General features: G+C 40.3%; 1 protein-coding gene and 1 long non-coding RNA gene across 5 annotated transcripts; one reads left to right on the plus strand and one right to left on the minus strand.

The window, feature by feature from the left end:
* Window positions 1-9732: 9732 nt before the first annotated feature.
* GABRB2 (gamma-aminobutyric acid type A receptor subunit beta2) lies at window positions 9733-113581 on the plus strand. Of its 4 annotated transcripts, XM_083597197.1 has the most exons (12): window positions 9733-9933; window positions 10904-11137; window positions 11274-11365; window positions 12433-12500; window positions 44650-44870; window positions 60217-60299; window positions 89122-89259; window positions 90908-91060; window positions 94741-94985; window positions 100684-100794; window positions 106287-106337; window positions 110443-113581. In XM_083597197.1, the coding sequence occupies exons 2-12, from the start codon at window positions 11061-11063 to the stop codon at window positions 110788-110790; spliced, it is 1587 nt and encodes a 528-aa protein (XP_083453323.1). In that variant the 5' UTR covers window positions 9733-9933; window positions 10904-11060; the 3' UTR covers window positions 110791-113581. The 4 variants fall into 4 exon arrangements, with proteins under 4 accessions (XP_083453323.1, XP_083453324.1, XP_083453325.1 ...); XM_083597198.1 differs by lacking the exon at window positions 106287-106337; XM_083597199.1 differs by lacking the exon at window positions 100684-100794 and having other exon boundaries at window positions 9734-9933.
* A 948-nt stretch (window positions 113582-114529) lies between these two features.
* Window positions 114530-116916, minus strand: LOC310755156. The gene is made up of 2 exons (XR_014544185.1): window positions 116586-116916; window positions 114530-116554 (listed from the first exon to the last, which is right to left on the minus strand). It is a non-coding gene; the product is annotated as an uncharacterized lncRNA (long non-coding RNA).
* Between the last annotated feature and the right edge of the window lie 27263 nt (window positions 116917-144179).

Below are 144179 nucleotides of genomic sequence, written 5' to 3' on the forward strand. Positions count from 1 at the left end.
GTGCTCTTCTTTAAAACAATGATAGATAGATATATGATAGAGATAGATAGATGATAGATAGAGATGATAGATGATAGATGATAGATCTATAATCTAGTATTAATTTTAAAATGCCAGAAGAAAGAAGAGATGAATGAAAAAGTAAATAGTGTTGCCTCTGGAAACAAACTTTTGCTGCATTTGTTTGATAATGCAGGTGTTTACTGCCCAGTGGCTTAATTTTCACAATGCTGTTTGCTATAAAGGTTGGTGCACATGGATGAACTGCTCCTTCATTTAAAAAACAAACATTCTTCAAAGTTACTGCATTTTCATTTTTTTTTCCTGAGCCCTTCATATCCAAAATAATATTCCCTTCTTGTTTTCACAGCACCAAAATCCTGTCACCAAAAACAGTCCTGATGAAAATCCAATTAAACACCTACGTTTTAAATCAGTGATTACTGAATTAAGCTACTAATCAAACCCATTAATTGATTAAGGCTTTCAGGTTTACTGACTGTAGTCCCTGTTTGTCAAGCACTTTATTAACACTCCTGGCTCCACTTGAGTGATATCCATCCCAGCTCTTGAGAAGATTATGCATTGGTTCAGATATTAACACATCGTAATCTCTTCTTCATGCCTTTGGATTCGAATCTCAGGATTTTGTAAGAGTTTACCAATGCACATAGGAAACCACATGTCAGGTACATACGTAAGAAGCCCAGGAAGCAGACATGCCATGCAAGAAGGCAACAGAATACTAATGTACATAAAATCCTATATGAAGGGAGGGGGTTGCAAGGAAAATAAAATAAAAGTGACAATTGGAGCTGACAGATTAACATTGCTTGTTTATTCCTCTGAAAAAATGAAGGATGAGGCACCATGTGAGGGATTTCAGTGAAAATCTCAGAACTATGGGGATAGACAGGTACTTTCATTTGGGAGCCTGCTCGGCATTTTAAACCATATCCATCTTTGCTATTATGCATCACTCAGCATCTGGGTTGCAATTTGTATCAACCAATGCATCTTCTGCCAGATTCCCATAATCCTCCCACCTCCAAAACATGGTGAAGTAAAAAAAGAAATTGACAAAATCAACCAAGATCAACCAATGGTCTGTTTAAATATAAGGCTATGCTCCTACCAAGCAAATGGAAAAAAGGGTTCTGGACAAAATATGGAGGAAGCAGAGGGCTAGCAAGCTGAATGGAAAGAGGCCAAAGGAAATAGGAGAACAAGTGACAAAAGCCTAAGAAGCAAAGGATTGCTGAATGGGGGGGGGGGGTAGGAACAGTAAGCAATAGACGGAGAAACACAGAACTGAATAAAGAAAACATTTCTTGATTTATAAGAACATCTAAAAAAGAATAATCAGAGCTAAGTGCTAGATTGTGAGTATGACTCAGACTCTTATGCTGAATGTCAGGGACCAGAAAAAACTCTCTAGGGAATTAAAGTACCAGAAGTTCACTATAAGACAAGATGGAAATACAGGTCAGTCTCTTTCCTTAAAGGTGGGCGTGGGAACAACAATGTTCTTTAGTTTTTAATGAGCTGTTGTTACAATTGTGTAACAAGCACAGCAAGCATTTGGGTATGTTCATACACACCCTACTGAGAGGTTTAGGACCTTTCACTGGAGTTATAGCACACACTTGTCTATGAGTATGTGTTAACCCTTAACCTTATGCCCCTGTGTCAATGTTATGCTCATGCCATGATCTACCGATATCTACAGATTCGCATACTCCTGTTCAAACCATAGAACAGCAACAGAAATATTGCCCATTAACCCATCATAATCACAAGCAGGGGCAGAGGAAGGGGATGCAGTGGATGCGGTCCACCCTGGGTGTCACCACTGGCAGGGGGGGGGACAAAATGCCGGGTGCCACTCATCGTGGGGCCTGCAGCATGCCCCAGCCACGCGTCTCTCCTGGGAGAGACGCAGTGGCTTCAGCTTGCACAGGCTCCACGCTGCCCAAATGGTCCGCCCACTGCCTCCCCGCCCCCAGCTGTAGGGCGGTGTGTGTGGGAGGAGGCAGGCAGACTCCAGAGGCCCGGCGGTGCACCCCAGCCCTGGGCACGCTGCCCCAGGTGCCCAAGTGACTTCCTCCGCCACTGATCACAAGCAATATATTTCTTTATCAAATACAGAAATTGTGTGCATTCATTGTACATACTCATATGAGCAGTCTTCAAAGTGCATTGAATTTATAACACATGCTTTGAATGGACTTTTGTGCACTGCTGTCTTATTGAGGAATATGCTATTTAGCTCTGACAGGTCAATGGATGGGTTCTTACTGCAATTGGAAAGTTTGTGACATGTGTTACATATGCAGCAAGTTTGTTAACTTACCAGCAACACAACAGAATAGCATATTTTACAGATATGCACAAATTGCCAAACAAGCTTTTTAAAAAACAAAAACCCATCACAGTCTTTTAAAATGCACTAATACTGTATTAAGCTGTGTATTAAGCTAAACTATTGTTCTAACTCTCTGGACACAAAAGGTTACGCCATAACAAATGTGTGAACCTCTAAGGTGCTACAAGACGGCTGTTTTTTACCTTTAGACAGTTAATAAAAACTTGGATCTAATACAAAACTGGATATACATTTGAAATACACCCCCCCAAACATGGGACATAATGCAGCCCATTAGGCATGTTCTTACCTATCTACTCTTGTAGCCAATCAAGTTGTTCATAGAAACAACAAAAAATTATCTATTACTTCAAAGTAATATGAAGTTGCAATTCTATAGTCAGCCAGATATTGCCATCCTCCCCCCGCCCCCTTATTATTTCACTAAAGCACCTTTATCTAATTTTGATACTTCTCCATATCTGTGCAGCACTCACATCCACCTGAATTGGCATTAATTTGCAATCATGCTCACTGAAGGCTCTGTGCACCTCACCAGCACATCAAATGTCAATAAAATCCATTAGCTTATTCTCAAGTAACACAAGAGTGCAGCAACTGAGACTAGTTTTAGAAGGGTTCAGGTCACAATTTGAATTTATTCTGTAAGAACCAAAGTAGACATGACAGCACCAGACCCTTTTGTTTAATTCCAGGTCTCTCTGTATAAAAACATGTCATCCTGGGATACGTGAGGGACACAACGGTATACAATTACAAAAAAAGTAGAGATGCTCTAGCACTTAGCTACATAAATTCCTTACTCTCACTAAAACCAATGAAACAATATTATTATTGATACATTTCCCTGAAGTAGCAGGATGTCTTCAGGCAGGCTTTGGAAGCAGTTAAAAAAACAAAAAGGGGAGAAAGATACAAATTACAATATACAAAAGGAGGGAAGTTACAAAGATACAAATTAGTTTCAGTTTAGGACAGTTTACTGGGCTTGCAGAGTAAGGATTGTATATATGTGGTGCAACCCTACACATTTTTACTTAGAAGTAATATTTAAGGGAAGTTGCTTGCTATGCCATTGAGGGGGGGGGGGAATCATTTTATTTTGAAACTGTTATGCCAAGACTTCACATCCAAATGGGCAACTTTCCTGTCTTTGACAGAATCTCAACTTATAAACATTGTGATAGCTTTTGAAAATTATTGAATGCTCAATAATAACTACCACCACACTAACTGAGCCACATGATGTCAGAGGCCCCACGGCCCCATGTGCCCCAGTCTAGATATGATCGGAAGACCTTCTCATCTTGCCTCCCTTTCTTCTTCTCACTGCATATGGAGCTAAGATGGTAATGGTTTATTGAACAGATCATTCTAGTTATCAATAAATACTTGCTCATGAGGTTACTAGCAAAACAAGGTTAAAAATATAATACATAATAATTGAAACCAACAAATAGAAGACAACAAAAAACTTTCATGGCAATAAAGCAGTGGCCCTCTCCCCCCCCCCCATGTAGGCCACATGAAAATTGCTGAGGATCATAACAGACCATGTAATGATTTTTCTGCCTGCTGCGCTAGATAGTGTATGATTTTTAACTGGATATGCTGAGTGATGCTCGCTAACCACTGGTGGTCTACACCAAGGTCTACACCGGTGGTCTACACCAAGCCCATGGACATTTCAGGAAAGCCTTCCTGGGAAAACTATTTCATGGCTGGGGTGCTACTGCCAGCCCTGTGCCTTCAACCCCACTGCAAGCATCTCCCTGGCAGCCACATGTCACACTTCACTTGCAAGGGGACCAAGAGCAGGGCCTCCAAAGAGGATCTTAAGTTTTGGGTAAACATATATGGGAAATGGCCTTTCAGGTAATCTGGCCCCAAGTCCAATGCCAGGTCAAAGCCTGCAAGAACTCATACTCTTTTAAGAATTGCACAAGGAAAACCCTGAAACACATGGATTTTTCCTTCTCTACTAGCCTCCCCAAGCCTGATACCCTCCAGATGTTTTGAACTACAGCTCCCATCAGCACCAGTCAGCATAGGAATTGTGGTAAAATATACCTATAATGCGCAAGTTCCCCCAATAGTTGGGGAGGACTATTCTGTACAATACTTCAAGGAACAGGGTACCAGGAGTCCGGACATGGCAATGCGCAGAAGGAGAATAGAAGGGGAAGCTAGAGACACATGGGGAAATTGTCAAGCAGGGGTTTTCTGGCTCTTCCCTTGGCTAGCCAGATGCAGCAGAAGAGAGGAAGGGGGTGTTGCTAGGCAACAGCCTCGTGTCTATAGAGTCCTTCTCTCCTGTAGGTGGAGAAAGAAGGTAAGAAAGGACATGAGGCAAGTGTGACCTAGGATAGCAAATGTTTTCCCTCAACCACCTAACCTCATACCTATAGTCACATACTAACAGTAAGTAAATCAGAGAAACGTATCATTGACTATCACCATGTCAGCTGGACCTTAATAATTAACACTCATTAATTTTTATTTTTTATTTTGCCCACCAGACATTTTGGTAAGAACCCAATCCATCACAAAACCCCGACATAGCAACTTGATATGTTCTGCTGTGCTCTGTGATATTAGTAAGTTTTCACAGGCACTTGAAACAAAAACTTCATTTTATTATTAGTATATCCCATCACCTAGAATTCAAAACCTAAAAGAAAAGACTGTGTTTCCAAATCAGGCTAAAAAAGGAAGATTCTTTTATCTCATAAGTTCATAAAGAGAAAAGGAAACATGCATGCGCTAGTTACTCACTTTTAGAAGTCCTATAGAAGCCATTTCACTGCCCAAGAAGGCTTCCATTGCATGAGCTGTTGGCCAAGCATGTGCTCCATTGGGCAGAAAAGAGAGAAAGCAGGAAAAGAACCAGAGAGAGAGAAGCTATTGCATCCATCCTTTGATAGGGAAAAGCATTCAGGATTGTGCAAAACAGAATCCACACATACCTTTGAAACAACCAATACCTTATAAAGCCATGAGTGCAGTGGCCATGAAAAGTCAGTGAGAAGTGAAGAAGGCACAGGTTACACCAAGAACCCAAGTGAGTGAAACATACTTTTGATTGGTGACAAACTTACTAACAGTTGAACCAGAAATTCAATGAAGGGTAGAATTTCTATCTGACAATTCTCTTGCCCAACCAGACCCTCCAGCTACTGCTGAGGTGACATATATAGGAAACCACATTCCCTTGGGATGGGCAGGTTATTGGCTGCCTCTTAAAATTGAGTTTAGGCCTTTTAAAAATAAACTAAAAGCCAATAATAACAAGCTGGCCAAACCTTAGCTTTCAAACATGGCCAATACTGACTCAGTTCATCAGAGCAAATAGGCAAGAGTATTGCCAATTAGCTTGCAAAGCAGCCGAGATGTACTGCAACATATTGCACTTTGATTTAGCCAACTCGATTCTTGAACAGCTTAATAGCAAATAAGGCTGTTGAGGAAACTTCAGTAGAGGTGAAACTGACAGGAACAAAAGCAAAGGTCACATTTGACAGTGGGAAGGAGGCATCAGTTTTTAGAAGTGGCTCCCACTCAACACAAGAGGGTTGGCAGGTCTTGTATACCACAGAAAATGAAAGAAGACTGCAATGCAAATAGAACAGAGGAAAATAAATTCTTAAGAGTCACTAATGAATTGCTGTTGCACATTTTTTAAAAGCAACTATTCCAAAGATGACAACTAAAGAGCCAGGGAAAAAAGGTTAAAATTCAAACCTGAAAGCAATTGCTGCTGAACAATTTCCACCCACCAACTGCATTTCATGGAAACTATACCAAAATGAATGCAATTGTATAGCAGGTAGCACTGGGTAGATGTCACTCAAGGTGGTTTAAAAAGTGCAGATGTTTGGCAGGTAATTTGATCCTGTGGATCAACTTCAGCGGCATAAACAATGTACCATGCTTGTCTCCTGGATGTGTCCACAACCAAAATACATGGTTGTAAGTACACCTCCCAGCTGAGCAACAAGATGGGGGGCAGGAAGGGGAACAGAGGAGGCTGAATTACTCATCTCTGTCATTTGAACATTCTGCTAAGGAGGCTGTCAGGCATCCAAGTTATTCAACCCTAGCTGCCCCTAAGCAGGGTACTCAGTCGGAAAACGTGTAAACAGCTCAACCGAAGGATAGCTTCTAGTACAGCCAAGGTGCTCCCAGTTTGAAATAAAGTTTGTGCCCAACCAGCTAATTCTGCCCCCAGCTGATTGTTGACCTTCAAAAAGGTCAAAGGGAAACAGTTTACTTCCTGTCAGTTTCTCCCGCCCCATATTCAGTGAGGAGACATGCATTTCTGTTAGCTGAATGGCAGACTTCTGGAAGGCTGGGGAAGAGGATGACTTTGCTCCCCAACCACACCCCAGCTCCTTTCTTAGCTACTTCTCATATAGCCTTTGGTCAGATGGCATGGAGTTAAGGATCTCCACACAGCCTCCCCAAGGCAGGAGATCAGATGAGTTTCAAGTTTAAAATGGATCCTGTGGGAAATACAGTATAATGGCAGAAGATTCAGTCATGTGCATAGCTCAAACTTCACAGGAGTAAACTTTGAAGCCATTTCGGAGGTATGCAAAGAGCTATGAATTTGGGAGCTCATCCATCTAGAGGATGAGGTATCTATAGAGAGTATCCATAACCAAAAAAGAAGAAAGAAAGATGTAGCCTCAGAGTCAATTTGTAAAGTTCAAAATTATACCCAGAAAAACATGCATCAGGAATCTGTTCAGGTTGCTGTCTTCCATGGCTGCTTGTCCAATTGCCAGGAAATCCAGAACAATATTTTTAATTGTTGTTGCCAGCCGGTTCAGTATGCACATATGCTTTTTTTCTAGCTTCCTCCCTGCCTGAAGATAGTTGCCCCAGGGCTATTTCCTCCCTGTTCATCTTTGCCTCTTTCATGCTGTTTTTCACCACTTAGCTTTTCATGCTCCTAGAAGCTGTTTCCACTGTTGTGGCACGCCAACTTTAGCATGGACCTCTTGTTGCATGACCCTTTAACTCGGATTCCCCATTTCTGCCATCTTGGCAGAGCAACAACTCACTTTACACATATCATTTCCCTTTCCAGCAGTATCCCTTGCAGCTTCAGAAATCCCCATAGTTCTGCAGAGTGGCAACTAGGTCACATGGATTGAGTATGTTCCAAGGCCAGCTCCTCCTCCTTGCTGTTGGAAATAACCTGGCCAGTAAAGGATTCTGGGGATTTTGAATGTTTCTCATTGTTCCTGTGGTTAGGATCCCAAATGGAATTTGGCTAGTGTGGGGTGGGGAAACGGAGCTCCCTTGAACGCTGGCAACTGAAGGAGAGCGTCAAAGTGGCTTGGCCAGTGGAAGGTCCCTCAGCGCTGTTTGGGGGCGACGGTGAATTCAGGGTGCTGTGAGCCAGCAACCCCCTCAAGATGAGCACATGCTTATCTATTACCCACAGCTCCCCATTCATTCAAATGATGCCACATAAAATGATGTGGCTAGCTCAGTCAGTAGAGCACGAGGCTCTTAATCTCAGGATTTGTGGGGTCGAGCCTCACACTGGGTGAAAGATTCCTGCATTGCAGAGGGTTGGACTAGTGATGGCCAAACTTGGCCCTCCAGCTGTTTTGGGACTACAATTCCCATCATCCCTGACCACTGGTCCTGCTAGCTAGGAAGGATGGGAGTTGTAGTCCAAAAATAGCTGGAGCGCCAAGTTTGGCCATGATCCTCCAATTCTATGATTTCCATGAAGGCCATTCCAACTGCTGTTTTGTTTTGTTTGGATCGCAAGGGGACTGTCTTCCAAGTAATGGGAGTTCCAATCTCAGGTCTGCCGCCCGAAGCCATTCGCAGACTCCGGAGCGCCGCTGCCAAAGGAGTTGGCGCTACTGCATTGGGCGCGTGTGTGACGGACTGACTGCGCAGGAGAGACCCCGGACTCCCTGCCTTCCCGCTCGACACTTGCGCCACCATAAGAGGCGGTTGTGGAGTCCAAATAAAAAGCCTCAGTTTAAAGCGGGCTCCCCGTACCCTCAGGGACAGGACCTGAGGTAAAAAAAAAATGTGCTTCCCGGTGTGGAAGACGCCTGCGGGAGCTGCCGTTCTCCCACCTGAGCTCCCACCATGTTCTTCGCTGCCTACACTCCTTCCCCCTGCTTACGCCCGCCTGGGGGCACCTCACACACACACACACCCCGCTATGCAGAAACGCGGGGAGTTCTCCTGCCTCACGCGGACATTTTGCGCCCCCCTTTCCGCCCGCCGCCTTGGCACTCAGCAGCGGTGGGCGGGCAGGACTGTGTTGCGCCACGCGAGGCCGCTTCTTCCCGCCTGCGGCCTCCGCTCTGGAGCAGCCCAGCGCCTCAGGTGAAGCGCCTCAGCTGAGAGAGAGAGCGAGCCGCCTCCCCTTCTCGGGCCGCGCCGCTGAGCGCTGCGGTAGCCCGTCTCCTCAGGCCGCCTCTGCGGTTGACAAGCGCTGGGCAAGGCAGTGCAGCTAGACGTGCTCAATCCACAGAGCCTGGCTGCTGCCGCCTCCGCCGCCGCTCTTCTTCCCGCCACGTCCCCTCGCCGTCGCCTCACGCCCGCTTCCCGCCCCTTCCAGCCAGGCCTGGGCTCCTGAAACGGGGCAGGCCTTCCCTGAGGAAAACGACCCGGCTTTGTTCATTCCGGGCAGCCGAGAGGCGCCTTCCTATTATGTCTGAAGCGGCCTGTGTGTGTGTGTGTTGTGTGCTTGTAATGGCAGTTTCGGGCTGGGGACGGCCCAGTGCGGGAGAATGGCTTCCAGCCTTTCCCGAAAAGCCGAGCCTAGGCAGCCAGCAGGCAAAAGGCGGGGAGGTGGTGGAGGAGGCCGGGGCTGGAAACCCGCCTGCCGCGGTCTGTGTGTGCGGAATGACTAAACGTTTATTGGGGAGCTACCCGAGGCTCTCGGCGTCTCCTACACAAGCACAGTTCACCTCTCTCTGCCGCCGCCGCCGCCCCCCTCCGCCTCCCGCGGCGTGGAACGCCCCCCCCTTCCGCCCCGTTCTCCTCTCCTCTCCCTGCTGCTGCTGCTGCTGCTGCTGCTGCTGCTGCTTCTCCTCCTTCTCCTTCTCTCTCCCCTGTAGCGAATTAGAGATTTCGTGGCTTAATTGAGGAATCCAAGTGTTTCTGCCTAATTCCAACCTTCCCCGCCCCCCCCCCCGCCCCGCGCGCCTCGCTTCTCGTGCTATCCCCGGCAAGGCGAGCACTTCAGCCCCGCACCCCGCATCCGTTCAATGAAGCAGCACAGATCCACGGCGGCTCCAAGTGGGTTTTTGCAGGACGAGAAGGAGGAGGAGGAGGAGGTGGCGGCGGCGGCGGCGGCGGTGGAGGAGGAAAGGAGCTGGCGGCGGCGGCAGCAGCAGCAGCAGCAGGCATCTTTGCAAGGAAGCCTTTCGGGTCTAGCTCGGCTTCTGGGGATTTAAGTGTCACTCAAAGCATCCCCAAATCAGCTCGCTGCTCCTCTGCGCTTTCTTCGCGGGCATCGATTCGAGCCCTGAGCGGTGCATTTCTGCAATTTCCTACCAGGGAAGGTAAGGAGGCTGTGAGTGCCAAATGCACCACGGCGGCGGCGGCGGCAGCAGCAGCAGCAGCATGGTCACTGACAGCCTAGACTTCTCGTCCGGGTAACTTCCCCTCTTGCCCTCTTCCAGCCCCCCACCCCACCCCACCTTTCCTAGGAATGGTGGTGGTGCAGTTGGGCACGATGTGGTGGTGCATATAGGCACGATCGCCTTCTCGCATTGCCCCATCCCTTCTATAGACGCTCGATCTCCTTAGGTGGAATAATAATAATACAATAAAAACCGAAAAAAGAAAGACGTGGCCTTTTGTCTCAGCCTCTTTGCATGGGGTTAAGGCTCTGTAGATCCTACTTTTTACTTTTTTTCCTGTGTAAAGAATCCTGAGCATCGCAGGACCCACGACGTCATCCAGCGATCCCCCGCTCTTAATTTCTGTGCCCCCAAGACCACCTCTCTCTCTCTCTCTCTCTCTCTCTCTCTCTCTCTCTCTCTCTCTCTCTCTCTTTTTCCAGGCGCTCAGGCAACCATCTCACCCCTACCAAGAAACTCGTCATCATCTCACATCCCCCCTTCCCCCAAATGCTATAGGCTGAGCCCTTTCCAGCCACCCATTGCTAACTCGGGCCCCCTCCCCCCCGCGATTTCACCCACCATTTGCTATTCCCAAAGAGCATAAAGTCTAGCTTTTCCCCCTCCCCCATGTGCACGCCTTGCATTCCCATTTTAACCTCTTTTTCCTTCCGTTCCTAATCCGATTTTGCACATTTCCCCATTTAAACTAGGTTGCAAAACTGCTGTAACCTGCAACTCTTGAAACTTCCTCGGTTGTTGAAGTCTATGTTATTTTACTTAAAAGGACAACAGCAACAAAAAACAACCTCTTAATCCTTTTTTGGATTACTCTCTTTTTTTAAATAATGCATTTCCTTCTTCCCCTTTAATTTTTTTCTTTCCTCCTTTCCTTCTTTTTTTTGGCAAGGAAATTTGCTCCATCTCCAGCAGCAACCACTGCTCCTTTTGATGTTGTGGTACGCCGTGCGCATGCGCTCCACATTAGAATTACTGCACTGGCTAGAATAAGTTGGATCTCTTCTTCTCTTCCACTGAAGCCCTAAATCATATCAAAAGCTAAAGGGATGCTGAGAGTCCGGGAAAAGGGTTGCTTTGGAATTTGGTCGTTGCCCTTAATCATAACAGTGGTGTGTGCACAGAGGTAAGTGGCCAAAGGGTCTCTCTTTTTCGCCTTCACTTTGAATTGTACTGTATAACTGGGAGGTGCAGAATGCATCTTGCGAGATAGAGACAGGGAAAACCGCTCTCTCCTCATGTCTTTTTACCCCTTTCTTTAGTGCTAATGATCCCAGCAATATGTCCCTGGTAAAAGAGACCGTGGATAGACTGCTGAAAGGCTACGACATTCGGCTGAGGCCAGATTTCGGAGGTAATTCGATTGCTTTTGTAGAAAAGCCTGCTCCACGCTCAGGCTGTCCCTTCTCCGGAGTGTGTGTGTGTGTATGTGTATGTGTGTGTGTGTGTGCGCGCACGCGTGTGTGTGTTTTCAACATGGTGTGAGCGCTGCTCCTGCTCTGCATCTATGTTGCCATTTTCTGAAGCTCGACCCAAAGTTAAGCCAATTGTTCCCCAATTTCCCTTAGTCCAGAACGGCCGTGACACGATCCTTTAAATCTCCTCGTGTGTGTGTGTGTGTGTCTATATTTGTATGTTTCTGTATCTATACATACAGTACTTGGTCTCGTGTGCGCTGATTACCTATTAACGCGTAATTAAAGCTTGGCTAATTGGCTTTATGGAGATGCAAATCTCCTAAGTTTCCCCAGCATCCGTGTCACCAAGCCTGGTGTGCTGTGCCTGCGGCCACAGTAAACATTTCTCCTTTTTTTGAGTACAGGATGTTCGGCTAAGCGAGATGAAAATGTCATTCTGCTCCCCGTGAGCTGTGCGTTGGGGAGCAGGTTTCCGCGTCGTTTGTGCTTGTGTATGCTAAACCGGGTCCTTGGACCCTCTCTGAACGTATGTGGAAGCCGCTAGTACAGACGGCACTATGCTGTTACTGGGCTCCGAGGAGCGTGCGGTTCCGAGAGCCCCGTAAAGTCCTCCTTGAATCCCGAGTCAGCGTCCCTCTCGCTCGGCTTCGCCTGCTTGCAAGGGCTCGGCTAACCGGACTGAGCCCGTGCAGCAAGCAGGAACAGAAGCCTCTGGGTTGAAACTCACACTGCAAGTCTAGTGGGGTGTATCTCCGGCCAGCCACTTAAAGACACTTTACCCTATTATTAACACACGTGTGTGTGTGTGTGTGTGTGTGTGTGTGTGTGTGTGTGTGTGTGTTATATAAAGCACCCGTTGCTGACGGCGATCCTAGAAACGCTGCAAGGCAAACTCGTGGCTAAAATGAAGCCCTGCTGCCCCACCCCTTCTTCAGTCCGAATATTGCTTGCATGAATGAGTTAAATTGTGAGAGATCACAGTGCAGACCATCTTGTGTTGCAGGTCCCCCTGTGGCTGTTGGCATGAACATAGACATTGCCAGCATAGACATGGTGTCAGAAGTCAATATGGTGAGTATTTCATTTATCTTTCAGTCCATCTCCCCACAACCAGGTTTTACAAGGGTCTGTGGAATCAGTAACTGTGAATGCAGGTTCTGACTTTATCGCTTTTATTTCTCATTTACCACCAATGTGCACCAGTGCTCTCCAGTTAATTAGGCCATCTCTCCACCACCCCCCACCCCCAATTGGGTGCTTGCGTCTTCTCTACATAGATGTCAGAAAGCAGTGTGAAATAATTTCTCAAGCTATTGATTTTGGGCTATTTTTATCCGAAACGTCTGAATAAGAAAAATGCTAGTAACCTATGGTATTTTGGGGAAATCCATAGAATTACTAGAATGAGTTTTAGGAGGCCTCTTGTACAGCCACTGAAATAAAACGTTGTCCTTCAGATTAACATCTGCAAGTTTATTCCAAAAGGCTTTTAAACACTACGACTTTTAGTGTGTAAAAAGCTGGTACGATTATTATTATTTTTGACAGTCTTAGTATATAGGAGAGACCATTTCAGACATATAGTTAAGTGCTACTGAGAGACTTAGAGGAACAATAGTGGCCTCCTTTTGCTTCATGCAGGAGCGCCCCCTGCTGACATCGATTTGCACAACAGTTCAGAATATTTTAACATTTTCATCATGTATTTGGGACAGTTTAATTGTTTCAGTTACTATTGGGAGGCATGGGGATTGAGATGAATGTTCTGCACCCAAACATAAAGTTGTAATTAGGTTGATGAATGCAGTTTTTAAATGTTGCATGAACGCTTCATATAAGTTTATTGCCAGTTCTAATGTGTAGAGCCATACTATTAAATGAAAGTACAGAGGGTGAAGAGATGGGTGTGTACATATGTTGGAATGGGACCTGGATCGCATAAAATGTGGTCACACTTTGTCTTGCATATCTTTGGCCTTCCATTTTTAGAAATGGTTGTAGAAGCCATGTAAACACACTGAAAAGTTTATAAGGAAGACTGCCCTATTGTAGCATGCTATACTTGAGGCAAGTTTTTATTATTTTTATTTTATTAAAACAAAACTTCTTGCATAGTGATTGCGTTATCTGTAAGACTAGTTAATCTAGAGTTGGTAAAACACTTTTAAATATATATATTTATAAGATAGCCTCATCATATATCCATTACTCAGGCGGCAGACCACTAATGAAGGAAAGAAAGTAACAAGAAGCACTAGGGTTAACTTCTTTTGAACTTTTGGTTTTCATTTGCAGACTGTGTTGAACCTTAATATCCATTGTGTTTGTTAAAGGATCACAGTAGCTTAGCATTGTAAAATATGGAAGACTATGCTTTAATGAGATAACCAGGCAAATTATAATGACATGAAATTGTGTCAGCTCAGTTTCATTAATGAGTGAGACCTAGAGTTCAAATAGAAAATGTTCAATTTAAATTACAGATTCCCACCCCACCCCCATGCACTGTGTTTACATTTTTTTAAATGATTGCTTGGGATATTTGGCTCTATTTCATATTAGCATGAATTAACACTCGGTGACATTGTCAGGGTGTGATACTTTTCTTTCAGAAGTTATTAATGTGTCTTTGTGATAGGCATAATCTTCCAAACTTTGAAAGAACAATTCAATTTGTAATGTATTGAGAAATGGTTGCGTAAATATTAAATCTTTGCATGTTTCATGTTCAGGGACTTTGTTGTACCATGTCGGAACCTGATCACTGAGGCCATGCATGATTCCAATTCCTTCTTCCTGAAAGTGATCCTAAAGTATAATATGTCTAGTGAGAGGCGCTGAACTTTGAATTTAGATCACTGTCACGTGAACATATTCCAGCATGCTCCTAGTGTTTTGTCTATATGTCTAGAAATGGCAGATTATATTTTTGAAATCGGCCCACTACTTAGTAAAACTAACCTGGGTAACACATACCATGTTTTAATGCCTTTTTGGAAATATTAACATTTATTTTGTTCAAGAGTCTCATACTTTACAAACCTGATCTGCAAGACTGGTGTTAAAATGAGAACCTGTTCTGATCTGATGGCTGGAACTATTCTGTTTTGTTAAGAAGATAATGCAGTCTGTTATCTGTCCTCCAGAAGTTTGAATGTTGAAACTTTAGTATCAGAAAAGGTCTCTGTACAGATGAAGAATGGACATAGTGTGAAAAACAATATTCATAGTCCTACTTAGATAATACTATTTTTTTTAAAAAAGCCCAGCTGCTTGGATAAAATGAATTTGGCCTCATAAGGCTTCTTTTAATCAGATGAAAGATAAAAAAATTGTCAGCAAACTTATTTCATGAGATGGTGGGTATGTACCTGTGCCAAGGACAACACAGAGTTTCTTCACTTTCCTGTAGTGTGATCTGATTTATTTTAAAAAATAGAGGTTGCAATCCTATACACACTTGCCTGAGCATAACTCCCACTGAACTCATTGGAGCTCATTGGAGCTTAATTCTTCATAGACCTGCATAGCTTGTTCTCTGACATTTTGTCATAGAAGGCCTAGTGTTTGGGAAACACTAGTTTAGACTAACTGGTGTTTGTCTCTTACCAGAATTTTAAGCTACTTTCAAATCCTAGTTAAGGTCAATCCTCAGTTAATATTAACCCTAATTGCAACTGGTGCCAACTAACAATTACTTAAATCTGGTAACAAGAACTAGAGCAGGAGAGTGTAAGGGCTGCAGGGAAGAGAAGCACATGGTACCATGGACAGCTCCTGGTCATTCACTATTGTTAAGCCTACAATCCAATGCAATACTTTGGAATAAGCCCATTGAAATTAATGGGACATGCTTCTGAGTAGATATGAGTAGCCTTGTGCTGTACAAGATTGAGTGTGTGTCCTTTTTATACTGGGCTTGTCTGGTCAAAAGCATGAGTGACAGTTTCAAAGGTGTTTTGCTTCATTTAGAGCTTCACTTACATTTCATTGAAACTAGTGGTCTCTCACCGCCCCCCAAAGTCTAAAGTAAAATATTCAAAATGTTGTACAAGTTACTGTCTAGCACAGCTAAACCTTGGCATGTGTGACAAAACAGAAGATTTACATTGTGATCCTTAGCATGTGAACTCAAAAGTGAGCTCCACTTTTTCCTAGCAAGTGTTTTATGTTTGCAGCCTTACACACACACACTTGCCTGCAGTAGGCCTCATTGGATGCAGTGTGAATCATAGAATTGGGTTGTTGGCTACAAGTATCCAATTGTCAATAGTAACACCAATATTATTAAATGTTAGAAAATTTTAGCCCAGGTTTTTTGAACATAGTTGTCACGTAGTATCTTCTAATTGTTCATCTAACGTTCGGTCTAACACATTGTTGGCCTTTAATTTGTCAATAAATGCTGATGCAGAACCATATCTTGAGAAGATATGAGGATTATGACACACACACACACACACACACTCCTCTGCCCTCCCTCCAGTCCTGGATATATTGGTAAAGAATGTACAAGAACAATTGTTGATGCAGAAGTGAAGAGAGTGGAGATCCGTCCAAAACAACATATATGTATGGCAGTATACAATCTGAGTGACATGTGAAAGTGGCATATGAGAGCAAGCACACATTTCCATTAAACAGGCTTGTTGACAAGGAGTGTTTTTTGTTTTTAAAAAGAACTTAATTAATTTGTCAGGGTGTTGCCAGTTTATTTTTGTTCAGCAATAAAAATGTGCTCTTTTTTACTCTGGCACTGACAATCTAGTTGCCTTTCCTCACATGTGTTTCTGTTGGCGATAAATCACATTTTCCCAACACTCAAATGGCAGTATTTCATTGCTGGAAAAATGTGATTTCCTCTGCAGATTGGGACATATTCCAATAATTTTTGTAGTTTGAAGTTATGAATTTCTGCAAGCCATTTTGTGACCTTATTTACAGCTTTATTACTTCAAAGGCTTAGTACCCCTTCTATATCAAGCAAGTGTATTAAAAACAGGAATGATAAAACAAATGCTGAACACCAGGAAGAGCACCCCTTTCTCCACCACCTTCTTTTGAAACATGTCCCTCCCCATTTTTAAATATAGTTCATTGCAGACAGTGTGCTCCAACTCTACCACACATGCACATCACTGTTCCCACCCCACCCCATTTTTTTAAAGCCTCTCTCCCTTGTGAGCTAACAGCGTACACAAGAAGGTTCAAATATGTCTTGTGCAATCCTGACAACGAAAAAGTGATTTTTGGCAGCAGTTACACCACTGAGAATACTTTTGAATAGTTGACTTTGTACCTAGTTGTCAATAATTTATGTCTATCATTCTATCTTGAATGGCACTAGCTCTCTTGAGACTGAAAATATTAATGTTACTATTTTATAACAAATAATATAGCCTAGCTCAGAAATTTTGTTCAGCCAAGTGCATTATCCTAGAAATGTATGTTAGGATAGATAATGTTTGCTGTTAACTATGCAGGTGGGCATCATTTATCCATAGCGCATTTCACAGCTGCGACTAAGTGAAGAGGGCTCTTGTAATATTTTGGAACTTTTTATCATCTAAGTAACTTCAGCAGGAAACAAAATTCAGAGATGAACCTGCATGCTTGAATTCAAACAATGGATTCCCATGGAATTTCTGAGCGCCCCTTCCCCACTGGATTCTTGAGCAGAAAGAACTGGGTTTCCAAATCCAGCAGGAAGTTGTGATTGGTTTGCTGGTTGCTTTTGAAGAATCTTCTTGGCTCCCACATGAACAGATTTCACTGATTGCTAAATTTAGAGACCATTGCAATGGTTTCTATCTGCAAAGTACAAATTATCATTTTCTTCTGAGGAGTCATATGAAGGGAGCTGGAGGGGAGGACTAGAATAAACAGCATGCAGGTTAAAGCCTTTGCAGAGGCCAGAAAAGCTCCAGTGTACATATATGATAGTCAAAGTTGAACTGATGTGTATGTATGTTTAAACTACACAAGTATTTAAGATACCCAAATATAGGGAATCCATCCTCCCTCCAAAGTTCACCTGAGCTTGTAATTCACTTGCCTCAGCACCTACTGCCCCCGGTGTAGTGTTCACCTGGTTTGCCTCTTCCCATGCATTCCCAAGCTTAGGTTGCAATAGTGGGGAAGAAGACTGTTGACACCAGTTGACACTCTGAAGGCCTCCAAACATGCTTGGTGCTTCTATATGCTGTGTGTCTGTACTTTCTAAATCCATTTGGCTCAATTCATTCAACCAGGAGGAGTTCAAATGGCATACCCCAGTAGTCTTGGTGGCATGTTCAGAAGCCTCAATTGTGTTGTTTGCCAGGAAAACTGGAAACAGTTTCCCTAGCAAACCTAGCTTAGCAGTCAAAGAGTCAGAAGAGGGTCCTCTTGTAGTTCATGGATAGGCTAAGTTTCAGGAAGCAAAGACTAGGGATAAATGGACAGTTCTCTGAAGTGGAGCAAAGATCACTATTGGGACTTGTGCTTCTCAACCTGAAGTGAGTGGTGAGGTGGCCAAGTTTGCAGATGATACTAAATTGTTCAGGATCATTAAAAAGAGATTGTGAAGAGCTCTGAAAGGACCTCTCCAAACCTGCGTGAGTGGGTGATAAAATGCAATTCAATGTGAACAAGTGTAAAATGGTAAGCAGAGATTTGGAGAAAAGAGCGGAATGGATGAATAAGTTGGCAGGGTGGTTCCCTGGGCACTTGACTTATGAGATTTCAGAGACTTCTCAGATAAAGTCTTTTCGCCCATTTAATTCTCTGAGAGAGTATAAAAAGATCAGATTCATTCTGAATTTGGGGTCTGTGTCACCCATTACAGATTGAACCATTGTAAGAAAATGAGCCCCAGTGATTCCAGAAAGAAGTGGGAAAGAAGACTGCCATAATGGGAATTGTCTGTTGTTAGCCAGGACTATACCATTTGCCTATCAGGACTGACCCACATCCTAACTTTAATAAGGGTACCTAAGCAATTAATAATATTACAAACCCTTCTGTAGCAATTTAGAGGCTATGAAGTTTCTTTTAAATGAGCTCTCAAGCTATTTGTTGCTGCCACAAAGTTAACATGCCTATTCTGCAAATTAAATTTGCTGCTGAAACAATTAAACTTATACATAGATGTTGATGCTCCTATTGTAATAGTTATACTGTGGGTAGACAAAAAAATATTTAAACATTTTGCCCTCTCTAACATATTTGCATTAACATTTAGCCATTGGAAAAACAACACAGGAAACAAGCAATATAACCACAAGGACTTTGGTAATAAGTACTGTAGTGTGGACACTGCACTGGCATTAATGGCTTTTATTATAGTATTAATTATATGGGCATCGTACTGGTCTTTAATTGCATGATTGAGTGTTGGACATGACTTTAAGGCTGAAGCATCTGATAAGTTTCCTGTGGTTTATGTATGCCATTATGCTGTTTCTGGTTATATGAGTAATGCAGAACAAACTGGAACAATACAGTGAGTGAATCCTTACATTTAACAAAGCCAGAGTAAATTATTAAAAAGTACAATTGGCTTGAAACTGGCTCTCACTAGGAAGTTGGTGCCTGCCACCTACAAACTCCTCTCTCCCAGCTGTTCCCTGTGTGCTGTGATGTCACAGAATGTTGGAATATTCAGAAATACTTTAACTGGTGAGTGGAAATTCCACTAAGAGAAATACTGACAAATAATCCAGTTTCTGTGAGCCACATCATATCCTGTAGAAGCATAAGTGTTGTTTTTTTTAAAGTCTTCAGTGTGTGTGTTATGGGTTTGACTTTTTTTATACCTTTTAACACTCAGAGCAGGCAAGCCTGCCCAATGAGAGTTGGCTCTCATGGCTGAAGGGCATTTTAGAAAGACAGATGTGTTCTGGGAGTCAGGCTTATTTATGTGAATAATTTCTATCTGACATTTCTTCTGAAGAGGTCAAAGTGACTAACAACAAAACAAAAATCCAGAGACCAATTGCTTAATATAGCAGTCCACAGCCCAAATGCTTCCTAAAAGAGAAGGTTTTTTCCAACTTGCAAAAGGCTCATAAGGAGATGGTGTGATGGGTTTCCTTTGGAAGGGGAGTCTCCAGAGCTTAGGCACAGCTCCCTGGTATCCCTATCTGTTTGAGAAGAGTTAACTTTTAAATTTAAGCAGGAACTTTGAAGAGACTGTTGGACAATGATATTTCTTCTTAATAATCTGAGACACGAACGAGTCTTTTGCTGATGCACCATCCCCATTGCATGAGCTGTGATTAAACCAGGAAATCTCTAAGGAGGAATCATTTTCTGTTTCATCTTTATTGGGAAATCACGGTTCCAAACTTTGGAAAAAGTTGAAGTTGGTTTAGGATTCTGGATTGTTTGGAAGTTGTCAACATAATCTCTCAGCTGAGATGAAACTTGGTATTTAGGCATGTGCTGAAGGAAGAAGCAAAGGGATGCAGAAGCAAAAGGCTCTTTCATATTTTGGCTTAGTTTGAACTGGGCCATATTTAAATGTGAAACAATGATCAGCACTTCCTAAACTAGAAAATGCATACTAGAAAGCAGATGGGAGAAGGAGAAAATGGTTAGGAAATAAGTCATACAGAGATCAATTGATGGAGAAGCTTAAAATACTTTTAAAAAAGATCTTGAAGACTTGGAATATGTGTAATTATAGCTTTTGTTGCCACTGGAGCAAGTAGAAAGCATTTCTTACATGTCAGCTGTGTTTTTTGGTCATATAAAATTGTATGAGTTTCTATCAGCCGGATGTTTGCTCTGCCAGACTCTTTTCATAATAAGAATCTGAGCTTGAAGTGCTGAGTGCTTTGAAAAAGCTGTCCACTTCAGTTGAAAGAGACAAACTAGGCATTAAGCTTGTTTGAAAACCTAGTATCAATTTTGGGGTCTGAGAAATTTTGAAAACTCTGGCTCTTAAGCTTTATTGCCTATTAAATGTTTTATGGGAGCTTGAAAGTATGAATTATTTATTTGAGACATAGGTCCGTTCTAACCTACTTCTGTAAAACTTTGCATTTTTGCTTATATAAAGTATTTCATGCTGTTTACTTTAGCATTAAAATATACTAAACTATTGACAGTATTATTACTGCTGTACCTCTTTCCCCGCTTTCTAAGCAGCACCTGAAGTGGTGTGCAATATGCTAAAAACAATACAAAATGCCACAATAAAAATTAAATTACATCTTTAAAAAAAGCCTGGAAAACTCAGCCCTAAGAGCATCATACAGTAGAAATACCAGCAACCTGGGAGATAGTAGTTCTCCCTAGGGTTAACACAGTTGCAACCACCTCTTCCATGATCTTCCAGATATGCTCTCTGCTGCCCAGGATGTTGCAGAAACTAAGATGGAGGGGGGATATGGGATCCTTCCTTCTCTCACCACGCACCACTACTGCTTCTGCAACCACTGGATAGGTCAATAAAAAGAAGAGAGGGATTTGTTGGTTTGTTTGTTTTTTGGGTACACTGGTAAAAACAAGTGGGTGTTTTCCCAAACCCTTGGAAAATAATCTGAGTTTTTCCAGTGCAGTGCCCCCACAACACCTCCCCACCAATAACTCTGGATTATTTCTGAATGAATCCAAGGAGCATTTGGGACAGCATGCCCATCTGTAGTGCATGACCCAAGAGAAGGCAGGACACTTTGCAGTCACAATACAAGTTGGGACATGGAACGGTGCCTTCTTCCTAGTAGTGTAACATTTAAGCAAACTCAGTATTTGAGTGGGGATGAACTTAAAAGGTGTAATGATAATGTGTCAGGTTTGTTATCCAGTGTGAATAGTGCTATTTACGATATGCAGTTACTTCCACCCCTTTTTATTTAAGTACGTAGGGGTAGCTGGGATAAATGATTGTGGGCAATAGCGTGAAGGGAGGAGAGGTTTGATCCCCCCCCCCCCGCTTTAGCACTAGAGCAAACTTCTTTTTAATTGTGTAACGATGATTCCTTTTGCATCCTTCATTTTTATCGAGCAGCTATAATAGCTTTAGGGCTAGTGGCACTATAACATCAAGAGTAAGTTTCTCCCACTGCTCCACAGAAATAGTGGTAGGTAGTCGCAGTCTGTTTCATGTAATGTAACATCCAAAATGTCCATACTATCTAAGTGAAAGAAAGTGTATGTGGCTGAAATTAAATGTATTTGTAGTTGCACATAGTACTTCTTGCTATATTTTCTTCAATTTTTCTTATTTTCTTTAACATTTAGGGTTGCTTAGGGTTTCCATGCTGAATTTTAATGTATTTTATTTTAATCAGCGTGTTGTCTAGATATTTTTTTTAATGAGTTGACTAATAAATATAATAAATAAGCATGATGTCCAGTCTCCAGAGCTGAACACAGTAAGCAAATTAATAATTATTATTTTTTTGGGGGGGAAACTGTTTTTCATCAAATCAGAAGTATGTGTTAGATAAGGTACTCATAATCATAAGAGCACTGAAGTGCAGGATTTCATTTTGATTAACTTTTTAATTGGGTTGACTTTTTGAGAACAGAATGATGCATCAACACTCGATGCATCACTTGACATTTTGGTGATGAGGCATCTATTCTGTATGTACAATGACTGAATAACTATCTCTTAGCTGTATTGCTTTCATTTTTTAAAAAAGAAAAGAAACCAGAAATTATCTGAAAAAAGCACAGGGTAACATTTCTGTAATGATAACAGAAACGTGCATGTATCTTTTAAAAAAATAATAATTAAAAAATAGTCATTATGAACTGAAATCTTTGATATTTTGAGTTTTTTTTGTTGCTTAAAGCTACGTGAGGGCAAACAACTCCATCCCCTTGTGTTTAAATGCGGCTGATTGATTGACATTTTCCAGAAGTTCTTTAAGTACAGCAGAATAGATTTTTGATTTCTCACTTAAAATATAATCAGCCTCATCACAATAATACACATTTTCTCTACAAATCTTCCAGCTTCTAGAAGCATGAAAGAACAATGTGACGATGGCTGCAATCCTAAACATGCTTACAAGATTGTAAGCCCTATGCTTAGGATTTGAAGGGATGTAGTTCAGTGGTAGAGAACTTGCTTTGCAAGCAGAAGGTCCCAGATTCAGTCCCCAGGATCTCTAGTTAGAGCTAATGTCCCTTATTTGAAAACTTGGGATTTCAGCTAGCAGTTAGTGTGGACAATATTGAGCTGGGTGGACTCAATATAAGGCAGATATAACCAAAGTTGGTTCTTGAGTTTACTGTTCATGGTTCTTCTGGAGAGAGACAAACCACAAGCTTAGATCTGGGTAGTGTAGCAAGAAGAAGGGTAGGGAAGGAGGAATGCATGCTTGTTTGTTCAATCTTAGCCATGGAATGGTTCAGCATTACAGTGGTACCTCAGGTTAAGTACTTAATTCGTTCCGCAGGTCTGTTCTTAACCTGAAACTGTTCTTAACCTGAAGCACCACTTTAGCTAATGGGGCCTCCTGCTGCCGCCGTGCCGCCGGAGCCCGATTTCTGTTCTTATCCTGAAGCAAAGTTCTTAACCTGAAACACTATTTCTGGTTTAGCAGAGTCTGTAACCTGAAGCGTATGTAACCTGAAGCGTATGTAATCCGAGGTACCACTGTATGTACAAACTCAGTCATTGTTTGAACTGGAGGAATGTGGAGAATCAAACTGTTGATGACACTTTGCTTTTCCAAGGAAACAACATTAGGTTTCCCTGCTGCATACATTTAAGCATACACTTTTTTTAAAAAAAGTGTGTTTAGGGTCTCGGAGCAAGTGTGTTAGCATCCTAGGGTAACTAGCTCAGATCAGTAGGGAGAAACTGACCCTGTCTTGATCTTTATCCTGTTTTTCTGCATTAAGGTTCATTCTGTATGCTTTAAGGAATAAACAGGGAAGCATGATAAGGTTCTCTTATTTTCTGGTGATTTTTCTGTGTTAAATATTTTTTAAAAAAAGTATGAAAGGGCAAAGCAGATTCTATGTGTTCACATTAGTTTCTTGGAACGCTGCAAGGTCATTGCTGTCTCCCCACCACCAACACCATCACCACCACTGCTGTGTCTCTAAGTCAATTTCTCCTGCAACTGTTCATATCGGGGGGAAAGCACACCAAGAACTCAGGCCAATGTAAGTTTCAATAGTGGGAGTGGTCCCTACTCGCAAATCAATAGTCAATAGTAACAAAAACTAATCCATTCAAAAGTATGTATTCTGACAAGGATTACAAACTCAAATAGAGATTACAAACTCTAACAGAGATTACAGACTCAAACTCATAAAAATATGTATAACACAATAATTCATTACAGAATTAGAGATAAGAGTTTATGAGTCAAGATAAATTCATGTTAGTCCAGATTCGTCGTGGAGGTCTTAGTTTCAATCACTGAGCAGAAGTCTGTTATGGATTAGAAACCAGGACAGGGCCCTGTTTCGATGTATTCACCATCAGCTAATTTTTAAAGGGTCGTGTAAGTTTGAAGACTTTCAGATAAATATATCCTGTTATTTTCTACATTTCTCAAGACCTCTACGACGAATCTGGACATATTTTTTTGCTTTTTTCTTGGTATATTTGTGATTTTTTCTTGGTATATTTAATAACTGTTCATATCAGGGCAGGGATGATTTCTCCCCATGATTTCATTCCCTAAACCAGTGACACTTTCATCTGTGCACATTCTGTCATCCGTGCATTCACAAAACCATCCTGATCATCATAATACATATTTTCACACTACAATGGAATGGCGGCTTCCATTTTTTAATCAGGTGGAAGCTGGTTTGAGGGAAAGTGCATCAAATAGCAGTATTCCTCTAAAAGCCACAGGATGCAGATTGATGTGAACCTAGTTTAAGACAAACAACAACAGGAGCACACTGGAGTCACAGTAAATAGAAATATGAATAACCCTTCACTCTCTAGCGAAGACAAAACACTGCCTAGTCACAGAACCATAGTTTGGTGATACAGAACTCATTCCAGACTTATTCCTGTGCACTTATCCCCCCCTTTAGTTTTAACTGTGGCAAACATTTATCTCATCACTGATATTCTTACTAAAAATTGCCCAAATCTCCGATCATGGTTTCAAATTAGTTTATGTTCACTGTAGTTTGGTTTTTCTTTTTCTTTGTTAAAGCACTGCAAATATAGCACTATCATTATTTCCAGGGCTGAAAAGGAAAAGGGGATATCTGTATGAGTGGGCGGTAAATGCATTTTAATGCAAGAGTTGGGCAAGATTTCGAACTGTGACTTGGGACTATTGGGAAAGAAGGAACTGACAGCAGCAACCAGAATAGAATCTGACTTTTGACTATATGTGCAACGCACAACTTTGTTATTACCAACACACTCTTTTGACAAAATAAATAAATCATGGAGGCACAAGCAGTCATGATGTGCTCTTTGTCAGAGGTATGACAAGTGCCGACAACTGCTGGACAGATCACCGATTAATACGTTCCACGATGGCTATCAATATTATACCTCAGTGCAGGCTTCAAGGGAGGAAACCAAGGTGCAAAATGAACACTCAAGCCCTTCAATCCTATTAAGCAGGATTGCTTCCAAATGACTCTTAAAGACCATCTGCTTTCGGAGTTCCCTGATAACACTGAAAAACACTGGACCAAGCTAAAAACATCCATTATTACAGCCTGTGAACAAACTATTGGATACCAAACCAATAAACACCAGGACTTGGTTTGATGAGTATGACAGTGAGATTGAACGCATTCTTGACAAGAAAAGGAAGGCTTTTCAGATCTGGTAAAGAGATAGAAACTATGCCATTATGAAAAAACCTATGCCAACACTAAGGTTGAGGTTCAAAGAAGAACCAGAGAACTAAAGAACAGCTGGTGGATAAAAAAAAAAAAGCTCAAGAGATCCATCACATAGCCAACACTCACGATGCACAGAGTTTCTTTAAAGCCACAAAATAACAAATATTTATTGGGCCAATAAATCATGGCATATGCCCCCTACGCACAACAGACAGTACCACACTTCTAAAAGATAAAGAAGCTATTGCACTGCGTTGGAAAGAACATTATCAGCATCCCCTTAACCGCAGCTCCCCCATAGCTGCTGAGGTTCTCTGGGAGAGTTGTGTGCGGCTATTAACCAAATGAAAAACAACAAAGTCAGTGGACCTGATGGGAGACCTGGCAAAGTCTTCAAAGTGGGCGGAATTGAACTTACACAACAACTTCACGAAAAAATCTGGGAGAGAGAGGAGATCCCAGCAGACTTTAAGGATGTCAAAATTATCAATCTCTTTTTTTTAAAAGATGATAGTTTCCACAGTCTGTTCTATCGAGGTATCTCTTTATCTTTGTATTAGCTGTGGCTGGCCAAAATCTTACAGACTCACTGTTAAGACTGTGTTCATGGAAGACAATCTTACTCAGCTATGAGTGATCGCCAAAGAAAGGAGGAGGAAGAGGAGCGAACAACCATCACAGAATAAGGTTTAGGCAGTATCATATCTATACTTTATTATGTTTGCTTTTATTATGTAACACATTTTAAAAACAGTTTTAAAAGTATAGTTAAACCTTACAAAAGCATAGTTATAGGGTAGAATTCAATGTCACACTTTGTGTGAATTCAATGCGCTACTCTGGGGATTCCCCACCCCCGCACTCCCCACAAGCCAATTTTGGAGGGTGGACAGTTTAATCCAAAAGTATGCAAAGCCATATTTATACTGAAATTAGGCAGTTGCATTAGTTGTGCTTTGTAATATACAAGTTACAAAGTATATTCTCTAAAATGTTCTTGTTTTGCATCACTGGGGTAACAGAAGCCAGCCCTTTGGTGATAATATGTTTTGAGACACAAGGCAAGATAGTAAACTGTAACTTGCTAAGGGCTTGACAGCTCATGCTTATTACTCATGTATATGCTCAGCTTATATAACTAGCTGCAAACAGGATTATCCCCATTTATAAGCAATATTTGTATGTGTTCAGAAAACCTGACGGTTATGTGCACCTTTGGGATAATTTAAAATTGCCATGCTCTGCCTTCAAATTTGTTTTTTTTAATTGCCATCTTCACTGCTAACCTGCTTATTGCCTATTTTAAAGGCAAGTTCACACACAGAGAGAGAGATACACAAACCTCTCTTTATAAAATTGTTCTAAAATTGAACTTGGTGTCTTACTCAGTTCACTCTGAATTCTGACTAGTTGCCCAATGTAAGCTGTCACACTAAATGCTGAGACACAAACTCTGCCTGCATTTTGTTCATTTTTTGTCTCCAAACTTGATTGTGGGCACTGGGCAATACCAACTCATCAGTATCAGTGGTTTGCATAAGTTAGTGTTGAGTTCCAAGGAAAAGGAAAAAGTTTGCCACTGCTTCTGGTCGACGTTTTGTGGCGTCAGATTCCCATTTAAAGCTCTCTTGATTTGAGTGTGCCATTTTGTCTATGATATGATGTTTTAAAATTCTGCTATGGCAAATTACATAAAAATGAAATATTAATTATGAATTAATACTCAGTTTGCATAAAGAAATATAGGCAAGTGCTGTGCTTTTCTTACTGATGGTATTCATTGTAATGATTTGGTCAACCTTTCTATCTCAGGGTAAATAAATAACACTATTGCTACTTTCATGGAAGAGCTCACTTTTAACATATTGATATTTAATTTGATAAAAATAAATTAAGTCTTCTACCATGGTTAAAGTGTTGGGAATGGGCTACAGCTAGGGGCACCATCTCCTGGGGGTTGAGCCATGTTTGACTCTGCCCCTGACTCCCCCGATGTCCTGATGTCAGGTGCATAAAGTCAACCCCCCACATTCTGCTTCGAAACCTGGTGCCTCTGGCTACAGCAGTGGTTTCCAATCATTTTGGGCCTGGGGCACATTTGGAAATCTAAGAAGCACCACAAAATAACACACACAACACAGCAACCCAGGAAAAATACCTAACCTGTCTCAAAACAAGTAACCTTTGCAAACAAGAAAGCAACAATAAAAGTCATTTTTAATGAAAATTGGGAGGGGCAGTGCCCTTGCTTAGTATCAAAGTGTGCCACCATAGGGCTACACTGCTACAGAATTACTGTATGTACTGAAACACAGATTCCTCCAAACTTCCATCTGCTAATCTTAACCATTGTCAAGTGTTGAGTCAGTACTGCTGTTCAGCACAGTTAATGCTAGCTTGGTTTCCATTTTAACAAGGATTTATGATCAGCTACAAACCCTAGAATGCTGAACTTGAGATTTATGGAGAGCTGTGCTACACAATTTGATGCCTTAAACTTTGTACAATTGCATCTAAGCCACTGTGTGAGTAACCAAATAATTAGTACATCATGACCCCCTATCCAGTTCAAAGCTGCTTTATATGCCACATATTAGAGGTTCATTGACTCTACAAATGATATTCCTAAAATGCTTTGGCTAATGCTGCACAATGATTTTTGCAAGCAGATCATCTGTTATAAATCATCTGATAATTTTCATTCTGATCCTCCTTTTGAAAAAGGAAAGTTCCAGCCACATGTAGTAACTTAATTCCTGTTCTGTGTCCTGGGAAGATTCTTTTAGCTGCTGTTATTCCAGGCGAAAATAGGTTCTTTAACTGGCAATATTGAGCTTGCTTCACTGAATCCGCTGTGGTAACCAGAGAGACCAGAGTCAGACCCAAAATAAAGTAAATTGGAAATACTTATTTAAATCAAAGCAGATAAATGATTTTTTAAAAAAAACAAAAACAAAACTGGAGCCAGGTTACCCAAAGGATTGCTTGCCTCTTTACAGATCTGTAAGATCTCTTAGAAAATCTGCAGAAATTTTACATGTGGCAACACACCCTACAGAATATCACAGGGTGTTTACCAGAAAATTGACATTGTGGTTCGAGGACCCGACCCCGCAATGTGGACAGAATACACAAGGACACGTTATATAAGGTTAATGGGCAAGGAAAGGCCACAACTTTATTGATTACAGCAGTGAAAAGGTATTGGCTTAGGCATTGGATCTCTCAAGCAAGTGGGTTTATTCACCAGTAGGTGGAGCCTGTTGATGCTAATCCAACTATAGGCTCTCCCCTGATGTCACTGAGGGTCGTGCCATGGCCTCCCGCCAAGCAGGCATCGGACAGAAATACACGACCGCCAGATTCCTTTAACGGAATACCCCTAAATTGAAGGCATAGGTGATGGCCACACCTAGCTCTTCGACACACCACAACACATTATTCCAATGCCTAACCTACCCACCAATACCACAAAAGTTGTGACGATTGCTATGAGGTAGGCGAAAAAACCAAAAAGCCTAATGCCAAATGGAAAAACTCCTCTTCCAGGCACCTGGTTGGATGCCTGCCGAGGGGCGTGGGCGCCAGCCAGGTGAGGGGGAGGCAGGGGGCTAATGCCCCCTGCTAGGGGCGGTGCTCGGCTCCCGCCCACAACCACTCCCCTCTCTTCCAGGGAGGAGAGTTTTTTTCTTCAATTGCCCTTGCACTTTGGAATGCCATCCTCTTTGACTTGGTTGCTGCTAATGGCATTTTTGGAGAGAAAGTACGAGACAGGTTAAAACATAACTCCTGGCAGCATGGCATGCGGGGTGTGCTGTAGGGTTTGCTGATGTTATGTGTGCACACACGGCTTGCTGATGTTGCATGGCCCCAGCCCCCTCAGTCATGGGGGCAAGGTGGTGCACTTGCCTACTTCCCATAAGCATTCATATTTCCTAGAAGTGATCCATGTTTTTCCCTATCTGATGTAACTTCTTCTTCCAGATCTGAGGTCCCTAATGCCTTCCTCTTTAACTTAAACAATTTTAAATGTTATAGAAACAGCAAATGGTTTTATTTATCATTGTTTATCCATCAATTCCAAATCATTTTCTCGCCAACTCTCAGATTATTGTGGTGGTGGTCATTTTTAAAAAGCACTGTTTAGGAAATTGCATCCAAAATGAGGTTGCTGACTTTTCTGCCAATCATCTAGTGAATTTTTTGAAATTAGTGCAGGTAGGGAATGAACATCATTAGACTGAGACTTGCATTAGTGCTTGTTGATTTCTGCTCAGAAATGAAGCTGTTGAGAGAAATTCATTTTGAATTTAGTAAGATAAATGTAGATTAATTAACTAAAGTGGAGCTATTATGTATATGCTTGTTTTCCAAAGTTTGGGGGCAAAACAATTCATCGCTGAGGAAGCATACCTATAAGATGCGAGAATTTTTCTAACCTCTACCATTTGCCCAGCTGTTCAACACAAAATCAACATGTGCATATTAAAGACCTCTCTATGATTTTAATAGTGTTTTTATAATGCTTCTATGAAGGCATAATCAGTGGAATATTCAGTTCTGTGCTCTCACAAATGAATGTTGGAAGAATTATCTATGTTGCTTACCTTGTCTATGCTGTTTACCTCTTCAGAAGAATGTGAATTGTGACAAATGTATTCTCTAGGTTATTAACTGGCCTTGTCCTTTAAAAGCTAATTAAAACAACCTTGTAACAAATGACTGTTTGTGGAGAATCATGTTATGCACTACCATGGCTCGCAAGCATTCCTTTATTTGTACTTGTGTTGTTTTTCAATCACTGCAGATGAATGAAGTGACCCAAGAACAAAAGAAATGAGCGAAGATGAATAAATCAAAACTAAAATTAGAACAAGCTAAAGGCATGCATGTTGCTCAGGGCATCATGCAGCTGACACATGATGTGATGACAGGCAGCAGATGAATTCCCATTCTGAGTCTCCAAATTTTGTTCACTACACAAAAGTCATAAAATTCTGTCCAGTTGGTGCACTGAGGAATTCTGAATAATATGACCAAAAGGCAGTATTCTCTCCCCCTCAACCCCCCATAACATAAAAGAGACCCCAGCATGGAAGTTCTAACCTAAAATTTCATTGAATCCAATTGTATGTGTTTCAGACTGCCAGAACCAAGGTTTCCTTTCCCACTACAGGTATTAAGATTAGCACAGCAAATTTAGGAAGGTATTATTATTGACAATTATGCTGTTGTGAATGGTTGTGAATATGCTGTGCATATTGTATACATTTCAGTAGTCCAGAAAAATGCAATTAGTCTTCAGAGTGACACAGTATGTTTTTTAAATATTTGCTGTAACAGGCCAGAACAACTGCCCCTCTGGAATAATATGGAATGCTGACAGTCCCTTTGTTAATGAAAACCATTAAATAATAGCAAGGAGAACAATCTATATATGTGATATATTTTCTTGAATCCCACCACTCGTACAATGGCAGAAAGAAGGCAGCATTAGTAGCACACTGCGACATTTACTAGTTTGAACATCAGCTGCTGGCAGGAGTCAGGATTGTTGTTTGCCAACTGATGGTAAAAGTAAACCCGGTCTCTGCTTACAACCTCTTGATTAGCTAGTAGGGATGGGAGGGTGAAAGGAGGGCATCTGTAGATGAACAGATTCAACGAGTCTCCAACAATTAAAGCAGCAGAATTGGTTTTGATCGTCAGCTCCAGGGCCTCTTGTGGCACTGAAGGACAATTGTTGGCATGCTGGTCATAGCATCTGTTGCAGTTCACAGCTAGTGTGCCCCCTTTTCTTTTGCCTGAATTCACTGGTGTCCAGTTTATGCATAATCCAGTTGACACGACTTCTCTTATTAAGGATTCCAATGCTATATTGCATATGCTCTTCTAAGGAACTGGACTTGAGAGCACTCAAGACTGCATTGGAAAGAGGACCCAGAGGAAAGAGAGGTGGTGGTTGGAATTGCAGCAATTTATCTGAAGAGCTTAGCTTTGGAAGTACCGTATTTTGGACTCTCATCAGCAGTATAATTAAAAAGCAGTGGAGTTTAAAAGAACTTTAATCCAGCATGGAATTAGTAGGAAAGTGAAGCATTCCACAACTTTGCTTGTTTAATAATTAGAGCAGCTATAAAAAGAAATGCAGACTGGCTCTATAATGGATAATTTCATTTGGACTGCATGTGTGAGAAATGATTTCCTCCTTGATATTTAAAAGCATGGCGTTCTGTTTTATAACAAATACAACAGGAAATCTTTGGGATTTATTTCCACACTCCATTTCCTTAATACCTCAAATATCTTCAGAAAGGTGAAGGAAAAAGCAGGATCCGTGAATTGCAAAATATTCTGTGGGATGTTTTCCAAATTAAACAGTTGACAAGTGAACCAGAAGTTAAAGAAATGAACTAATCTGAATAAAACAAGACTAAAATGAGATGCAATTACATTCTGAAAACTTCCTATAATAACATGCATAAATAATCTTGACAACTGCCTTTAACGGCTGGAAGCATCATTATTGTTGTTTTCCATTTAAGTGGCAATTCTGTATCAACTAATCTGGGAGTGAGCCTTATTGAACTCAGTGGGGTTTACGTCTGTGTAGACATACACAGAATGGCAGTATCAGTATTCTTTGACCTTTTGGCTAAACTTGTTATACTTGCTTGTTCTGGAATAACCAGTGTGTAATAATCTGGGCATTACTGTGTCTTGATGTGCTTTGAATATTGTGATGCACTGTAGAAGAAGGCTTTTCTGGACTACTATTTTAAAAGGCCACTTTTCTGTTGTGTCGTGTCTCTTTCCATTATAGATAGTTGTAGTTTTAAAACTCTTTGTGGATTGTGTAAAGAAACCAAATTTGCTCCTTCTGTCTACATTGCTACAGTCTGTAACAGTTGTTAGTGAAAAATCACATTGAAATGTAATCTTGTTTGTGGAAGGGTGCTCCATTTAGCATGAAAATATTAACCATTGCCAGGCTATAGAATCGGGATTTCTAAGCTTTGGTTCATGGATCACCAATGGTTGTGTCTGCGAACATCGTTTGCGGGGTCTGTGGCATGTCAATATTAAAATTCATATTGATATCAAATTATATTTTTATTACTTCTTTTCTTTTTTGTCTAGTTTTTTAATTGTACTATAGTTTAAATTTTATGGAAGGCAGATTGTAATACAATATAAGAAATAAAAGAAGTAATAAAAACACAGCTAAAAGTCTTACAGCATCTAGCACAGGGCATTGCAATTGCTACAACAGGTTGAAAAATCATTAAATGGTCCACCAAGACCATTACCAATTTTCAAGTGTTCTGTGGGGGTGGGGAAATGGGGAACCACTTCTGTAGCATAAAGGTGTATATATATGTTACCATGTTATGCACAGTCAATGCAGAATACCTTTCTCAATGCAGATCAGCTTTTCTCTGCAGCAGTACAACCTTCCATATACAACAAAATATCTGGCTGTTCCTCCTTATGCACTTAAACTTCATTTGGCTGCAGTTTCACCAAAAAGAGGCCTTTCCCAGGCATATTTGTCAACTCCTCCTCCATGTAAAGTAACACTGAAACTTAATGAAATCCTGGATCTTGTTGCTTCCCCCACCCCCAACTTTGACAATACCCTGATCCTGTCTATGATATTTTACAGTGATCCATGCATTCCACTCAAAATAGCTAGCCCATAGTCCACCAGCACCTCCAGTTGTGAAGATTATGCATGTGCAATCAAAAATTTCTTAGATTGCTTCATATGAATGTTCTTAGGTGTATCTTTATCTAGCTGTCAACCTCCTTTTGCTGGAAACTTGGTGCCCATTAGGATTTATTGATTAAGATTGTTTTCCCTTTTTTCCCTTTTGGTGAGTTGATATTTCGGCTTATCGTTTTCATTCAAACCGCTGGTGTGTGTTTTTTTAAATAACGAAAAGGAAGTGATATACAAATTATGGATGAGTTTGTGAACAGATGTACAGTCTGCAAGAATTCAGAGAGAACTTAGAGAACTTCCCCACTGATTAGCAAGGCACTGCAGTGGTTTCCCAGCAAGAGGACCAGAATGCTAAAATCAGACTGGTCTTAACTGGATTGAAATGCTTGCTAACAATGCATCTCAAATTGTTTTTAGATACATTACTGTACCAAAAAGGTGAATTAATAAGGAAATTCGCAACACTTTTGCAGACCGCATGCTTTTGAATATATTTCTGTTGCTGAGGAATTGGCTTTGTTGTGGCCAGCAAATATGCTAAGAGGTAGTTAAGCTGCAGGTGGTAAATTACAGTCATTTCCAGGTGACAGGGCTCACAGTCATGTACCCAATCATTTTCCCCCCTCACTACATCCTTGTGAGAACTCAGTTTGTTTTAGTTCAAAGCTCATAAATTGTGTGCTAGCCCATTCCATTCCTGGGGGTTTCTTTTAGGTGTGGTGAACACTGTGCAGCAGAGCCCCTGTTGTGCATGTCAGGGTCACATGGCGGGGAGGAAGGATTTATTTCCAATCCTTGGCTGCGTGGTCACAGATTATGGCTGTAAACATGACTCAGGAGATGGGGGGGGGGGGAATCAGATTCTCCCCTTACTGGATAACTCCTGCTTGGACTACTTTGATTTGGTTGATCTTGTTAATTGGTTTGTGCAGTTCCTCTAATCTGTTATAACCTATTTTGAAACTTACGTTGTATCTTGAGTTTTTTATGGGTGTGATGGCAGTAGTCAATTACTTGCTCTCTATGGGGTAGCAATCCCCTCTAAAGGATAATTTTATCTGCTCACTTTTAATACTTGGCTGTTTTATGTCTGATGCCTTTTATTCTGTTGTATATTCATTAGGGATTTATCACTGAAAGTGATCAATATTTTAAATAAAAAACAGAGTGTAGATTTTACTAATTTATCATCCTTGTGAAAATCCTGAATTCTAGCAGGATGTCTTGTCATTAAGAAATTGAGTGATACCCAACGGTAGTCATACTCAGAATAGGTTCATTGGTAGTAGGTCTAATTTGAGTATCACTATCATTGGATATCACCCATATCATAGCAAGTAAAAAAAAATACTTTGGTAAGTCTGTGATTAATCTTAAGCAAGCTTATATGTTAAAGAATTTCCAGGGCAAGTCAGCTAGCAGCACACCCACACTCCTGTTAAATCATGTAATTTAAATAAATGTTACTTGTATGGCTTGGGGACAAAGCTTTCCAAATACGTGAAATGGTAATTTGGCTCATTTTCTTTTGTGCATCCAGTTGCAGGGGATCCAAGATTTTGGATCTTGATGCACTTGATTTGGACAGTTGGCTCCAAAAGAGAAAAGAAAGAAAAAAGGTTAATATTCTATGTATGTGAAAAAGCAATTAGCAATGCATAACAGCATCTTTACAAATCAGATGGATGATCCACCCACTCTGATAGCAACCTGCTTGGAAGGCTTGGAAGGGAATAACAGTACAGGTTACTAATAGAATGTGCTAGTCCATATTGGTTAGTCATCAGCAGCTTCTTATTGCTGACTACTTAAACTTGGCAAAAAGTTATATTTTCCAAGCATCTTAGCTAATGAATGGCTACCTATATTTGATATTTTGTTTTTCCCCCTTGGAGTTCTTCTCTGTCCAAAAAACTTGCAGTATGTAATTATGATTGCACATCAGATAAAAATAGAGGATATCCAGTGTAAAATATAATATATTAAAATAAGCCTGGCAATTATTACACATTTTTAACTCCTAGTAATGCTTCAGCAGTGCTCTTCTTGTGTTACACTGCTTCTTGGCGGTAGCAATTTTTTTCTTTTTGCAAATTTACTAAAGTGGGGGGGGGGAGAGAGAAGAGGAAATGAAAACAACAAAATGAAACCAAAATCATCAGCTTTTATATTCACAGGACAATTAGCACAGCTTAGCACAACAAGTGGTTCCTTAAATTGGGCAGCCGTAGATTGGGCTGAACTTGACCTGCCTGTTCATGCATTCAGTGGCATCTCTGTGATAGGCGGTGCATCACTGCTTCCTCAGATGGACAGGACAGGCAGGGCAACAGTGTTCCCTGGAGAGGCAGGTGTGGATATGGTTGGTGGAACTGGCGATGGAATGAACCAGACTCAAGACTCTGACAACTCCAGAGATGGAGGCAGAGTCCTCATGCTGTAGGGACTGATGGGAAGATGGAACAGGGTGAGTAGAAACACTCACCCACAGCCAAGTCTCTCTCCAGGCTCCTTGGGCCCTCCCAACCTGAGCCAAGACCTTCCCAGGCCACTGGATCCTGCTGCAGGGTCGTCCTATCTGTCCTGTCTTGGCTAGCCCCCTGACAAGCAGCTTGAGACCAAAAAGTAGCTGTCCTTGGGCAAGCCAACATCACATTACCGCAAAAGAAACTTGTGATATAATGCATTAGTCTTTTGAAAAGACACTTGGGGAATATGTCAACAAATACAGCAAATTACACATATTATTCATGGCAGTACGCTCATCTTAAGTGTGAAACCATTCTTCCCTTTTCCACATCTGCACATTCCACATCTTCATGCGGGCCAGATCATTGCTTGCCAGGAGACAGCTTGCAACCATTCCAAAAAAATCATAATCAATATTCTACTGCATTGTAGTTTAGATGTATTGAAATGTATTGGATTGCAGTTGTTAAAGTAAGTCTTAAACAGAAGAATTGCATTAGCAATTGAGAATGATTTTTGTTCTTTTCCTCCCACATGCACATCTTCTCCTTTCCTTCTTTCACACTGGCATAATCAATAAAATCGGGAAGGGGGATGCTGCCTTATCACTGAGAAATGGATATAGTGTGAATAATTAGTTGTGGGAGACTCTCTATTTAGCCGTAAAAAGGCCCACAGCATTTCTGCACCAAATGTCAAGCACAGGCCAGTAGAACTGCCTGTGCACAAGGTAGAAATAGATTCAGGAAGACAGATGGCCTGTCAGGCCAAAGCTAGACCCATTAGGCCCAGAGGAGTGGTTGGAATCGACAAGGTTAGACCTCCAGGGTAACATCGACACCATTCTGAAAGGGTTGGTTTTTAAATTATTTTCTACATGTTTGATTCCTTAGTTCACTTCACAGAGCACCAGACGTTACACTGCTAAATAAGGAGGGAAAGAGCAGGGTACTGTGTTCTTTTGCGATTCTGGAAGGGTTAGTTGCAAGGGAAAATGTGTTGCTACATTACGAGAAGCTTATAGCTATATCATTTTTTTTTTTCCAGGAAAAAGGCAAATGAATTGTGATTACTGCTTTTTTAGAATCAATGTGTACACAGGCAAAAAATGAATCACCGTAAATTAAGAACAGTACCTGGAATGTCACAGGAGCCCACGAGAGCAGCTTAAGCAGGCAGGTTGTGACTGACTGGAGTTGCAGGACCTTGGAAAGTTCCATGCAAAGAACTTGCTCCAACAAGCTGTAGGGTTTAACTGAGATCTTCTGTTCATCTCGGCTCCCGTCCTGTTTTCATGCATGCATTTACTGAAAGAAATTTCCCTCATGTTCCTACCTGCACAGTGCATTGGAAAATAATTCTGAAAGGTCTGCCTGGTATATTTCTTAGTAATTAGTATTAAGCACTAATAATGAAGAATTCAATACATTTGCCCTTTTTGAATAAGGGTGTTTTAGTTCCTTTTTTAAAAGCCTACGTAACATTTCCTTTATTTTGCCTTTACTGCTTTCTCTGTAGTGCCAGCAGTAGAATACTGCTCTTATTTAGGCATAATCAGGCCATCATTTTGTAGAGCAGGCTAAGATTAGCAAGAAAATCTGCGTTCAACATTTTGGAATCTCGGATAATTGTGGGAGAAGGAACAGCTACTTCTATCTTTGTGGTGTAGGGTGGGGGGGAGAGAATTTCCCAGACTTTATACAGGAAAATTTTGCATATTCACCACTTGGAAAGCCATGAAAATTGCTTTTGAGCTCTGTTCTGGTTAATGTAGTTGCTGTAGTTTAAAATCTTTGCAGATCAGGATTCAAGCAGCTTTGAGCACAACGTGCCACATGAAGCCCACTTTTTAACCAAATATACCTACCATTTCTTTTCATATGATGTCCTCTTCATTTTGAAGTGAAATGTAGCTATTATCATTGTTTGTTCTGTATTTTTACATTTTCTTTGTTTATGCTAACCCTTGACTGTAAACAAACTTGATCAACATTTTCCCTCTCTAATGTTCCCTTGCTTTTCTCTTCCCTCCCATCTTCTTTGCATATATATATATATATATATACCCTGAGCCAAATAAAATACAGTGGTGCTGCAGTATGTCTTAGGTCAGGGCAAAGACCCATTTGAGGATGTTGATCCACCAGATGAATACCAATACTGTACAGAAAAATATAGAAAATCATTATTCACCGTCAACAATTCAAAAGCATGTTATTTGTTTCAACTAAACATCAGGAAGAACTTTCTGATGGTAAGAGCTTTTTTGACAGTGGAGAGGACTCCCTTGGAAGATGGTGGACTCTACTTCATTTTAAGCTGAGCTTTGGGTGGCCATTTCTCTTGCATGCATTAGTTGAGATTCCTGCATTGCAGGGGTTTGGACAAGATGACCCCCAGGTCCTTTCCAACTCTACAGTTCTATGCATAGCTGTTAACCTTCCCTTTTTTTGCGGGAAATTCCCATATTCCGGCACCATTTCCTGCTGCTTCTGGCTGCTATCCCGGATTGTTAGATATCACATAGACTGTCCCCGGGACAGGTAAGGCTGCTAATCCCTTATTTTCGAGGCTGCTGGTCCCTTATTTTCAAATCTGAAAGTTGACAGCTATGGTTCTATGATTCTATGAAAACTTGGCTATATGCCACAGTTGTTGTTGTTGCTGCTGCTGCTGCTGTTTGTTTTAGCAAATATATCACATTTCCTTGGACTGCAGAAAAAAGTAGATCTGGGTTACATTGCAGTGAACTCAGATTTGCCATAAAGCATTTCCCTGTTTTGCAACAGCACTGCATTGCTGACTTGTTTTAGGCCAGCAATCCCCCATTAACTTTTATTGGATTTGACTTAAGTAGTAACTAGAGAAGTAGCCCTCAGCACACAGCTTTTTCGTTATTAAGGCTGAAGCTTCTGAGGAACATCCTAGCTTCAAAATAACATCCCTCGCCCGCCCCACCCTCCGCTCTCTCTCTCTTCAGCTTTGCAGTTGTGATTTGTTTGCTTCCCACTGGTTGTGAGACAGTTGTGTTTATTAGCTGGACAATCAGAAGAGATGTCTTGTTATATTGTAACCCAAATCCTTAGAAAATGGATATATATTTATACAAATAAAAATGCTTGGTATTTGCTATTATACATTTGTCATAGCATACCCTTTTGCAAGCAACCCAGAAGGAAATTAGCAGCCATAACTGCCTTTATGAAGCTGCTCCAACCATTTATGACAGCAGTGGTCTATGTTTACTTACTTATTTGTGTGTTCCTCCTCCAAAGCTTGAAGTAGCTTATAATGTGAATGAAAACTATATTAAAAAATACAAAATCAGTGAAACGTATTGAAAACAATGCAATAGAAATAAAATAAAATAAACTCTTATTTAAAGAAACACTTAAGAATGTATGTTTGAAATGCTGAACTGATGTCTAAAATCAATAATCAAGGTGGATATACTGTTGGTGGGTGAAAATAAAAACTCCACTTAGTTCAAAATGCATCAGCCAGATTGCTGACCATGACCAATAATTTGTAACATATTCCACCAGTTTTAAAGCAACTGCACTGGAACCTGGTCTGCTTCTGAGCAAAAATTAAAACGTTCTTCTTAATTTTTATTCCTTTAGATGGTTTGGGACCAGGATACCTAAGGGACCACCTTTTTCTGAATGAGCCTTCCCACATAGTATAATATTATCAGAGGGTCTTCTTCCTCTTCCTCTTTCCTCTCATTGTAGATGAGGAGGGTGGAGACCCTAGATCGGATATTTGTGTTGTGGAACCTACTCCTGAGGGGCCTTTACCTGGTACGGAGTTAAATATTCTTTCAGCACCGAGTGAATGCCTTTTCATTTCCTCATACTTAGTAGATTTTGAATACAAGCATGACTGTTCATTTTGTGGGATGAGACTATATCAAAAAGATAGTATTAAAAGAAATTGGTATGAGCTTTATGGAGCAAAATATTAATTTTTTTTGAGAAAAGGCATGTGGGCACCAAATGGAACTCACTTAGTAGTTCTTACTTCCAATTTACAGCTTTTCTTCTTTTTCTTTTCATAAATACTAGCATGCTTGTTTGCAGTGTTCAGAGCCCCACCTTTTGCAACAGGATGTCTTTAGCAGAAGGAGGTGCAGGCGTGTGAGAGAGAATGCATGTGCCTCCTTATGGAATTGTCTCGTGATTGATGTTGATGTTTAGCAGCACATAATGATGAAGATGAATTTGTTCTTATTATAAGCTTTAACTTCAGAAGAGCACATTCTGTACTCGTTTCAACAACCTACATTTAGTTTGGCATTGTTACTTTTCTTTTGCATTTGTATTATACATATTCTAAACAACCAGGTTTTACAGTCAAACTAAATCATAAATCACTGGCTATAAAAATAGAAGTGGAAGTACTCTTCTGTTGTCATTATTTACTGCTTGTTACCGACACAGAATCTATATATTTTCACCTTTATTGATACCTTCTATTGTACAATTAGGAGTTTAAGCATATGTATCTTTTCATAATTAAGTCCCACTGAGTGTACCTGGATTGGAGCCTAAGTGCCTATCTGCCTATCTTAATCTTTATAAATTATTTTTTAAAAAAATGAAGAAAGGCTTCCACAAAGCCCATTGCACCTTTTGGTCTCCCAGCATTGAGTGGCCTGCAATTATTGGTTCCATGAGACTGGTAGGGAAATGGACTAGCCAGGGAGGAAGATAAATTTGGAGAGTAACATGGAAGGCCCAAGCCAGGTGTTTTTGGACTGAAAGCAGTATATAAATAAATTGTGCTAATTAACAAAAATTAAAAAATTAAAAGGGAGGGGAGAGACTCTGCCTACCAAGCTGCAAAAAAACCCACTAAAAATAAACATAAATATAAAATGTAAATGTAAAAAATCAGGATGGGGGATATAAGAGATATGAGGGACATGTTAGTCTTCACTGCTGCAAACTCATGAACAAATATCTCAACCCTGTACTGAGTAAAGGTCTTTATAGACACATGCACAACACCCTGGAAAGATACAACTTATCCTTTCAATGTGGCTCAGCTTCCATAGAAACATATGCTAAAAATCCTAAGAAAAAGCACAAACCTTACCTGTGTTCATGCAGAAATATGTTGTACAGATTTTTTTGTAGGATTAGTTCCAAGTAAATGTGTTCAAGATTGCAGTTTACAGCTTTGAGAGGGCTTGGTAAAGAACAGCTATGACCAAAGGAATTTATGGAAGTGCCTTGTTTTCCTTTATATAGACTCCTCTATATATTTCCTTTTTATTTTCAAAAGGTGTTTGAGCTCACTAAAGTAACTGAACAGCTCCGTGATGTGTCTATTGAAATGTTACCCAAAATGATCTTGGCACAATATTATAACTGATATATAATAATTAGGTCAGCTTGCCTCCTTTGCTTGGCAAAGACACATCTGAGAGTAACTCAGCAATCTATCATTCTTTTTAAATATTGGCCTGTGCCAAGTTTCCTGAGGAGTCTGCAAAGTCACTTATGCAACGCTCTCACATCGCAGAGCAGACCTTCTCTGGTGTACAGTTTAGATGTTCATTTATCTGCGTTAAGTACACTTGTGGCTTGTTACTGCCAAATTGGCTTTTATGCATTGTTGGGCCATCGCTTCAGCTGCCAGACATTTTAAATTGCTGCTTTATTCCTTAGCCAGTGCCTCATTTGCACCAGAGCTTGCCAAACATGTTAAATAATAAAGAGAGTGTCTCTGCACATGTTTAGAATGCTTTCGTGTGCAGATGAATAACTATAGGCTGTTACCCTTTATCTATAATTACAAGACAAGGCATTTGTGAGAGGAAATAGCAGTTCTGAGGTGAACTGCTGCCAACATTTCCCCAGACTATGCTGGGTGAAAGAACTCTCAGCTGAGTAACTTGTTTTTTTCATTGTTAGGAGGAATGATGAGTGTCTCCAAGGATATATAAGATGTTGGGGAGACATTTCCCCATCAGTATTCTATCTAATGGTTAATTAAATTAAATTAAATTAATGCTGTATCTCTGTTGTGCTCTGTTTAGAAACTGAAGTGTTAAGCCGTATACAAATCATTGCAATAAATAAAATAAAATGTGGTTAAGAATACTAATTCTGTTAAGAGTGAGTGGGTGGCAGCAGTCATTATTTTCCTTCTCTTTCAGTGATCTGTTGCCATAATCAGGCTTTTGTCTAGGTTGACTATAAATCTGTTGACTTCATATTTCAGTTTATTTCATATAAAATTTAGGGGTATCAGCAAGTTGAAATTGTTTCTTGCATGCCAAAACTTGCAGCAGGCTAATTCAGCACTGTGCAGCACATAGCTTACTGAGCATTCCTGTTTGAATTGATGGCATTTCTGGTGCAAACACGAATTTAATAAGAGTAAGTGATAAATATCTTCATTGTTTAAACTGAACAGTGTCTGCGATTAAAATTTCTTTAAAAACAACAACTCATTTTATGCTGTTAAATGTTATATAACATGGAATTTGCTATTTAAAATATATATCCCAAATCTACACAAAATGCTAGATACATGTTAGTATGCCAAGAGAATCCAGCCTCCCCCCCGCCCACGCATTAGAGAGTTCAAGTTTCTTACTCTGCATTTAGCTACAAAGGCTTTTGCTTTTGCTTTCTCTGCTAAAGGTACAAGGTTTGTAAACAATTGATGGGGTGTGTTTGTGTCTAGGATTCTCAATGTGGTGTTTCCATTCTTGATACTTTCTATTCTTTTTCTCTGGAGTGCTACCTTCTGCAGACCTCATCCACAGATAGTTTGAGCATTATTCTTAATAACTGAAGACATTTGTATAACAACACGGTAGGCAACGGTACTTCAGAATCATGCTTTGCATATTTTAAAACATGGTATGCTAATTAAGAAGCAGCTGGAATTGTTTTTGCAGTCCTGAAGGAGAAGGGATGTAAGGACACGAGACAGAGACACCAGCAGGAGGACACTTCAATCTCCCAGGACATTCTATATAAGATCTCAAAGAAGCTGTCATATTACAAAAAGAATTTCAGAAATAAACTAGAAAGAGAAGTTGCTGAATTACAACTTATTACCAAACTTAAAACCATGGAGAAACCTGGTCTGAATAGAGACATTGGATTCTTATCTCGTTATACACGATAAAGCTATTTTTGGCCATCTCACACCTTGCTTTTTCCCATAAGACCAATTGCAGTCGTTAACAGTCGTCAACAGGTTTACCACACCTATCAGCCAATCACCCATTCCTATCACCCTTCTGAGAAATACCCCTCCACACCCTCTCACTATATATAAAGGTCTGGTGACTTCTGTTTCAGTGTATTTGAAGAAGTGTGCATGCACACAAAAGCTCATACCAAGAACAAACTTAGTTGGTCTCTAAGGTGCTGCTAGACAATTTTTAAATTTTTAAAATATATTTCTTAAATGGTAGAAATCGCTACAGAAGTTGTCTCATCAATGGCAGAAAATCATCCATTTATTATCTAAAGAGAAAATTTGTAAGATCAGTGGACAGTGTTTGTGCATTTTGGACTTTCTAATGAAGAATTGATCAACTATTTATCTGCAGTCTAAAGAAAAATTACAGTAATTTATGATAAAGGGATGAGAATGATTGCTAAGTCAAATAGTGGTGTGTGTTTTTTTAAAAAAATATACACATATATACTCACAGAGAGAGACTGAGATGCAGTGTTGATTTACTGAAATTTACTCAATTGAAACTGCATATGCCTTTGAGTTGAGCACAAGGAAATGAATGGGGATATGCCTGAGTGTTCTGCTCTGGGCTAAAGGGAAGCTGAAGAGTGTATGCGGCAAATTCATTCCTAAGGGAGATCTCAGTACACATGCATAAGTCATCTCCTTCCAACTTCCTTTTTTACCTCTGCCAGTGTCAAAATGAAACTCTGGTGAAAAATTTGTTAATGGTCCCTGATAATAGAATATAAAAAGTGTGTTTGTTCACTCTGCAAACATTGCACTTTGGGTATTAAATTTATGAGGGGCAGCTGAATGCTTTGGTGCTTGGATTGTTTATAAATATTTGCAGTAAATTACTGCATGCAGTCATAGGTTGAAATTATGTCCTGCATACGTGTTGCAAAGAGCTGCAAAGAATAGCATCTGGCCTTAGATATGCTGTACTGGAGCATTTAAATATATTCAGTTACAAGTTTGGGAATGACCATGAAACCTGAAGTTAAACTGTTCCTGCCTCCACAAACAGGATAATTGGATTGCCTCGGTGTTATGTGTCTGAATGAATAAAATTATTTCAACTTCAATTGAAAGGGGGGAACAGGAAAGGAAAGTTATCTGTACCAACTATTGTACAATATGTCTTCATGAGTATTTTGACAAGCAGTTCTTGTACACTGCCAAGAAGTTCAGGGAAGATCTTTCCTACAGGTACTTCATTTCAGCAGGACACTATTATTGTTATTGTTAATAATAATAATAATAATAATAATAATAATAATAATAATAAATTATTTATAACTGCTCTTCTTTCAAAGATCACAGATTAGTAGTTCCTTCAGGCTGACAGTGCTGTTCTATACTGTCTATATGAGACCTAGATGAACGTGACAGTTTGCCTAGGTTTTGGTTTTTGTCTGACCAACTGAATCTTAAGTAGTTGTGTTACTAAATACATGGTGCATTACAAACCTGTTATTCTATAATTTATTCAAAACTATTAAGTAGTCTTTCTTGGGCACAATACTTTGTCTTACTGCTGGATAGATGCTTTCATGAAACAATGCCTCATTTTATCACTGTTATTTCAGTTGCTTACGTAAATAAAGGAATTTTATCACTGACATCTGGAAAAAGAGAACTGAAAGTACATTTCCAAAGCTAACATTTTCACATTTTAATCAAGTAATGCAGATCATACTAAATAAAGTATCTTTTAATGAGCAAAGGATACTTATTGGATGGTCACTTGACTATTATGATTTCAAGATTTTTGCCTGTAATGTGAGAAGTTAGAATAATTAAGAGAAGACTTTATCATGCTACTCACTGGTGAGTCCTATAACTCAAAACATTTGTGCACCTCTTATTTTATGATTTAGGAGGCAGATGTAGTTCAGACATGGATGTTTTAGGTTTCGGCCGTATGTTGGTGGTTTTGCAGGAAGAACCCCTGATTTGCTTTGCATATCTCAGGTAACACAAGAAATGGTAAAACCGTTTTCAACCTATTTTCCCCTCTCTCTTCTATCATTTCAGGACTATACCTTGACAATGTACTTTCAGCAAGCATGGAGGGATAAGAGGCTTTCGTATAATGTAATACCTTTAAATCTTACACTGGACAATAGAGTAGCAGATCAGCTTTGGGTTCCCGATACCTACTTCCTGAATGATAAGAAGTCATTTGTGCATGGTGTCACTGTGAAGAACAGAATGATTCGATTACATCCTGATGGGACAGTTCTCTATGGTCTCAGGTCAGCATCTAATATTTAAAATGCCATAATTTAATATCTAAAGCTAAGATTTATTTTTTCCTTTATTTTCCAGCATTCCATAGTTTCAGTTCCAGGTGATTTTGGACTTGCCCACCCATCTTAAGTACTTTAAGAGACTTTAAGGGATACTGAGTTTTATACAAACACATGCAACAAAGAAAGAAGAGATGGGAGGTTTCTGGAATGCAACTTTGGTAGAGTTGATATGTGATAGAACAGTCCAGTGTTGTGCATGTTTACTTGAAAGTTAGTTTCACTGAATTCAATCAGACTTAGCCGTGTAGCTTTTAATAAGGAAACACTCAACTGTGAAAAGTGGATCATATACTGTTAGTGTATGCCTTTGTGAAAAAGTCAGCTACTTTAAGCACAGACAATACAGCAGAGTTTTTTCCCAGAAAACATTTTTCTATATGTGCTTGATTACATGTGTGTATGAAAGATATGTGCGTAACCTTTGGAAAAAATGCTCTGCTTACCTTCTTGACTTTAGCTGCACTGCTGCAGCATATTTCTGAAATACTAGTTTTCCTGCACTAGTATATTGTAAACATTTAAAAGGTAAGAATTCATTTTAACATCTACATTGTACATGAGACACCACCTGATCATCTTTTGATTGTTGACCTTGTCGTGTTGCAAGTGAGTTTTCCAAACAGCTTATATCCACATCAAAATTAAGTATATTTGTAGCAACTGAGCTTCCATCAGTGTAAAGACGATGAAGTTGGAAGGGCATCATAATTACAGCTGTGGTAGAATATTTCAGAGCTGTCAAGTGTTGTTTTTAAAGTCTAAGGGCCCATCTATACTTTGCTTCTCCTGTATCTAGAGGTGAAGCAGTCTCCTCTCGTCCCTTTCTCTCTATGCACCCCTCCCCCTGCCAGTTTTTATTAGAGTTCCAAAAGGTTGAACTGCATTCTTCCAGTTATTATTGCCTGGATTCCCCCCCCCCCCCATTTTCCAAATGACCCTGTCAAAAAATAAATAAATCAGCTCATACCTCTGTCCTCATTTTATCACATCTCTGCATAATCACAAAACTGGTCCTCTAAAAAATAAAAGGACCCAGTGTCTTCAGAGAAGGGAGAGGAAAGAGGAAGTACCAATGACTCAGAAGTCCACTGTGCCCTTAAGAACTGCTGTTAACAACATGGGAGGAGGAGCTAAACGGAGTCCTGACAGCCTAGAACACCCTTAACCACTCCTCTTAGGAACAGTCCCTCTGAGTCCTGGCAAGCACAGATGGTGGTGGAGCAAGACAGATACACGCAGAAAAATCAGGCTAAGTGCTACCCAAGAGTGGACAAAGAAACACAGGTTTTCTGGAGATGGTTCCAGGTAGGGAAATTAAAATTGAACAAGAATGGACCCACTAAACAACAGAAGTCAGGATCAGCCCTAAGATCTCAGTTTTTGCTTTTCTATTGTAAAGCAAGTTAGGAGTGGGGCATAGAGATTTGTAGAGAAGACGTGGCAAGAAGTAGAATGCTCAATAATAATAATAATAATAATAATAATAATAATTTTTATTTATACCCTGCCCTCCCCAGCCAAGGCTGGGCTCAGAGTGGCTTACAAGCAATAATAAAAACAAGTTGAATGATTACAACTTAAAAACAAAATTAAAATACAACATTAAAATATTGAAACATTAAAATATTAAAATGTAGTCTCATCGCAGGAGAAGGAAAAGAAAAAAGAAAGAGAGGGAGGGAATCAAATTGGCTCCAAGCCAAAGGCCAGGCGGAACAACTCTGTCTTACAGGCCCTGCGGAAAGAAATCAGATCCTGCGGGGCTCTGGTCTCATGAGGCAGAGCGTTCCACCAGGCCGGAGCCAGAGTTGAAAAGGCCCTGGCTCTGGTTGAAGCTAATCTAACTTCCTTAGGGCCCGGGACCACTAGGGTGTTGCTATTTATGGACCTTGAGGCTCTCCATGGGGCATACCGGGAGAGGCGGTCCCGTAGGAACGAGGGTCCTAGGCCGTGAAGGGCTTTAAAGGTCAAAAGCAGCACCTTAAATCTGACCCTGTACTCCACCGGGAGCCAGTGCAGCTTGAAAAGCACTGGGTGAATATGCTCCTATGGCAGAGACCCCGTGAGGAGTCTCACTGCAGCATTCTGCACCCGCTGGAGTTTCTGGGACAGCTTCAAGGGCAGCCCCGCGTAGAGCGAATTACAGTAGTCAAGCCTGGAGATGACCGTCGCATGGATCACTGTGGCCAGGTGGGGGCGGGAAAGGTAACCCTCTCCTCACGTGCTATTTTCTATTTCAGAACCCTGACTGGGAACAATGTGGCATTGAGGGGTCATACAAAAGATGGGAAACAGCTCAGCATTTCCACCCAGATGCTGCTTGTTCCCTAAAAATCCTTTACTGCAGAGAAACAACAGCCTGGATTCCCAGACTGTTGTTTGCTGCAGAATGCTTAGTTCTGTCATAAAATGCGCTAATTTTAAACTCTCAAACTTTACTGCCTAAACACAAAAACTTGTCCCCTTGGAGAAAAGAAAGAACGATGCTCACTTCTGTGTGATGTGAACTGTTTCAGAAGAGCAAGCTTATTCTTGCTTCCATGGTGTTATGGCATGTTTTTAATGATGATTCAACATTTGACACCCATGAAGTTCTAGTGGGTTTTATGGAAACTGAGCTTCTGTGGGCATTCTGTGGTTTGTCTTATAGAGTTTGAAGAAGAAGAAAACCAGGAATCTGTTTTCTAACCCACCTTTTCAAAGGCAGCAGGAGGCAAATATGTGTGATCAAGGAGGAGGGATGACTAACTTTATGCAAGAACATTAGAGAACTGATTGCTACTTTATGTGACAATTAGTGTCTCCTGAAACTTAACTTTAAAACCAGATTGCATCCTGGTAGGATTCCATATTTGGGAGAAAATCATAACACTTAGGCTCCAATTGCAAACACAGTTGCTTGAGAATTAGGGTACTTCCATATGGGGGCTTAATAATGCAAATGTGTTGTTGGCCACAGGACTTCCTCTCTTTTTAAACTTACTTAATTTATTTCTTATAAAGTGTAAGTGTGGGGGTGGAATACGGGCTGGCATTCTTGTACCAACAATGTTGTATGGATACCGCAAAAAAAGAAAAAGAAAAAAGTCATGCATGAGGAGCACCCATCCCACAAGAAACACCTGTCTTGAAGCATTCCAAGTCCCATTAAACGCAGCAGGTCTGACAGCTAAGAAAGCAAGCTTAGAATTCTGCTCTTAGTATTTATACTGGGAGGAATTAAACTGGGAGGAAATTGCTATAGCAATTATTCTGCAAAGCAGAAGCTTTTCAGCTTGCTGGGTACAACAATCCCACTTCTACCCCCCTCCTCTGCTGTCCCTTGTGCTGTTATGGGGCTTCTCACAACATCCACAAGTCAATTGCAGTGGGGGGGGTGAGGGGGGGACCCATTTGTGCTAGCAGAAGTCCTTGTGTAAGCTTCTGCTACCAAAGTCCTTCTATTTGAAAAGCTCAAAGACCACATTATATATTTATGATTATGCCAAGCATGGAATAGGAAGATCAGCTTGCGTTTGTAATCATTTGCCCAACTATACCAGCTCTGTCTACAAAGAGACAAAACCTGGAGAAGTCTTCTTGCAGATTTCTCCTTGGCAGGGAGTCTAACTGAAGCTTAGAGGCAGTCCGAAGACTCCCAATATGGATGAAAGTCACAAAAGGCTTTGCTTTGAGGCTAACCAATTGAAGCCCCTTTGCAAGATAGTCTTGTTGTTCTAATGTTAGTTACAAAAGGCCACTGGGAGCAAACGGGTGGGATGGGTAATTGGCCATATAGCTACAGTATCAATTTTCTGTATTTGTATTTTTTCTTTAATTTTCCTGAGAAAGTTGAAATGGCTTCCTTTCCCCAGTATTTTGCAACATGCCCATACAAGTATAGCATAATATATTGGAATGTTGGGACACCAGTTTCTTTGACTTTGCTGGAATGTGCCATCTGTATGAACAGATGGGAAATATGCTACAGGGCCAGAGGGAGATGTCAAAAAATCAAACCAGAAGGAAAAGAACTACATCCACTGTAAAAAAAAAAAAAAGCATTAAAACAGAATAGATGCTAGATGCTAGAATTGCCTGATTGTGGCACTAGCCACTAGAAACTGTTGTTTGCAAAACAATTTATGTTCTCAGGGCTTGTAATAGGCATAGCCTTCTAGGACTCAGGTTGTGGCCTTCCTATACCTTGAAAGAATAAGGTTGCAATCCTGTACATACTGTGTTGAGTCTCAGCCCCATTGAACTCAGTCAGTCTAACTTCTGAGTAGATGTGTGGGATTACACTGCAAATATATGAACATTCATTCTTCTCCTATGAGCTATGGAAAATCTGATTTAGCATTTCTGCACAGCAGGGGGGAGAAGAGAGGGTGCACTGGAGTAGATTGAGGGAGGCTTTTGATCCGGTTACCCCAATGGACCCCTGGATGAGGGGGTTTAAGTACACTGCCCCTTGGGTTTGAGTACTTGTTCTCCCTCCTACTGAGACCAAAGGAAGAGAAAATGGGGGAAAAAACCCCAAAACACCAAGCACTTTGTGTTCCTGTGCTATGAGAGAGGTAGAAATGCTTCTCTTCACTTTCACCATGCCATGCAAAATTTTGTACACTTCTATCCTGTTGCTTTTGACTCCCCTCTTCTCTGAATTAAAAAGCCCCAAGTTACGTAGCCTTTCTTCAAAGGGCAGTTTCTCCTTCCCCTCGATCATTTTCTGAACCTTTTCCAACTCAGCAATATCCTTTCTGAGGTGGGGCGACCAAAACCATACAAACTAGTCCAAATGTGGTTGCACCGCAGATTTGTATAATGGCATTGTGACATTGGCAGTTTTGCTTTCAATTCCTTTCCTAATGATCCCTAGCACAAAATTTGCCTTTTATTCCTTCTCTCAGCTTCCTGCTGTTTAACTAGTTCCTGCTCCACAAGATAACCTCTCCTTTTATTCTATGACTGCTAAGCTTACTTAGGAGTCTTTGGCAAGGTATTTTGTGGACAGCTTTGTGAAACGCTTAAGTATATTATCTCCATGCATTAGGGTGGCTAAAGAAAGGCAGCTGGTAGGGAAAAGTGCTGGTAGGGAAGGGCAGGTGATGAAGAGCCTTAGTGGGCAGCTTGTGCAAAAGCATCAGCAGGTGGAAGGGCAGTGAAGGTGTTGCCTGCTGGAGGGCTTAGAGTCAGTGTACGCTCACAAGCGCCATTGAAAATAGTTTAAAGTTAGTATTTTTAAGCTAGGGGTGAGAGAGAGAGAGAGAGAGAGAGAGAGAGAGAGAGAGAGAGAGAGAGAGAGAGATGTGGTTGTATGGGTATAGGGTGGTATATAAATTCAATAATGTTATAGTAGCTATATGAACCCTGCCTGTGCGCATAAGAGACAGGATTGGGAAGGGTAAATGCATTGCCTTGCTGTTCTGTATCTCTAAAATAGGTCAGTGTTTTCTAGATTCTTAATTCCTTGAATGCTTCTTTTTAAAATTCTACTCCTCCTTTGTAATTCTTTTTTTTTAAATGTAAGCTTACATTCAAAACTTAAGACAATGATAAATATTAACTTCTAACGTAAAACATAAATCCATAAAAACTATAAAAACAGCAGTAGCCCTAAAATAATAAATATGATGTAGGGCAGGGGCTGCAGCTTTGTTGACCCTTAAAAGCCTGAGTGTGGCTTGATTACGTGAATTATCTGCTCAGCATGTAAGTGGCTTTTGTTTGTATTCTGGATTGTGTCATGATCTTGATGGTTTAGTACTATATGTACTTAGTGGCAGAAGACTTGTGGCTCAAAGACTTAAATAAACAGCATTTTATGTGGGCTCTGCCCCCCAGGTGGATGCAGGGACTATACCTGTCACTGTCCTCTGTATCATGACTTGGCAGCTCTCATGCTCCTGTCTTTGGGTTTATTTTATTTCTTTCATTTTGCTGTGATGTCTCACTTTGGGGTTTGTTGACAGTAAAACTGTGAGCAGAAGGCTTCTCGGCATTCTGCACTTTATTTGCGACTGAGGGACTGGAGGACAATGTGACTGAATTTTTCCATAGGGAAGAGAAATTCTCCAACAGTTTTTCACAGTTGGGAATCATCATGAGCAGTGGCAGTAGCACAGCTTTATTATTCTTCCCCAAGTTTTTCTTTTCTTTCGCTGCTTCTGCAGTAGCTGTGGTGTTGACGGCTGGCCTCTGTTTTGTATTCTCCGCAGTTTCCCAGACCTGGGGATGAAATTAAGATTGCACTCAGGCAATTGTTCTGTCAGGGCAAGCATTTTGGCTAGCCCGACAAAATGATCCCCTTCCCCTGCCTGCCCGCTGTTTGCCTGGGAGTTTTCCTGAACCCACCCACCCCCACAAGCCAACTTTGAAGCAGGGAGGAGGGAAGCTCCAGTCTGCAAGCAGGAACCTTTGTGCAGGGCTTCTAGGGATGAATCTCATCCTGCCCAAAGTGACATACCTCCCAAGCGCCCCAGGAAAAAAAGGTCCTATTTCCCCCACACACAGTGGCCATTTTGGGTGCTGTCATCTCTCATGCTGTGCTCTTGCACCAAATAAGCACTTTTATCAAAGCCATGCAAGGTCTCCCCCCCCCCACTTTTGGGGGCGAGAGCAAGGGGTATGGGTCACATGACTCACCAGGGAGTATGTCCCAGAAGACACATGGTCCCGGTTTGGGGCTTGAAAACGTTGGACAGAATGTAGTGTTATTCTGAGGCAATGTAGAAGGAAATGGTGGCTGCCACAAAAAATAATGGGATGGCTCAGAGAAAATTTTGCACATGGCCTTTTTCTTAGGGGATGGGGGGGTGGAATCTTTTGGAAAATTCGAGCTTGATTGAAAAAGTTGGATGAGGAATGGAATTCTATAAACATGGCCACCTGGTAGGATTAGCTAGTCAAATAGTTAAGAGGGTAGAAGGGACGGTTGGATGGAAAGTTAAGGTTGCTAAAAGAGAGGGATGCATACTGTGGATAGAGGGGGGTACGATGAAACCTCTTGGTTAAGAGGGAAATAATTGTATATATGTTTCTAATTTTAGAGAGGCATTCATATTTCTTTAGTTAAGTAGCAAGGTGGGGGAACTGGCCAGGTTTCAAAAGAGTGGAGCGTTTGGTTTCCTTTTGGGTTTTATTGTTAGAATTTCAATGAGCTGTGCACTCAGCTGAAAAGCTATAAATGTTCCTATTCAGTTATATGGTGTGTGGATTTCTTGGAAGCAGATTGTTCTGCAATTTCAAAATGGGATAGCATTAAAATATAAATAATTGAACTACAAAATTGCACTTAATGATGTGTATGGAAAAATAGGAATACTTCTATGTTGAGGCTTTTGTAGCCTTACTTATTTTTTAAATAAAATAATAATAAAGTGGGAATGAGATTAACTACATACACATAACCATTTTTTAAAAACAAGAGCTAAAGCCTCCATTCACTCCAGGTTGGGAAGCCACATTAGCACAGCTTAGAAAGTCCTTACGTCATGTAGCCAGTGCCACAGAACATTCTCTCACAAAGTCAATTCAGAAAATAGAGGATTTAGTCAGCGCTGTAGGCTTCTTTTGATAAGCTCTATCCTTTAAAAATGATCTTTTTCTTGGATTCTTTCATTGCATCATTATCTCCCCAGTGTCTCAATATACAATCCCCATGTATAGTCCAAGCAGCCATTTCTGCATTTGGCTCTTGGAGTTAGTTTTATCAATGCATAAGTAGTCAGTCAGCCAAGTTTATTGCTTATAGCCAAAGGCTGCTGCAATGTATACAATGTCATTCAATAAAATATATACTAGTTTGATACTAAAACTTAAAACATTTACATTGTCAAAACACGACCTAATCTGCACAAAGCTATAGAAACTCCTTAATATAAAAATTGAAACATTAGACAATAAAATTTATAAGGTAAAATCACCACAGGGCCACTAATATATTAAAAGTAATATTAAATAATACAATAGACAATTATGTACAAAGTTTAGTGAGAAAAATACAGCTTGTTGTAGATGGGGTCAATTAAATTCATCTCCTTTACAGTTGATAGCTATCTCGGTTATACAATTTTTTCTAATTTTCCTGCCGGCAGTTGCAAAAAGTGCTACACGCCAGGTCATATGCTTATCTATGTCAGCGAGGAGATAAAGAATCATGTCAGAAGGATTCTGGCCAGGGGACCTTGTCATTATAGGTGTCAAAAACCATTCTCTTGCTTCATTATATAAGGGGCAACATAAGATATAATGCGTAAGGTCCTCTAATTCAGGGCATCCCCTAATACAAACACGTTCATTTACTGGTATGTCTCCCATCTCTATAAGCAGAGTTTATTGTATTTAATCATAACTCTGTAACAGCTTTCCAGAGTTGTACAAAAGTCAGTTCATTGAAAACGTATATTCATGGGCCTCTCTAAGTTTAAAATATAATGGGGTGCATGTGGATAGGTACATGGAGTTTAAGTCGTTTTTAATAGCCACTGCCCTTGTGGCCCTTTTAAAAATATTATTCTGAGAATGTAGGGGAAGTTCTTTGAGCCCGGATCCCTGAGAGGTCATATTTGCCCATCAGTTGGGCAGAATGATGTACCCAGTTTTTAAGGGGTAATCCATTTGCGAGCTCAATCAGGCATTTTTTTGGTAACCTAGTGTTGTTCATCTGTTGAACTCTGAACCAGTAGCAGAGGATTCTTTTATCTATTTGGCTCCCTATGCTCAACATACAAGTTTCCAGCCTAACCATGGTGGATTGCGTATCTTTGGGTAGGCCAATGCATAAGTAAGAAAACGAAAAATAGGAACTTCAGCTTGCCGCTTTAAACCTGCATTTATTGATGTTTGCTGTACAGTGGTACCTCGGGTTACATACGCTTCAGGTTACATACGCTTCAGGTTACAGACTCTGCTAACCCAGAAATAGTACCTTGGGTTAAGAACTTTGCTTCAGGATGAGAACAGAAATTGTGCTCCGGCAGCACAGCGGCAGCAGGAGACCCCATTAGCTAAAGTGGTGCTTCAGGTTAAGAACAGTTTCAGGTTAAGAACGGAACTCCAGAACGAATTAAGTACTTAACCCGAGGTACCACTGTACGGTGTTTTTTAAGAAAGCACTCCTATAAAATACAGTTTATACTATTTTATAGGAGTGCTTTCTTAAAAAACACAGTACAACAAAGAACAATAAATGTACAAAGGTCACTCAAGAACCATGCAATTCCACATCTTCCAGTGGCAGCATTTTGGAGCAATCTCTAAAGGGCACAGAGGACACTGCTTTCCTGTAGCCATTCAAGTTGTATGTTGCTAATTTTAGTGAGGCATTAGGATTTCTTTGGGTAAGAGGCAAGTATTTGGGTAAGCAGGACATTTTTGAAGAAGAAGAAGAAGAAGAAGAAGAAGAGGAGGAGGAGGAGGAGGAGGAGGAGGAGGAGGAGTTTGGATTTGATATCCCGCTTTATCACTACCCTAAGGAGTCTCAAAGCAGCTAACATTCTCCTTTTCCTTCCTCCCCCATAACAAACACTCTGTGAGGTGAGTGGGGCTGAGAGACTTCAAAGAAGTGTGACTGGCCCAAGGTCACCCAGCAGCTGCAGGTGGAGGAGCAGGGAATCAAACCTGGTTCACCAGATTACAAGTCCACCACTCTTAACCACTACACCACACTGGCTCTCACTGGAACTCAGTTCCAGCACCTCTCAGGTGGATACCATTGCCATTATAAGAGAACAAAGGAGACATTCATTGTGAGGTCCAGCACCTCTTTTTCTAGAAAAAATAGCGCTGTGGGTTAGAATTTATTTGGGTAAGAGCTGAGGTGGGCACTATCTGTTTTCCCAGTCTGTGTTCATGTCCCTTTCTGTCCAAGCAGAATTGCAAGTTTTCCAGCTCTCCAAGACTCAGATTTGGCAGCCTAAAATCTCTGTTGCCATTCTCAACCCTTCAGGCATTATTTCTCACATAGTATGCCCTCTTCTTGATTTGATGCAGGTGTCCCTGGATTAGCTACATTGTTTTGAATTTGAAACTGTATTCAGGATGCTGCTGCAGTTTTCCACCTCTGTCATCCTTTTCTCTCCAACCCATCTAAAATAAAGAAATCCAATTGGCTTTGTATTATTCCCAATGTGGCCCATTTTATGGCCTCTCCTTAAGATGGTCTGTCCCAGAATGAATTGCACATTCCGGCCAATGTGTATAAGTCATTGTAATTTTTTTTATAATTTTTTTTTTCATAAATAGTGTTCAAATCCCTACCCCCCCAACACTTTCCTCGGCACTTATTTTTACTATGAACAAATGCGATAGAAAGATGACATATACAGCCACAAAATATGCAGGAAATTGAAATGTTAGGAATGTCCCCATGCTTAAGATGTCATTATTTTTTTCAACCATCTTTCTTTCTCTGCCTTAAAAAAATAAGGATTTCCACCCCGCAAAATTGCATTAGTTATGTTAAATGTTCTGTTTGCAATTTTTGTATATTTATTTGCTAACGGAGTGAGAGATTTCATCTGTCTCATCTGTTCACTTCTTGCCTGTTTCACCTCATTTAATTTCCTCTAAGCTTCATCTGTTCATCTGATTTTCAATACAATCTAAATCTGTTATCTACAAGATTGCTGGGACAATGTGCAGTGTCCTAGCGGTGAGGAAGATAGAAAGAACTATGGAATGGATAGTGGACAGTGGAGGCATTTTCCAATTCAAGTGAAAGCATGAGAGGTTTTTTTATGGACTTCAGTACTGAATTGAGTAGTGGGGGGAAATTAAAGTAAAATTAGAATGTTATTAAATTAATGGCGGAGATGCTTTAAGGAGGGTAATGTATACTAAGTGATTTCCACATCAAGATGCTAGCCTTATCAAAACAGACTTTAAAAAATATTAAAGGGAGATGTAGTGGCAGCTGTTTAATGAGATCTCGAACCAATAAAATGCATTTTGTACAGGGTTTTTTCTGTAGAATTTTTGTGCAGAGTTTACTTTAAGTCTACTTGATCACTTCAATCTGCAGAACTTGCACTTCTACAAATGTTGTTCAGTGTCCATTCTGTGCTTCCCTATAGCGTGGCAACACCTGTATTTTGGAACTTCCTGAAGGCATCAGGAAACATTTTAGGTTTCTGAAAAGATCTTTTGGCAGGCCTATTCAGACATGTCTTATTGTGTTTCATGGTTTTTTTTAGATTTCTAAACAGTTTTAAAATGTGTGTGTGTGTGTGTGTGTGTGTGTATGAGCGCGCGCGCACACACACACACATTGTGCTTTTATTACAGATATGTTTGTTGCCCTGGGCTCCTTTGGGAAGGAGGGCAGGATATAATTTTGATACGTAGGTAGTTAGGTAGTTAGGTAGGTAGGTAGGTAGGTAACTAATAGCAGATGAGCTGGCCCAAACAGTTAGTCCTGATTTCACATAGCTCTTTGTGTAGGAAAAGAAGAAGCATGCACATCACTCAGATTTATTCAGCCATTTCTTTAAACATATGAGCCGTCTCCTAGTCTAGCTACATTTTTCTGGTTTTGACATAGGGCCATCAACTCCTACACCAGACACATCTAATGACCCAATAACTATAGCTGTATTTGTTATTAAAATCACTCAAGTGATAGACTGTATTCTTAACTCAATTATGTGTCTGTTTCTCAGCTTTCCTCTGTGTTATGGCCAAATGCTCTGCTTTGTACTGTGGCATTCTGTGAGTTATAGAATCATAGAATCACAGCAATCCTCCTACATAGACTACAAATTGTGATTCTACAGCTGTCTAGCTTAGAAGACCTTTTGTTTCAATGACTGGAGTCACAGTGAAATATGCCAGTCACCTGAGTGCTTTAACCTGAGGTTAAAGATTTTAAGCTTAAACCTGATGATGAAGTGACCACTTAGATGCTGGTTTGTGCTGTATTTATGTAGCAGGACAGACTGAAGATGGCATACAATTTTTGCATTAGCCAAAATGTCTTTTGGTTTCAATTTCATTTTTATTTTATTTGTAAGACAAAACAAAAAAGAGGGCCATGAAAGTTTGGAAATAATAATAATAATAATAATAATAATAATAATAATAATAATAGTGTTTATTATTTATACCCCGTCCATCTGGCTGGTTTCCCCAGCCACTCTGGATGGCTCACAGCATATATAAAACATTAAAAACTTTCCGATACAGGCCTGCCTAGTTTTTGATTTTAAAAAATTAAGTAACTTATTTAATAAATTCTGTGAACAAATTGTACTGAGGAGCACCATTTGCTGGCAGGGTGCTTAAAATAGCAGTAATCTAATTTGATGGATGAGTAAAACGATCCCATCTAACATTTATTTCCTTCAGATTAAAGTCGATAATAGTTGTATGTAGGCCAATACAATCTAGCAGAAAGAGATAGTAAAAGTGGATGTGAGCATTAAAAATGCAGAAGGCTGATGAAACAAGGCACAAGGTGAAGAAGAAGTTTGCATACACACCATATATTTAGAGCACACGGCTTCCCCTAAAGAATCCTCTGAATGTAGTTTGTTGAGGGTGCTGGAAATCATAGCAGTGTGAGGGATGAACTACAGTTCCTACAGTTCTTAAGAGGTAGACACAGGCAGCTACAAGCAATGCCCTTCCTAGGTTCTGCTTATTGTATAGTTTAAGCTGAGATAAACAAACTAGCTCAAATTCAACCAGTGAACATCATGGCTGAGTAGAGATTTGAACTTAGGTCTCCCCAGTTTGATTCTACAGTGGTACCTCGGGTTAAGTATTTAATTCATTCCGGAGGTCCGTTCTTAACCTGAAACTGTACTTAACCTGAAGCACCACTTTAACTAATGGGGCCTCCTGCTGCTGCCACGTTGCCGGAGCATGATTTCTGTTCTCATCCTGAAGCAAAGTTCTTAACCTGAAGCACTATTTCTGGGTTAGCAGAGTCTGTAACCTGAAGCGTCTGTAACCCGAGGTACCACTGTATACGTAGAGTGCAATGATGCTGTATTACATCACATCAGTGCTGGCCCAAGACATTTTGGCACCTAAGATGGACTCCAAAATGGCGCCCCTCCTCCCTGCCAGGGAAGAAGGGATCAGGGAAGATCTACATCAGGAACAAGGCAAAGCGAAAGAAAGATTGACATTGGGGTCTGTTGCTCCAAGTGGGCTCTGTTGCCTGAGGTGGTTGCCTCACTGTGCCTCATAGGCCCTGCTCCACTTGGGCGCTCATAGAGCAGGCAAGGACAGTATATTGGATTTCTGGTATCACATGATTCTCATGGTCAGTAAGATTCTGATCATTGCTGTTAACATCTGAGCTTGCAGACTGTAATTCCCTTCTCCAACCATGAACCAAGAGATATGGTGTGAAACATCATATCAACATCCCTTTTTTCCTTTATTTCATCCATGGGCACAAGCTTTTTCATTCACCTGGATTGAAAAAGTCCAGAAGCAAAACAAAGCAAAGCAGAAGAATAGCAGATTGTGGCAGTATTTTTTTCCACCCCACAAGCTAGACCAAGTACTTTCAAGTCCCAAATCTGTTGAAAAGTTCACATGTTGGGGAGCGGGGATTATGTCACTATAATTCAAGGTTTCTTAAAATGCCCCACTTCATCTCAATGCCCAAGTAGAAGGGAAGCTTTGAATTTATTTTATTTTTTCCACAAGGGACCTGGAAACAGAATTATCCTGAATTTCACAACAGGCAGCAAATTAAAAGAAAAGAAGAAAATACTGTTGCTAAAAGCCATAACCATTTTTCTACAAAGCTGATCTCTCCGTGCAGGAGAGAAATTAATCACAAGGCAGTTTTGTCCTCAGATTTCCATATATTATAACTGGGTCTGCTGCCAGCCTTTCCAACTGTCACAAAGCAGGCATGCTTCCAAGATGCAGAAGTGAACATTGGGCAGAGCTACAAGTGCACAGCTTTTGTAACTATTTCAGACACGAGAGTCACCAGAGCTTAGTCATTGCACATGGGAGACTTCTGATAAGGGTTTTAATAAAAGTATGAAATCAGGTGCAGAAAATAATTTTATACTGAAGATTGCTAATGAGGAACTCAAATCTGTCCTCTGATTGCATACCTGTTTTCTGCTGGGTGCGGTGGGTAGGAAACTAGGAACTTTAAATACTTACCTTACTCTACATATTTTGTGGACAAGTTTTCTCAGAAAAGTTTCTCAGAATGTTTGTCATAAGTTTATATACTCTTTTGTGTGGAAGTGGGGAAGCCGACACCCTATTAGGTGTGAGTAAGGAAAGCTGTGTTTGTGAAGAAAAATACAATTATTAGAATTTTCTGTTAAAATTCAATATCTCAGACCAAAGCTGAAGTCTTTAAGGAAAGGGGGGGGAGGTGGTAGAGCCATGGCTTCTGTGAAAGATAAAAGGCCCCCCCCAAAAAAAGGTAATTTCTCTATAGATTTGGTTGGCTGTGGCATTTCAACGCTGAAGGGCTACACAACTTCATGATGGGTTTCACAGAAGAGTTACTCACTCTCACTACTCCTTTCCTTTTCCCTGGCAGAACTAGCAAGAAATATTAGTCACGGACAATTCTGCATCTTTCCAGCAGACTGCAGGATACACGAGACATCATGCTCTTCTGAGATGGTGCTGTACAAAAAGCTCTGTCTCAATGTACTCCCTCATTCTTTGTCCCACTATGTGAGAGGAACTGGTTCCAGAAAACTTGCTTGTTGGGTTTTTAATTCATCTGAGATTCATAAGCCTAAAGAGTGATTCACACAACCACAAGTTGTGTGACCATTTTTGGGGATGGTGGCCAGTTGTGGTGATGCCCTATAATTATCTGCACTTAGCAGGGACTACTTTTCATCCAAACTTCCTCCCCAGACCATACCTCTCACTTACCATACTGCATTCCCTCCCCAAGTGTTTTTGCCAGGCTAGAATGTGTCATTTAACTGTGATGATGCCTTTTGTTTACCTGGATTGAGGATAGAAGGGTGTGTGCGTGCATGTAGAAACCTATTTCTTTTTCATAGCTATTGTACAAAGGTAAGGTAAGTACTCCTCCCACTTTTTGCCTATGACCCACCCACCACTGGCTTATGACCACTGGAAGTGAAATCATGACTAAAAAAGACTCATGCCTCATAAAGCAATATAAATGGCTTGTTCGAAAATCAGGCAAAAATATGGATTGTTTTCTTGCAAATATGGATTGTTTTCTTGCAAATATGGATTGTTTTCTTGACTTTTCTTGGAACTTGAGAATCTGTCTATATATCAAGCAGATTGAACAAAATCCACAAAAATAGCTTTTGTATGTGCTTTTTCCTAGAATTACAACAACAGCTGCATGTATGATGGATCTACGAAGATACCCCCTGGATGAACAAAACTGCACACTGGAGATAGAGAGCTGTAAGTACATTATTTTTATTTTTATTTTTTGTAAATCCTACTTACTCAAACTGATTCAGACGTTTAATGTTTCCCCCTGCACCCACATGCTACTAACCTAGTTGTCTGTGTGTCGGATGACATTTAGATCCTTGTAAACACACAAAACAAATTTAGCTCTCCAGATGGATTAGTAATTTGTGGCACAAGGATTAGAGGAACTTATTTTGTGTGTTTGATGGACAATTTTCAGCTTTTAAAGTCTCACTCAAATGTCTTTTGGAGTTCATGCGAGGAGCATGAGGATTACTATCAATTCCTTATCCTTTTCTGCTGCTGAACAGGATTGCTATTTGTTTCAGGTTTTTTAAATGAAGGGTTTAGATTGGTCATTGAAGTAGATGGTGTATGCACCACTGTAATTAGGCTTCCCAGTGCAAACGTGATTGCTTTATCATGTGTATTTACTTTAATTATTATTTCCTGCCTCTTTGTACTGATTCATATGTTTGATTCCTCCCCCCAGTGTTTATATTGCAAATTCTGCATTTTCTACACAAGAACATAAAACATTGATGATAACTTTATAAGTAAGCATTGTGTGCAGCAAGTTAGTTGACATATTCAGTTGATTGGGTGTGTTTGTTGAAGCACTCATGCAGGAGGATAAGGTGCTGGAGAGGAACTGGGATGGATTCCATTTCAATTTGCATTTAAATGTAATCTTACATGATTTGCACTTTTTGAAAGAAGAAGTGAAGTTAAATACGGCCACCCTTCAAAATTCACACTTCTCCAAATTTTCTAGTGCAATTCCACAGCCATGCAGTGCATACAAAATGGCATAAAAACACATATATTAATGAAAATCACAAACACAAATGTTTGTATAAGGCAAAATTGCATACAATAAAGAAATGTGTATATTAGGAGAAAGTAGCATATAATGCTGATGAATTATATATATATATATGATCTGTCAATTTCAGAATCTCTCAGTTTCTCATTTTTCCAATCAATACAGGTGATATCAACCACCTATTGATTGGAAAAATGAGAAACTGCGAGATTCTGAAATTGACAGATTCAAGCATCCCTAGTGCTGTGTGACCTTAATTGTAGGTGGGTGGGTGGGTGTTGTTTAGGCCTTAATACATAGCTGACAGTTTATGCCCATCCACTATTGCTTCAATTCCAACCCTTCCTTCTGCATTCTAAGCACTCCTTCGTGGTTTGTTAATGAGCTGTGGTGTCATGGTTCCGTGTGGCACTGAATTGATGAGTCCCTCCATTATTATTATTTTTAATTGGCCAAACGATGCTGAATCCTGCCATGAAACCAAACTTTGATGTTTACCCTACCCAATGCATTTTTCAGTATTTTACTTGTAATATTTAAGGATAATTAATAATTGCTGCCTTTGCTTATTGACTATACATGTATGATTAATTATGTGTGTGTGATATATAACTAGCAATGGTGCATTGTTAGCAAACAGAGAAAAACCAAACCATTGAATTATATTAGTGGAAACTGTGGCCCAGATTCATATAACCTGGTGAACTACCAGAAGCCAACCCAAGGGCTCCCACTAGTGCAATGGGACTTCCCTCCTCTCTCCTCTCCCTGTGTGTCTCCTCCCCTAATCCACTTTGGAGGATCAGAAGATTCCCCCAGACCAGTGTGCAGGGAGGAGAAGAGGGTGCTTGTTCCATCTGGTAAGCAGAAACACAGGAGCTGATAGAACGATCAAAATAGCATGATGTTGAATTCCTCCCTGTGACCTGGATTTCTCAATATTCTGCGGTTGTTTCCAGTTCAGCAATAATGACCCAGAATTAGTAACAGCAACATGAAATACTATGGGAAGGCAAATTTTCCTTCCACTTATATCTGTCGGAGAAAGTACTAGCACAATTTATAAGACATATTGCCAGCTTTGTGCTTTTTTATATAGTATCAGCAGGATGGAATGCCTTACATTTCATTTAGTTTGGTACTAAGTATATGTGTGTAAAGGGAGTGCAATATTTTCTGTGTAGGTGAATTAGGTCACAAGGCAGCCCTAAAAATGCATTCTGCAAAGCACATTTAGGATATATGAAAAACAACTGAAACGGCACTTGAAGGTACAAAAATGGCACTACAGTACAGAAGAAATAAATTAAGTAAATTCTACAATTAGTTAGAGAGAAAGTATAGAGGGATATTATTCCTGTAGTTTATTCCAGGGTTACACCTGGGAAGAAGTGTGTGGGCAGGTATATGGATGAATGGATTGGTTGGGTAAGTGTAGAACAAGCCATTTATTTTAAATAAAAATTAGTGCCAGTTGCTTATAACAATATAGGCATACTAGAACAAGGTAATCTGAAGGTGGGATCAGAATTCACAGCATAGGAAAATGTTTAAATTAAGGAAAAGCAAGAGTGCTTATGCACATTTGTCCTTGCTTTCAGATCCTTCAGATTGTTGGCTTAGATATACAGTAGAAATGAAATTTGCACATCATGGTAAGCCAGGGTTGCTGGCTTATCATCATTTATTCTGCATGAGTAGCATGTCTCTATTACATCCAAACCCAGAGCATGGCTTACTGCTTCCTAACAAGCCAGGATCTTTAGCCAGCCTCTTATTGATTCATGCATCCTAATGTTAAAATGTAAAGGTAAAGGGACCCCTGACCGTTAGGTCCAGTTGCAAACGACTCTGGGGTTGCGGCGCTCATCTCGCTTTACTGGCTGAGGGAGCCAGCGTACAGCTTCCGGGTCATGTGGCCAGCATGACTAAGCCGCTTCTGGCGAACCAGAGCACCACACGGAAACGCCTTTTACCTTCCCACCGGAGCAATACCTATTTATTTACTTGCACTATGATGTGCTTTCGAACTGCTAGGTTGGCAGGAGCAGGGACTGAGCAATGGGAGCTCACCCCGTCATGGGGATTCAATCCTCTGACCTTCTCATCAGCAAGCCCTAGGCTTTGTGGTTTAGACCACAGCACCACCCACGCTAGGGAATAACAAATCAGCCTCCCAGTGACATAACACTTCCTTGGATGGGGCTGGATGGTGCTGTCACCAACCCAGAGCTCCCTCAACCTTGCCACTACCTTGCAGGGCAACTCCACTACCCTCCCCACCATCTTCTGTTGCTGAGCAAATTTTTGGGCTTCTTACAAATCTTCCTAGTCCCTGGGTGCCCTTATCCATCGTTTCCTCCTTTCCTCCATAGCAGCCTTGCACCAATTCCTGCCAAATGGATTGGTTTCATTTTCCTCCTCCTTTCACATAAGGAGGACCCAGTTTATACCAACTGCTTCCTCCATCTTCATTTCACTCCCTGTACTATCCCAGGAACAATTTTTCTGGAGGGGGTGTAAGTGGGTTGAGGACAATGGAAGAGGGAAAGCCTGCTTACATGAATGTTGTTGTTGTTTTAATATCCCTGGTTCCCATGCCTTCGGGCTCCCGGTCTTCTCTGCACTCTTGCCTATGTCCTTCACCACTTTTCTTTTCAATATTATATAACTCAGTCCTGACTGCAGAGCCTTGGGACATGTACTCCCAGAAAAATAGATTGTAGTGCATGCATTGGTCTTTCCCTCCTTTTTTATTTTATTAAGTGGACAAAATCTATGTCTACGTTATCTGACAATTCAGACTTTTCCCTTTCCACCAACTTTTTTTTTCTGTGTTCCAATATTAGCTGTGTGTTAACAAATGAGCCTCTGTGCCAGAGGCAAACAGATGTTTTTCTGCAGTTCGCAGAACACCGGTTTCTCTCATTAAATGTATAAATAAATAAAACAAAGAAACCCAGGAATTGCTGGAAACTGGTTTTCAGATGACACCATCCATATGTAAAAGCTATGGTGTGTAGCTTGCAGATAGAACCAGAAAATTATTTAAGATGATTTTGGAAACGTTCAGCTAATCATGTTCCACTAATACTGTTGATTTCAGTGATGTGATGATGATTTTGAGGATAACAGTTAATTTCTTCTTCCTGTTTGTCACAATGCTGTGATCTATGTAATGAAGAGTTCTGTCTCCGAGTCATCTTTGTCTCATCCCCATTATAGTACTTAATTAAAGCACCATTAATCCTCTATATTCTTTACAACCACCATGTTATTGCTTCATGAGGGACACACATCTTTTCAGAAGCCCCTTGCCCACCTTGGTGAGTGTCTTTCTGTTTTCTTGTAAGGCCAATAGGATTTTATTTTTTTTGAATATTCTGAATTTTCAGAATTGCAATACTCAACTTTAATTCCCCTTTGGGTGAGTTATGGCTACTGCATTGTTCAGAATTACCACAAAGTTTTAAATGGTTTGCTTATTTTTGCTTGTAGTCGATTTCCTAGGATTCTTTTATCCCCCCCCCCCCCGCGCGCGCATACTACTTTTGTGCAGTATAACTGTTTGCAGTCAAGAAATACCTGCTGTGATAAGTGAAGTTTTTCTTTTAAAAAAGGCTTCCCACCATTTAAACGTAGGAACTGCATATCACAAGGAAAATTGGTCAGATATTATTTGTTTATTTTCAGCATCCTTTAATCTCTCTGTGGTAAAGACTTGCCATGGAGACAGCAGGGTGCATTTTTTAAAGCGTATTGAGGAAATTGTGCTGCAGTCCTTTTTGCAAGGGGCGTGTTCACATGGTGTGGTTTTCTTTCTCCATAATTTCCAGACTACCCTGACGCAAGCTAGTAGCCTTCACTTGTTGGTGACCTTGCTAGTTCGTTCTAAGATATGGTGTCACACAGACACATGCCTTGGCCAGCAGCTCTGGACTGTGGCAGTTCTACATTTCAGACTTGTCATTCAGTTCATTAACCCTTGTAGGAGTAACTTCCATAACACAGCCCCACAATTTCACAGACTACTCAACCTGTATTGTGCGTTTGCTGAAACTGGACTAGTGCTAGAATTTTTATTCTCTCCCTCTTTTTCTGTCACTTTAAAAAAGAAATGTATTATCAAACCATAGGTGGCCAGGAAAGAATAAGACAGTTGTAACAGGTACCATGCAGCTTACACACCGTTATAAGCCTGTCAGCTTCATTGGCTCCTGTCAGCTTCTATTGCTCACAAAGTTACTCTGCTCACAAAGTATCCTGGATAAGGTGTAAGGGTGTGTTGCTGTTTGTTTGTTTGTTTGTTTGTTTTAAAAATGGCAGATCATTGTTGGAAGCTATAACAATGTATTTTTAGCAACAGAAAAACCAGCATAACAACAACAAAATTCAACTACTAACATTTTCAAGCACCTTTACCTTCTGGAAACATGGGATTAGGCCATTTTTTGCTTTCTGCCATAGATTATGTGCTTTACTTTAGGGTGCACAGCACACTAAAAATGGTCTCAACACAATCTTTAAAATCAGTTACGCTAGGTTATTTTCAGGGGTTTAGGTTTAGTTTATCTTGGTATTAGTCATTCCTTAGTTATTCAGCATGGTCTTGAGTTCTGTTGTCTCCTCGCCTGGTACAGTAGGGTATTTTTCAGGGGTGCAGATCTGCTCCCACAACAAATGTAAATAGTCATCATGTATTTTAGTCACACCCTGACTCTCAGGCCCAGTATGGTTTGCTCTGAGAGGGCTACAGGTTCTTTGTCCCTGCTCTAAAGGACGGCAAATCATGATGGAGCCAATAATTATTTACCAGAAAAACAATCCAAAATCACAATCCAAGGGGAACAAAAGATCAGTTGCCAGGATTTGAGTAAGGAAGTCAAAACAGCAGCTGAAATGTGAAAGAAAGGAACAAACTGGGCTGGAGAAAGCAGCTAAATATGAAAACTTAAAGCTAGATGTGATGGAGCACAGCACAGAGAGGTATGAGGACAGAATAAATTCAAGCAATAGCTGAAAAGTGACCTAGATAAAAAAAAAAGACTAAAGTCAGCAGATAAGGTCCATCCACCCCCCACCCCCCATAAAAGAAGAGAGATTGGAACCATAATGGAAAATTCACTAAAAGGAATAAGAAAGTTTTTTGTTTGTTAACAAATGGAGTATTACTTGTATATGGTTGTTGCTTCATTTATAAGATTTATACTCATGTCTAGTAAAAGAGGGACGTGGTTGGCGCTGTGGGTTAAACCACAGAGCCTAGGACTTGCCGATCAGAAGGTCGGCGGTTCGAATACCCGCAACGAGGTGAGCTCCCGTTGCTTGGTCCCTGCTCCTGCCAACCTAGCAGTTCGAAAGCACGTCAAAGTGCAAGTAGATAAATAGGTACCGCTCTGGCGGGAAGGTAAACGGCGTTTCCGTGCGCTGCTCTGGTTCGCCAGAAGCGGCTTAGTCATGCTGGCCACATGACCTGGAAGCTGTACGCCGGCTGCCTCGGCCAATAAAGCGAGATGAGCGCCGCAACCCCAGAGTCCGTCACGACTGGACCTAATGGTCAGGGGTCCCTTGACCTTTACCTAGTAAAAGAAGATGTATACTTTATTTGTTGTATAAGATTGTCAATAAAGTATTTAAATAATAAATAAATAAATAAAAGGCCAACCAGAGACCCCCTGATCATCCAGATAGAGTATCTCACTATGAGAAAAGGCTAAACTGGTGTTTGTTTGGTTGGGTGGCTAGCTTAGGAACAAGATAACTAGGGGAGGAAGAAGCATGACAGAAACGTACCAGATTAGCAACCATATAGGTAGTGAATAAAGAGAAACCATTTTTGTCATAATGCTAGACCTTCATTATACAATGGAACTGATTGTATGTTCAGAACGATTAAAAGCACATATTTATACAATACATGTACTGTGCACTGAATTTAGTGCTGGCATTTTAAACAAAATTAGGCAAATCCATGAAGGGCAAGCCTTTCAATGGGTGATTGTCATGACAGCTAAAAGTAGAATCTGTATGTTCACATGCCACATACCTTTTATTAACAAAACTAATTTCAAACTTGTGTTTAATATACTGACTTTTTCTGAAGCTGGCAAGCATAATTTCCCAGATTAGACAAAATGGGAACCATGATTGATTGGACACTTCCTGATTTGATTGCTCACAATTGTGAAGGAAGAAGCAAATGCATGGCCACATATGCACACTAAAAGGCTAATTTGTTTCACAGTTTATAATAGCCACAGAAATGATGATAATAAACAGCGCACTAAATAGTTTTGACTAGATACATTTTCAAATAAAAGAAATAGCTTTCATTGAAAAAAATAAATTTGAGAATAATAAAATTAATTTGTGGCACATAGAGAGCAAATGTGCATGGATAAATTCTCTGAATGGCAGTTGCCCTGGGAAGTACCTTTTCCTCTAGCATGAAAGAGATTTTGAATCAAAGGTTAAGGTCCCCCCCCCCATTTTCTTATACCACACATAAGATTACATGCAATCTCATTTCATTTAAAGGTTTTCTTGACAGATCCCTTCTTTTTACAGCTTTCTGCACACTCAAGGGGACTGCAGAAAAATGTTTTTCAAATGCTTTTCTTGTGCTGAAGAATACTTCCTGTTCTGCTAGAAATAGATATCCTTGTTCAGTAGAAACAGCCCCTTGGCTATCCTTTCCAAGGTATTGAACAAGCTTAAATAAGAGGTGTTTCAAACGTGTGGTGGTTGTCGCAGTTCTGTCACAAGACTGCACCACCTCAGAATGCATATAGAGGAAGGACCGTGGTTCTGCTAAGGATGTTTGCCATTTCCACACTGAGGGAAGGAGGGGCATGTCTTCAAAAAATGGTGGTTTTCCGATGTGCATGTCCAGTGGCATGAAAAGACTGTATACAATGTGAGCATTTTAACATGTTCAGAAAGTAGCTTTTCAAACTGCATTTTTTACTGGGACTCAGATCACAAAGTACAAAACACATGCATATTGTGATTCTTCTTTATTGCGAAGAGTTATTTCAGTGAGGTTTATACATATCTGACTTGCATAACATTGTCTGCAAATATGTTGTGTTTACATATATGTACTAAAGTACTACTACTACTACTAATAATAATAATAATAATAGTAATAATAATAGTGTCAAACCACACCTGGAATACTGTGTCCAATTATTTAAGATGTTGACAAGCTGGAACGTGTGCAGAGGAAGGCAACCAAGATGGTCAAGGGTCTGGAAACCAAGACTTATGAGGAGTAGTTGAAGAAGCTGGGTATGTTTAGCTTGGAAAAGAGGAGAATGAGAGGAGATGTGATTCCTGCTTTGCAGGGGGTTGGACTAGATGACCCTTGGGTCCCTTCCAAGTCTATGATTCCATGATTCTATAATATCCCAGCCTTTTCCTAAACCAGGATTCAAGGTGGCTTGCAGAGTAAGTAGAAACATCTAAATAAAAGTACAGTATGAAGCATAAAAAGCCATTCTTCAGTGGGAAAAGTTTGGTTACTGCTGTTCAGTTTTATCCTTCCTTGTCTTTTGAAATGTTTTTGTTTTGTTTGATTTAAAACAAAACTGCAGTCTTAAAACACTTACCTAGGAATAAGTTTCAGTAGGCTCATTGGGTCTTACTTTTGAGTGCAATCCTATACATGCCTACTCAGAAGAAAGTGTCGGTGGGGTTAAGTGGGGCTTGCTCCCAGGAAAGTAGGGGTATTGATTTCTGTCATATTGATTTCTAGTTAAAATGTGATACTTTAGATCTGCTGTGCAACACTCACGAATGCCAAATTTCTGTTATTGCTTGTAGACATATATAGATACGTAATGTGTTATCTTGCTGCTCTATAAGACATTTTACAAAACAATACCCATGTTTGCATTTTGAAGAACAGAAGCATGTGGAGTCCTGTTCATTTTTCACTGTGTGAAACCGTGGAGAGAGTTAAGTGTAGCCTTTGTTTCATTTGTCAAATAACTCTTCACCAAAGGTACTAGGGTCTACTCTCAACGTATCCATAAGATCAAAAATTTACTAACGTTCCTGACAGCAGTTCTTGGCACTATGCATGTTCATTGCTGTTCATTATCTGCTCTAAAAATCTAGCAAATGACATCTGCTTTTAAGAAAAAGTGAGGAAGTGTAATTAGTGTGCCTTGGATAGAATATCAAACAGCAAACTTTATATATTGGAGAACTGCATCAATCTTCATGAGTATAGGCTGTGTTTGTTGGAATTCTGAGATTATCTAAGTAACACACTGGCTGTCCTTTGTGTCCAGTTTAGGAGCAGGGTTAGTAAATCCATACTTAAAAGTTTCAAAATAAATATACTGGGAGTTTGATTTATTGGCATCACTAGTGGCAAATGGATTATCCCAGAGTGAATGCATGCTGGTAGAGGCATTCTCCAGTTCTTTTCCAAAAAAAAAGTACTGCCTGGAGTTTCTGCTGCATTTCAGAACTAATACTAGTCAATCTTTATGTCCTTAGTTGCACTGAAAGATTATTTTTTTGTGGGTCTTTGTCTCATATTCCATTGTCTCATATTCACCAAGCAATACTGCACTATCGTTGCATTAAACATGTCTAAGACATTTTGTTTAACTAAATATATTATTTTTTATGATCCAGACCAGTAAACAGCATATAAGATGTTCCCGTCTTGACCCATACTAGAAAACATGCAAGTTCATGTTAGGTTAGAACAGGTATTGTTCATTCCTATTATACTTTTTGCCTCTAGAGAAGCAGGGAGGCTGAGTACCCTAGGTATTTCTGCAAAATCTTTTAGGAAAACCGAGTTGCCTCATTCATTACACATTGCTTCTGAACCAATAACTTAGCTTTGTAAATGACTGTATAAATAACCCCTACCTCCTGGCATGGGAAAATGATGAATTTCAGGCTTTGAAGATGTCCGGTTGTTATAACAGCTGCAACAAGAATTTAAACCTGCTAGAACTGAACAGCTATTTTTGTATGGAATAATGAAATCTGCTAATCATAGTATTTTCTTTTGTTGAAAGTGCTGCCAGCTCAGCTTAAAATTGCTGCAGTCCAAATTCCCACTTCTGTAACTTTGTCATCCAGTAGAATTGCATAAATGGGCTAATTTCTTACTTTGGGCAACAGGAGAAAAATATATTTTAAAAGCAGAAAAATAATCCTTTTCTCACCATCTCTCATTGTGGCTCTAATATCCGATCACAGATTGTTTGGATTAACCTACTGTAAGCATTATTATACTATTAGTAGTCATTTTTTAAAAAAATATATCTTGTTTTTGCAATGACATTTGAGACAAAACTTGTGGTTAGGAGATGGTTAAATCAATGAACAAAGCAGCTGTGGTGAGAATGGCCTTAGGAGTTCAATGCTGGGGAAGAGGGGTCTTAGCCCTTCCCCCACCCCACTGGTGATGTTTTTGTGAATAAAATTGTCCCCCACCCCCCAAAATACTACTTGCTTTGTAGAGATGCTAGCAGCTAAGGGGCATAATTTTATCAGGTGAACAAGATTTCCAGTGCCACAGTGCTAATCTGATTGGTGGCATGCTACAGCTGCTATATTTTAAATTATGATTACATTGCTGGGAGATCTTAAACATAGATCTTGCCAGTCATGCTTAGTTTAGTCCTTATGGTCTCTTATCAAGAGGATTTTCATTCAACATTTGAGAACCGCGACTAGGTGGAGGAGCTGGGAAGGAGGATGGGTAGCACTGGCCATTCCGTCAAACAGAGTGGGAGGTCAGCTGACTCTAGGTGTATTGAATGGGCAGCTAATTATTTAGTTCATAACAGTAGTGTCTTGTATGGTGGTGCAGAGCTGCTTTTCCCAACACCGGCATCTCTGCAGCTTTCCTGAATGGTGCTAGAGGGAGTGGGGCAGGGCAGTGGCAAGGTCATGGCTGGCACACCACACTAGAAGCTACAGATCTATAATGATTGCACTTTTACTGTCAGCGACCAAAGAGGCACATGCAGGGTTATCAGGCTCAGATTGAAAAATAAGTACACCATCCTTGGGCAGAGGGCCTCCTTGGTAGTGGCGCCTGCCCTGTGGAACACCCTCCCATCATATGTCAAGGAAATAAACAACTATCTGACTTTTAGAAGACATCTGAAAGCAGCCCTGTATTGGGACATTTTTTATGTCTTATGGGTTTTTTTAAAAAATAATATGGGTGGGGTATAAATAAAAACTATTATTCTTATTATTATATCTTAATTTGGAGAGGGGGTGTCATGTGCTACACCACTTCAGTTGGTCCTTGGAATGGGAGTGTCAAAATCAATGAAGGTAGCAGAATGTTAGTTCAGGGAAGGCTAGAGAAGCTACTTAGGGAGTCTGCAGGGTTTCACAATTAGGCTCTTACAAAGGTGGTATTTTCTATTAATCAGTGCACCTACATAGCATTGTCCATGCAGCTACTGCAATTTGTAAGATGACATAATCACACAGGTCATTGCAACTGCTTAGTTGGCCCCTGGGTGGGAGCACTAACCTATGAGCACCTCCCAGTTGTGGCCTCACGTTCTCCAGTGACAAACATGTGGGAGATTTGCACTGCATGAGCCAACTCAAAGTGCTGGATCGTTAAGAGACCCCAATAGTGTAAAGGAAGGCAATGTTTCATTGGATGGAAGATTATGAAATAATATAATGAAACACTAACCCACATGGAATCTTATATTTATTAGATTGGAATGACATTTGCACAGAATGAACACACTGTGCCATCCAAACTTACTTTTGTCCTTTTCAATCAGCATTTTGTTTGTATTGCAAATACAGCATGTTCAAAGTCTGTATGAATCATGAAAATGTAGCTGCATTCTGCCATTAGAAATATTCTCATTTTCCATGCCTTAGATCTATGAAATCTGGAGTGATGAGTTAGTTTATGTCTGACAACAACAGCAGTTCATTTAAGAGAATTCAGCCAAGGCTTCATCTAACTTTTAGCAATGCTAGGGGATGCAGTTGTCATTTCCTATCAGCCTAAACTATGGTAACTGATGTGAGAAAATGCCATTGCAATTTTGCTAGAGCATATTGGCATGCAAGTTGTAACACGACTACTTCAGTAGGAAACTTTACAAGCTTTCAGAAATTACAAAATGCATATGGTGCAGTATCATGGGAATATAAACTTGGCACATACTGTCTTTCCAAATTGCTATGGCAAAGACTGTTAACTTTTTTGCTGTTGTGAATTAACAGCTCTGCTTCTTCCAGTCCTTTGGAGGATGAAAGGCTGGGCTATCTCAAAATGAATATTTATCCTGAAACATGACAAGAATAAAAAACAAAATAGTATTTTAATTTTTTGAGAATTGCCTCACATTCAGACAGTCCATCCTCAGCTGGTAATGCTCATCCTATTCATAGGAGGAGGAAGACAGAACTCAAATCCCTGTAATCTTGAGGAGCTGATTAGTGCTCTCAGTGCTATTCTTTCTTCCAGTTCTATGATTCTATAGCAAGGAAGATCATGCCACCATTTCAAAAACAATGGCTTTCATGATTTATTTATTTTAAAAAATGTTTTGCTCATTTGGCTTTGAAAGTCTACCAAGACTGCTGCAGAACTGAAGGGGGAAGTCTTGCCAATTTCACATTTTTAAAGTTTTATTTGCAAGAATGGTGTGTATAAGTTGAACGTGGCATAGCTACAATGCCCAGAAGTTAGAAGGTATTGAATGAATGTTAAAATCAAAACTCTTACAAGGAAGACAAAGGACAAAGAAAAACTCCCACGGTTGTGGTTACAAATATGCATTTATTAAAAAAGTCAGTTTCTAACATAATTACTTAACTTTACAGTTTCCGCAATCCAATTGCAGCTTCCCTTCAAGAGAAAATAGCAGAGGGGGCAGGGATCCATCAAGATTGCAGCTTGTAGGGAGTTTAACTCCCCCACCATGCTCGTTCCCCCTCCCCGAATGGCTGTTTTTTTTAAAGCAAAAAGGTTATGTTAAATGCATACATGTATTTAACATAGCACCTAGTTTCTCCCTTACAGTGCAATCCAATGCATGTCTACTTGAAATTAGATCCATTGAGTTTGGTGGACTTTACTTCCATCGATAGTCTGTATAGCTTTAAACTGGATTATACTACTAGTGCTGTCAGAGGTAATCTGCAGCCTCCTTCAGAAGTGGCCTGCATCCATTTCATAATGGAAAAAGCGTTTCCAACCCTCTGCAGAAGCCCCTTAAATCTCAGCTGTTGATGCTGATAGTGTGATAGAAGGTAATGTAATGCCTCATTTGTTACCACTGATGCAGCTCCTCCGAAGAACTCTCTTTCCTGAACCTCATCAACACAGATTGCTGGATTTATAAATACAATGTGGCAAGCAATATGTTCTCCATAAGTTACATTATGAATGTTGACAATCATGCATTCAAGCAAATACTTAGGTTTGTTTTCTATGAAACCCAGTAGCTGGTAATGTTGACATATGAGGTGGAAACAGTAAACTCCCAGTCAACAAATCCACTCTCCATTAGAGAGCTTGATAAAACATATTTTATCTCTGCTTGCAATAAGTCACACACCCCCACCCTTGTCCGCCAAAGGTTTTTTTAAGTCTTCCTACTTCATAAACATGGTTGGTCCTGCTGTGGCTCAAAAAAGGGATGCAAAATTTACCTTCTCTCTGGTTCTCTTTAAGCCTGTCAGGCTCATGGACATCATCCAAATGATCCCATGTTATAATGTTTTTGTTTGTTATTTAATGTATTGCATTTATATCCCACCTTTTTCTGCAAGGAGATCAGGGTGGTGTATACGGTTCTCTGTTCCTCATTTATTTCCCCATGACTCTTTGATGTAGGTTAGGCTGAGAGGCAGTTACTGGCCCAAGATCAATCAGTGAAATTAATGGCCAAGTGGGAATTTGAACCCTGTGGTTTCTAAGGTTCTAGCCTGTCGCTCTAACCGCTAGATGACAAGTGTGCTCTGTGCTAAAGTCAATATTGGCTCTTCCCATGTCCCTCCAGTGTGAGATCATTTTGCAAGCACTATACCTTAGTGTCATATTTCCTTAGTGGAAGTGTTGAACAGGAGACATTTAATTAGTAAGCAGGAAACTGTTGTCTATCTTAGACATCATACAGAATTTGAGGCAGCAAGCAGGCAGGGAAGACCAGGAAGTTAAGTATCACTTTGGATGTGTTCCTCAGAATTCAGCAAATGCATGTTGAAACCATTTTCACCAAATTTTAGAATATCTGTCTTCACTTTTATATTCAACATTTCGGTGACATATTTGCTCCATGGAATAGAATTAGCTATACTACTACTCCTTTGGTTCAGCTGAATTTTATCTTGGGCTGTTAAATGGCCAGAAGGTGCGGGCTGGCTGAATGCTTTATTATTTTATTTCAGAGTCCACTTGACCATTCTTGAAATGGACCATTGGCTAGCCTTAGGCTTTCAGTTCATGGATTCTTAAGAACACATTTCTTTAAATTTTGTAAGTCAAGCAACATAGGGCAGCTGCTTATGTTTAAATCCTTTTATTTTCCTTCAGGGATTTGGCTGATTTTAGGAAGCCTTTTTTAGCCAGAAGGTATAGTAAAGCTCACTAGGGAGATTCCAGCTGGGGCTGAAAATCCGGCACAGTTTATTCCACATGAACATAATTTAATATTTTCCAAAAAAAAAAAGGTATGGATTTGTGAAAGTAGTGATAATGCTTTGTATTATCTGTCTCCCCCCTCTCTCACTTAAATCTGGATATACCATACACCCCATATATAAAATTGAACTCAGGAGTCTTAGCATACTTCTTCTTGACTAACTGGACCTCCAATCCCCAGATTTGCAAAGAGAACAACTGAGAACTCAAGCACCAGGCTCCTCAGTCTCTTGTTCTGATCACGCTATCCCATAATCTTACCCTAGTAGGGTAGCCATGTGTACTGCTTTACAGATGACAGTCCCCAATGTGAAGGACTTGGGAGCCGTCCTCTTTCTGAAACGCTGTGCAGTCCAAGTCTGATTTAAAGAATCATAAGAAGGCAGAGCAGGAGCCTTGGAGCTCTGAGTCAGTGCTTAACACCTGTACAGCAGACTGAATAAGCAAGATCACCTGGTTACAGCCTTCCTTGCTAAGCTGAGATGTCAGACTCTCAAACCTTTATTGACATATGTACAATACTCCAGTAGAATTCAATGGGGGGGGGGGCGGGGACAGCTGGTTGTTGGGTGCTTGGGAACTGCAGCACAAGAGCTGCTTTCTTTAAGAATCAGCTGCATGGCCCAGTTCCCCATAGGGAAGCCAGTTGCACAACAGGGTTGGATTCATTGCCCTATCGGATGATAGGCGGTGAGTTCAACCCGGCTTTCTGCAGGGATCATCTGTGCAACTGAAACAGTCATATCCCAGCCCTGGTTCACACCTCATGGCACATACAACATTAGATTTGAGGGAGGTGGCCATGGTTTGAGGGAGCCAAATTAGGAATTTTGCCAGGCCTATGGCTTGGAGATTCCCCACCCCTGCCACACACCATACAAACTATGCCTCCATTTAAAAAAAGTGTCTTGTTCTAGTAATGCTTACCCCCTTGTATTTTTGGCGCAGGGTTTGACAGCCCTTCATTGGATTTTCCTGCAGCTTTCTCATGCAAGAAGCCTAGGACTAATAGTCCTCAGCAAGAAAATGTTTGAAAAAGCAGAATCATGGAGAAAAATTGATATTTTTGGCTGTTTTAGCATGTGAAAACATAGAACGCTCATTATTAAACAGTGTTTGAGTCAAACTAAATCTGATGTTAAATTCATATTTGCCTTTATATGCATGTTTTTTTAAATGCCCACAGCCATTGGGCGGGGGGAGCAGGTCTGTTGAACATTTGGGTTATTGCAGCAGGTGAGGAAGAGGAATATAACCCTTTCTTCTTTTGTTGGGTTCCTGACAAAAATCACTCCTTTGAAACTGCTATTTATAATGGGTGGAAATTGCTCCTTGGTATGTTCTTTAAAATGGGTTAAGTAAAGCAGCAGCTCCATCTGCTGATAGTTTCAGTAACTAGTATTCAATTAACTCTAAAGTAGATTCAGTGAAGCCTTTCCCCACTTTTCTAATCTCCCTCCTTCCTCTAAACAAAATCCCTCTGCACCTCAATCTCCCATAGAAATGTGAACTGCTTTCATTTGAAACAAAGCCTTTCCCATCTCAAAGCATTGAGAAGCCTTTTTCTTCTTCAAATATTACGGTAAAGGGACCCCTGACCATTAGGTCCAGTTGCGGATGTCTCTGGGGTTGTGGCGCTCATCTCGCTTTACTGGCCGAGGGAGCCGGCGTACAGCTTTCGGGCCATGTGGCCAGCATGACTAAGCCACTTCTGGCAAGCCAGAGTAGCACACGGAAACGCCATTTACCTTCCCGCCAGAGTGGTACCTCTTTATCTACTTGCACTTTGACGTGCTTTCGAACTGCTAGGTGGACAGGAGCTGGGACACAGCAACAGGAGCTCACCCCATCGCAGGAATTCGAACTGCCGACCTTCTGATCGGCAACCCCTAGGCTCTGTGGTTTAGACCACAGCTCCTCCACGACCCCATATAGATAGATATAGACAGATAGATAGATAGACAGATAGATATGAAACATGTATTATAGGAAACCAATCCAGAGATGCTTGTGTGATGCAACTGTTAATTACCAGTTGCACTGGCCCATAATGGTGATGCTGATGATTTACCCCTATCTGTGTATGTTGGCAGCTCTAGGCTGTAAAAAACTAAAAGCTGTTAGGCCTGCAAATGACCATTAAGATCCCTTCTACACTCCCTCACCTTCCCACCATAAGCTCCAGTTGCATCAAATGCCATGTTTCATGTACATCACCAGCAGCTGGAGCGTAAAAGGCTATTTAAATACATGCTGCCTATTAATAAGGGCTGTAATGTTTATGGCACATTATAAAGTTTATGCAGCAGGCGGCAAGAACAACACAATGCAAAGAGATCTAGAAGATCTAAGTGATTTCTGAAAGAAGCCAGAAAACTGAATAGTGCATAATAGAGTTAATAGAGTTAATTATTTAACTGGTGGTGCCATTGGTTACCAACACATTTCTGTGTATTTCAAGCTAAGAGGCCTAAATCTGCAAGGCATCATTTACTATTTTGTAGCATATGCTGATGTTTGGTAAAAGTAGTGTCAGAAAGGATGTCAACTGTCAATGCTTAGAGTATTAAAGTTTTAACAAAATGTCAGAGAAAATTGTTGGGAGAGGGGAGGGGAACCTGGTTAATCCATAGAAATCTGTCATAAAGATTGCTTTGTAAGGTTGCTTCAGCATGAATTCTGATGACATATGGGAGCTTAAAATATAATCTAATGATATATCTTCATGGGAGATGTTTATATAACATGATTGCAGCAGAACTGCCATGTCTTGTTAATTTGTTAAGATAATAAAAAGATTTTTTTGGTACAAATGTGAGGAAAGATGAAAGTAAATGCTGATGAGACCTTGAGCAATAGCATATTTCTTCAATGCACATTTGTGAAAACAGAAAGAGAATTTTTCTTATGTGCTCTGCTCTGCCAAGGACTGGCAGTTCTCTGAATGGAACCCTGCAGAGCTGTTAGATAGTCTTGGGTTATTGCTTTGGGCACTGGAGGATGGCAGACCAGAAATGGGGGGTGAGCAGGTGAGAAAATAGTGTAAAATATGGCACTGAATGTCTACGTTGCAATAGAAGGTCAAATATTAGAATAGAGGGGAAATAGGTTCACAAAAATGTTTATTGGAGCCAGCAAAGATCAGAAATTGCATCACCAGGGTACTCCGGTGTGAACTTAAATGAAGAAATTTGATACCGCTCCTGGCATTTAAAATTGGAGATACTGAAACTTACAGCAGATACATAAATGCATGAAAAGTGTGCTTTATGGTGTTCAGGATATGGACTGGGGGAGAACTCTGTAGTTTTCACCAACAGGAATTAAAGTCTGACCTCTAAATAGGAAGGTCTTAGCACTGCAGAGAGAGGCCAAGAGGCCAAGAAGGATAGGAAGAAACTAAAGGAGGCAGTGCTGAGTGCAGTGGCAGGGGATGTAAAAGATCTTAGCTGGGTATATAGATACTTTGCTGGGTGTCTAGATACCTTACCATGTGCATGGAGTATTCCCTAAGGCCTAGCTGATGGAATCATAATGCATTCAACCCCCAGTCCTGCGGTGGGAGCTTGGTTTGTTCTGACAAAGTGCAGCATGTGCTCCTCCTAAGCCCAAACCTTATCAGCACTAGGTTTCAGTTGCTGAACAATGATCCAAACGTGTGTGCGTGCATGCACACATGCATCCTGTTTGTATAGGGTGGGAGGCAGGCTTGTAATATATTAGAAGTTGCCCAAAAGGCTATTTGTCATGCTAGCAATAAGCTTTTTCCTCTTTCCAGGAAGAATTTCCTCTTCTGAAATTACAGGAGATGAAGAATGGCATAGAGATGGTGTAATATATCTCCAGAATTGATAGACAAAAATGCAAATGTGCTTATCATGAAAGGTTAAAAGACAAAGTTTCAGTTGGTTTATGAATCCAAGGCATTAATAACAATCCTATTTCATAGCAATCACAGTAAGGTATATTGATCCATAGCTGGATAAATATGACAAGTTTTTGACAGGCACCCTCAAGTATTTAGGTGTACATCTAAAACAGAGTTCTATTATGTGGACAATATATATATATATATATATATATATATATATATATATATATATATATATATTCAAATATCTGGGTCCCCTGCTTCACATTACTATGTAAGCATCCAGCTGCCAGGTCTGCAGTTAAATAAATAAACACATTTTAAGAACCTCATTGCGCCTTGATCTGACCTGCCACTCATTTTGTACATGCTGAGCAAAACAAATCCAGAAGCTGACCCACTAGCTCCCCTTTCTTAGTCTGTCTTCCAGCTTAAAATTTCTAAATACTTCTGGAACTGGAACTTCAAAAGTAAACCTTAGATTCCACACTTGGAAAGTAATGTTAGCAATAAGCTTTAAGTGGTGTAATATAAAAACAGCAGTGCAAACAATTAAATGATTTATTTATTTTTACAGAAGCTCACATGTTCCTTATGACAAGCAAAAGAACTTTATTTTTATAGTATCTAAGAGCTCAGGAATTATTGGGACTGGATAATTTAATTTGCTGAGTGAGAGTTCTGACTAGGGTGTCCAAATGCTCTAGGTATGCAGTGAGCTGGAAGGAAAATGCCTTCAACACACAGACAGGTGGCATTTTCACAGCACAAATTATGCCCCAAAGGCTCTCTTGCTGGTTCAAAACTGCTGTTCAAACATTTCTTCTGAGAATATATTTTAGAAAGTGAGCACTGTTAAGCTCAAAATAATGTCTGAGAAGGAAAGCAAATGACAGCATTATTTAGTTCATTTAGATCATTTATTTATTAAATCCATTTATATATCAATCTTAATTTTTAAAAAATTGCTGAGCAGCTCAGAATAAGAATATAAAATACACAGGTAGACAACAATACAAAAGCATAATAGATAATATCAAGCCTTTAAACAGCAAACAAGATAAAACATTCCCATAGATTGTTAAATTCACTGACCCAAAAGAGCAACCTCAATAAGATTCAAAGGCCTGGGTAAAGAGCCATGTCTTCAGTATCCAACAGAAGTGGAGTATAGGTGATGACAGACAGGCCTCCAGAGGCTGGGAATTCCACAGAGAGAAGGTCCTTAGCTAAGTTGCCATCCCTTAGCCTTTCTTTGGTGGTACCCTCTACTGATCTCCATGGTCAGGCTGGGACATACCAGAAGAGGCACTTCATCAAGTATTTGGTCCCTGCACCATGTGCAGATCATGTAGAATAGGTAGCATGCTGCACTAGCTGCAGCCTCCATGGACTCTTCAAGGAGTTAAACTCCCTTGAAGAAGCAGGTGCTGTGGGTACTTCTTAAGGGAGTTGACCCCAATCCAAAACAGGGCATCTACCCATTATCTTGACATCAAAGCAACCCACCAGTAGAGTATCATCCTGTCACAATTCATTTTCAGTTTATTGGTCCTCATCCAGGCCATTAGCGCCTCCAAGCTCTGCGTCAGCGCCTTCACTGTCTCACCACCCCCTGGGCGAATTCAGCCACTCCCTTCCAGCTAGCTCTTATAAACTGGGATCAGCAGAGGTCAGGAAGTACATGTGGCAGGACAAACACATTTGAGTCAACATCCTTGTGCCAGAAGAACTGGAACTTATCCCAACAGTGGCCAAGTCATCTCTGCTCATACTGTATCCAGATCAGAGCATCTGTGGATGACTACCTCCAAAGTGCCTCAGAGGAGATGAATTAGGCAAAACTAGTGTCCTGGGCGGGGGGGGGAGTTGTGGGGAACGTGGGGCCAACAAGGGTGGTGGGAGAAGACCTAAGAGAGAAGGGTCAAATAGCTACAAAGGGGGAAAGTGGAGTAGGCAGCAGAGGGCAAGGAAGCCCCAAGTTCTGTATGGAGGAAGCAAGCAAGCAAACAAACAAACAAACACAGCATCTAACAGAGAAGGGAGCTACAAAAAGGAAAGCTGGTGAAATTCATTTGAGAGCGGGAAGGGAGGTTGCAGTTGCCAGTTGTATTTGGGGGCTTCTTTTCTTATACATTACATTCCCACAATCTGGCAGGCATTTTTCCAGTGTACAGATAAATCGGTGAAAACTTGGAACTGTGCTGAATGCGGTTTTAAACGATTACCGGAAGATAAACTTCTGCTCAAATAAATTAAGGCTGTGTCCTTTTTCTTTCTTTCTTTTTGTGACCTTAGGTGACAAAATTTAATGAAGTCTCTTTAAATTATATAGCAGAGTTGGAAACCTTTATTAGCCTAAAAGCTGCATGTGCTTATAAGCAACCTTCCACTGAAGGAAGAGGGCAGAGGCAAAAGTGGGTTAGGCAACAGATGTGACTAGGCTGTACTGCAACCATGTAGAAGCCGGAGATTTCTGCACACACAGACCTCTCCATCCAGGCAAGAAATAGGTATTTTCAGTTCACAGACTTATTTCTCCAGGCAAAAGCACTCAGGGAGGATGCAGAACACAGATAGTGAGGGATATGGAGAGGCTCAGAAGAGGGGGTGTGGCCTGAGGAGGGGAGCATGGCCTAGGGAAAGTACCCTAGATGGAGAGGCCTGGAGGGGCATATTTGCCTGATTTTCCCTACTGCTGTGATGCAGTTTCACAGCTCTGAGCTCTCCCCTGAGAGGAGGCTTCTTATCCATTCTTGGCTAGTTCATTTTAGTTCCTCATCCTGATCCAGCAAAGAGAAACCCTATGCAGACATGAGTTTCCACGCTCTGCTGTGTTATGCACAGAAAAGCCTGAGATATGACAGGAAGAAAGATCATGTTCCGTAAACCCTGTAAGGTACCTGTGCCGCAGTATGGATTACTCTTTAGAATATGGATCGCCCTCAGACTATGCTGTGCTAAACTTTTTTACTTGACTAGGCACGCAGTCACATATTCTTCCTCTGAGCTCCAGCAGCATATGATCAAGTTTCCAACAGTCCCGGGTTTCTTTAGATCATGGCTTAGTATTCTCCAATCATCCCCTAAATCTGAAGCCCTCCTGTGCTAGTTTATTTCATTGTTTTATTATTAATACATTCTGCTGTCGGTACAAGACTCACATACCCAGGCATAAATGAGCCTGTGTGGTGTTCTTTGCATACAAATGTAGTGTGTCATCTTTTGCTTTGAGGCCAAGTTCCTTTTATGTATGTAAAGATATTACGATATTATTGCTGGCTTCTTTTTAATGAATATTTGCATGCAGATATCCTCCTTTTCTAGCCCAGGAGGCAAGATTATGTAACACTCATATGCATATTGACATAATTAAGAGGCTACCACTGAGAGAACTTGGAAGAGTAGGTTAACCTCTTGGAAGAATCTGCTTGCAAAATGCAGGTCTTTATAGGCTGGCACCATACAGGACCTAGAGTTGTTGCCCTATTGTCTCTTGTCATGCTGAGACTTAGATGAACTGCTAAAGGAAGAAATCCATGTATACTATTGAAAACCATTTTGTGAACATGAGTAAGAAATCCTTGTGCCCTTTCATGTTACTGCTTAGAGATACCATACAACAGGTTACTATGTCCAGAAAGGCCAAAATGAAATGCCAGAATGAATTACTTTGTTTACATCTCTTGAAAATTACTTGTAACTCAGATGGAAATTTATTTTTATTTTTAAACATGAATAGGTACTCATTTTTCTGGGTACCCCTCATATGGCAACCCTAATACAACATAATTTCATAGTACAATTAAAAGCTCAATAAAGCCTTCAGAGATATCTCTCATGTGAAGACTACCTGAAACAGGTAGATTTCCAAGGCTTTTGAAAACACTGTCGTGTGGTAGCCTTCCAGAAACAAGTTGTTATGAAGTTCAAGAGCTGTGAGGTTACCACAGAAAAGGACCTCCCTGAACTAACTGGTGGGCAGACTAGGAGGGCTCTGTTGTTGATCTTAACCTATGGTCAATTTGATATCAACGCTTTAGACAGTCCTTCAGATATATCAAGCCGAATTTGTTAAAAGCTTTAATTATTAAAGCTAGCACTTAGGAATGCATTGGCAAACAGTGCACTTGCTGTAATGATGGTGTTACATGAGCCAACTTCCATGCCCAAGTGGTATTACATGGTCGAGCTGTCAGGACTCTGGCAGCTGTATTTTGAACTAGCTGAAGGAAAGTTCAAATGCAGCCCCAACAGAGAGCACAATACCATAGATTACAGTACCCAGGCCAGGGCATGACTAGAGCATGGATTACTGTGGCTGAGGCAGACCTCTCTCCAGGAAAGGGAAACAATTGGCATACCAGCCAAAGCTGGTGCAGATTAATGAAACACACTCATGTTATGGCACATGTGCCAAAACCCAAGTTGCGCGAATACAGTGTTTGGTGAACAGAGTGGAAATTCCCCATAGGCACGTTGTACGTTTCCCTTTCAACAAAGGAAATTGGTAACTTTACATTGTGGGCATTATGTTTGGGAATTATGATTTATTCCTTGCAACCTATATTTGTGATATAACTGTGGAATAATTAAGCAAAGCAGAGCACTAATGCAATTTCACTGCCAGCATTATTGGAGTTGCCAGATGTTATTCACTTCTTCTATTCAAAGTTCTAATTCACTACCACGTTAGCCTGCCAAGCAAGTGGGGATAGGGGTTAGATGTTACATATTAGTGTGCTTGTGTGGAAAGCTTGACTTAGAAGGTATTGTTGTGCCTCATTTCACTGGTTATGTTTCATTAATCTTTTAATTTTGTACTGGAAGCTAGAATGAAAATTTTGGGGTTTCTGGCACATCCCGGCACATACATTTTTGTTGTCTTTTCAGTGCCAAAATGGCACTGTTAAGATTGTTCATAACCATCATCTTTTATAAATAATGCCACTTCTCTTCCCCCAACCCTGTTTTATTTATTGATTTTTGCCAAATTGGGTTTATTGTTTGTTTGTTGTTTTGATTTGACCTCTTATTTTGGATTTCAGTTTCCTTCAGTGTAGAAGTCAAAATTGTTAAACGGCCTGCAGAGACTATAAGGAGCATGTCCAGGTTTAACTGAGTACATCAGCACCTGATGAAAATTTGTATGGCAAAATAAGCACCTTTGATGGACCATTTCTGCATTCACATAGTATGCCATAGCATCTGATATAGAGCAGGGATGGAAAACATCCTTGGGTCGAGATTTGGATCAGGGACTACATAGCTTCGTTGCTCTGCTACAGCAAGTAATGGTGTTATCATAACGATGAAAAGGGAATTTCAAATGGTGTTTTGAGAAGTCCTGCAGGTGCTGCAGACATTGCTAAAATTCTCTTGTTGTAGTAGCTTGATCTGGGTCATGGAGATTATGCTTGTTTTCTGTGGATTTGTGAAATAGCAGAGGTTACCTGGGATAGTAGTCAGTACTGTACAGAAGAATGAATTATTATGTCCAGGTGTGAAACAGAGTGAACAAATTATAAGCCCAGGAAGAATAGCTTGGTCAGCCCAACCTACAGTTTTAATAACCAATTACAACTGAAGCAAACAAGAAAATTTGGGGCACTTTTATAAACGATACATAGAATTTGCAATAAATTGCATTCTCTTCACTTTTTAGTGAAAGAGAGATGCAATGGCAGACTGCAGGTTTCAGTATGTCTACAATCTATTCTGTAACATTCCACAACAACTGGTATCTGCATTTTAGATTTTGTGTGAATTTTTCACTTGAGTGACGGCATTTAGCTTTTGTGGTATATTTGTGGGAATATTCAGGTGTCAGTGGTAAGCCTTTCAGAAAAATGAGTAATATATAAATATCAAATCTTTCTGTTCCAAAACACCAGATAATCCCAGGAAGTACAGAAGTATGTGTACTTTGTCAAATCATAAGAATACATGGAGAGCTCTGCTGGATCAGATTAAAGGCGAATCTAGCCCAACACCTTTCTCACAGTGGCTAACCAGATGCTTATGGGCAGCTCACAGCAAGGGCATGTGGGAACAGTAGTCTCTTGCTGTTATTCCCCATCCCCAGCAACTGTGTTCAGAGGCTGAGTGCATTTGATCCTGGAAGCAGCGTATGGCTATGAAGACTAGTAACCACTGATAGCCTCCATTAATTTGTCTAATCCAGGTACAGGCAAACTTGGCCCTCCAGATGTTTTGGGACTACAACTCCCATCATCCCTAGCTAACAGGACCAGTGATCAGGGACGGTGGGAGTTGTAGTCCCAAAATATCTGGAGGGCCGAGTTTGCCTATGCCTGGTCTAATTTATTATTTATTAATTTGGGGTGGGGGTGGGGGGTGGATTATGGAGAAATGGTTAGGGGTGCCCTTAAAGAAATCCAGAAATCCCACCACATGACTCTCGCCAATTGTATCTAAGCCATCATCCCATTCCACCTTGCTAAGAACTGTAGCTGTCGGGGGAGAGGGGCTACATCACAAAAATTAAGGGTTTCCAACCCCACCTTTCCATACTAATGAATTTTTAAGCGCTCGAACAGAAACAATATGTTTCTAAATTTTTAATTTTTGCATCAAAATCTGTTATTCTGTATATTGACTTAATTTTGCAAATTTTGAGCATTTTTGGTTTACAAGTGTATGCTTTTTTATTATTTCTCAGAGATAATATTTCCCATGCAGTATGGACCACATTTACTAGATGAGGGACTTATATTCATAGGTACAGTGATATTGCAAAAGAGCAGAGCCTAGTAAGGACATACCCATATCTAATCCAGATTAACACTAGAGAGCATTTGAGGGTGTCCTTCTGTCACAGAGGGCCTGTCCCTATGACAAAACATTCCTAAATAAATTTAGTGTCAGTTTCTCGTGACTGTAGGTGCTGCCCTGAGATGTGAATGTTTCAGAAATAAGACTTATTAAATACCCTTTTCAGATGCTTTCTCAGGGATATATTAAAATTTGGGGCTCTACATGTTTCAAGAAATTAGGATATTGGAAGAATCAGAGGTCTAATCATGACACCATCACCAATTATTGGGCTGTGTCTAATATTAGGCTAGAACTGTTGTATTTATCTCCTTCATACAACTGGATCACACATGCACTAGGCATTATGCACTTGTCCCTGGTGGTGGTGCTCCCTTACTGATCTCAGCAAGTACATTAAAACAGTATATATATTTGTGTATCTGAACGTACATAAAAATCAGGTAATGGATCTTAAAATGCAGTAGAGTTGGTTTTCTACAGCACATTAGTTTTTCAGTCTTTTAAGAAGCAAGTAAACATAATGTGACACAAATCCAGTGAAAATGTTACAGTCAAGCGGAACACATGTCCACCAGTTTAGAGAAGGATTAAATATAATGACCCAGTTAATCCTTAAGAAATGAATGATTCATTCACTGAATTTTGTTCAGATGAAAATGCTGCAGCCTGTGTATTAAAACAGTTCTTATTCAGACCTCTGTTGGGTGGCAATGGGGAAATCCAGTTCATTATCAATAAGAGAGAACTGATGCCTTGATAAAACTACTGTGGTAGTGTGCATGTGTTTATGTATGGCCTAATAAAAGAAGTTGGACATTGAATTTCCAACTCAATCTTCATTCAGACATTTCCTCAGATTGAAACCATTTTCACCGATGTCGGTGAAGCTAGATTCTGTATAAATGTATTTAGGATTATATTTGTATTTGATGCATTTTTTCTGTATGTTCTTCTATAACTTGCAGGACCTGTGCCCATGCTTTCTCCCCTTGCAAACCCCCCTGCTCCCACTTGCACCTCTCACACTGCCCTCCTCCCCACCTTAGGCCAGAAGTGGGGAACTGTTTTGGTTCTGCGGGCTGGATCCTTATCAGGATGTGCCTTGCAGTTCAAATTCAACAACTGACATCATGCTTTGAACTCTTGAAGTTAGAATTTCAATGCACCTTCTTTTCACCTTCCTTTTAGCAGCATGTTGACGCCTGTGGTGTGTTTTGAAGCCCCCCGCCCAGTCCTTCTTCTTGTGCTCTGCCTCACACATCACCTCTGCCTCCTCAACAGGTCACCTTCCTTCCTCTGCCCTCGCTACCTCCTCCGCCCCAGGCTTAGACTTGCCCCGTCTTCCAGTCTTCACTGTCATGTTCTCGTAACTGTCATTCTACTGTAGTGTGCTATCTGTGGTCAGCCACATAGATTGCACCATGATGACAATGTTACACAAATATATATTAGAGCTATTGTCAAAGAGCTCTGCAAGATGCTAACAAAAATTGTTTGGAGATTTTAAACAGGAAACATAAAGAAATATTATACATGTGGTCTGTGCTCACCTTTGATGGAAACAGAATGAAAGGATGATGTCACTAATCAGTGCTTCCAGCTGCCTTTGAGAAGCAATCATATGGTTAACTCAGTAGGAAACAACATGTTGGTGTCCGCTTTTTCCAGCGAAAGCAAAGAGTGAATGCTGCAGGCAACAAGGAACAATAGTGGAAATAAAGTTCAAGGACATCATCATGTTTGCCCCTGATTTAAGCTCCATATTTCATGCTACCAAAATAACTTCTTCTTTTTTTGAAAAATGAAAAATGTTTCCAGAGATGCTAATAGCTGCTTAAGAGCATGAAAACATAAATTTTTGAAGCATGAAATATTTCTCAGGCTTCGGTATAGAATTAAGTCCGTGATAGCAATGAGGGAAGTAAAAGCAATTAAGGTTGCAGTTCTCTACCCGTTCACCAGAGATTAAGTTTACTGGATTCAGTGGGGTTTACCTCTGAGCAAACATGGATAGGATTGTGCTGTAAATGGCTCGGAAGGGCCTGTAAATAGTTAGTAGCACTGTATCCAAAGCTATCTGTGTGCAAGATTCCACTCATACAAAAATTCACCTTCATTTCCTCCCCCTGCCCTCCTCTACCCTGCATCTCCCCACACACTTTCAAACTCTATGGGGGGGTGGGGTTGGTGGACCCTTCAGGGCAGATTTTGGGAGTGCAGAGGGGGAAAGAAAAGGGGGCTCTGTTTCTAGTCTGTTTTATTTGCTTGCTTACTATGAATCAGAAGAGTCTATTTCTAGGAAATCAATATGCCTTTGATTATTTCCCAAAGTATATTCATTGGATTGCGGTGGAACTTAAACTGCACTTGAGCATAACTAATTTAAATTCTTCATTTTTAGCTAAATAGCATCCCTAAATAGCTAAATAGACCCCTGTTGGGTCTGCAGGCTACAGAACTCATGAATCAGAGGAATCGGAGTCAGATCTGTATATCTAAAACTGGAGGATCACGTTGATACTCCTCTGCCGAGCCTTTGATTTTTCTCTCAATTGCCGCTTGTCATTTCCTGCATCAGTCCCACAGTTTCTTTGCTGGTGTCATCGACAAGCTGCACAAGTGACATTCCTTTTCCATTCAGGCACTTTGCCTGCAGGGGGATGCAGTCCAGTAATGGTGAGAGGCAGTTTAGCATGATCGTTGAGCTGGTGCGGCGTTCCTGGTTGCCACACACCCAGCAGTCATGAGCTCTGACTCAGAAAAGTCTGTTTAGCACATGCTGTAAGTACTGGAAAGGCAGACTTGAAGAAGCAAGTGCAGCCTCGGAGGAATGAGAAGAAATATCTCATTTGCAGCCCAACAGCCCTGCCGTAAATCTTCCTCACTTTCCATGATTACTCCCTGACATTCTTTCTAAGCACATTGACAGAAATGTGATACTTGTTTGAAAAAAGGAGTTTTAACTTTTAAGAGTGGTTTTTTTTACTAAAAAAGGTAGATGATTATTAGATATGTATATAATAATCAAAGCTCTAAACAGCTGCTATGGTTGTACAAACTGGGTATAAGAGGATTAAATTGGTGCAAAATAGAAATGCAGATTTCATTTTTGTTAAATCTGTCTTTCACCTGGTACTTCTGGATTCCTCTGTCAAAAATCTGAATCTGTCAGCTACTAGCTAGGCTCATCAGTTTAGGCTATAAGCTAGTGGTTATTTCTCTTATTTATTTGTCTCAGGATTTTTAACCCATTTTCCCACTGCTTCATAAGTTTTTAAAACAACAAAACAATATATCAAGTGAAAACAACAAAAGTGTGAGGTGGAATGGGGTGAGGGTAGACAGTCTTCTAGCTGCTCTCAAGGTACCATTAACAAAAAAGTCCCTTTCTCTATTCTTAGCAAGCGGTTTCTGATTCCTGTTCCTAAGTGGCTTCTGTTTCACTTGTCCCAGATTAAATCAAGGCCAGTTGAAATGTACAGAGTATGCATAGCAGAAATGCTATGCATTTGAAATGTATTTGAACTTTGTAAATATTTATCTCGAATAAGAGTAAACCGAAGTAAAATGACTGGATTATTCTTGCAGCAGATGTGATAGTGCAAGTGTTCCATGTCCTAAAGCTTTCCTCCTTTTTTATTTACAGATGGCTACACAACAGATGATATTGAATTTTACTGGCGTGGGGGTGATAATGCAGTTACAGGAGTGCGAAAGATTGAACTGCCGCAATTCTCCATTGTGGACTATGAACTTATCACCAAGAAAGTTGCTTTCTCGACAGGTTTGTGAAGGGGTGCCACAAAGGAAATGCATCTATCTGCTCGCTGAAAAGCTTCCCATCAGTTGTTTTGGATAGTACATAATGACTAACTGCATGGATCATATAAAGAATAAACAAATGAGCACTGAATAGGCAAACCAATGCAATTTATTCTTTATTAAAATAACTGTGCCGTGTCAGGTGCACTAAACCTGCTGTCCTATGCATGCTTGCCTAGAAGTTAGTCCCATTGAACACAGTACATAAACAAACATGTATACGACTGTGGTGTACATATAATAAATACTTTTGTATTCAGCCAATGTGGGTTGTTGTTGTTTTAAAAGGGTATCAACCTTAATCGACCTGAACAAATAAACTATTTTCTATTTTTCTGCAGCCACTCTCAAAGCTGATAAAAAAGCAAGCTACTTTTCCCATACACTTTCATTATTAAAATATATGGATGGCCTTTTCTTATGCCTGATGACACCATATGGAATCATAATTTGATACTACCCCCCCCCCCCGCGTTTTCAGGGCCAGCCTGCCCATGAGGCGGACTGAGGCAGCTGCCTTGGATGGTGGAATCCCATGGGGTGGCGCCCCTGCCACCACCACTATGGAAAGAGGAGAAGCAGTCACAGCTTCCAGCAAAATCTCATGCAACTCTCGTGAGATCTTGCCAGATGCTGTTGTGCAACCCCGATAAGTAAGGCTTTGGTGGGGGCAGTACATTCCTCAGATAGTGAAACAGGATGTGCAACTCCTGCTTCTGCTACACAGACTTCCAATCCTAGTTCAGTGGGGCTGTTTTTTTGGTTTTTTTTAACTAATAAGCAACACTCAAGAGAACAGGATGTAACTATCCAGACTGCTAATCAAGTCTGATTGCAAATACCACTTTTGCATTTCATGGATTTGTGCAGAACAGTTGTCCCAGTTTGATTTTTCTCAGGAACAGAGATCAGTGGTTTGAAAGTATAAGGATCAGAATTTTGCTCCTCTCACAGGAGGTTTGTGTGGGAGGCCTAAACAAACCTCGGAGCCTAAACAGTTTTAAATATTGCTCTGTTTCTGGTGTTTTTACTTCTCGTCCCCTTTCATTTCCCTTTTCCCAGCCCGGTCTTTTCCACTGTTCACTTTTTTGGTTACACAGGGGCTATTTTGAGTTTCTACATGTTCTGGCATCACCTACCAGGAAGATAATGATGAAGGAGCAGAATCATGCCATAAATACCCAACATGATAACTTGTTATGTTTGATTGATATGACAGCTAGTACAGCATGAATACAACTCTGCTTACCTGAATTTTGTGGCTATAAGTATATGAACCATTTTCTGAGCCTAGCACTTCAGGTGATTTCAAAGTGACCATAGCAAGGTAAAACATGCAAAGGTCAAAATGCAGTATTGGATGCTGAGCTACTGCAAAGCTTAATGGTTTCGGTGTATGCACACCTGTTAGCAAAGGGGCAGTGAACCTTTGCCATCTTTGTTTAGGCACAGATTAAAGAAACTGGCATTTTGTTTGTTTAATAATAAATTTTATTTTTGCCTTAAGGGTGTTGAATTACAATAAAAGTCTCCGGATTGTAAATGTTAACAATGTGTTTGCAGGGCTACAGAACGGAAACTTGACCTTCTAAACATAAATTCTGTTCTAGGTTCCTATCCAAGGCTGTCGCTCAGTTTCAAACTCAAGAGAAACATTGGCTACTTCATACTTCAGACCTATATGCCTTCCATTCTGATCACTATTCTCTCCTGGGTTTCATTCTGGATCAATTATGATGCTTCAGCTGCCAGAGTGGCTTTAGGTAAGCCCTTTTTGCTCAACATATATAGAGTGCTATCCTGTTGTGCCAGCCACCCATAACAGAAGCTCCATTCCTAACATAACATAACAGCCAAATCCAATGGGTGCACAGCTTAACTCTATTATTTACTTTTTGTGCTGTTACGCTACTTCCACTTGTGATACCCATCACACAACAAAGCTCACCTGTGCAGCAGCAGCTCTTCTTGCACTAATGTTACTTTGGCTCTTGCCCATTGAATGTGCTTCCTGTACTAATTTTGGAGGCTGGTCAGGTTTACATATATTTAAGCACTGAAAAGCTTTCTTTTGAATCAGTTTGGATAAAATATTTAGAGATAATTTTAAAGTGAGTAAATCGAAGTAAATACAAGTGCTTCAGCTCAGCCAGATTGTGTGATGTTTTGTGCTGGCGTTCAGCATTGTTGTGTACTACTACCTATTAAATTTACATTTAAGATTCAGAATTTGAGTCATCACAACCCAGCTAAAACAATTTCTTCTCCGAATTAGCTTAAAATCATTGCAATTTATATTAGCACTGTTTACTTAGTGGAGGAAGCCTATATGAGGTGGGAAGTGGGGAGAAATAAAATTAGAAGAACCTATGCCCTGCCAATTCATGTGGAAAGAGTGGGGCACAGGTTTTTCCCACCCCTTTCTAATTTGGTTGGAGGAGCACTAGCGGCAGACATCCCCATTGCCTCACAGAGAGGCTTATAAATCCAGATCTTCCCCTGAGAGAGCAGACCTCTCTTTTCAGGGAGATCCAAAAGACCGTATGGCTTAGGTCACCTTTTCAGGGACCATAGAGTTTTGCAACCTTAGCTACTTTTCTTGCATTATATTTAATCTAAAAATTACAAAATATTCCTACCTTGCTGGTAATTCCTCAGACTATGGGGAGGGTTCAAAGCTGGACAGAAAAAATATTTTTCATGCAGAAGACCCAAGTTCAGTCTCTAGGTTCTTGTTTCACAGGGCTGGGAAAGATCCTGCCTGAACTCTGGAAAGCCTCTATGCCCATCATTATAGAGAAATACGGAGCTGATGAACCAATGGTGTCACTTTGTAGTTTTTACTACGCTTTTACTATCTCAACATGTAGTACTGTCTTCTTAGGTAAAATTTGGGTAAGGTTGAAACAGGATTCTACTTTGCAGGAGTATGGCTTCTTCTCTTAATGGGCATTTCAAATTCCACAAGTAAAATAGTTTACCGAGCTGAATCCTTATAATACCTGTTACCATGGACTTATTTACACCGTAGTATTGCCTCTGGCTACCTTGGGGTAAAAACTCCAGGCAATGCAGACAAGGAATTCCACTGCCTTCAGTCACATGCCCTTGTTGACTTGTCTTGACATTTGCCAAGTCTGTCCAGAGCTGAGAGGAACTGCACCCAACCCCAGGTCTGGGCTTGAAGAGTAGCAAATAGGTTCTACATCTCTGACCATAAAGCAGTAAAAAGCATGGCTTCTAGGATTTGTATCAGGCTTCACCAGTCACACAACTTGATGTTGCAGAGTCCTTTTGTGCCTGAAGAAAGCTCTGAAGCCTGAGAACATGCACAGTCTACAGTTCAGCTTAGGTCCCAAACCTAGACCCCACAATTCCTAGTTCAAACCCTCTTGTCCCTGACAGAAAAATTGACAAGTCACTTTGCTTTTATGTGGGTCTGTGAATGATTACTCTAGATTGTGTCCCAAGGCAGAATAGGAACAGCTCATGAGACACTGGCCTTGTCATGGTTTGTTTACTTTCTTTCAACTTGTGATTCATTCACCCAACAGTTATACACAAATCAGAGGTTGAAAGAGTTTTTGTGTTGCCATTCCAACAAAACTGATAATGCAAACAAATCTTTTTATTTTTTATTTTAAATGAATATTTATTAAATTTTCCAATTTTATATAAAGACAAAAAGAAAAAGAAAAAGAAAAATATTAAAAACAATTCAGTTTCAATAACAGTTTTTCAGTCCCATGTTTCTTTGACTTCCTCATACCTCCCCTTCTTGTTCTCTAGTTCAATTTGTTAATTCAGCAAATCCTCATCTCTTAACATTCCTTTTAAGATATCACCTTATTTTCCACTCAACTTTTTTTTTAAAATTTAGTAACAAAAACCATTATAATCCCCATTATCTTTCTCATAACAGCTGGAGACCACCAAAGTTCAAACCAACATCTTTTCAAAGTTCATTAATTTTATAATATTTCTGTAGATATTCCTTAAATTTCTTCCAATCTTCTTCTGCTGACTTTTCTCCCTGGTCGCGGATTCTGCCGGTCATTTCTGCCAGTCCCATACAGTCAATCAACTTCATTTGCCATTCTTCCAGAGTGGGTAAATCTTGAGTCTTCCAGTGCTTTGCTATAAGTATTCTTGCTGCCGTTGTGGCATACATAAAAAAGATTCTGTCCTTCTTTGGCACCAAATGGCCGACTATACCCAAGAGAAAAGCCTCTGGTTTTTTCAGGAAAGTATACTTAAATATCTTTTTTATTTCATTATAAATCATTTCCCAGAAGGCCTTGATCTTTGGGCACGTCCACCATAGGTGAAAAAATGTACCTTCCACTTCCTTACATTTCCAGCATTTATTATCGGGCAAGTGATATATTTTTGCGAGCTTGACTGGGGTTATGTACCACCTGTATATCATTTTCATAATATTCTCTCTTAAGGCATTACATGCCGTGAATTTCATACCTGTGGTCCATAACTGTTCCCAGTCAGAAAACATGATGTTATGTCCAAGATCTTGTGCCCATTTAATCATAGCTGACTTAACCGTTTCATCCTGTGTATTCCATTTCAGCAGCAAGTTATACATCAAACAAATCTTTTTAACCTCCTGGCGCAGTAATCCAATAAATGATCAGCTACAACAAATGTTGCTTTGTTTTTAATATTCGGTTGGAAACCGCCCAGAGTGGCTGGGGAAACCCAGCCAGATGGGCAGGGTATAAATAAATTATTATTATTATTATTATTATTATTATTATTATTATTATCGTTATTATTATTATTACTGCTACAAACTAATATAGCTGGTCTTTTAAAATTAGTTTACATTAGCAAGCCTTTTGAGTTTGCTGAACTTTGCATTCCAGGTAAGGATCCAATTCTAATGCAAATTTAAACTTAAGCCTCTTCAAGTTTCCATAGCTCTTAAGAAGAAACATTACCTAAAGGAAGGTTGAATGCATTCTCTACTGTTCCCTCGATTCAAGCTAATGTATATTGCACAAGGTCTTCAAGCAAAATTTTTCTGAGAATTCAAACCAGAAGACAACATGTAAAAAAATATTAAGTAAAACCAGCACACTGAAGAAATAGGTGCACTTTATAACCTGTGCGATACGCAAGTGGAAAGATTTCAATGGTGTTGACTTTGAGAATTCGTAGCATTTAATGTTTTTTGTGTGTTTTTTTTGTTCATTACTGTAATAAGCATCACCACCCAAAAACCAAAAAGAAGCTAGTATGGAAAATATTTCTTCTAGTGCTTCTCTGGAATGAACTCCAGCTCCCCCTAATATCTATATCATCTATATCTATATCTATATCTATCTCTATCTCTATCTCTATCTCTATCTCTATCTCTATCTCTATCTCTATCTCTATCTATCTATACACGCACACTATTTTGAATTTTTTGATGCTTCCCCCCCAGGAATCACCACGGTGCTGACAATGACAACCATCAACACTCATCTCAGAGAAACTCTGCCCAAAATCCCCTACGTGAAAGCCATTGACATGTATCTGATGGGATGCTTTGTCTTCGTGTTCATGGCCCTACTGGAGTATGCATTAGTCAACTACATCTTCTTTGGCAGGGGACCACAACGCCAGAAGAAAGCAGCCGAAAAAGCTGCCAGTGCTAACAATGAGAAATTACGAATGGATGTCAATAAGGTAAGTTCCAATGGAACGTGATTAGCCTCTTACAGTTACAGCATTAGACAATTCATTTTCTCCCAAACAGAGCTTTTTTTTACATTTGGTTCTTCTGCTGCACAAGTCCAGTAGGAATTTTATCTTGGCTTTCACCATACAGCCTTTCCAGATGATTTTTTTAAAAAACTAAGCAAAGCAAAACAAAACACCTTATAGTCTTTTTAAATAAGCTTGAACTAGCCCCAAGCCAATGTTCATAATATGATACTTCCAACTTTACATAATGGATGAAGATATAGCATTGTGGAAGGGATAAGATAGTCCATATGCCATGGAAAAAATAAATTTGTGTGTCTGTGCTCTGGACATAAACACACAATGTTCAAAGACCTAAATATAGGGATGCAGTCAGTTCTGCATAGACTGAAGAAGTGGTTTTATAGAAGAGTATTTGATCTAGAGGAGGCCTTTGCTCACAGAACGGGCAGTTTTTGCCTGCTACCTTTACAGTTGCCCATGACACTTTCCAAACTGCTCTAGAACCACCACCACCCCACCCCACCCCGAGCATATTTTCTAGAAGAGAAGGGAAATCAGCAAAAATAGACTTCTCCACATCCATTAGTGGATCTTTACAAAATATTTTATATCCACCCAAAAGAAACAAATGGCTGTGATGGCTTTTTTAAAAATAATCAAAGCAATGCAAAAGTTTCATGAGATGGTGGGAGCATTAATGTATAGACAACTTTGTTAGTATTCACTTTTTTCTATTTTCAAATTTTGATGTTCTTGTGTCCCACCCTCAACCCCAGCAAATATTTATTTGCTGCTGTTGTTTTGTAAAGTGGGCGGTTGACAGTAAAATACAATAGCAATAAACATTCAATAAATGCCACAATAAATTGGCATTTTAATAGTAAAGCAGTCTAATAAGATGCACAGCACTACTAAAAGCATTAAACACATCAAAAGTGTCACAAGCTTATAAGAATTGGTTTTGCAAATTCTTTCTAGAAAGTGTTGCTGATCATTCTTCTAAACAGACCCCCATGATTCTCTAGCATGAATTCTCTAGCTTGTTAAAAGTCTAACACAAGAGTGTAGCAGCTGAAGGAAATAACTTTTTCCCATTTAACATGGTGTTGTGCAGTGGTAAAAAATGCAATATTCCTACATTGGAAGAAGATCCATAGATGCCTGGATCCTGAGCAACCAATTGTCACAGCTGTACACTTATTTATTATGGGGGGAAAAAACCCAAATCATCTGGAAAGCCCTTGAATGCCTTGGGCTTTAGATACACTGTCACTTAGTGGCATTTTCCTCTTTCTGAAGCTTGATTTACAAGATAGATTGTATTCACTATAGGCTTTGCTGTCATCTGTCAGGCAGAAGGTTTGAAGACTTTAAAAAATTCATGAGTTTTCCAGCTGTTCCTCAGAGGAACAATCCAAAATGATGGCTAAACTACGACGTGCTTGAAAGCTGTGTGATACTCTATAACAGAACCAAAAGGGGGTATAAACTTGACAGAGAATACGGAATCAATATAAGTATACTTACATTTTTATAATGTCAGCAAAAGCATCATTTCAGCAAATATGGCATGGATTTATTTGTAAAATTGTATAGATGTAAAACTTGAAATATTTCATAGAAAATCGTGTATTTTTTAAAAAAAAAAAATCCAAATTCCATGTCGTATTTTCTCAAATGTGTGAAAACGAGGGAGAAAGAGTTACTGTTGGATTCACACGGTTCTGGGCTAGACGTTTTGGTATGTTTCTGGGGTTTTTTCCCCCCTTTATGCAAAGACTTCCCCTCATGTAGTGGAATGTCCCCTCCCTCTTCTCTCCCTATGCATGCTTCTAAATCTGTTTTGGGATTTCCCTCAACTCCCCCAAGCAGATTGGGAAGGAGCACAAAGAGAGAAGAGGAAGGGAGAAGTCTGTTGTGCAAGCAGAAATTATTGTGAATGGGAGTACTTTGTTGGATACAACCCTTCATTTCACTGTTCCCTACCTGCAGCTTGTTACAATAATGGTACTATGGTAATTTTGCTTGACTTCTAGTTGCAAATAAACAGAGGTAAACTGCATAAAAACAGGAAGCAACCATCACAGTAACCTTATCTTTTCATAGTGGTGCTCAAAAACAGTTTATATAACACATACATACAAAAAACTGTATTGGCATGTACATGTCTGTTTTTAAAATCTTTTTTTCAACATTTCAAATAATAAAACATGCCAAAAATGCCTGAAGGTTCTTACAAAGAAAACCAATGAATAAAGGTGGGTTAAGAATTAATTTTGGGCACATGCAGATTGAAAAAGAAAAGAAAATCTGTTGTTCCTTACTTGAAGTTTTTTGAAAGTTAAATAATATAATAAAATGAATAGAAATCATTAAGAGAGCAGCTGTTGACTATGTGATAATTTGTAATATGGATTGTGCTAGAAGTAAGTAAGAATATGAAATGCAGTAGTATTAGATCATAAAGACGCATCAAGAATGGATTGTGGGAAACCTCTTAAACAAAATTGTATTAATTTGGAATTAATTTGTGTAATTGGGTTAACATTGGAAAATCTATAAAAACGATTGGGAAAAAATGATTAATTTTTGGATATTACATATTTGCTGCCAAAATTGTAATTTCAAGTTTTATTTGGGGAAATGTGGAAGCCATTCACTCATAGAGCCATTTCAAATATTACATTTTCATGCAAAGGTTTGATCTATAAAAAGGTTTTCTCAATGATACTTTATATGTATCAGCTTTCCAAAGAAGAGGGAAAGGAACTCCATTTCCATACATGGTTCCTTTCTCTGTGCCTAGGCTGTCTCCTTTTAGACTGTGGCTGATGGATATTCCTTACTTGCTTATTTAATATATTTCTACCTTTTGTAAATTAGACTTGGGGTGAATTATAGTACAACAAGATATCCAATGAAGATAGAAGCATAAATAAATAATAACAGAAGAGGATGTATAAAAAGAGAATAGGGCTGTCAAGGTTCAGGAACACAGAGCAGACCACACAAAATAAAACATGGACGGTGTGAAATGAGCATATGTAGGGCAGCAGTTCCACAATTTGAGTGCTGGGACAGAGAAGGCCATCTCTTCATTGGCCTCTTGCTAGGGCACTCAGAGGAGGGCTTCTAGGGAAGATCTGAACCAATTGTTTAGTTGCCGTTGTAGAAGGTGGAACTTTGAAATATACAGGTATCAGGCTTAGAGCTTTAATGACCAAGACCAGTATTTTGAATTGAGCCTGAAAACAAACTGGGAGCCACTGAGGATCTTTTAACATCGGTGCCTACTTGTCCCTGCTTCCAGAGGCCCATGGAAGTCAGTGTGAAGTTTCAGGTGCCAAAGGAAAATGATTTCAGAACTTTATCTCCAGAGATGAACCAACATTTTAGATACAACCAAGTGTTCCTCCAGTGTATCATAGGGCATGACAAAACTGTTGTGATTTTTTAAATCAAAGTATCAGTTTTTGTGGTGCTATCAGTTGTCTGATGTTTCATAAAAGGTAACTTGCAACATTTCTTATTTTCTAAGAGGTCACAATTCTCACTCTTCAGAAAACCCTTCTTGGAAACAACAGCAGCATAGCTTCATTTATTCTTTCAACATCCTTTGTGGGTAGCTTGGTGCAAGTATAAATTTCCCTAAATCCTGAAGGGCCCACCTGATCTGTCTTCTCCATCTGGCCTGAATTCTCCCAACCCTTCTCTTTTCAGTACTGTAAACAGCACTATAGTGAATAGGGCTTAAGTCAATGTGTGAGGAGGGAACAATGTCCACAAGCATACTAGTCCTGCCTGTTCATCCTCCTCGTTGTCGTCCTCTAAATGTTCCTCAGTGGCTGTCCGCATCAGGGAGACCTGTATCTGTGGAGGTTCCTTCATGTTTTGGAACCCTCGTTTTGTTGGTTTTTAAAATGTCCAGAAGCCTCCATGAGTACAGGAGTCTTCCCCACTGCCATCACAAATAGGGCAACAACCATGAGGATGGAGGTGCAGCTAGAATGCCTGATTTATGGTTTCACATATCAGTTTCAAGTGTAACCATGGTTGGCATGGAAGCTATAGACAAAGGAAAAGGAAGAGGAAATCAAACAGGAGAGGAAAAGAACTGTGCATGCCAAAGGGGTGTTTCTCAAGCTCTTAAAAATTATAAAGAAGGGTATCAGTCTCAGGTTTTTTTGATTACTTTATTGTTAATGTTTCTAATGCACCTTCCATACCAATGAACCCCAGGGTGCTGTATAATAATAACACCAAGAAAATACCAGAAGTAAATTATAACCCATTAAACTGATAAAATCTAAAAGACAACTGCTAAAAAAGCAGATCAAATGCACAGGCAGACAAGAAGCCCTTAACTCGACACAGAATAAATTGCAAAAACAGTCAAGTTTTGGCCTAATACCATTCCAGACAAGCCTATCTGAATTGATGCTGTGGATCCTCTCAACAGTGTCTCCCAAAATATTTTTGTTATTTAATTTTTATAACCACAGTCAGTCCCTAAAGTTCTAGCTCCAGACAAAAAACAAAAAGCAATCTACTCAACATAATGATTGCCAGCACAGAAGTAAAATCTAATAGAATGTGTCCTGTTGCTCCTGTCCTAGTAATTGGCAACCCTCAGACATGCTTAGTGGTAACACCTTTCTACTTCTTGTCTATTGTCCTGAATGCAGCTGCTTGATGTTTACCCAAGTGCCATTGTCAGGATTTTAGCATTCCAGGGTGGAGTTTAGGGCTCAAAGGTTTGCCCATGAATCAAATATACTGTGAAATCTGTTTGTTCTGTTTCACATTCACATTCTATTCTTACCAAGTATCTCCTTTTTTTCTTTTTTGGGTATCCATGCTATAAGTATGTGAACTTTGTGTTTTATATATTTGACTCTGCATCTCAATTCTTCCTTTAATTCAGTTTTGCTAGCAAAAGAAACATAAGGGTTTGCCCATATGGTGATTTCACAGCCATTTACCAAGAAAACATGCATTCATAGATCAATTATATTATATTTTACGCATTAAATCTTGATCCAAAGCTGCTTCAGCTCCATTGAAGCCCCTCTTCCATTGATTTTTCATTAATTCCCTTTCTGTTATGTTCTAAATGTGTAATTTGTTCAGTGCTGACACCGCACATTCAGCCTGGGAAGATAGTGTCAAGACTACCATAATGCTTGTTTTGTCAGATCAATTGGTTTTAATGACTTTAATTGCACTTACACCTCTACTTCTGACTGAATCTCCTGCAGTTGACTGTCATGTTATTCCTTATTCTCGTTACTTTCATCAAGCTCTCTATCCACTTAGCTCTTATAATTTACCTCCATGTGGGATCGTTTCCTCTTCTGCCATTCCATGTGACAATGTCTTTGGCTTTTTAAGAGATATATGATGTATTTGAGTCCAAAAGGCTCAAATCATTTTGGCTATTTGACACAGGCATGACTAGCAAAGCCTACTATTGTTTTCTTCTGTGAAGCTCCCGTGTGTTCTGTTATCTTCTGTCTCACATTTAATTTAGAATATGGTCTGTAAATCTATCATCCAATTTCAAAGAAGTATTTAGAGTTATTTTACAACTACTATGTTAGTTCTAGCTCTGCTCACCATTCCCTAATTAGTAGAAGCCAAAAGACTTATTTAGCATATTCTCTACTTTGTCTTCCAGATCTTTTATAAAGATATAAAACAAAATGGGACCGAATTGCGATCCCTGGATCCCACTGGAAATCTCTCCCCATCTAGATGGACTGCCAGTTACGATTACTCTCTTAATACGGTTAGATAGCCAGTTTTTGATCCATTTGATTGTACTAATTGTCCAAGACATCTTATGTTGGCTTTCTAACCATAAGATATTGTATAGTGCTGTATGAAATGCTTTACTAAAACCCAGATAAAATATCCACTGTTTTCTCATCATCCATTACATTGTAAGTCACTTTGAATTCTTTTAGTAGAAAAGCAACAAAAGAATTTTTATATAAATTATCTATGTTGCAATGACAATTTATGAATTAATTCAGTAGGTTTAGCTTTAAACCATGTTGATCTAGCCCTTTGTGAATATAGCACATACTCCATTTGTTTTATTATTATGGAGTTGACTGCTAAGGTTCTAGTATGGAGTCACGATTTTAACTTATTCCTAATTTTAGTGGGAACTATGGCTCCTTCTAGATTATTTTAGTCTTCATTAGTTTTTCACAGATTCATTGAGGAGTGCCTGAAAGTTGAAAAGTTTCTTTTTGGATGCATTTCAGTTTGTCTTTTATTTGTATGAGACTCTCTGTGTATGTGTGTATATGTGTGTGTAAGCAGTTACTTGTTTTGTGTAATCTATTTCCCAATGAGCTTTGTTCTTCCATTTGTGGCTTACTAGCTATTTTATATTATATATATATATATATATATATATATATATATATATATATATATATACACACATTCATACTTAAAGCCAACTTGAAATCTTAATCCATAAAACTTTTCACACTGCTTGGATATCATACCATCTTGGATTTGCTTTGTTCCAGGTATTGTGCAACTCTGTTTCCTTCAGTGAGCAATATTTTTTCTCTTCATTTTCCATGCAGAATATGTAAATCATTTATCAATAACTTCTTAGCACTGCAATTTTTTCTGGATAGCTTCTTTGGGGCTTATGCCTATCTGAGACTTAACGTTCTGAGCTTCCCTTGTTTCCTCTTTTGGGATCTCTTCTCTCTTGCTACTGCTCTAACCTGTTTGATGCACCTTGCATGCTCTTATTATCTTACATGAAGATGCAACAGTAATAACTGCAGTAGTGATTTATAACAAGCTAGTAAGCAACAGTATTTACGTGAGAATGAAGGAGTTTTACTAAGCAGCGTTTAGTAAAAGAAGGGAGCCTAGAATTCTGTGCCAAGATTCAGTTCTTTTACATAATTGTACAGATTTGCACATGTTCTTTCTGGTTGCAAAAGTTGAAAAAGTTCAACTGCCTTTGCTACTAGCAAACTTCTTTTTAGTTTACTGCCTGAGATTTATTTGTTTTTCAAGACTATTCACTTATAAACTCATTTATTTTTGTCTAAGCTTTTATCCCACAATATCATTGTCCAACAATACACAAATAGGATCTGCTATTTTGTAGAAGCGTTCATATAGAAATCACTTCCTTTGACAATTAAATCATTTTAATATATGTTAATAAAACTTCCATTATTGATTCTATGAAGCAAACCTCAATTCAAAATATAGTCTGAACTGATGTGGCCAGCATCTGCACTTTTAGATAAGGTATATTATGTGGACATGTTGGCTGTGATTTAAGAGTACTCTGCATATAATGATAAACTTTGGCTCAGTATTCTCTGTATTATGTCACATATCTACGAACAGCATGCTTGAAAACTTGGAGGCCTGTTCATTGTCCAAGACCAAGAAACAACCACCTAAGGCTGACCTGGTACCTTCATTACATATCTTTAGGCGCTAGGCGCCAGTTTCACTTTAACCAGGCCTTCGGCTCATTAACATTACAGTGGTACCTCAGTTTAAGAACAGTCCTGTTTACGAATAATTCTGTTTACTAACTCCGCAAAACCGGAAGTAGTGTCCCGGTTTGTGAAATTTACCTTGGTCTAAGAATGGAATCCGAACGGTGGAAGGGCACCCGCAGAGGGAGGCTTCATTAGGGAAAGCACGCCTCGGTTTAAGAACAGTTTTGGTTTAAGAACGGACTTCCTGAATGGATTAAGTTCGTAAACCAAGGTACCACTGTATATGTCCTTTTAAATGTTGTTTTTTTGTTTTTTGTTTTTTGGAGGTGGGGTTATCAGTTTGTGTTTTTATTTAGTATTATGTGTTCTCCTTTTGTATTTCTATGTTGTTTGAAAAGTGTCTCCATCTTAGGCAACCAGTTCTGGGTCATTTTGTTAAATTTCCCTAGCCAGAATAAGAGGTGGGAGAGGGGCATAATTAAGAAAGAGCAAGCCTGAGGGACTTTAGCCAGCATTGTGTTTTAGTTTACTAGTGAAGGTAGGATTGAAGAACATGGTGAGAGACCCTTTTTTGTGTTGCTCTTGGCTCCCATTTCAGCTGTCAGTGTCATTCAGTAGTTTCATAGGTCCACGAAAAAGTGGAAAGAGAATTGCAGTATAAAGGCTACCTATTTCCTGGCCACAAAGGAGACAGAACCAGTTCTGCTCAGTACTAAATCTCCAGCTATCTATCAAGTTTGCATCCCTTTTGCACTCCTACGATGACAACCAAAAATTCAAATGAAATAAATGTAGCATAGAGCTGGTCCACCCATTACAGTTTCCATAAATATGCCAATGAAAAACTGCAACAAGTGCAGATGGTATTTGTATGATGATGCTATATCAGGGTCAGGTGGCAAACTGTGAATGACAGGGATGGGGAATTCATAAAGGAAATTCCATTTCCTCTGACATTCCAGTGCCTTTAAAAATTGAGTATTGGGAAAGTAACACACACCCCCGAGCCAATTCCCAGGGACATCCATTTGGAGGGAGGGGGACCCCATTGTGCTAGAGAAAGTCCTTGCACAGAGTTCCTGCTGATAACACTCGTTAGTTGAATCCTGCTAAGTGTTTGCCTTTATCTTGAGTTATTCCTACTGTTTAGGATATCATGAGGCTTTGATATGCTTAAGTATACGTGACTTTCCACCATGTAAATATTTATGGTTAAGCTACAGTTCGAAACAGTGATGAAAAACCTGTAACCCTCCAGATGCTGTTAGACTCCAACTCCTATCAGCTTCAACAAGCATGGCAAACAGTCAGGGATAATGGGCATTGTTGTCCAACAATATCTGCAGGGCTATAGGTTAGCCAGCTCTGGTTTAGAATGTGGTCAAAATCTATACTGCATACTTTGCAGGTTTAGAGAGTTGACAAAATTAAAGCAGTCTGCAATAAATGACTACTTTGATCCATATTTTCCACATTGAATTTGTATTTTTTTAAAAGAAAGTGCCTAAAAGCAACTATTTATAACTATGCATTGCTGTTGTGTAAGAATTTTCTATAAACCAGCAGTGTACACGCCATTGTTTTCCATCTCTCCATTAGCATTATGTAAGAATTTGCTTTGAAGGTAATGTGAGGCAGTGGTGGCAGCAGACTTTGCCTGTGGCCTCTTACAGAAAAGGTCACAAGGTAGTTTCTCCATACAGTCTGTAGTGCTATTCCTGGTGACATCAGAAAAAAGGTCAAGTCAGCTGTGTAAAGCTCTCTGTCCATAGCAACAATCTCAGAATGCCATCTTTAATTTGCACAAGGACAGTGTGTATCCAGCTTCTGCTTGTTTAAGATACATCAGTTATCTTACATAATCTGAAAACCTGCCTTCCAATTCTTTCAGAGAGCTAAATAATTAGCTTTCGCCATGACAGAAAAATTCTCAGAAAGTACTTTTTTGTTGTTGTTGTTCAAGATCTTTTTATAGAGAATACATTTTGATACAGCTATCACAAATAGAATGTTTAAATGTAGCAGTTCAGACAGTATAGAAAAGTACAGCTGCATAATGCTTTGACAGAAGCAGTGGTATCATTTGGGCAAATAGTGGGTTGCAATTACACACACCTATTGGTGCACATTTGTAAACGCAGATCTAATTTCAGTCAGTTTTATTCCAGATGTTGTTAAACTTATATGGTAAATTGTACATCGATGAAACAATTTCTCAGAAAATTTATTAATCTTAAAATGGGTCAAGTGCACAAGATTAGAGGCCCGATAATCTACGGTATATTGTTTTGATAGCTGTAGAGTAGCTGGAAGGACTGTTGTAGAACAACAAGGCAAGCAAACTAAAGAGTCATTTGCTGCCCTTGACTGAACTGCTTTGATCCTAAGGTTCTCTGACTGCCATTGACTGAGCAATCCATGTCCAGCACAGGCTAAATGGCCTAGTGCAGTAGGTTTAGAATAAGACTATATAGCACAGGTAAAGAAAAGAAATTGAGAAGGTAGCAGGGAAAGGAAAGCAGAAAGTTTTGACAGAAGGAGAAAAGGGAAGGGTGGACATCGAAAAGAAGAGTAGAACAGAGGACAGTAAGGAAGACATACTGATTTGAAATGATCAGTCAGATCTTTTACTGAAGGGCTTTGTTAGGGGTGAAATGCTGAATGGATAAGACAATCCATCCAATAATTGGGCCAATTTTGACAATGTTGCATTAGTGCTCTCACACATTGTTTTCTTCATTCCATTTGATTTCAGAATCAGAGATAATAATAAAAAAGTATGACTGTATTGACAGCTTTGTTCGTCCATGTTTTAAAAGTGAGTTGCTTGCAGGCAATGGAATTGAACGGCTGAAATGCTTTACTGTGTCAGTTTGATGCATGTTTGATAGTAAATAATAAATGTGCACTACAGAAGTACAAGAACAAAGCTGTTTTTTTAAAGCAAGAAAGCTACTAATGTAACCACTAAATAAAAACTGTCACTTTATTATATAGGTATAATTATTTTATACCTGAATAATTTGTTAGATTTGTGTGCTGCTGATATTAAAGAGTCAACACCTATAGAGAGCCATCATTTTGGAGTTTCTAGATATTGGGAATCACCTGCCATGTAGGTCTATCTGCTATTTGAGCTGGGAGGGTCAGCAATGTCCCATGCTCTGTGGTCTACATTTTGCAAGCTGATTTTAGGCCCAACAGTGAATTCTATCTTTATCACTTAATCATGTTATCATTTAAAGTGATTGTTTGATACCTCCATGATTATTATGTTCAAATAAATATTTTGCACCATTCATCTTCTATTTTTGTTACTTGTCCCCCTTTCACATGTTTACCTATTTTCCCTGCCCTGTGGATTTTTTTTATACATAAAGTCTGTCTTGCCCTATCAAGAATCCCGTTATGTGGCTGAAGAACCACATCAGCATCCAGACTTCCTTCCCCCTACCACCTTTTAAATCCACATGTTGTTCCCCTCTCTCCTAACTAATGTTTACATGTCATCGTTCCTTTCTTGGTCAAAAATGACCAGGTTTTTGTGTGTGCGGGGACTGTACATTTCCATTACAAATTTGTGTTGTCTACAATGTCAGGGCCAAGACAACAACAGCACCTCTAAACCAAGGATATACTTCTGCTGATTGTTGGCTCAGATTGCCCTGTGCTTTTAATTAAAGTGCATCGTTTATGATAATAGCCTATAGTACATTAATTTTTAATGAAAGCTAACAGCTGCCTTTTCTCTATGGAAACCGGTCTTGATTTTATTAACTTACAGGACAGAAGAATAATTGGCACATATCATTGTCCAGAAATGTATTCAACAAAGGTATATTTTATTGTTTTCTAATGATTCTATCCTTAGAGACTTAGTAGTGAGATCTTGGACCATTAGTGATCAATTAAAGATCCCACGGCACTTTTTGCAAGAACTGGCATCTTAATGCCAGGATCCTGTCCAAGTTTTAGTTGTATTCTAAGTTGTTTTTTACCTTCTGAACCATTCCCACCACTTACCCACCCACTGCATAGTTTTAATTGGCTACAGCATTCTTCATTTCCTGTACTAAAATACAATGCGTTGTTTGGTGATGTTAGATAGCCACCCCATTTCGCCTGAGAGGTGATTGCACTTGTTGGTGAAGTGATGTCGCTTTCTAAAAATCTGTAAAGCGCTTTGGGATCCGTCTGGATAAAGGGCGCCCTGCAGAATTAATGTGTTTCACTGTTGTATTGTAAGCTTCTATATAGTTATAAGCATACATTTTCATTAGGGATGGGTGAACCTGCTGTATTGCAATGGTGCTCTCAGTTGCCTCCCTAAAACTTCACTTCAGATCCAAAAATCAGATCAATTTGCTTTTCATCCTTTTATCCTTTATCATAACCTTGTGCATTTCCTGTTTTGGAAATGAAAGGTAAACCAATTTCCAACGAGGAAAAGCTTGAAGACATGTGCAATCACTTTCTAACTGCTATACAGTAAATCAGTTGGGAGGTTCATCCATTACTAATTTACGGCTATGTAGTAATTTCCAATGTCTCTTTGGAAAAGGTGTAGACACCTCCAGCCTTCTCAAACTGTGGTGTTATCAGACAAGTGTCTGATAACAGCAGAAAAACACCTGACAAGAAAAAAAGAGTAATACAAAATTGCTTATATGCTGTTTTTTCTCCTAAATTCTTTGGGTGTGTGACAAGTTATTCACATTGCAGCAACTGTTAATGGCATCTCCGCAGCAGCCATAGAAGACTCCAAAGCTGGCCATTTGAGAATTTGATTTATATTTATTACCAGGCACTTTTTTCTCAGTGTTTCATACCCTCAATATTCTGTAAAGTGACCTTGTCAGAATACACCAACCCCTATTTTACATTCAAGCAAATTTATCTCTGGCCAAGTGCACAGTTCCATTTTACCTGAAGTGTGTAGAAGGCTGAAGACTGGCTTAACTTCTGAGGTCTGGACTCTGACTGGAAATGGAAAATGAAACTTTAAAATAGCTTTGCTACCCTGCTTGTGTGACTCACCTCATCCAACCTATCCACCACCCCCAGTATAGCTGTTCAGATTAACCAGTGCTCCTGTTCTTTAACCTTGGATGTAATTGAAAATGCCGTATTTGTTTCGCAGTTTTTGTGTCACAAGACTAACTTCTTTCGCTTTAAAATGATTTTTTTAAAAAAAAACTTTATAAAGAATTTACTGTTTGTGAAATGGTGAATTCTTTAATAAAGCTTGATGCCACGAAATACATGTTGAAATATGCAATTGTCCACTGTGGGGGGCCCAGAATATTCACCCCTGCCTGTTTATTCCTGTTTGGGATTGGCTGGCTGACTTCAAAATTCATTGACAGGGTAGTAATAATGTCTTGTAAAATGAAATGGCTATGCTTATACATACCTAAATGTTTGTTATGGGACTGCAGAAATAATGTGCTGTTTGTTTCGATGGGAAGTGGTAGAGAACCTACTCCAGGCATTCTGATCAGAATTAAGTTACTTTTGTTACAGGCTAGACCGTAAATGTCTTCCAGCTCAGACGTATCCTATGCAACAGGCATATTTTGTGACCATGGAACAGATTTTCAATTACAATATTCAAAAAGAAATTATATGGGGTTTCAAACAATACCCAACTCCACATGATTTTGATAGGAAAGCAAAATTGGATCACTTGGACTAAATTACACCTTGATCTATTGAAACCTAAATGTTCATAAATTAAGGAGCAAAGTCCCACATGGGTTTAGCATCACAACTTCAAATTTAACGTACTCAGCTTACTTCAGAATCCTTGAATTAAAACAACTTTTCAATATATCATGATAAACATTTAATGAGTTAAATCAGTTAATAATAATAATAATAATAATAATAATAATAATAATAATAATAATAAAAATCCTCACTGATAATCTATAAACCTTCTATAAAGATGAAAAACTTTGGCTGCAGTGTTCAAACCACTCATTACTCATGTGTACATCCATATTGTCCCTGTTGTCTGTAGTTCTTAGCAGACAAATGCAAATGTGTGAGCACAAACTCACCTGTAGTGTGCCTATCACACATAACCTGTATACTCAAGTAGCTGTGTGCACATTTGAATTTTTCTGCAGAAAACAGCATGCAGCACAGACAATTATTGCAGGAAGAACGGGCAACAGTGGGGATGGGGTTGAAAGTATGGCCTCCTCCCTAAATGCACGTGAATCAAATTTACATGCTGGCAATGTTATTTATTTATTTCTTATCAATAAATGGACCTTGAAAGTAAAGCAGTGTTGACATACAGCATCCAAACTCAGATGCGCATTTGATTTATGCCCACCCACAGCTCCTAATCTAGCAAATGGCAGTCATGGAAGACTACTTTAAATGTGTGGCTCTCTTTAGAGGTTTCAGAATATCATTGTGTGTATTATATCCCACCTAAACTTATCTAGCTGTCTTCATTTTCCTTTAGTTTATGCTTGGAAGAATAAAAAATAAAGGGAAGATTTGATAAGAAACAAAGTTTGTGAAACCCTTGCCATAAATATTCTCCATATAAAATTTTCATACATACTGTCAAACGAGAATTAAAATTCTCCAGGCCCTCTAGCAGTAGAAATTAACAGAGGGCCTGCACATTTAAAGTGGAACTATTGCCAAAATGCAAGTGAGTGAGGACCTGGGAAATGGGGCGAGAATCCTGTAGACACATTTGAGTTCACAATCATGTAAGGAATTGTTAAAGTGAAAGAGTAGAAAAATGTAGTTTATTCTGAACTATTTATACATATGTTCATGTAATGAAAATGGAATCTGTCAGCCCAATAAAACACATCACTTTATCTATTCAGATCTCAAGAAAAATATATATATAAAAGATTTATGTTCTGCCCTATACCTGCAGGTTCAAAATACTTTCAAATGAAAATGTAAAGAATTTACTGAATTGCTATAAAATGTGTTAACATAATATTCAGCATCAATTTAAATTTAATTGTCTGATAAGAAAACTGGTTTATAACAGCTATTAAAATTAAGGATTGGTACTTATAGCCTGTCAAGCAAAATGGCAACCTTTTTGAGGAAAAAATTGCAGATAGTGAAAGATTTACCTCAGAGTAACAGAGAGCTCTGCCACTTTCCTTTTGTATAGTTAATGCCAGAAACAACATGGCATTATTATTTTTTATTACAGTATACTATATGATCTCACATTTTAAAAAGTTACTAATAATACTCCAAAACCAGTGTTGAGATTTAATGTGATTATACTCTGAAATGAATGCCTGGTTAGACTTGCCTCTGAAGTACAGCCTAATGCCATGGCCAGCCTTCTGTTCTGATGAGATGTTCCAAGATGAATTGAACACTGTTACCCTGGGCATTGCAACTTGAAAGAGGTCCTAGCGCAGGTGTAAAACAGCTCATCAGCTTTCTCTCTGATCACAGAATCTAATCTTTATATCAAAATATGCATTTTGAACTCTAGTGATATGAGAGTTCCAAAATTGTTCCAATGGATTTCACACTGCATCCAAACAGAAGGCCTGTGATGAAGTGCAGAAGTTATACCTGATGTATCTCATCGCTGCGTCATTCTTTTGAGCTCATTCTAATTGTAAATGCTGAGAAGTCTTGTCAGAACAGAACTTTTGGGCCAGCAAAGTGCAGCACTTCATGCAAACGCATAGTGGCAGTGCCGCAAGTTTCCGAGATATCTGCCAGACAAACATGTGGCTACTAACTGTGCCATACAATGTATTTGCCTGTGCTTTCAAAATACAGGACCCACAAGTAAATGTATGTATGCCACGTTAAGTTGCATAATTCCGTAGGCCAACATTGAGTTGGACTTCTTGGGTCTTGCCTGCTTGATGATTGGCTGAGTCTGACGTTTCGTTACACACTCTAAGACAACCTCTTGTGTTTTCCAGATGGATCCACATGAAAACATTTTGTTGAGCACGCTTGAAATAAAAAATGAGATGGCTGCCTCTGAAGCTGTTATAGGCCTTGGGGACCCCAGAAGCACTATGCTGGCCTATGATACCTCAAGTATTCAGTACCGGAAGGCTGGCTTACCAAGACACAGCTTTGGCCGCAATGCGCTGGAACGGCACGTGGCACAAAAGAAAAGCCGGCTAAGGAGACGTGCTTCTCAGTTGAAAATTACCATCCCTGACTTGACTGATGTAAATGCCATAGATCGATGGTCACGCATATTCTTCCCTGTTGTTTTCTCCTTCTTCAATATTGTCTATTGGCTTTACTATGTGAACTAAAACAAAATAAAGCCACACAGCTATCAAGAACTGGATTTCTCTTCAAAATCAGTTGTACAGCCAAATGTGGGACTTAGGGAAAACAAAACAAAAAAAACCTATTCAGGACAAAAAGTTATTTTAAAACACCTTAGTTGCTGGCCCACTCTATAATCTGTTTTGTAATGTTTGGGTTTTCTTTGCAAAATTGTGAAATATTTAAGTTACAGTACAAATGTATACAACATGACCTTTAAATATATAATAGCATTTGATATTTGGAGGCAGAATTTGAAACTTCCTCATTCTGTTGTTTCCACCCTCCTTTTAGCACTCATAAGTTTAAGCACAGAAAGAGGAAGCAAGAAAATAGGTTTGAGTTCAAAGAGCAATGTATCTCATGCCTCTCTTCACATCTGGAGCATACACAACATTACCTGGATGGAGAGAAGTGTTATAGTTGCAATCCAAACCATCTTCCTGCGTTACCTGTCAAATGCATTAACTTGAAATTAAGTAGTGCCTACCGTCATACCATGCGGATGAGTATCAGAGGTTTCCCAAATAGATGATGTTACTGATGTAGAGAAGGGAAGTTTTGGGTGAGTGAGGAGTTTTCATGAAACTTGAAAGCATTTCATTTGAAAGAGTTAATGCAGCACAGTGGTTACCGTGCTGTGTGACAATGACCCTTAGAGTTGTTTGAGAGATTCCCAACTATGTTCTACAGTGTGCCATGAAGCATAATGTCTAGAAGCATTCTAAGTGTAAAGTGCCAAATGTAAGTGGGCCAGCAAGTGACTTCATAGGTGGCTTTCTCTCGGTGCTCAGTCCTTCCCTGTGGAAGAGAGAAAACAGTGGCAAATGTTTTCAAATGTAAGGGACAGGTAAAGACTATACAAATAATTGGTGTCAGTTTGCTTGTTAGTATAAACCTCTCTTACGGATTCTCAGTCGCTGTTTTGATTTGTATCTCATTTCCATATCAAATAGATGGAATAGAATCATGTCTGCTGTTTAGACAGTATATATTTTAAAAGACAGACAGCTTATAAACTTATAAGAGTTGGATTGTTTTCCTCACCCAGTTCCATTGCATTCAGTTTGAGAAGTGTTTCTTTTTAGATGCAATACTTAACTTAAGGGAGTACTGGGGGGGAAATGTTTATTTTAAATAGCTGGATTCTCCAGCATCTTCTGGTGGAAGAAGCTGAAATATTTTTCTCAAAATCATGAACTATGGAAATGCCCCCATTTTTCTTCAAGTAATTCATACTATTATATGGTCCCCGTTCCTGAAACAGTGGGACAAAATAAAGGCAAAAAGTTAAATCCACTATTGTTGAATCTTCCAGTCAGTTCTGCAGAGTTTATTTATTTATTGGTGTATCTTCTCCACCTGACTTTTTAGTAGCACTATGAGTGTTTGAGCATTTCCTCTGTAAAGAATTTTAAAATTGGGGTAACTGAGCACCCAGTGTTCATACATGATTGTTGAGAATTTCGAACATCATGATTTATTTGTAAAAAATACTGATCACGTGACTCATGTTTTTCCATCTGCATTGGGGCTGAGTACACTTCACAAGTCAGGGCATCATCTGCCTTTTGATGTCATCCACAACTGGACTAGTAATGTTTTAAACAACCCTTGCTTAGGACATCTTTTGTGACAGCTGAGCTATGCTGTATTCATGGTTTCTTCTGATTTTCATTTTCTTTGTACAAACACCCATTATTATTTTAAGAAATGAAGTTTAAGGAGTGTGAAAAATATTGGCCTTGTAATTAATGCACGGGATTTATAGGCCTTCAAAGAAAATACATTTTTTTCTCACATTGGTTCAACAGGTCAGCTATAATAAAAACTACAAAATCAGCTCCTAGTACTGCACTTTAAGATATCTGGAAGTTTATAGTACAAGCCATAATATTATCTGACCTTGCCAATGAGAGGATGAAATTCTACCCACAGGGATAACAAAGCAAGTAAACAATCACCTCCATGAGGTCCTTTTTGTTATTAAGGAAAAGATGCTTCCAGGACTAGACAGACTACCCTGTTTCTGAGCTAATTAATTCTAAATACTGTGTACAGGTGTACAGACTAGATTGAGCTTTTAAAAAGTGGGGGACCATAATATCGTTGCATAAAGCAAACTTAAATACATTGTTACCTTTGAATTGAGCTAAAATATATTCTCTCACAGTTTTGTTTGGTCTATATTTCCACATAATAATCACTCCATCTTTTCAGGTTTCAGGATGCATACTAGCCAGCAATTAAGGTGTTTTCTCTTCATCTTTGTGAAATTTATGGCAAAATTACTATATAATATGGCACAGTTTTAACAATATCTTTGCAATCAATGCTCTGTAAATATGTTCTGTATATGACTGCTAGTAAGTCTAATATGCATTTTCCAAACTAAAAGAATCATGCAGCATATTTGTGTTTGCCTAAGGAATGTTATGTTTCTATATTATTGCAGTTTTAATGACTGGGAAGAAAGAACCAAGCAATGTCATTCTGAACATTTTCTGTTATCATCCCCAGGGGGAAACAAAAGTCTTGAATAATAGCACTGAAGGAAACATCTGAGAATTTTTATATTCTAATATGGGGGTGGGATGGGACTTAGAATCTGCCAGACACAAAAGCACAATGCATAGAGAACATGAGAGTAAGTGCATATATAGATAGATATACAGTATAGATATATCTGGGGAACAAATCCCATTTAAGTTAAGGTAATATGTACATTAACAGTGCAACTGAAATAATGTTTTTTTTAAAAAAACAAAAAGCAAACCTGAAACTGTGTTCCAAATTTCATAGTTAGCAAAGTTAATGTAAGCAAACGGAAAAAAACACTAAACATTATCCAAGCAAACAACGAATATATAGACATGTATGCCAATATGTGTATATATATTCCTCTGTGTGTGTGCGTGTAATATACGTGCTATATGCACACAGACATCCTAATCCAGTGAGAGCGACCCACATGGAAATGGGTTTCTGCCCACAGATCTGCTTTATTGAGGTGCAGGAAGGTTGCCAAAAGGAATTTGGGGGGCAGGGAGGTGAAATTCCAAGATCTAGCAAACTGTTTGTAACCCCAGCAGAGTTGTGGGATCGTGGTTTCTCCCATTATATCACATCCGCACAGTGAGAAGGAAACAGGAATGAGGAATAAGCAAAAGGTCACATGGACTCTGTCTTGATGCTCCTGCCCCCCACTTAAGAGATGATCTGTACTGAAGGGGGTGAGATGCTTATACTGCCAGTCAGTTATGGGAAAGGAGAAGAGGGCTCACAGAGTCAAAAGCAAGCACTGCCTGCTCTTGCCTTCCTGGTGGATGATCCGGGCTGAGACTAAGACGGTGCTGCTGAGCCCTATCTTTTCTTTTCCTTCTTTCTTTCTTTTTTGGTATGCAGGCAGGCATCCTCCCTCCTGTAGCTCTTGTGGTTGTCTGGATTTGGGCTAGACTCTTACATAGGTGTTTTAAAGGAATAAGCTAATAACAGTTTTCTTTCTATATTCAAATGATATGTGAATATTTTTTTGAGAAAGCAAATTATTAATGTAATTAAAATCTTACTATACAGGGTAACTGGGCATTTCTATATCAGCAGATCAATGCATATAATTCTTACGAAGCATTTCACAGTTTGACATTATGATAGTACTGTACCTCCTAGCATCTCAAAGTAGACTAGCTCTCACATTGCTTGCCTGTTTCTTCTCTTTTTAAAAAAATAAAAACATTGTCCACTAGTAACTTAAAAAAAAAGTCCTAATACCTAGAAGGAGCATAAAAAATACGAAATATTTATATGGAAAAAAGCGAAAAGGAAGGCCAGGGTACAATACTTTTAAAGTAGTGGTCATAACATTTTGCTATCTGTACATAGAACATACAAAGTGAGCAATCATAATTAAAACCGAACATGTGTAAATATTATCAGATTTCTTAACATTTTTAACTTCTAATTTGTACTTAATGTAAGGCAAAAAGCTGATTCTATTTATGGTTTAGGTTAGTGTCCTAAAATCATGTAAATATTTAAATAAGCTGTAAATGAGCAGTCAATAGAAACAGTAATTGTTCAGTGATTTTTTTAAAAAAAACCAAGTACAATATTTGCAGTTCTCTAGCAGAATAATTTAAACACCCTTTTGCATAAGACTTGGATTCCAGAAAAGAATTTTAACACACAAATCTGTGGGAAGTGCAACTTTATAACAGTCAATGCACAGACCATTAGCTGGATCATTGACATAATGCAGAGAGAAATCAAGCGACTGAGAGTTTTCAGTTAGCAACCCCATCCAGTGGCTCTGATGTACATGTGCGCATGCCCTATTTGCATTAGCATCTCGTAAATACCTGCACATATTGAGTGATTGATATTTCAGCTTTCTCAACACTAAAGAGACTGGACAGTAACTGCTGGCGCAGTGCTCCTTCTAAGATTGGAGATCCATAGCGGAATTTTGTAGACACGGCAACAGAAAGACGTGCTTTGATGTTCACTTGCACTAAAGCTATGATCTTGAGAGAATAGGGCTGGTGCAACTCCATTTTAATGGGCAGCTCTGAGTTAACCCTTCGGCTAGTCAACATGCTATAAAGTAGACCCCAGGCAACATGAAATCATGTAGTTGAATGAGCATACCTATGGGTAGAGAGAGGAGACCTGACCTGTGTGTTATGATGGGCTCCTTTAAAAATTCTCTACCTTTTAGAACATAGTGGCTTTTTGCCATCATGACAGAGGAGCAAAGCTCATGTTTCCAGTTATGGAAGAATTAAAAGGCGAGCGGTCTGCACAATGGGCAATGCAGATGGACAGTGCATGCTATAGTAGGTGGACTTAGAACAGAAGAACTGTGCCTGTGTGATCGTCCTCTACCAATGAGCCTGGTGCCTCTGTACCAAACACCAAAGCAGGGTCATGCACATTTAGAGTTCCATGTGCATATCAGAACCCCACATGCTCTTTGCGTCATTCCCCTTGAGTATAAATGAAGGTCAGGCCTCTAGACATTGTTTCATGAAGGTAAATGTCTTCAGAAAGGCATATTTGTCAGTGTATAGTAGTCTCTTCCTTACCAACCTAGCCCTACTCCAGCCCCCCCATGCCAAAGAATCTTTACTTTAGAAATTTATTTAAAGGGAACACTATCAAGACACTGCTTAACACCAAAGGTAAAGTTTAACAAAATGCACTAGGAAACATTTGTCTGAATTTTTGAGGAATAAATGGAATGTTAATTAATCACTACCATATTTTAGCTTATACAGATAGCATCTCTATCCATTTTAATTAATTGATACATTGGAATTCATTATCTTTGCAGGTTATATACAACACATACCTTATGTGTCAAATTATTTCTGTAAGTGCTCTGATGATGAATTTGTTATGACTATGATTTTGAAATGGCGGCAACCTTAGCTGCAGTTCGATATTAGTTGGAGAGTTCGTTTAAATTATTTTCTTAAGGCTTCACACATCTCTAAAAGTTATCTAATTCAAGTTTATCAGCATTTTATATGTTGTCATTGTTAATGCCATTTATAGAAAATTTCACCCGAAAATATATTTAAGGCTCATTGTACAGTTTGAGTTAGTTAACACGGGCATTTAAAACATCCAAAAATTCTATCAAGTTGACTATGTTTTGAGTTTTCACATTTTAATTTGCATGGGTGTTTAAATGGTTCTGTTAGTACTGTCTTTGCACCGTTCTTCTTTCTCTCTCTCTCTCTCTCTCTCTCTATCTCTCTCTCTCTCTTTTTTTTACTTAGTACTATTTACTTCATAATGTAGTAATCATCAGCCTTACTAATGACCTTGTAGCCTTTCTAATATGCACATAATGCACATTTTCCAATGGCTAGAAAATGCAAAATACTAGTGGATATCATTGCATCAGATTTTCATGTTTTTCTCAAAAGGACTGCTAACCTCTGGGATCATGGAGGTAGTCAAATGATGATTGTAAATTGAGTAGCACATAAGAGATATTTTCTTGAATCTAAACTTACTACAGCCAGTTTCAGCATGTAAATATATAATAATGTTGGCTAGTGTGTAATTCTTAAACTAAAAAAAATATAAATAAAGAAAATGTAAAAGAATATTTGCTTTTATTATTGACTCATACCTCGCCTTTCAATATAAAATATTTCCAAGGTGCAGGTAGGTAGCTGTGTTGGTGTGACGCGGTTGAAATAAATAAATAAAATTAAAAAATTGTCCCAAAAATTAGTGACCAAGTTTGTTCTGGGTATAAGCTTTCATGTACATGCACACTTCTTCAGATCAATTTTGTATCTGAAGAAGTGTGCATGCACACGAAAGCTTATACCCAGAACAAACTTAATTGGTCTCTAAGATGCTACTGGACAATTTCTTAATTTACTTCCAAGATGGTTTACAATAAAAGTAATCTCCCCTGTGGTAGCAATATGACTATATGTTAAAGGCTAAATTGCATACATTTCTTTTGCTGGATTTGCTCTATATACAACCTTGAGGATAGTCTCCAATTGGTGAATTTTTTACAGCTTAAATTGGAGCACAATTGAAGCTTGGATTTCATTATTTGATTCACTCTTAATCTGTCTCTCTCTTTCTCTGCCACTGACCTTATACTATTATCAGTGGGAACAAACCCATATTTTTTCCAAGCAAGTTCATTTCTCCATCTCAATGCAAAAAAGGGCCCATGAACAGTGAGAGAGAATTATGCCTGTGCCACAATTTGGAGCCAGTATCCCTGGTTTGCACCGTTCACACCAGTGCATGGATGAGGATGGAGGTACATGCATTAGACTTCTGCCATAAAACCTTTCCAGAACACTGGTCAACTACCTACAGTTTTGCAAGGTGATCCAAGGGCTGCATTAATTTTCTTTTCTTTTTTAAAAATAATTTCTAGCTGTTTGGCGCAGTACCTTCCATGTTTGTTGAAAATACATCTCAAAATGCCCTGGAAGCAAAATTAAAGGATTAAAAAAAATAAAGGGTGTGTTCCCAATAATTTTATTGGAATGTGAGCTAAATCTGTACCCAATGAACCCAATTTATCTCCCAATATTGTTGCCATTTACAGCCTATTTGTTTTGCTGCATAGAATTCAATGAGAGCCCCTGGACACTAAGCCACCTTCTGATGCACAGCCCTGCTTTGGTTTTAGTTTTCCAAGGCTGCAAAGCTATGCCCACTTAAAAGTTAAGTCCTATTGCACTCAGCAAGATTTACTTCTGAACAGAAATATGTAGGATTGCACTGTTAGCATACAAGAGTGGGGATCCCAGAGGTGGGTTTTTATATACACTTTTGTGTATAATGTTGACATAATGCCATCTATGCAAATATGAGAGCACTTATAATAAAAAAGGCATTGCACAGAAGAGCTTACTGTCTCGACAAGCATGGGGAGTAGTCGAGAAATAGACAAGAGTCACAACACCATGCAGAGAACCCAGCCTAAATCTTGCATCCCTGTACATCACCCCAATATAGAAGGTTTTATGAAGGCAGAAGAAGAAGTAGCTGGTTGATATTCATAGCTGGTTTTATTTCAGTGATATCCATGTGGATATTGTGAATGGGTTCATTTGCTGACTACTGCAACTCAACTGTGAAATGACTTAGCGGTAGACAAAAAAAAAAAAGAGAAAAGGATAAGCACATTTAAAAGGTTAAATACCATATTAAATTATAGCCCATCATGCAATATCTGAGCAGGTTTTGACTTTCATGCTAACAAAGAAAAAGCAAGCATTAAATCTAGGAAGCAGGAGAAGAGAAACAATGCAGAAAAAGCAGGGAGTTAACAAAATAAAACCATGAATGGAAGGCAAATGGTCTTCCCACAAAAGGCCATGCAGGACTTCCTACAGTGCTATGTTTTCAGATTTCATGCTTCCACTTGTGCACGTGATTTAATTTTCACTTTTCTATTATTTTATTTATTGATTGAATTTATATACCACCCTACACCCACAGGTCTCAAGGTGGTTCACAGAATAAAATCAGAATATAAAACCACAAAATACATAATCAAAATAAAAACAACACATTTTAAAAGGGAATAGGATGTCTAGTGCGGCAAGTCCAGCACCAGGTATAAATTGCCTTGTCCTTTACAAGAAGCCACCGTTTGCAAATTGTACTGGCAATACAGGCTATGCCTTTAACCTTTATTTTGCACCTTGCCTCCGTGTTGCAATTTTTTCCAAGCAGCTTCACCTAAATTCCAGCATTCCTAAGGGAGCTGAAACCACACAACCTATGGCGTCCTCCATATTGTTGCACATTTGGCATCTACAAAAGTGCAGCAAACCTCGCCGTCTTTCTTTAACTTCATTCACTGCTAAACAAAGCAGCCATCTTAACTAATGCCAATCCAGCGTAGGAGAGCTGTGACAACATTCCAGTGGATGGGTGGGGATCTTGCGCTTTTAACAACTGACATAACCATCTGGTGGGCTGTAAACTCAGCCACCATCACATTCTGTAATTAAGCCAGCATCCTGCTGAATTGCAAACAAGAGATCATGAGATAAAGAGCTTCTACTTGACTCTGAAGCAATTCTGAATGGGAAGCTCTGAAGAAACACAGTTTCAGTCAAAGAGGAAAATTGTGGAGTTTTAAATAGCATAGAAACCAACCTGAACCCTGCCTTTGAGAAAGAAAATTCAGCAGTGAGCTTGCACATGAAAATTCATGTCAAGATCTGCTTTGGAACAGGATTGCTGTATTTTTTCCAAATTTTTGGTGAGTAAATATTCATTTGGGTTTAAAATAATAATAATAATAATAATAATAATAATAATAATAATAATAATAATAATAATAATTTTAGCATTTATATCCCACCTCTCCTCCAAGGAACTCAAGATGATACCTATGGTTCTTGCTCTCACTTTATCATCACCACAGGCTTGTGTGGTAGGCTAGGCTAAGAGAGAGAAGGGAAGTGGCCCAAGACCACACAGTGAGCTCCATGCCTGAGTAGGGATTTGAACCCTGGTCTCCCATGTCCTAGTCCAACACCTAAACCAGTACACCACACTGGCACATTCACCACATTCCCATTTTGGTGTCCGATGGGGTCTGAAGGGGAATGAGGAAACAATATGAAAAGAAGCACACACTTAAAAGCAGAGGCTGCAAAATAGCTGTAGTATGGTGATGCCAAAACATGTTTTTGTGTATTTAGTCACCGGCTGATGACTTACAGTTGAGGTAAGCACTCTGAATTTAATTATCAAATCAGATCTCTCCAAGTGCAATTCCTACAGCGCTCATCAGACCAGAACTAAATGCTAGGTGAGACAGGCAGCCGCCAGCATACAGATCCACACCATATATTAAAAGTGCATCTAATGCACATTAAAAGCATGTGACTTCACCACATGAATCCTGGGAACTATGCTCGGAATCAGGAGTACCAGCTTGGCCCCATGACTTGGGTGCCCGGGGCCATGGGTGCATGCAGCGTGCATGGCCCTGGCACCAAAATTTGTGGGTGCCCAGCCTCTTCATGGGGAATTTTGTGGGTGCTCCAGGGCCCCAAGGAGTTAGCACCTGTGCTAGCAATTGGGGTGAGGTGGGAGATACAGTTCCCAGGATTCTCTGGGGGGAAGCCATGTGCTTTAAATGTATGGCATGAATTTGACAACAGCAACCCCAAATCAACTCCTCCTCGCCTCTGCAATAATGTTATGTACTGAGTCAAATAGGATCAAAAATGCAGCAGTCTGATTGGTCCTAGAACAATAGGATTCAGAATACAGCAGTCTGATTGGTCCTAGAACAATAGAATTCGGAATGCAGCAGCCTGATTGGTCCACAGGAGCCACCCAATCCAGCTCCAGGTGGAAGTGAATCTGCAACATGATTGGCCTACAGGAGAATCCCAGAATTAACCAATCACGTGGGGCCCATTGTGTAAATAATGTATATAAATCAGACATTTTGTGGGAACTTCCATTCCTCCTCACCACTATGAGCTGAATAAAAAGCATGAAATCCACTCTCGACTCCGAGTATATTTCAAAGAACTAGTAAAAATCATGTGTGGGACAGCCCCTCCCCCAAGCAGCAGCTAAGGAAGTGAAGCAGGGTGGCAAAGCACACAGTATGGTGAGGTATTGTTAGCAGGGATGAGAGAAGGCAGGAATGTGACTGAGGCTCCTGTTTTCAGAGACAGCGACACATCTCTTGTGAAAGTTTGTTCCTAACTGCGCACAAATCCCTGATTTTCCAGTGGAAATACATATCGGTGAAGCTCCTGAAAGAGAACTTAATATTCATTAGCCTTCCAGAAAAAGATGCTTGAATCCCTTGCCTTCGCAAGCTTTTTTGTTTTGTTTTGTTTTATTTTTTAACATGCAGCTAAGGAGAGAGTGCTCAGTCTTGCATTTGAAAAACAAGCAGGAAAACTACTTGCATCTATCCAATTTCAGATTCAGTTAACATTTCCCAGGTATTACTCTAGGTGCAACATCAACCAACCTGTCTTTTATAATTGACAACAGTTCCTCTTCTAACTACTACAATTTATGATACCTGGCTCAAGTTTCATAGTACCTCAATGGACCTGCTCTGAACTTGAGATAACAGAAAAATGCTGCTGGCACACGCCTAATGCCAAAGAAAGCTGCTAAATTTATATGCGGTAAAAATCTATGTTGCATTGCAGAGTGACCCAGTTTAACTCTGATGCTTCCATGGCCCTTAGAAAACTTTTCCCTTCTCTTCCAGCTCCCTTTTATTCTATCACTTTAAGCAGAGGATAGAAAATCTATTCTTTTTATTGCTTGATGCATTGTGAGGTTGTCAGTGTTTTATAAGAACTGGACATACTTTCAGCTTGTTTCCTCTGCCAACAGTGAATGCAAAGGGCAATTTTCTCTGTCAGACCATGTAAAGTTTTCAGGAATATACAGACAGACAACAGCAGATTGGCTCCTACAGCTTATAAAACTATTGCTTTTTAACAGTGGCACAATGGGTGATAAAAACAGACAGTAAAACGAAGATTCCTTGCTTCTATAATGCTAAGCAATATGATATTATTTCAAAGTAATGGATTTGTTTGTTTGTTTGTTTAGCATCTTAACTCAGAAAAAAGTATTCTGATTCCTCTCAAGGGCCATTGCAGCTCTCCACAGTCATGCCACCAAACTGATTATTATCACTACCAAAGTCCCCTCCCCCTGCGCCGCAATTGCCTATTCCACTGTCACTGTCCATTTGCCTGAGCAGAAGAAAAACGTCCAGGTGTTTTTAGACTCCTGCTTAGAAGATCCATTTATCTGAACTTTAGAAGCTTTAAAGTAGCTCCAAGTGTTGAGGTGCTCAAAACCAGCTGCTCATGAAGCTGTTGAATATTGTTATTAGAAGACAGGATGAAATTCCATGTTAAATTATAGTGTTATTGGGGGAAAGTATCAGTTGGCTGACCCTTAACTTGCCCCTGAATGATTGATTCCTCAGTGGATGTTTCAGTACTGGATTTCTTCTCCCAAATATATATATATATTATATATTCTTCCAAATATTTGAATTTTATATAAGATTCTTTCAAATCCTCCTCCCCTCCATGGGTTCCCTCCTCCCCTCCATGGGTTCTTTAAGTAACTTTTCCAACGGCATATTATAAGTACATCTAGTTAACAGTCCTCCATTATCAGTGTTGTCTTTAGCATATGTGCCACCGGGGTGCAAAGATCCGCCCAGCACCCCCAAATTTAATTTAGCCTTGTGAATGACAAGCACCGCTGCTGGTGTGGCACGTCTTTGGTAAATGAGCACACAAAGTCGAAAGTCTTTTAGTGAAACAGTAGGTATACATTTCGGTAATACCTAGGTATATATGTATTTTGTTTTTCTAGCTTGATCAAAATTACTATTTCATAACAGGTAGATAGTTAAGAGCTTAAGCGGCTTCAGCAGTGGGTGCCTGGTGCCCCCCAGAATTTGGCACCTGGGTGCCCCACACCCCTTGCACCCCCGGGTAAAGGCGGCCCTGTCCATTATATCCAAAGTCGATGTATCATTGTAAATTATTTAAAGCCTGCCAAAGAGTTCAAATGTTTACAGTGGTTGTTCAAATACAATCTATATTTGTCCCATTCTCTGTTGAAGTTTTGATCCTTCTGATTTCTGATTTTCCCAGTTAATCTTGCCATCTCTGCATAGTCCAATAATTTCATCTGCCAGTCTGCCCTCGTAGGTATCTAACCATCTTTCAACTCTGTGCAAGCAGCATCCTTGTAGCTGTTGTCGTGTACATAAACAGACTTTTCAGTTCCTTCCGTATCTCTGCACCTATAATTCATAACAATAAAAGATTTCTGGTTTTTTAACAAGGGTTATTTTAAACATTTTCTTCAATTCATTGTATATCATTTCCCAGAATTCCTTGATCACTTTACAGTTCCACCACTTATGGGAAAAGGTGCCCTCCTTCTCATTACATTTCCAACAAACATTGGAACTTGTCCTGTACATTTTTGCTAATTTACTGGGGGTTACATACCAGTGGTACATCATTTTCATATAATTTTATTTCAATGTATAACATGCTGTAAATTTCAGATCCTCTCTCCATAGTTTTTCCCATGCTGCAAACTGTATATTATACCCCAAATCATCTCTCCGTTTTCTTGTACAGTCACCCAGGCCTGAATGTTCTATTTGTGATGCTCTGCATTTGGTTACAGACTGCATTTAGTATAGTTTCTAACCTCAAAACATGGACTGAGAAGGGATAACCAAATGCGTCCCTAAGACATACAATGTAAATATCACCATTGTGAATGACATTAGGGAAAATGTCAAGAGTCTGCTGGAAGAGGAGGCGACAGACTTTTAAAGAAGATTTTCCTAATTATGTCTGAATCTGCACTCTCCCTCACACGCTAAGAAAAACCAAATAAATTTTAATATGACAACAACCAAGAAATCTCCAAAAAGATCCATTGGACATCAAGAAAGTTCATGCATGACCTGAAGGTTCATAAATAATAAATGGTTTCCTTAAGCTGACTTTTGTGAAGATCTGGAGTGTTTGCATGTTAAGCTTGGAATCTGAAAAGGTTAGAGGAGTTTTCAAGCACCATTGAATCTGGTGAGATGGTGGGGAAGTGGTTATACAATTTGGTAATCCTCTCCCTGAGACTAATTTGTTAGGACAATTTGTGTCTTGTAGCATGGAAAATATTTATGCTCAGAAAGCTGAATACTCCAGAACAAATAGCAAGAAAAGCTATAAATTCCGTGGCAGAGCACACATTTTATAAATGGTGCTTTGAATCTAATGTCAGAAGCATTATGCATGCCTCAGAATACCAGCTGCAGAAAATCACAGGTGGGGAGAGTTCCACTCAGGTCCTGCTTGTGAAGACAATGAAATAACTGGTATGATGTGCTCAAATCACCCAGTCCCATTTGCTTGCACTCATATTCTGAATTATTTCAAAGGCAGGCCCATAGAATCACCCAAATGTATGGATAACTGAGGCAAGGCTGACATTGGCATACCAGCCTAAGTTGCTGAACCTCCAGCAACAAAAATGGATCAGATGGTTACCCTGATCCTTTAAGGTGAGTGCAACCCCTCTGGAACAAGCTGAATGCCACTTACCTGGGCAGATAAACCCTTCAAAAGTATCTCCATCTTGGCATCCAGGCACTGTTTGAGCATTCCCGCCACCTCTCCCAAAAGATGTCATGTTCAAGGGTATCAGGATTCAGGAGCCATTGAGAGATCTAGGAGAATCAACAGGGTTTGCCCCTTTCCTTTAAAAAAAAATCATTTTATTGGGTTTTTATTTTCTTTTCTTTAACAATATCTGTAATCATTACATTACATTCAAATTTCAATTTCCCCCTTCCCCACTGACTTCCCTCAACTTCCATCCCTGGTTTATTACATCTCATATTACATTCTGCTGTTTATATATACTTCTATATTGTCCTACTATTAGGTTTCCTATTTTTTTATAAATAAAATTGCAAATGTTTATTTAAATCCTGCCAATGACTCTATTTTTTTTGTTCTTGCTTCTGCAAATATGATGTAAAAGGTTCCCATTCTTTTTCAAAATCACTATTTTCTTTTTCATGCAGTTTATCTGTTAACTTTGCCAACTCTGCATAGTTCATCAACTTCTCTTGCCATTGTTCCTTTGATGGTATTTCTCCTGGCAAAGATTATCCCCCAGGAGACTAAGGCAGTTTCCGTGCCAAAACCAGACCTGAATCCTTGATAGAAAAGGATCCATAATAAAAATTAAAATTCTACTCATACTGTGGAATAGTTACCTCTTGAAGAGTTAGTGATCAATCTCTTTATCTAGGACAATAGACTCTATTGTCTCATAGTAAAGGTAAAGGTAAAGGGACCTCCTGACCATTAGGTCCAGTCATGGCCGACTCTGGGGTTGCGGCACCCATCTTGCTTTATTGGCCGAGGGAGCCGGCGTACAGCTTCCAGGTCATGTGGCCAGCATGACCAAGCCGCTTCTGGCGAACCAGAGCAGCGCATGGAAACGCCGTTTATCTTCCCGCCGGAGCGGTACCTATTTATCTACTTGCACTTTTGACATGCTTTCGAACTGCTAGGTTGGCAGGAGCAGAGACCGAACAATGGGAGCTCACCCCATCGCGGGGATTCGAACCGCCAACCTTCTGATCGGCAAGTCCTAGGCTCTGTGGTTTAACCCACAGCGCCATCGCGTCTCATACTAGTTCCCAAAACTCACTGGCATCGAATAGCCTTCCAACCTTCTAAGTTGAGTTTTCCATTTCCTTCATTTGAAACTTTCTACAAATGAAGCTGCAATATCTTCTGCGAGGGAATTACTTTACACTATTTTCTCTTTAAATTATTGGCAAATGTGTTTCCATTTTGACCTCAATGCTTTCTTGGCTGGCAAGAAGAAATATATCCTGAGGCAAGGATGAAAATCAATTTCCAGTTTTTGCCTGGGTGGAACCAATAGGTGCATTTCACTGCCTTAATGTTATTTTGTTATATTAATTCACTGATCTGCTCGCCATGAAATCTTGGGTTTTTTCTTGTTGTTCTTGTTCCTGAAATGTCTTCATAGCATTATCTGCTGTGGGCAATGAGTCCTGCTCTCTTAATTGTGAATTCATCAGAAATTCAGGATGGGGAAATTTGTTGCAGTTTTTTCTGCAGTCAGATTGGTAGGTGACTGCTTGAGTAATTTCTCTTCAGGTGTTCCATTCATTTAGTCTACACCCAGGAAGGGAACAGGGAAGAGAGCATCACCACACCCTGCTCAAGGTGAGGTAATTCTGATGTTGCTTTAGCAACAGTGAGCTTTGGACTGAGCCTTCCATAGCAGCAGTAGTTCTATCTCAATTGCTAAGTTCTGCCCTTACTGAAAAGTGCCTCTTCAGTTAAAACGGCCCAGCACACACCAGCAATCTCACTCTGATAAAGTGGGGGAGGCTCTGAATATCTTGGGTCTTCTGTCCTCTGAGTCATAGGACTGCAATGTAACATCCTTGGACTAAACCAGCAGTTCTCAACCTATGGGTCCCCAGATGTTGTTGGACTACAGCTCCCATCATCCCTGAGCTCTGGCCTTGCTAGCTAGGGGTGATAGGAGTTGTAGTTCAACAACATCTGGGGACCCACGTGTTGAGAAAGGCTGGACTAGAGGGACACTGGTACCACAGGTTCATCTTATACAACCTGCTTTCTGGGGCTGAGCCTTTATGCAATTCCCCCTTTTAGAGCTCTGAATCTCATACCCTGAAGAAAATGGCAGGGTCCAGTCCCAGGGCGATGACACCACTGTCCATGCTCCTGACAACCACACATTCAGTGGGCCAACTGAAAAGGAGCACCAACACAACTGGGAGCATAGACATCAGGTTGAACACCTACATGCATACAGCTGTGCACATGGAAGGTGCCCTTTTCCAGACATCCCACTAATTATAGGGATGTAGATGGAGCCATGGCCAGAGGGTGCAGTCTGGGTTTCCTACAAAGAGCACAAAAGCATGGAGAGAAGGACAAAAAGGTGTTATCAGAAAAATAACTTTTTTTTTTCTTTAAGAACACTCAGTTTTTCCAAAGGATTACCACTGAAATCAACGGGACTCAAATACATCTCACTTCCCCTGGATTTGGATAATCCTGTTAAGAAATTTAAAATTATGCTGTTTTAAAATTAATCTATTGGGATGCGGGTGGCGCTGTGGGTAAAACCTCAGCGCCTAGGACTTGCCGATCGTCAGGTCTGCGGTTCGAATCCCCGCGGCGGGGTGCGCTCCCATCGTTCGGTCCCAGCGCCTGCCAACCTAGCAGTTCGAAAGCACCCCCGGGTGCAAGTAGATAAATAGGGACCGCTTACTAGCGGGAAGGTAAACGGCGTTTCCGTGTGCTGCGCTGGCTCACCAGATGCAGCTTGTCACGCTGGCCACGTGACCCGGAAGTGTCTGCCTATAGAGTGAGATGAGCGCACAACCCTAGAATCTGGCAAGACTGGCCCGTACGGGCAGGGGTACCTTTACCTTTACCTAAAATTAATCTACCAACAGATGAGCCCCAGCAACCAACCACTCTAAACCAGTTCATATGTATCACCTCAGCATCCTAATGCAGTGATTCCCAATTAGCTAATTACTGCGGACCCCTTGTTTTTGAAAAGCCAAGCCATTGACTTTTGAACTTTTTGATACCTCTGTGGTAGTTTTTGTATTGTGAACAGACCCCCTGGGTGGGTTATGCAGACCTCCTGAGTCCACAGACCACCAGTTGGGAACAGTGGCGTAGCGTGAGTTGTCAGCACCCGGGGCAAGGCAAGTAATTTGCGCCCCCTAACCCGTGGATTTGCGCCCCCTAACCCGTGGATTTGCCCTAACCCCAGATGTTGCGCCCGGTGCGGCCGGCCCCCCCTGCACCCCCCACGCTACGCCACTGGTTGGGAACTACTGTCCTAATACATTTGTGTGTTGCTCTTTTAAAGGTATTTTGGGTTGTTTTTGCATAGATCCTAATATCAGAAGGGAGGGAGGCCTTACAAGGTGCTTCACAGTGAGGGTGACACCACTGGAAAGGCCCTGGAGCCAGTAGCAGACAGTGTGATGGGACACAAGAGCTTACCTGACCTCCCAGCAGGTGAGTCACTGCCACACTGAAGCATCAGTGAGGCTGGCGTGGTACAAACGCAACAGTAGAACCAACCTGGTGCTTCTACCAGTGCGTTTGCACCGCACCACTAGCAACACCCCACCTGCTGGGAGGTCACTTAGGCATCTCTGCCCCACCACACCATCCATTGCTGCCTGGAGCTGAAAGTTTCTGACCCGACATCAGATGGTGAAGATACCTAAACTGGACATCAGGTCCCAAGTGTATGTAAAACAGTGTAACTTTGGGCCAGATTTCAGCCGCAGGTGATAAACATGCCACTTCTTCCTCTCCTTTGCTCATTGTTATGACTCATCGTGTTTGCATGTTTGTTCCTGCTAAACCACAGGTTTTTCTCTTTCAGAACATGAGATGAATTGATATACAGGCATGCTGAGAATGCCGTGTAGTTTCCAAGGAGGTGGTTGCCTAAGCAACAGATACCGCATAGCATTCGACCAAATGTCTTTCCCTCTTCTTACTATTTGAAAATTGGAACGTTTCGCATGGTTTTTATGGAAGGGAGAATGCTGGTGGCATTGCCTTGCCGATGCAAAGGTTAAGCCTAAGTGATCCTGTCTTCCCCTCTCCTCATCCAAATGCCCAACTTTAAATAAAACAACAACAACTGGGGGTGAGGAAACAGCCCATCGACATGCAGGTCACTGCCGTAACAGTTTTTAAGTGCTGCAGAACAGGATTCGTGCTGCAGGCGACATTCTCGATTTTATGCATATAGTGATGATATTGAAAGGTCAGGAAAAGGAGCTGCCAGTGTAATGTGGCTTTTTCTGGTTAATTGCATCAGATACTTGCCTGCCTGCTTACTGGAAAAGGTGCAGCGCAGCCTTTGCCAAACTGGTGCCCTCCAGATGTTTCTGAATACAACTCCCACCAGCCAAAGCCAACATGGCTGCCATAGTCCAAGCCATCTGGAGGGCATCAGGCTGGCAAAGGCTGACACGGCCAATCAGGAACAGATGTTCTGGTGGGCTAAAAGGAAGAACGAGTCTTCATGTGGAACTGCCCTTGCAGGTGTGATTGGATTTCAGCTCCAATCAGCTCCAGCCAGCATGGTCAATGGACACTTTTACTGTCAAAATCCTGATCAGGACCCACAGCCTTTGCTTTTGTGGCCCTTTACAGTGTTTCCCAAACTTGGGTCTCCAGCTGTTGTTGGACTACAACTCCCATCACCCCTGAACACTGCTCCTGCTAGCTAGGAATGCTGGGAGTTGTGGTCCAACAACAACCGAAGACCCAAGTTTGGGAAACAGTGACCTAAGAAGAGACAAACTCACTGATGGCATGAAAATGGAGTGAGATACCAGCATCGCTTATGCTTCAATGTAATAAAGTAAACATTGGGTACCTCTAAAGGAAGACATCTTAATTTGATCTCTTGCCTTAGTGTCAAAATAAATCTTCACACACTGAATCTACACAAAACTGAGACAGGGAGCACCACTTCACACACCTGCCAGATGCACAGGCAACACACACAGTGACAGTGGGAAGTGTAGCTAATTGTCACAAACCTGAAATCCCCTCACTCCTGCTTTCATTGTATGAAGGTGTTCATGGCAGCCCTTAATACAATATAACATAACATTGACTAAGCCTTACAGCAGGGCCGCTAGATGTTGTTGGACTACAACTTCCATCAGACCCAGCAAGCATAGCCAGGGATGGCTGGGAATTGTAGTCCAAAGCTTCCCCACAGCTGCCCAACAGCATCGATTCCTGCTCTTGCAGCTGGTAGAAATGATGCCGGCCCAATGTCAAGATTCGCTATGATTCTGCACCTCTGGGAAATTGTGAACAAAGTTCTTGAGAGATGGTCTTATTACAGGTCAAGGAGCATGTGGAACAACATGGGCAAACCTGAATCTTCTTCCAAAAGAAGAGATGGTCTTTTATATAGCATCCTGAACATGGAAAGAGAAAATGTTTCTTCTAAAGAAAGGCTTATTCGTTTAACCTAAAGAGGGCAAATGAACATTAACCTGTGTTGTGCTCCACCCCTCTTTGACAGGCATTTCAGAAAATCTGCCTCCTAGCAAATCTATTTACCGCGAACATAGCTCCAGCTTCAAATATGTCACCCTGGGGTGAAGTGATATGAAGCTGAACACGCCACAGTGCTCCAAGAGTGACGGGCTTTTGAAAATATTGTTTATCTTGGATTTCATTTAGCTTTGTTTTCCAAGGTTCTCATCAAACAGGTCAGGGTCTCTTGCTTCCCACCTTTCAGATGTGACCCTCAATGGGAATGTTTTTGCTGTATCATTTGATTGTTTCCAGAGCAGCGCTTTGTTTATTTGCTTTCCTCACCGTTGTGGACCAACTACAAGGCCATGAAGTGGCCTTCATACCTGAAGTGTTGATGGAGATTTTTCAAAAGGACATAGCAATAGATGGTTAGTACAAGAATCAACACGAATGTCAGGGACTGGGCAGAGGAGAAATGGTGGAGACTGCCTCCCCAATCCTGATCCTTCCAAAAGGAAGGATCCTTCCAAAAAGGAAGATAGTACAGATTTACAACAGGGGTTTGAGGGAGGTCACAGCTCAGCAGCAGATGGGGGGGGGGAGTTGGGAAATCTTGGGGGAGTTAGAGCATTAGAAAGCATTCCAGACCCACTATCTCCCAGAACCCTGTGAGCCTTAAAAGTAGGAGAGCAAAGAGTTCAAAGACAGAGGAGGTGATGAGGAAGTGGGAGAGATGGATGGAGATTCACTCAGGACAATGCCATTATCCAAGAGGCTGGGTTCTATAGCCTCTCTCTGTAAAGTTTGAAATAAAAAAGGACTTGTCTTTATTCTTTCCTGGGCAACCAGCTGGGAGCTGCTGACAGCATCCTGACAACAAACGAAAGGATAATGGAATTGCTCTTTTTGCCCAGAGAGGTTCAAATTAACACCATCTGATCCTTGGTCTGCATAATGTATCTAATACTGAAGAAGCACGAGCATGCATTTGCAACTGTGAGCAGATGCACGTGCCTAGGATTGGTTGAGAAGGGGTCAGGAAGTGTAATCTCCAAGAGCAGCTGGCATGCTATGGCAATGCAGCACTCCCGCTGGCAGACTTAGGCATCATTGGAGTGAGTGGGGCACCCTTCCCAGCAACACAAGAGCAACAGGTGGCCATGGGGATTGGCTAGTGAGGTCCCCTGGTGACAAAAAGGCATGGGAAAGGATTGGGCTGGTGGCCCTGTCCTCTCTCAGCCTAGCAGGTCACTTCACAGGGATGTGTGGAATTGGACAAGCACAGGCTGGGTGTGGCCTTATGACCAGCTGCAGCTCATTCCCTTCATTTGCTGCCCTGACGCACTTTTCTCGAGATTTTGTTCTGAGATCTTCCTGCATAATTCAAAATACTCAAGTGCCCAGGGTTTTCTGAATCTGTTTTTGGAACCCACCCCTTTCTCTTGAGATCCTGTCAACAGGTTTGCTCTTTTGTCCTTGATTTGATTTGATTTTTAAGCCTGTTCCTGTTCCTTCCCTCCCTTGTTCCAAACACTTGAGAACTTGAATGATCTTCTGTGGTGATGTAATACTTGTCATTTATTTCCAGACCTGAGCATGAATGAGGATTTTATTTTTTTCACCTTTTGTTTTTGCCTTGCATCCTCCAAAATTTTCCATGTGTAAGGGTCTCTATAACGAAAGACAGAAAGTCAAGAGTAATTTGACCTTTCTGCGTATCCTCTCTCTTTAAATGCAGTACAGTCCTATACATGTCTACTTAGAATTAAACCCAATTAGTTTTTATCATTCTACGGTAGTTACAAAAGGAAAGCAAGTATAGGACTGTGGCCCTTGTGACATAAAAATTTGTATAATCTTGGGAAAATATTTACATGAATTGCAAATCAAGAAAAATGTTTTTGGCAGCACTGTATATGTATGTACACACACAGAAACACACACACACACACACACACAGAGAGAGAGAGAGAGAGAGAGAGAGAGAGAGAGAGAGATACATACATACATACATACATACATACATACATACATACTGATAGATTATGGGTGTGGGTGTGGGTGACAGTGCAAACATTTGCCCTCTATAGCAAAACGTGTAGATCTGGCCCTGCTGGTAATAAATTGAGATCCATGCTGCAATCCTTTTTCAACTTCTTACCTCCAGGTTTCTTTTTGTCATTGTTGCCATAACTACCCAACTATAATAGTTTAATGCTTTGATTGGTTTGCAGTTATCCACTTTCAAATATTTCTGCTTTGCCTGAAATCAGCTTCCAAAATAAATTCACCAAATATAGAAAATATTTCATTAGAATGGATTTCCCTTCTTTTCTTTTTTTATCAGTCTCACAAATGGGTAAATCAAAAAGCAACAATGTCTTCATGACAGAAACAGTTTTTGCAGGTGATGAAATGAACAAACTGTGTTTTTTGGGAACCATCCTCTTGTGTTCAGCTGTTATATAAGTACTTTTCAAAGATGCAGTGCATTACTGTTGGACTCCTTTTTGAATTTACCATCTTCCAGAACTATTCCCTTATCAACATAATCCTCTCTGCGATTGTATTGCTCGCAATAAATTACTTCTGCTTATTCTTTTCTTTTGTTTTAGCTCAAAGTTATCCTAATCTCTCAAGAACATTTCAGGGGCACTAAAACAGAGCAGGCACTCACAGTGAGCGCTGAAGCTTTCCAAAATACTGATGAACTGAATAAGTTGCTGCTGGGGTGGAACAATGACTGGATAACATATTTTTGTGACCTTGTCTAAGCAATCACCTTTCCGACTGCTGTTTCCTAGTTTGTGCTAGAAACATTAGCAGCAGTAAATAAGCAATGTACTCAGTCAACTGACCTTTCCCACTGCCGGCCTGCCCATGAGGAAGACTGTGGCAGCTGCTTCAGGTGGTAGAATCCAAGGAGCATCTCCATTAGCATGCCCCTACAGCTACCGAAAAGAGAAGTGGCTGCAGCAGCTTCGAGGCTCAAGTGAGATATCTTGGGGCTCTCACATGATCACACCAGAAGCTGCAACTGTGCGACCCTGGTAAGTGAGGCTTTGGCGTGGGTGACAAGGGGGGCAGACAGCACCTAGTTAATATATATAGACAATAAGCTGCACCTTCATCCAGAAATTGATTTCAGGGCAGTGTGCATCATTTAAAATCTGCAACACAACATTAAAACAGCACAAAACATATTGTAAAAGTGAGAGAAATAAAACCATTCAACCAGCTGAAAATACAATAATTTTAAATGCCTTAATTTAATTACGGGGTATCAATTTGCTCCTGAAAGCATGGTGTCACAATTGTGATGAAAGCCATGTGAATCACTACAAACTAGCCATTCAAAAGTTGGGGTGGCATTCGGGGGGGGGACGGGACAAGAACGCTGTTCCTGGAGAGAACTAATGGTGTCAATCACAAAGAAGGATAACACAGAAATGCTCTACATCAATTATTTAATCTATGTGTGGTTTTAAAAAGAAAAATGGGAAAGAGAGAGCTCTTACAGTGTTTCAGCCGTTTGGTGGTCTTATTGCAGGCACTTGCTTGACTTACAGTGCAACCCTTTGCATGTCTACTCAGATATAAGCCTTGCTGGGTTCCATAGGAACTACTGGCAGCATTGCAGTCGCAACCTTGAATACAAATCATTTGCACTTATGCCCAGTGCTATGTCTCCAATCCAGAAAATCACCTTACAAAAAGTGTACCTGAGCTTTCGTTCCTTTTCCCAATTCAGGAGCGCTGTGTAATGTTCTGGAAGGAGTCCATTCTCAGCTTAACTATTATGCTCTTTCAAGAGGACGCAGGCTTCTCAAAATATCCATGACTCAGAAGCAGGTGGCAATGCAAAATTATTCCCTATGTTACAACCACTAAGGTACAGAAGGAGGAGGTTACTTCTCTAAAGGCTAGCAGTGAATAATTTACTTCACACAATAAAAGGGATTACTTCTCAAACCCATCAGGTCAACTGTTTCTAAATGGAAGCAAGCACACCTGGGCTCGAAACGTGTAAGAGCAGGTGCATTCTGCCTTGGCCAACCATCAGCTTTGTCACCTAACCAATTCTTGGTCACAGAACAATTCTAATTTGATGCAGAACTAGTCATCATCTTGGTTTGATCCAAAAGTAAGAGACAATGGATAGGAATTCCCATTGGTTTCTGAAAGAGAGCTACACTAAAATGCAGAATGAATATCAACAGTTAAAATTGTGGAAGCCAGTGTGGTTTAGCGGGTAGAGGGTTGTACTAGGACCTGGTGGACCATGGTTCAAATCTGCACTCAGCCACGAAACTTACTGAGTGACCCTGGCCCTGTCATTCTCATCCTAACCTACCATGCACAGTTGCAGTGGGGATTACTTGAAGAAGGAGGCAAACAATGTACTCCAACTTGGGTTCCTTGGAGAAACGGGTGGGATAAAAAATGCAATAAATAAATTATGGGTGTGCAATTGCTTCAGATGAATCTTGAATTCAGAACCAAAGTGGGTCAAACAAAAGACATTTGGGACTCTTCTGAAGTGAAGGAGGGATCCTCCAAAGCAGAAGTAATACTGTGGTCCTGACTACCACCACCACCCTGGACGCAGGAGATAAACTGCTATGGGAGTCCATGACAGCTTCCATCCCACATCAAATAGCATCTGTAGCCAATATTCGCTAGGGCTATGGTGCAGCAAGACAGCCTTAAATGGCCATCTGTGAGCCACAGTCCCAATCCTGATCCTCCCTCCAGGGCTGCTGTTTAGCAACAACAAAAAGCCCAGGTACTTTACACGCCTTTTGCGTATCATCTAGTTTCCCCCACAATCTGAAAATGTCTCTGTGTGGGTGTACACCATGAAGGGTGATATTGAAGCAACTGTTGGTTTTGCTATGAATACACACACCAGAAAGCTACTTGGAAGATTTCCAGTTTTGGATATATGAATTTCCTATGCCTGCACAGCTAAACAGGTGGTGCTGGGACTATTGCTAACAGAAACTCAATTGCAGTCTAATCTGAAGAGCAGAACCTTGTCTGTGAAAGAGATGGCAGCAAATCTTCTTTTAAAAAAAAATCACAGGAACTAAAATGACAAAATTTATGGTTAAAGTTCTTTTTGTTCCTCAGCAGAGGCATCTTTGAAGGCCTTCATATTTAGCACAAAGAACTCGTGTTATTATTGTTCAAGGTGAATTTTCATAGGCAACAGCACATGGCATTGACAGAGATGTATCTTAACTGAAATGGAACCTCCCACTCTGAGTTCTGCATGCCAAGAGACCGGAGATAACCTTATTATCGAAGACGTTCTCTTAAGGTTGGAAGGCATCTAATAAATCGGATCTATGCAAAGTAGCAGACAATGAACCCATCCACATTGTGATGGTCATTTTAGCTCCGCTGAAATGGCTGGATATGTTGTGTTTTGCTTTTCATATGCTGTGGGATTGTACCAACAGTTGGGTATGCCAGGGTTGGGTTAGGGTCTGTTTATATAGCAGGTCTTGCCCCAATGATCCACTGCTTAACACAACAAAAGATAGAATATAATAAAACAGAATAAATAAACCAGTCATCAGTCACACTGACCAGACAGAATCTCAGCATTGGGGTGGGGGGCAGGCAATAATAAAAGAAAACCTTCCCAAACTAAACAATGAGAGTTACTTAAGAAGAAAGCTTATCTGTCAGGGAACTGCCATCGGAACTAGAGGAGGAGGCGAGGCTCCACAGCAATGCTGGAGAGGGGCCAAGCAGGGAGAGAGGCAGGTCTCCGGCTGGGGAAGAAAATCAGCGCAACACCAGGGATAGAGGGGGGCCGATGGGGGAAGCAGAGAGGAGGCTCCAGGACTCTTCGCAGGAGACCAGCGAGGAGAGCACAGGTCCTCCGCTGCCCACACCCACCCTGCGCAGAAGACTTCCGCGCAGGGAAAGTAGGCGGCGACTTGGCGTCAAAGAACTTCTTTGCTGGAAGAGGTTCAAGAAACGCCCACTGACGGATTCTGCTAGCGACTGAACAGCCACGGAGTGGATGGCTGTCCAGACAGAAACGGTTTAACCAGGCAACCTAGCCCAGAGCAGCGGTAACTTACGCACAAGCAACCCCTAAAGCCATTACATTATCCATTGAGAATCAACGATTATAACTATCCTGGGGTTTAGGGCAAACAAGTAATCACCAAAACAATTTTCTTGAGACCGCTCTGGATGCCACTATCAAAAGGCTCTCAGATGCTTGCTGGTGTCCCTCTTGTGTTGTTCTAGCTGCCTAGTCTCCACATGCGGCAAAAAGGGAAGGCTGTTCCAAGCACCCAAGGCTAACAACTCTTTTCAGGTACTTACTAACTGTATGCTGTTGCCTGGTAGGGATGGGGAAAAGCCTCAGTCAAGAGCTTGAGGTAGAGAGCTCTACCCTTCTCAGAGCTGGCTTCAAGCAAAGATGTCCTCATCATGAAATTGTCAATTTATCACATGTCCTGCTAAGGAACTCCAAGTTGCTTACAAAGAGTTGCTAGGCCATCTCCCGTCCAGGAAGCTCATATGGCCAGACCTGCTTAGCTTTGGCCAAACCACCACACCGTATACCTGCAGCTCCTTCTCTGGGCCATATCACCTTACTGCCCATACAGAGACCTTAGACAAGAAAACAAATGTTAATGAGCTGCAGCTCCTGCAGTATAATTAAAACTTTGGAGCATTTTTAAAGTATGCAAGCTGACAAGTGCTACATTGTAAGCAGCTCTGCCGTTGACATTTGAGCATCTGGAATATATTCAGAGGGGAAAGGTCCCCAAGGAGATTTGCTTTTCTCCCTCTCTCTCTTTCCATCTCTCTGTAAGCATAATTCATGATGAGATTAAAATAAAGAAAGCCATGCAGCAAGCTAAAATAAATATAGCACTTGTAAGTACAAGCGAATTTCACTTACAAATGTTTGGCCAGTAATGAATGCTTGCTCTCTCTAGGCAAGGGCTTCCAAAATATATAAACAACAGAGCCTTATATAAAAATGTATGTGCTGCAGACAGTGGCTGGGCATCTGCCTTGCCTACTAATGAGGCTAAAGACACTAGAGTGAAATGCATTGCCAGGGAAGATGTTGTTGTGCTGAGATTTCAGGGTCTAAGAGAGCTACTCAGGAGAGGCGGGGTGGTGAAAAAGAGTGTGCAAAATAGCAGTCAAGGCTTCCAGAGGCTGGTTTGAAGTGAAATGGTCACATGGCCCATTTCAAGAAAATTACTCTTCCATCAGAGAGTGAAATAGACTCCCAGTTCAGGTCAAGGGAGAGTGCATAATGGTGTTTCAAGTGACTTGTTGATGTCTGGAAACCGCTGCTATGAACTGACACGGAGAACTTGATTCCGTTTCATTTATTCTCTGTAATTGTCACATTTTCGGCTTCTGCTAATAATTTTGAAACAGTTCCAAGAATGGAGGAATGGCTGCCTTCCCAAAGTACAGAATAAATGTCTGCAATATTAGCGGCACTCTCCTAGGCTCTGGTGGTTACCGTAGTGGCCACAGGATCCTGCCTGTCTCCTGTGCTGGTACATCTTGAAGACATGAGGCTGTGCACAGACATATCACCACTGCCTGTGTTTCACCAGAAGATCCCACGGTAGGTTACAGCAATATAAGATGCATGGTGCTATAATGCTAACTGAACATAGAATAGCCAGGGGAGAACTCTGGCAATGGGAACATGGCACAAAAAGGGAGCACTTTGCCCAAACAGCCTGGCATCACAACCAATACATTTGAAATCAGTGGGTGGGATCTGCTTAGGTCCAAGGCTGTTGTGGCTATGAAAGAAGCCAGGACCCTCTTGGAGTGTAATGCTTTGAACCCCTCCATCACAGACTCAGGGTGTATATATGTGTGAATAAACCATACATCCTAAAGACAACACAGTCACCGCTGTGCCTCATTCCCAAAAGGAGACACAAACCCTAGATAAAGCATGCCTTGAACTCCCCGGAATCTCACACTGCTTAGTGATTGGGAGTGGCATGTAAGACAAGTCTTTGTGTGGTGGTACAAGGCTGTGGCCCAGCTTTCATTCCTTTATAAAAAATCTGCAGCACAAAAGAATTCCTCAGAGGAAGTCGGCACATATTGAGAACTTCCTGGCATGTCACTGTTTGGGGCTTTGGATAAAAGTATCTCTGAATACTGCCAATCTCGAAAGGCATACAGATTGAGTTGTTTTATTCTGCATATCAGACAGAACAGCAGCAGCACTTTGAAATGTGTAATACTCTCTCTCCCCCTATTTTTTCAGAGGATGTTTCCATTTGCTTTAATTGAGTTGTCCCTGGGTACTCAGGCATACTTTCCTAATACTTTCCTTACTGTGCCAATGGGCTTCTGAATTTAGTGCTAGCAAAGTAAGCCTGTTCCATATGATTTTGGTGGTGGCATCCTGTTTGTGGGATTCAGTCCGTCTGGTGTGGTCTGTCAGTCCCACCCTTATCTCAGCCTTTGAAAGGATAGTTAAGGGCCAAAACAGCTGGGATATCCATCCATCCATGTTTTTTAAAACACACATACACACTAAAGCAATTGTGGAGCGCTCCAATTCTCATTGGAACAAAAGCACTGGGAAAGAGGAAGTTTCCCATTCCCCGACTGAGTGACCTGCTCTATGCCTGGTGGCTATTAGTTCCAAGAAGGAGGAATACAAGTATACTTATCATGCAAGCTCTCTCTCTCTCTCTCTCTCTCTCTCTCTCTCTCTCTCACACACACACACACACACACACACACACACACACAGAGTGTGTATTGTGGATGTGAATACATTTGGTGACTGAGACCACTTCTGCACCTTGCACCTAGGGAATCCTGGGAAATGTAGTTTGTTACAGGTGTTGGGAACCATCGTTTGCCAAGGTCATTCGCAGAACCCTATTTCCCTCACAAAACCACAATTCCCAGAGTTCCCCGGAAAGAATGATGGATCGTTAAATCATTCTGCTCAAGTGGTATAACAGTGCTTTAAATGTATGGTGTAAACAAGGCCTTAGGTCTGGAAAATGTCGTGAACAGAAAGCGTGGTGTGAATGGAGAGCGTTAAACACCACCAGCCTGGACTCCTACTCCAGAGCACAGAGAGAGAACCAAATAGCTAAAGGTTAGGGTGGAAACTTTATAATGGTAAGAGCTGTTGAGCAATGGGGCAGTTGGTGGGCTCTGCTTCTCTGGAGGCTGTACCAGCCACCTGTCTGCCAGGGATGCTGAAGTTGCATCCTGCACTGCACATCCTGAACTGCACAACCATTTGGACAGGATGACCCCCAGTGTCCCTTCCAACTCTATGAGTAAATAAAAACATATGACTTCTTAGCTTATCTTTTTTAAAAAAATGTACGCAGATGTCTGTTTCTGCCCTAAGAACTGGTTGTTAGCAGAGCTCCACTGGTTGAGCAGGGCGCAGCAGGGTTGTTGTTATTTAATGCATTGTCCCTCTGTGCCGTCTAAGTGTATTCCTTCTGGTAACGTTCTTGTTTTATCTAATTGTATGTGTTGTAAACTACTATGAGAGCTCTGCTGGGGAGAAAGCTGCCAGGAATAAATAAGAACAATAATCCATAACGTTACGTTAGGGCCAAAGGGACAGAACTTCATCCCCTCCTTCTGCTCACTGTTAGCCCCCACAAGCTGCAGAAGGAAATGAGTAGAGGGAGAGAAAGCCAAACCTTTGGCTCCCCCCCCTTTTTTCACACGTACACACAAACGATGGAGAATAGGGTGGGGTGGGGTGGGGTGGGGTGGGGAGGCTGAAGACAAATTTGGCAGAACACAAGTTGGAATTGGCTGTGTCTGCCAACCCAGCATCCTAGATTAATATGGATATTAGGGAAGTATCTGTGAACCTTTGAAAAATGGAGGAAAGGAATCAGTTTTGTTTTTGTATTTAAAAATAGTTAATTTGACACAGCATATATTCGGAACATTCTCATAATCTTAAAAAAAAACATAAAATAACACATCTTGTGCTCCTATCTCATTAAAAGGAATGAAGACATTATATCTAAAACAATTTGAAAGGTTAAAATGTATACTTCAAGTGTTCCGAACTATGTTACCCATCCCAACCCCTACTTCTCCCATGTGCCTCACTACCTGTGTGTTCAAAAAATCGCCCCATACTGTGGAGCAGTTATCGTTTTTCTTTTGGTCCCTTGCTACCTGCAGTTTCCATGTTAACTTTGAAAGGAATCATAGTTAGAACTCAATTTTTTCTGCAAGACCAGGAGAACTCTCTGCTGCCTGGTCCTATTCTTTCATTTCTGTCCTCAGTCATCCAGAGGCAGACTACCCAAAAATAGAAAACAATTTAGATACCTTTAGCACATTGTTTAGTATTATTGTATTGTTCAGAAGTTCCACAACTGAGTTGTGCTCAGTTTTTTTCCATAAGAAACTAGCATGTGGGTGTATGCAACGTATTATAATCCTCTCTCTACTTCTGGCAGGAGAACCATAGAGCAGAAATAGCCTCATTAAATGCAGGTTAAGAGAGACTTTTTGACAATTCCAGAGCCATTCCGTTCATTTAATGGCTATGCCATTGGCTGGCCAGCGGCATTGCTTCACAATGAAGCTAAATAGAATTAGTCATAACTTTAAAAGCTGTTGAGAATCACACTTACATTATACTAAACAGAAGTATTTCCAGCTGGTATGGCAGCTTGCAAGGCTTGTTTGGCAGCTGTATCATGCAATCTTCCAAGAGACACAAAAAGGGAAGAGTTACTTACAATTTGGTTTATGGGTTTTTGCTACATCGCTGGTAATGCAAGTGCTCAGAGAAGTTAGCACAGTTAATCTGCCGCTGCCACTGCATTTAATACAAAAAACACACACATCATATTTAGCACCTGGACTGGGAGCCTGGCATGGCAAATGAAATGGCTCACTTTCTGCAGACGCTTCCATCAATGAGGACCACTCACAGGTGAAACTTATTACTCAGGGGGCCTTTTGAGGAGCCCATAGTACAGTTCTGACAGCACAGAATAATTACATGTGCAGGATCACGTCCTTGTTCCCTGTATTAACCAACCTGCATAATTACCACCCCCTGTGGTATCACAATAATTAATACAGATTATATAAACCCATAACCATGAATGGAAACAGTGGGAACTGAAAAATTATTTGCCCTTTAACTATCCTGATAATGAAGGTTTCTCAAAATCTGTTACTATTCCTAACCCACATTTAGTGATACTTCATATATCAAAGAATTGCGCAGTTGGAAGATACTCCAAGCCTCTTCTAGTCTACCCCTGCCATATAGATGATAGATGATAGATGATAGATAGATGATAGATAGATAGATGATAGATAGATGATAGATAGATAGATAGATGATAGATAGATAGATAGATAGATAGATGATAGATATGAAGTAAAGGTAAAAATGGTAAAGGACCCCTGTACAGTTAAGTCCAGTCAAAGGCGACTATGTGGTGTGGTGCTCACCTCGCTTCAGGCCGAGGGAGCCAGCGTTTGTCCACAGACAGCTTTTCCATGTCATGTGGCCAGCATGACTAAACCGCTTCTGGCGCAACGGAACACCATGACGTTTACCTTCCCACTGCAGCGGCACTGGCATGCTTTCAAACTGCTAGGTTGGCAGGAGCTGGGACTGAGCAACAGGAGCTCACTCTGTCACAGTGATTCAAACCGCTGACCTGCCAACTGGCAAGAGGCTCAGTGGTTTAGACCATAGCACCACCTGCATCCCTATATTTGAAGTAAGTAGTGCAGAGTATCATACACATTCTCAAGTATCAAACATGTTCTCAGGCAATCCCATAACATGTAGAAGTTAGGGGCAATCACGTTTGGCTCCACAGACAGAGCTACAGCAAGTGTTTGCAGTATAATCCTAAATGTGTCTACTCAAAAGGAGGCCCCATTGGGTTTAACAGGACAGGCTACCAGGTAGCTGGGTACAGGATTGCATCTTTAGACAATCTAAACCAGGCATAGGCAAACTCCTTAGCTAACAGGACCAGTGATCAGGGATGATGGGAATTGTAGTCCCATGCATCTGGAGGGCTGTAGTTTCCCTATGCCTGATTTAAACCTTGACCTACCAGTCCTGCAGACTAACCTATAAACCGGATTTCTTTTAATAAAAAGAAATTCAATTCATGTGCTTAATTAATTCATTTCATTTATTTTTAATTTCAATGACACGGCATAAACAGCACGGCAATTCTTCCAACTGTAGGTGCGTGTCAGCCCTCGTGCCAGGCAGAAGGTCTGCTCCAGATTGCATCGCATTGTGTCATATGATGTGGGGCTGACCTGCTATTGACTAATGGCAGCCTTGTATTCCTCTGGCACCTACATATTTTACGTTAAGTGCCAGCCGCCTAATGCCACCACCAAGGAGCACAGCCCATATGTCTGCAGCCCTCTGGCTCTCCCACCTCACTGTTCAGGGGTGGATAACGCAGAGCGTTGCTCCCTTGGCACAGATTCTCAATGGCGTCACATCATCTGGGCTACTTGCCAAATGCTGGATCTGAGCATCTTCTGGAAACCTTGCTCAGCTTTCCTTATTTGGCTGGGCTTTATGCCACTGGAGTTCAAATTGGTACTTTCAGTGAAAAGTGTAACTAGGGCTACTTAAGTCCCCCTCCCCGCCCCGCCTGCATGCACTATGTCTGTTCTTTGCACCTATGATCTGCCTCAGTCTACTTCCCGCATTATTAATTCATCATGTTTTGAGCAATTAAAATGGCTCTCAGGATGGAGAACAGGGAAGAAGGCAGGAGCTCCGGCAACTGATGCAGCCGAGCAAAAGAGGCTTGCATCTCAGAAGTGCTCAAAGCTCATTTTCAGGCAATAAGATTTGCAGTCAAAATGGGGTCAGTTGATATGATTGAGATATAATAAGGCTCTATTAACCATACGTGAAGATTTCGGCACCGTACAGAGCCGTAGGTCCCTTTCTCCTCCTGCCACTGCATAAATCATTTATGTTATCCAGGTATAATGAATATTAAATGGCCTATGGAGGAAATCATATTAACAGACTTCTTTTATTATTCGAACGACCGCTGGGAATTATGGTCAGTCACTTTAGTGAAAGATGTGTAAGACAAAATAATAAAATATGGAGATTGGAGAATAAATCATTTTGACCAGGTATGAAAGTAATAAACACACAGAAATGAAACAGCTACCACGTTGACTAATGGAGCCATTCGTTTCCCGTTCCCAGAGGGTTTAATCCTTCCTTCTTTCCACAGAGAGAATGAGATTGCAAAAGCCAGTGGGTTCTAAGAGAAATATTTCTCCAGTACAGAGTAAGGCTACAATCCTGTGCTCACTTACCTGGGAGTAAGTCCCAACGCACTCAGTTGGGCTTACCTCTGCATAGACATGCGTAGAAGTGAACTCTGCCTGTATCATAGCTGTCAACTTTTCCCTTTTCTTGCGAGGAATCCTATTCGGAATAAGGGAATTTCCCTTTAAAAAATGAAAACGTTGACAGCTGTGGCCTGTATTTGTTTTCTGTATTGAAAATTTTCATCTAGTCGGTTAATGGGAGTGTGAAATTAGCATGCTTGTCAACAACCCTTCTTCTGTAAACAAGGGGTTTCCTTTAAGGATCTACCTACTTTGGGCAGGGGAAAGGAGAATCCTTGATATTGCTGCCTCAGAATTAAATGGGGGGGGGATACATTATTTTCATAATCATCCCCTCAATGCATCACACACATCTCTTCTCTTTGCCACACGTTCCACCACCATTCTCTTCCAGCTTTGGAAATTCCCTGGAGCAAGGTCAAACTTATGGTATTTAAAGCACTCATATTTTATCATAAGCATTGCTGGTTGGTAGTATTGATTTGCCCCAATGAGGAGCTGTGCTTGAAACATGTGGGGCACTTACTCGCTGAGTAAAGCCTTTAGAGCACACAAGGCCTTCTGTCACATGCCTGGCGCTGACCCTTTTTTGTCTCTCTCTTGTGTATGTGGATCAAGAATTAACAGGTGTGTATGTGGGTGTGTGGGTGTGTCTGGGTGTGTGGGTGATGCTTTAGAATTATGTCTCTTTCTGAATGAATGATTTATTTCAGTCATGGACTAATAAAAGTAAGTACAGACACAAAGCAATATTTCTATAATATGATACCTAGACTGAGCTGGCTAGGAAAAATATATGTCAAATATTA

Source organism: Podarcis filfolensis (genome assembly GCF_964270895.1).
Source record: "Podarcis filfolensis genome assembly, chromosome: 2".
NCBI classification, from domain to species: domain Eukaryota; kingdom Metazoa; phylum Chordata; class Lepidosauria; order Squamata; family Lacertidae; genus Podarcis; species Podarcis filfolensis.

What these genes read in the sequence shown, in the direction of transcription:
- GABRB2 (XM_083597197.1), top strand. Translation starts at nt 11,061, where the DNA reads ATGCTGAGAGTCCGGGAAAAGGGTTGCTTTGGAATTTGGTCGTTGCCC. An exon ending in ACAGTGGTGTGTGCACAGAG is followed by an intron (nt 11,138 to 11,273) that starts GTAAGTGGCCAA and finishes CCCTTTCTTTAG; the next exon opens with TGCTAATGATCCCAGCAATA. An exon ending in ACGATTACTCTCTTAATACG is followed by an intron (nt 100,795 to 106,286) that starts GTTAGATAGCCA and finishes ATTAACTTACAG; the next exon opens with GACAGAAGAATAATTGGCAC.